At 45.7% G+C, this 144,179-nt stretch overlaps 4 protein-coding genes across 6 annotated transcripts in view; 2 read left to right on the top strand and 2 right to left on the bottom strand.

Annotated features, from left to right (window-relative positions):
- Tat (Tyrosine aminotransferase) overlaps positions 1–2,111 on the bottom strand; it is a 55,259-nt gene extending 53,148 nt beyond the window's left edge. Inside the window, exon 1 of the mRNA XM_089579968.1 lies at positions 1,956–2,111. The gene's annotated coding sequence lies outside the window, so the exon portion shown is untranslated. The remainder of the gene's footprint in view (positions 1–1,955) is intronic.
- Positions 2,112–64,811: 62,700 nt separating this feature from the next.
- EMC4 (ER membrane protein complex subunit 4) lies at positions 64,812–71,932 on the top strand. The gene is made up of 5 exons (XM_089579964.1): positions 64,812–64,929; positions 65,664–65,772; positions 66,998–67,151; positions 68,310–68,467; positions 71,066–71,932. Exons 1-5 carry the CDS (start codon positions 64,862–64,864, stop codon positions 71,102–71,104), a joined length of 528 nt encoding a protein of 175 aa, XP_089436090.1. The 5' UTR covers positions 64,812–64,861; the 3' UTR covers positions 71,105–71,932.
- Positions 71,933–78,178: 6,246 nt separating this feature from the next.
- Positions 78,179–113,379, top strand: Sac1 (phosphatidylinositol-3-phosphatase SAC1). The gene is made up of 19 exons (XM_089579960.1): positions 78,179–78,321; positions 81,352–81,446; positions 84,902–84,976; positions 88,994–89,121; positions 93,750–93,899; positions 96,534–96,593; positions 96,665–96,698; positions 97,659–97,846; positions 102,115–102,201; positions 102,284–102,352; positions 102,835–102,914; positions 105,057–105,155; positions 105,704–105,842; positions 108,571–108,640; positions 108,728–108,800; positions 109,206–109,299; positions 109,413–109,514; positions 110,217–110,277; positions 112,970–113,379. Exons 1-19 carry the CDS (start codon positions 78,278–78,280, stop codon positions 113,110–113,112), a joined length of 1,791 nt encoding a protein of 596 aa, XP_089436086.1. The 5' UTR covers positions 78,179–78,277; the 3' UTR covers positions 113,113–113,379.
- A 2,455-nt stretch (positions 113,380–115,834) lies between these two features.
- On the bottom strand, positions 115,835–143,050 carry LOC149350810 (uncharacterized). 3 transcript variants are annotated; one of them, XM_089579962.1, is made up of 3 exons: positions 142,688–143,050; positions 137,639–137,786; positions 115,835–122,611 (listed from the first exon to the last, which is right to left on the bottom strand). In XM_089579962.1, the coding sequence occupies exons 1-3, from the start codon at positions 142,722–142,724 to the stop codon at positions 122,386–122,388; spliced, it is 411 nt and encodes a 136-aa protein (XP_089436088.1). In that variant the 5' UTR covers positions 142,725–143,050; the 3' UTR covers positions 115,835–122,385. The 3 variants fall into 3 exon arrangements, with proteins under 3 accessions (XP_089436088.1, XP_089436087.1, XP_089436089.1); XM_089579961.1 differs by having other exon boundaries at positions 115,835–122,614; positions 142,688–143,049; XM_089579963.1 differs by having other exon boundaries at positions 115,835–122,614; positions 137,639–137,774; positions 142,688–143,044.
- Positions 143,051–144,179: the final 1,129 nt, after the last annotated feature.

The following is a 144,179-nucleotide window of genomic DNA, read 5'->3' as shown; positions in this document are numbered from 1 at the left end:
ACAATAAAGGGTCGCATACCAACATTATTATATAAGGTCTAGAGAGAAAATAAATGGGCTGAGAGACAGAAATTCAAGGGACCTACTACAAGAGCTCTTGTCGATTTCAAATGCTCAAGCAACGACGAGGTGATTTGCATGCATAGACCAAAGCCCGTCATAGAAGCAGACAAAAACGCGAGTTCACCTAGCTTCATTGCGGTTCATGCGATGGCTGCGAAAGTTCAAGTTATAAATGATTTAATGCGTGCACGGTTCAGGCCCATAATGATAAAGCGGTTTAAAGTGAACTAGGTAAAACACTTTCGTGTAAATTGCGTCATTTTTAGACATAGTTTCGACCATGCTTTTCCTTGCATAATTTTCTTTTATTCTTCTCCTACACCATGCTTCAATGCTAATGTATGGCATCACATGTAAACACTCTATTGCTGTTTACATACAGTCTGGCGAAACTGTGACCTTGGTGAGATTTCAACAATGCTGCTGCAGCTTATACGCGACACGGTTTTCTCCAGTCTGCTGCGCTCGCAATGCGCGAAATTGTGCTTTCAATTCGAACGCATTGAGAGGAGTACTTAGTGGGTGTGCATGGTGCAGGACTATAACGTACCCAGCAATGTCCATGAATGTATCTTAAATTTGAAAACTAAACATGTAGACAGATTTGCCTGTCGGGTATTTGGGCTTTAAATTTTTTGGTTGGAGATGTGTCAGAGTTTATTCTAAATCGTAAACTTGTCACGGCTGCATCTACATCTATTTTCGCTTTTTAGGAGGTCAACAACGAACTTGTTATGAATGCACAAGTTTAAAACGGATGCCCAGTGTCACCCAATAAGTGGAACTTTTTCACTCCGTGTAATAGCCAGAAGGCACAGCATTACGTATTTAAACTACATCTAGCATTAGAGAGAAAGCCACGGCAGTAGTTGAGCCCCAATATGCTGTTCTGAGCCGTGCATTCCGACGGGTTCAACACCTGGTCGCTCACTGCTCCACATACTGAGAACAGGCGTGCACCTGAGTTATTTGATTTCACCTAACAAACGACGTACAGCCGCTGCAGTAGAGCAAAGCGCCAACAAGGAAAAAATAAAACTGCGAGAAAGTTCTCGATGCTCGCGCCCACACCAGCGTAACATCAAAGAGGGCATACCTCGGGACAACTGGCCAGATAGCGTGACCGAATCCCTAACTGCGCAGCGCACACATCGGACGAGCAGACTTGGGCATCTGTAACCCGTCATCATAACATGCGCAGGTGGAAAAACCCCACCAGAGTTCAAATGCACGGACAGGTTGCGCCGCCCACAATGGACGCGCGTGCGTAATGTTTCGCGTTTCAGGCACGAGGTAGCACTAAATGAGAGCTGGACGGCTGCAGCGTCTGCTTGTTGCCCCAGAAACCTCGGGCAAATTACACTAGGGCAACCTTCGCCCACGAATGTGAGCGATTCAGTGCTTTGTACACTGAACTGTAACGCTGTACTGTGCGGTTGTCGTGTTAGCGGCTGTTATATATTAAAGGGGGAAATATCCCTCCCCTTGCTATAAATTAACAGCCTTAACCACGGCTCACGATAGCACTGCATTTACAAATGCCGATAAAGAGTGGACCGGAAAAAACAGCGCGCATATGCGGGCCAAACTTCGATCTGTATTTAGTCTCGAGACGTTTGCAAATCGTACACTGAGTCACGTAACTGCTAACGGCTTGGCCCTTGCAATGTTTCTTGCACTTGGCGGGCCAGCGGAACCGCCAACTCGCCAGCCGTAAATCAACGCAGGCGCCGTCAGGTCTCCGGCCGTTCCAAAGTCACCGGAAACATCGGAGACCATTCGGTACCAGTGTCATGTGCATCTCAAATCTCGGCGTGGTTCATGTCGGGCACACGCCAGGCGGCCACAGGTGTGCGGAGAGCAAACAAGAAAACAAATCGAACCAGACCAACCTGTAGACCAGCGCAGAAACCCAAGCTGTCGCAAAGGAGCGTCGTCGACGGTGCTCGCCGCACGGTCCTCCTGAACGCGTCTGGTGCTGAGGATGCCGCGATAGGCTCTGGCAAGCTCTCTGCGGGGAAGGAACCAGTCTGCCCGCAGCCTTGGGTGTCTTGCCACGGGCGATATCTGAACTGCGCATGCACTCGGCTCCCACTTGGCGGCTTTTTTCTTGCTTTCGCAGATCGCCCCAGCGTAGCTACATGCTTAACTCGCGAGGAAGAAAAGGGCGAGAGAGATAGAGAGAGAAAAAATAAACGGGCGAACCGGCGCGTGTGGCGCGCTGTGTGATTAAGTACACGCCGGACTTCGAGTACAGCTTGCGGAGGGGCTCACAACTTGAGCGCCTCTTCAGATGCCGCTTGGTACGGTTATGTCATGTGTTACATGTTTTTACCTCTTCCCGAAATAAGTAAAACGTCCCGGACGAAGCACACGGAGAAAAATAACTTTATTGACGGTTTAACTCTTGGCCATTCCAGTGTGTGTGTGTGGCGTGCGCTACAGCTTCGCAACTCTCTCACGTACGTACATGCCTCGGCGTGCTGCGTTGCGCAGAGGTTAGGCAAACAGAGAAGAACAGAAAACGGATGTAAGTACGTCATAGTTTCTCATTAGTTCTATGCTCGAGATCGCTAGCAAAATTCTTTAATACAAATGCAAGGCGACCCCATGCTACTTGTGCGAGGGTGTATTCCGAAGCTCTGTCAACATATTTGAGTGCATAAAGCCTTAGTATGTTGAATTCTCCAATACAAGCACCTTGCCCTACAGATAGTGTATCGCGGCACATTTACCAGCAATGCCGGCTGAGTGAATGGAATGTGTTTCGATGAAAAACTTGCACCCAAGCATAGCGGAAGGGGGGGGGGGGGGGGGGTATTAAAGCGTGCTATTTAATTTTATGTTCACACATCTGACAGACGTAGAAATGTGCGCTACGCTCAAAGTTATTGCTTATAGATCGGTTAGCAAACATCTTTTATAGACACCACGTTCGACGTGTTTAACGAAGAAGTATCTCGAGCATTTTTCGATTAAAGTTGTTCTAAAATATGGAAGCAAGCTGTCTTCGAGTGGCTATGGAAAATTTTTCTCCTGACAGGAAGTCCAGTCGTTGCTGCCGCTACTTGGGAGTTTTTATCGCCACCAGAGTGCAAGCATGACCAGCAGACTATCGGACCTCTTGTCTAATGAGGGCTGTGTCAGCTTGTGCATCTTAACTGATGCCGGGAGACTCGGCTGGGGTAAACATATTTACAAAGGGGCTTGTCATCAGACACTTTTATAAAGTCTCTAAAAGATTGGAGTTTTCAAACGGAAATGTGTGACCCGAATAATCCTTGACAAATTAAACTTCAACTTTTCCTTCTCGTGGGAAACACAACCAGCTCGTCCCATACAAGCACCGATTGAGTCTACGAGTGCGCAACATGAAGGGCGCGCACGGAAGACGTTTTTTGTAGCCACGTCCGCCAATCTTACTGACTGGTGAAAAATAGCACCAAAAGTTCTTTTTTTTTTAATAACCCATTTAAGCACCACATTATGGTGAGCTTTCTCAGGGGAATTTAGTCGGGCAGGTAAAGGTTCGTGACAGTACCTCGTTGACTGGCATTGCATGTCAAGCTTCAAAGGGCGGCGCTTAAAGAGAGCTCAAGGGCAAGTGGAAAAGCAAGAGAGAGAGAGAGAGAGAAATGGACGGAAAGGCAGGGAGGTTAACCAGGCGATGCCCAGTTGGAAAAGCAAGAATGGTGGAGGAAGGGGGAATGTTACGACAGGTCCTTTCCATGCACTGTAAAAGCTGGAGTGAACATCAGGGGGGGCTTTTATGTTTGCCGTAAAATACACCTTCGCATGCTAGGCATAGAAACGCTGTCGTTGTTGCCAAGACGACGTCACTCCCTTGTAGAAGGGAGTAGATGGAGAGGGTACGAGGGAAAAAAATTCAGAGACCACTTAAGACTGCTTACGTGCTGTGAAGGCGAGTGTTCGACCTCGACGCAGGTTGCGCAACGAGAAATGAAACGAAGACGCTCCTCCGAACGCTAAATCCACAAACATCCGAGTGAAACACTCGGACACTCGGTATGAATACCTGTTGTGAGCTAGCCTCCAACCTGTCTAAGAGGTATGACGCCACCCGAAACGATGTACGACAAACGGTCGCGTCACAGTTTGGATACGAAAATTGGTTTTTGAGGAAATGGAGCAGTAACTGTCCCACATCTCGGTGGACACCTTAATCGCGCCTTAAGGGAAGAGGTAAAGAGTCTGGGAAGGCATCCAATTGAAGGTGCATATGTCATCGATTCAAATCCCTGATTCAAGCTAACCTCCAACTTGACTAGCACATCTCAGTTATATACAACGAGAAATCGTATGGCACCACCCGGAACACTGCACGATAAACGGTTGCTCACAATTTTGGTACGAATGTAGCCGGGAAAACTGGCGCCACATTGAGGTATCCAGGGGGGTATATGTATACATAGACGAACGGCATATTTATGGTGGTCTGAAATTTTGGTGCTCGGCTTTCTGTGGGAGTCCTACGGCCGCTTGATGACGTCGCCCTATTTTTCTTGCCATCATTGAAAATTTCTGTCCCATCTGCGAGTACGCACATTAACACACGCCACCGGCTTTTCTCGTAATGGGACTAGCAATGCTTCTGCATTAAAAGAGGCAAGAAGTGCATGCAAAAGGCTGAGGAGGAGCTCGCTTGTCAAGACGACGGCGAGTCCGCTTATGGCTTCGCAAAAGTGATGTCAGGCCTCCAACCGACCTTTCTCTTCTTCTGCGTTTCGAAATATGTCACAACAGTAAAGACATCCCGCTGTTCGCTACTTTGTCTTGTACTGACCGTGAGGTTTAGTCTGGCGTACACGCGCATCCGTTGGCCTAACACCGCCTTGCCGTGAGGCAGATGGGAGACACTAACGTTACTGGTTAATTGGTTAGTTTAGATAAAGGAATGATGCTGGCGGTGTAAGATTTTTTTGACGCAAGGGCAGTTGCGGCCAGTGTTCAAAGAAAAAAAAAACAGTCAAAACTACTACTACAATGCGCGGCTGTCGCCGGCGCGAAGATAAAAGTGACTATATAGGTTGTAACCCGTGACAAACCTTTCACGCAGGGAGATAGGGAAAACATGTTCGCGCGTCTCAGTAACAATTACGTAATAATTCTCGAAATACAGCTTCACAAGATGTCGCCATTAGCGCTGCAGCTGCCATGGAGTTACATCAAGGCAGTGACACGGTAACGGTGATGAGTGCACCAAACTAACGCGCACTGTAGGTGTTCTCAAAGAGGAACTTTAACTATCGAACAAGCTGTACGTGTTAGCCTGGTCCTTCTATGTGGTTGGAACGTGCCGTCGCCTGAAAAAAAAAAAAATGCAGACACGCACACGAAATGCTGCGGGATAGACTCCCCTCGGTAGCCCGTAGAATCCCTGTAATCTGTCGAGGTCCTATCGTCGTATTCTTCGTCTACTACTTGTTCCTCTTCATCGTCCTATTCTTCCGTTTTCACCCGGATAGCACGGATAGCTTATCTTCTTGCCGGCGCTGTCTTGTAGGCTGCTTACAGTATGCGTGGTCTTGTATGCAATATGGTACGTTATTAAAGGAATATGGGTGGTCTTTGCTAAAATACAGCTGAGCTGTGCAGTGCGGACGCAAAAGTGTTGCCGCAAGAGTGAACGGAAAAAGATGAACATCTTGGGCAGTTATGTAAAGATTAATTTCCCTCTGCCATTGGTCGCTCCTCGTGGCTACGTAGCCCGTCAGGGATGACGTCACGCTGGTCGTGGCAGAAACGCACCCATGATACTGATTACTTGTATAAACGCACTGCATGTCCATGTTACACTGGTGGACCGGATCCGACGCCGACGAATGACGGAGCACGACGACAGGTCGTTTGACACGCCTGGCGAACTCTAACGGCGCTATTGTGCCGCGTTTGGAAGGAAACTGAGCGGTGGTTGTACTGTGAAATGGCGGAGCTGGTTCCTGTGACTCGGTCGGACTGGATGCGACGACAGCAGAGTGCCTATAGTCGCGGTCAGCATACTGTTGCACTGCAGCAGAGGCCAGGCAGGAAAAGGAAAGGAGACGGGCCTTTGTCACCGTGCCGTGCGTAAAATTTACTCGGAGGCAAGGCTGCCGCCACCGTCTTTGAGAGTTTCTTACCGGGCACTTCAACTACCGGGTAAATGCCGAGAAGACATGGTTTCATATTTGCCTAACGTTGGGTAGAAAGCGCGGATTCCGCCCCTGGATCACGAACTGCGCCGCGACGCTCTGCTCTAGCGGGAGATGAAATTATTTTAATAGTGCGTTTTTCACTTACGAATGTAGCGCAAGTGTTAAGCTGGTACGGAAACTTTCACAGCATTTCTTCGAAGTTCGTCTCGAGAACAGCCTGGCATACGCAAATGGCATACGCTCAATAGATGGCAGCACTATGCCTCCGACGGCCGACTCAACAGAAAGCGTGACAACTTCAGTGTCACTCGTTGCTTGTCCCGTAAGACCTATTTTCCAAACCATTTTGAAAATGAGATAAATTAGGCACTTTCATGCTTAAAATTTCCTCAGTACCTGTCCTGTCGCTTGACTGTTGACCCGCTATGTTACCAACCAGTGCCAGCATTTATGAGCCAGAGCGAGGGCTCTGCCTGAGATCCCGACGCTTCGCTGATTAGAAAATTGCGAGGTGGAGCTCAAGAATGCACTTTTTGTCTCTTAATGCACAGTAATTTTTTTTTAGATCTGGCATTAAAAGCCGCAAGCAGCGGAAAAAGTTACGATTCAGAATGACAAAAAATCCCGTACTGACAAAACACTACGTGACTGATCGCTACAACGGCGGTGACAGTCCCGATGCTCAGATTGAACACTCGAGCAGACGGATGTATGCCCATGACGGGAAAGGTGACATGTCGCAGCCCTGGGCAGGAAAACTTTGCTGTCATAACCTGAGACAGCTGAGTTTTACAGCCATCGTAAGCAAGGGTAAACAGAAAAAAAGGCGAGTGCGGATTTGTCACTTTTAGCAAATAAATAAGGTTGTCATTCGGTTATAGAAGTGGGTGCAACGATTCATTACTAATGGGTCAAAGAAAACGAAGTCTTTGAATCATTTGGTCATGAGTAAAAACGTTTATAGCATGAAGCCAGGCAAAAAAAAAAATACACGTCCCTACTCAACGATGCTCATTAAACTGACCATCGAGGTTTTATAACGTTGTCAGAGTGAATACCAAGAAAGGAAGTCCAGTTCGGCACTGTAAGGTGGAGTGAGGAACTTAGAAAAATTCAGGGGGCACTTTGACTGTCTGAAGTGCGTAGAGGCGAAAGCGTTTTCCGCACCACTCTGCCTGCCTCTGTGGCACTGGTGACGCCACCACTGAATGACGCCACACATAATTAATGACTAATTACTAAGTAATGGCAAATCACTAATTAATTACCAATTACTTATTGATTACTAATTACTGATTGAGGACTAAGTACTAATTACCTGCTAATTAATGACGCTTAAGCTTCGCCTTTAGGAGTGAACGCAACAGCGTGTTGTAGCGCTGCCAGGGAGTCCACGGAATGCCACCACCCGTTCGGTTCGATGCCTTGCCCTTTGAACGCAACGCCTTTTGAGGAAATGAAATCGCGCAGTAATTCTCTGTCATCTCGGTGTACACCTGAACCCCACCGTACAGGAAGGGAGGAAGTCGGAGTGAAAGAAGAAAGAGGGGCCGTAATGTAGAAAATGAAAATTGTATTTGAGGAAAGGAAATTACGCAGTAACTGTCTTACATATCTCGGTGGACCCCCGTCAAAAGCGTGACACCTCTGCTGACAAGCTTCTGCTCACAGCTTTCTGTCGACAACGATGAGGCATTAAAGGCCTTAGCCTTAAAATATGATCGAATAACATGGCAAAAAGTGGAGTTGATTGGGAGAGGACTCAATTCACCACATGGTGGCGGTGGTGATTATAAGAAAACTGCCCTTTGATTGCGATCCCTAGCGTAGCATTAATGCTCAAAGGAGAAGCGAATATCAAAATTTGATAGTTTCGCTGAACCATCTAGTTACGAATCTCAAAATGCCAGCAAGTAAAGCGGGCAGTGGAATAATCTGCAAAGCCTCCTGCGGCAAGAACACTACAATAACACTGCAATCAAGTGCCGCCTAGCTCACAATCAACTGAAATCGTGATTTCACGGCAAGGAGCACAAACCAACGCCAGCATAGCTGAAAGCGCTTTGCGATAAACCTTCCAGCTGACCGGACCCGAAAGGCAAGGCCAGCGCAATCTTCTCCAAAAATACCAGCTCTTTTCGCGATTACCCGAACAGCTTACGAGCCGTGCTTATGGACCTCTGTGATGCTCTAAGAGTTCCGAAATTCTATACTCCGAAAAAAAGATCCCCTCTGTGCAATCTAGGGGCGCCTACAACGCCACAGGAGCTTGGCAGCGAGGGCCAAAAACTGAAGGGTGCAGTCGCGAAGTAGGCCGATTATTTTTTGGCAAAGATTGTGCTTAGCCTTTCACAGCTCAGTCTAGCAGTTTTACGATGGGGGACAAGGGAGTTTTGCAAGGACGCAACTATCATTTAACATTAGGTGGTCATAGCGCATCGCATGGAAACATGTATACGCGGTTGGGTGGCGTAGCTGTGGTGACTTACTCCAGTATATTTAGGCTCGCTATAGGATTATTAGAGGTGCGCACAGTTAGAAAGTCAATTTTATTGCACAAAAGCGTGAGAGCAACATCCAGGCTAAAGATAACTGTTCTTGAGCTCTAGCAATGATTACCGTCTTTTGTGTTTTTTTTTTTACCTGTGCATGTCTTTATTTGTTCCTGTGTTTTCTTGTCTACCGTGTTTTTATATATGGACAGGCATGTATATACCTTTCTGCGGGGCTGCAAGTGCCCATAACCATGGAATACCGATAGCCGCAATTTTTCTTCAAGCATTTGTAAGAAGAAAAATGGCATCCTTTTGAACCAATTATGATGATAAGGACTTACGAAGCAAAACTACTTTGAGTTCCTTCAATGTCCCGGCCGCGTATTTAATAGGTGCGTAAGGGGCACCAGAAAATTCACACAACGTGTTGTGACAAGCACATAGCTGCGTGCTATGCGTAGCCAGCTTGTAGCCAGAAATCTCATCCCGAGGGGCTCTTTTCAGCGTTATGCCATTCACACAGCATGATGCAACAAACTGGGTGCTTCACCTAACACTTTTTGCAACTTTTAAAAATAGGCTTTCCGAGTTAGAAGAGCTTTGTTTGGCATGCATTGTCAGCAATGTAATGCATCAGAATACATCTGCTAGCTAGCAGGCTGGTTAACTAGTATTGAAGAACTAACTCTTTGGCTATTACTATTAGGCTCCTTATTTACGGAGAGGTGTGTAGCCCATCGTAAGTAATATTCATATTAGTTTTTAGGATTTCAACAACGTGATTACCCTCGTCGCCGTGGATGAACAAATTTGAGCCAATTCCAGCGCCATTCGAAAATAGCGCGCCTGCGGAGGGCGAACAGCGACGTCCATCAAGTCGCGTCACACCGGGGCGCATATGTGCCACATGCTAGCCTTTCAAGACCAGTTTCTCAATAAAGTTTATTCTCCCTCTCTGCTCCGCCCACGCTCGAACAGCGAAGTGGCGAGGAGCGATGAACACCGCAGCGCGGGCTGGGTGGAGATTGACACGTGGCACGTGCTCCGTGGAGAGACGCAATATGATGAGCGTCGCTGTTCGCTTTCAGCAGGCGCGCAATTTTCGAATGGCGAAATGAATGATCCAAATTTGTTGAGCCACTGCGGCGAGGTGTTGCGTTTTCAAAATTCTAACAAATAATATGGATACTATTTACGGTGGGCTATATACCTCTCAGTAAATAAAGAACCTAGCAGTAATAGCTAAAAAGTTAACTTCAGTATCAGGTACCAACCTGCTAGTTAGCACGCCGGATCTGTGTTCTGATGCACTAGACCGCTGACAATGCTATGCTGAAAAAACGTCATTCTAACTCAAAAATCCTATGGTTAGGTTACTTGTAAACATAAATACCCGCGAAAGCAGAAGGTTTGACAGCCGTCGCCGTAGCTCAGAGGTAGAGCACCGGACGCGTAATTCGGAGGTCGTGGGTTCGGATCCCACCGGCGGCAGTTGGTTGTTTTTTCTTCTGCTTTTCTAATCAGTTATCTTTAAACGATAACATATTCAGTAATATTCTAAATTGATCAACACCACAAAATAAATAACTTAAAAAAAATCCCCTGTGCCCCTTGGTTTCTCTGGCTGTTGGCTTCTGTCATAATTATAACGCGAGAGCGTTAGTGGCCCCATGTTGGAAGAATTGTCCGGCGTCGGTGTTGGCGACCGTTTGAAGCCACATAGCCGGGGCTAGGTGGCCCACTTAGGTCACGTGACCTTGTGGCGTCATCACAACATGACCACCGGATTCTGAACAAACTGATCACCCAGGCTGGTGGCAGTTAAATTAACGATTGGTCGAGAGAGGTTGCTTGGGAAGAGCAACCTGGGTTGCGCAAGCACCACCGGCGGCATCACCTGCCATCGCAGGGCATAGGCGCATCGCTTAACCGCTGCACCACTGCACTATAGAGTGGTATGAGGACTGCCAGAGACCTGTGAATGAAAAGTAGAGAATGGGCAAATCCGCATATAGGGACATTTATTTATTTATTTATTTATTTATTTATTTATTTATTTATTTATTTGAGTACCCTCAGGGCCCGAGGGCATTACAGAGGGGAGTGGGGTACAATAGACATAATAATAAAAAAAGAACGGCAGTCACTATTAATACAAAATGTGAAAAAAAAATCAGTTGGTTACAGCAAATACAATGAAACAAATTAACCGCTATTAGCACAAAATTATGAACAAAGAACAAAAACAGACAAGCATACCATGCAAAAATACACGAGGAGCAATTTTTTGAATAGGCAGGAAAAAATTGTTCCTGAAATATACTGTCATGTCCTTAAACAGCAGAATTTGTGAAAACAAAAAAAAAACAGGTTTGTTTGAACCACCAGATGAGCTGAAAAAGAGTAAACAAAAAGAATATTTATTCCATGTACTATGTTACCTTCAGATTAGTTAAAGCTGATTGAAACACAGAATGTGCACATATTTCGACGACCGATCGGGGAAGGTGATTCCATTGTGCCGATGTGCTGGGGATGAATGAGTTGTAAAAGTGATTTGTTTGGCATGAAAGAATACAAACTTTATGGCGATGATCGATCCGAGCTGAAATGTAGCAAGGTGGCGTTATAAATTTTCTCTTAAGGATGGGGTTATCATAGTAAATCTTATGAAATAGACCAAGGCATATTATATTTCTACGTTGGGACAGTAGTGGCAGTGATAAGCTTGGTGTCATGGCAGTGACACTAGAGTTACGTACGGTGATAATTCGAGAGAATGAATCGGGCCGCACGGTTCTGTATAGATTCGAGTTGGTATATTAGTGTCTCATGATAGGGTTCCCAGATGGATGCAGCATATTCCAGTTTAGTACGAACCAACGACTTGTGGAGAAGCAATTTTACGGAGCTAGAAGAAAGAATAAAGTTACGGCTTATGTAGCCCAGTATGCGGTTAGCGTTGTTGCTTACATGATCTATGTGTACTTTCCAAAAAAGATTATGGGAAATAAAGAGACCTAAATATTTATAAACAGTAACTTATTAACGCTATCGCGTCATAAACTTAAGGCCGAGCTTAAGTAGCTTTTTTTTTTTAAATTGAAGAAAGTCTTAGGCGAAACTCCCTGTACAACTATGTGCTATACGTAGCAGCGTGTAACCAGAAATACCAGCACAAGAGACACTTTTATCAGCGTTATGCCCGGACTGGGACGTATTTGCTGTGGCGCAATTGGCATTATAAGTTGTCGTGTCCGGTCGCTGTGTTGAATGCAGCGAAAGACGCACACGGTACTTTAAGACTTCGTTTATTTAAAGCCGATGAGGGTGCGACCAGCGTCGACCGAGGCAGGAGCCGAACTGGCCGCCCGAAGAAAGGAGGGAGCGGAGAAGCGTCCACGGGAGGGAGTGGCTTCCCAGAACAGGAGGAGGGTGCGGGGGCGCACCGTGGGGGGGCATCTGGCGACAGCGTGCGACGAAGGGCAAGTGGTCGTTAGGAGGAGGATGCGAGTGGTCGTTAGGAGGAGGATGCGAGTGGTCGTTAGGAGGAGGATGCGGGGGCGCACACACACAAAAGCAATAAGGGGACACAACACTTCCTTCCCCCTTAGAAAGTTGCCTGGTATCGTGCAGGGGGTCGGCGCTCACGCGTGGAGGCGCGCTGGCTTTGTGCGCTCGGGGGAGAAACACTTGTAGGCTGGCTGTTGTTCGCTGTGTCTCCTAGGTCTGTCCTGGGCGAAGTCTCTTCTTCCGGGAAGAGGTGCCAGGCTATGTGGGAAGATGGTGCACGTGTTCTCTCCGCTGGCGGACAGCTCTCAGACGGCGTCGTAAATCTACGCAGCTGGTTGAGATGTCGGCGTGCTACTGTGCCATGTATGTTGACGAGCCAAGAGCGCAGGCCTATGCGTCTGACAATTGTAGCTTCCTCCCAGCGTGGCTTTTTCAGAAACTGTCGGGCGAGGACGCGCTGCCCCTCATTAAGCGTGCCGCAGCGCGGAATTGCTTTTTCTTCCCGGAACGTCTCTGCCTTTGGCTCGGGGAGGATGGCTGTGAGCTGGGTTCGCATTTCACGCTCGAACATCATTTTCGAGGGGGTCTCGCCTGTTGTGCTCTGAACCGTCGTGTGCTGCTTGAAGAGAAAGCGCGCAAGGCGGCGCTGCAGCGAGCCTGTCTGATCTCTTTCAAGGGCGCGTTTTAGCTCGGCTACGTAGCGCTCGGCTTGTCCGTTTGTCGCTGGGTGGTAGGGGGCCGATGTAACTGATGAGATCCCGTTGTCCCGATAAAACTTGAGGATCTCCGCAGACACAAACGGTGTTCCGTTGTCCGACACTACCTTGCGCGGCAGGCCGAACGTTGCAAATAGTGATCGGAGGTTGTCAATGACTGCTGCCGAAGTCGTCTGTCCCATTTGCCTTATCTCAAGCCACTTTGTGTAGGCATCTACGACCACAAGGAAAGTGCAGCCCTCAATTGGTCCTGCAAAATCAATGTGCAGTGTGTGCCATGGTGTGTCTGGCTTTTCCCATTCTGGGACAGGAGCTTTCGGCGGGGCGCTCCGGCTGCTCTGGCAAGGCTTGCATTCTCGCACCACTGTTTCGATGTCGTTGTCAATGCCAGGCCACCACATGTAGCTTCTGGCACACTTTTTCATTGCAACGATGCCCCGATGTCCGGCGTGGATGAGAGACATAGCTTGTGCGCGTAGTTCTCTCGGCATCACAACTCGGGACCCAAATATGATGCAGCCGCGATGGGTGCTCAACTCTGTAGCTCGCCTGCGGTAAGCGTCGAAGCTGTCCCCTTTGAGTTTATGCACGTTGCCTTGTTGAACAGCTGTGTAAACTAGCCGGAGAGCTGCGCACTTCTGCGTAGATGCTGCAACTGTGCCTGCTGTAAGCGGAGGTTCTGGCAGTGCTTCGAACATCAGAACGTCTCCTGGTGGAAATGGTTCGTCAACAGTTGCGTCTAGTGGCAGACGGCTTAGCGCATCGGCGTTTTGATGTTTACTCCCATTGCGGTAGACCAGAGCGTAGTCGTACGCTGAGAGTTTGATGCACCAACGTGTCATTCGCGGAGACAAAGTTGGTGGCATAGGCCTTTGTGGTCCCAGAATGCCCAATAGCGGTCGGTGATCGGTTATAAAGGTCACCTTCCGGCCGGCAATGTACTGGTGAAAATGTGTCGCCGCGTAGACGATGGCTAGCCCTTCTTTGTCAAGTTGCGCGTAGTTGCGTTCTGCTTGCGACAACGTACGTGAGGCGAAGGCGATGGGAGCTTCCCTTCCTTGCTCGTCAGTTTGCGATAGAACCGCGCCGACTCCGTACGGTGATGCGTCGCAAGCCAAAAGCAGAGGCTTCCTTTCGTCGTAGTGGCGGAGGACTGTACATCTTCGAATCAGGTCTTTCAGGGCATCGAATGACTGCTGATGGCGTGGCGACCATGTCCATGTCACATCTTTCCGAAGGAGTTGGTATAAGTCGTTGGCCACGGTAGCTCTTTGTTCCAAGAACCGGTCGTAGAACGTCAAGAGTCCGAGAAAAGCCTGTAGCTCCTGCTTGTTTGTTGGAGCTCGTGCTTCTGTGATCGCTCGCACTTTGTCCTCGGTAGGGTGAATGCCTTCCGCATCAATTCGGTGTCCCAGAAATTGCACCTCTGGCACCGCAAAACAGCACTTCGATTTGCTTATGCACAAATTAGCGTTTGCTAGCCTTTCGAGAACGAGCTCTAGGCGCACTGCATGCTCTTCAGTGGAAGTGCCACTGATGATGACATCGTCAAGGTAGACACAAACTCCTGGGATGCCCTGAAGCACTGTCTCCATGAATTTTTGAAATATGGCCGGGGCTGCAGCTACGCCAAAAGGCAGTCGCTTGACTTTGTACAAGCCTTTCAGTGTGTTAATTGCCAATAATTCAGCAGTTGACTCGCTCACCTTCAGCTGCTGATACGCCTGGGTGAGGTCCAATGTGCTGAAGACTCTTGCGCCACGTAGTACACTGAATACTTCTTCAGGTGTCGGTAGCGGGTAAGAGGACGCTTTAGTCGCAAGATTGACGGTGCTCCGGTAGTCTCCGCAGAGGCGTATGGTTCCGTTCTTCTTGCGAACTACGACAAGTGGTGTGGCCCATTCTGAATGCTGCGTCGGCTCGATGACACCTTGCTGCTCCAGTTTGTCCAACTCTTTTTCAACTGAATCTCGGAGAGCAAACGGCACCGGCCTGGCCTTCAGAAATTTGGGTTGCGCGTTGTCCAACAACTCCAGTGTGACCGGGGGCCCTTCGTTTCCTGGAATCTCTTCCGAGAATACTCTTTCGTATTTCTCTTGCAGTTGCTCAACCATGTTCTGGCTCGGCGTCTGGTGTATGCCGCATATCATCACGCCTAGTGGAGAAAACCAGTTTCTCCCTAGAAGGCTTGATCCTGTGCCCTTCACAACAAGCAGAGGTAGCGTATGGGTCTGGCCGTTGTAGTTAACCTGCACGTTGGCAGAGCCCAATAGTGGCAGATTCTGTCCTGACCACGTTCGCAGGTGCGTGTCGTCTTGTTGCAGGGCGGGTGCGTCAGATGGCCATGAAGTTCGGAACGTGTCCTCACTGATCAGAGTACAGGCTGCGCCGGAGTCCACCTCGAACTTAATCAGCTGGTGATGTACGCTTACTTCTGTAAAAATCTTCGGTCGCGTGCCGAGATTCATGGTGTTCAGGTCGTACAACACAGATGGTGTTGCTGATGTTGTTCCATGGAGATCAGATAGCGGCGTATTCTCTGAGGCGTTGACGCTGTGATTAGGCTGGGAAGGTGACTTTATCTTGGCAAGTCTCCGTTTCGTAATGCATGCTCTTTCGATATGCCCTCGCTTGTGGCAAAAATTACACGTGGCTGACTGGAATCGACATCCCTGGGGGTTGTGTTGGTCGTCACACCGCCAGCAGCGTTGTGCCTTTTTGACCGATTTTACAACAACAGAAGGCTTGCGCACCTGGTTGCTTGTCTGGTGTACCGGCTCGGTGTTCCGGCGAATCCCTCTCTGCTGGTGACCGGCGCTCTCCGCTCGAACGGCGATGTCGTAAGCTTTGCTGAATGTGAGGTCCTTCTCAGCGAACAGGCGCTGCTGCAGTGACTCGTCACTCAGTCCGCACACAAATCTGTCGCGTAACATCACGTCCAAGGGAAGCATGGTGGTGTTAGCAGAAGAAGCTGCGTCTCCCTCCTGCCCGGTAGCTGTTGTCGACAGCGTTCCAAAATTGCAGTCGGCAGCGAGCTTCTTGAGCGCGGCTACGTAGGCGCTCACAGTTTCTCCTCCCAGTTGATCTCGTCGTTGGAAGCGAGCCCGGCTGTAGACCTCGGATGGCCTTGGGTCGTAGTGCTTTTGCAGCGCTTTTACGATGTCGTCGTAAGACACTGCCGCTGGTGTGCTTGGCTGAATAAGGGCGCAGACAGTATCGTAGGTCTGCTCCCCGCACAGCGTCAGCAGGTTGGCCCTCTTCAAGGCTGGGTCTGTGATGTTGTTAGCTTCAAAGTAGAACTGAAGGCGTCCAACCCACGATGACCACGATGAGCCGTTGAACTCTGGTATCTGATTGGGAAACCCTCGCGTAGCCATGGCTTGTCAATAGCGTTGCGTAGCGCGGGTCGAATCCACTTTCTCGTCGCCACTGTCGTGTCCGGTCGCTGTGTTGAATGCAGCGAAAGACGCACACGGTACTTTAAGACTTCGTTTATTTAAAGCCGATGAGGGTGCGACCAGCGTCGACCGAGGCAGGAGCCGAACTGGCCGCCCGAAGAAAGGAGGGAGCGGAGAAGCGTCCACGGGAGGGAGTGGCTTCCCAGAACAGGAGGAGGGTGCGGGGGCGCACCGTGGGGGGGCATCTGGCGACAGCGTGCGACGAGGGGCAAGTGGTCGTTAGGAGGAGGATGCGAGTGGTCGTTAGGAGGAGGATGCGAGTGGTCGTTAGGAGGAGGATGCGGGGGCGCACACACACAAAAGCAATAAGGGGACACAACATAAGTACAGTGCACGACCGAAGTGCTATCTCCCAATTTTATTTTTGTGCAGTTAAAAACAAGACATACAAAAGCGACAGGGAGAAGGAAGAAAAGAAGGACTGCGTAGATTAACATGAGAAGGTTTTGATTTGGCTACATATCACTGGGCGTAGGGAAAGCCGGAATATAAATGGGAAAGAGAATAGCAGGGCAAACACATAGTGCGTGGGAGGAAACAGCGCTTTCCTTTGCATAGTAAATTAAAGATGCACGCAAAGGATACGCCAGATCGTCTCGTTATGCGTCACAGGTGTCACTCCGATGACGAATGAATTCCATGTTCGTAAATGCTGCGACGAACCACAGCAAGGTGACTTCACGTCGTAGTAAAGCAGAGGGAGGCAGAGGTGCTGGCCCGGGATTATAAAATGCATAATATCGACCGAGACGCCGCAGAGCGAATTCAGCCTACCTGCTGTATCCCTCACAACGAAAACAGCGCAAACTTCACGAGGGTGTCTTCGTGCAGTTTGCGCTGTTTTCGTTGTGATGGAAAACCAACTAGCTCGTGATGTGTTCTTCAAGTTCACTGCTGTATCCATTCCCTAGATGGAATAAGTGTACTTGCATCAGTATTTGCGTATCCAGCTACAGAAAAGATGTGCCGAGATGTGGGACCGCTCCTTGTCAGCGAGAAATCTTCTGAAGAAGAACCTCGGAGGTGTTGATTCGTTCAGTTAGGAGAAAAATGCATTGCTGATATACCAGTCCCCCCACCAGTTCTGCTTCGTCTACGTGGCCGTGTCCGTCACTGCCTTTTACATTTGAGCGTTTAGGTGGTTTCTGGTTTCTAAACAGAGTTGTTGATGTGATCCACAGCAAATATCTTCACCTGGAAAAACATTGTCCGGGAAACCACTGCTCTTGATGAGCTGATCGGCTTATATAAACCATGCGTGTAGATCTGCAGGCAGTAGCTGTAGTGTGTATTTATTACAGAAGTGGTTTCAAAGCCTGCTCTAGAGATGGCGAAGACACATGATGTTTGCCATTGAAACAGACACAGAACAGTGTGCGCCAGGTGGGTGCAGATATAGCTCCTGAAAGGGGACGGTGCACATACATTCTTTTAGGCGCGACGAGTAGCACGAATGTTGGTGGAAGCTGTCGTTGGTCCAGGGGCAGGAAGATGTGCAAGATAGTGACAGGAAAGACATGTTAGATGCCTGGTATATGCGTTTTCAGGATTTCCACAGCAATGTACAGTCGTGAGCAGTATGAGAGGGAACAAACTTTTTCTACAAAACTGAATTTTCTGGTGATTTCACCACCTAGTTTGAGAATGACTTTTGGATATTATCCGCCAAGAGGAAAACTAGTTACAAAACAGAAAAGGACTGTTTATGTGTGGGAATGAGCAAGCATTACTGTCTCTGAGTGCACTGACGCCTACGCACACACACATACCTGTACACACACACATCCCACACACGCGCGCGCGTATGACACCGCGCGGAACGCTGTACAACGAACGGTTGCACCACAGTTTTGATATGAATATTGGTTTCTGACGAAAGGAAATGGTGCACTAACTGCCTCCATCTAGGTTAACACCTCAAGCGGGTCTTAAGGAAAGAGGTAAAGAATCTGGGAAAGCATACAATTGAAGGTGCATAAGTCGTCGGCTCGAATGCTGTCGCAAGCTAACCCGCGTTACTAGGCGGCACAAGCGTCGTTGCGGCTACGCGCCATGTTGGTGGTCGTTTCACGCCAGCTCGCGCAGTGTCAGGTATGCCGTATGGGACCCGAGATCCGTTAACATCGTTGTACGTTGTTAAATGCGCCAACGTACGTCCACTTTTCTTTGTGGAACGCTCTGTATGCATCAAGTTCGTAGAATTTTTCTGTGCCGTGAAGTAACCGAGCTGCCTGCTCAGTGTTTCAGTTGCGGCCACCTTATATGGTAACTCTGTAGCAAAACTGGCCGGCTGCTCTGCACGCAAGAATGTGCACGATCTAACGAAAAAAACCGGTGGAAAGACGCAGACACAGAGAGGGACACAGGACGATGCTGGTCCTGTGTCCTCTCTGTGTCTGCATCCTTCATCTGGTTTTTTCGTTAAAACTACGTACCAACTGGCCCAGCTGTACACGACTCGCAGCTTTTAATATCGGCTGATATGTGTCTGCTGCTCATGCAGGACACATCGTGGATAAACAGCACATGATTGATTGCCGAAATTACAAAACTAGCGCCGAAGAAACTCGTTTCCAGCGGCTATAGTCCGCGAACTGCTGAAGCTTCACAGGCGGTGTTTCAGCAGAAAAGCAAAGCGTCATAGTTGCCTTATTTACACGACAAAACGGTAGACCAAATGCTGTCATGCGCTTGCAGCCCGAGTGGCAGACCCAGCGAGAAGGCTTTGCAATTTGGACTGTAACAACCTAGCGCTGCTTCGAATGCGCAGGACATGGAATCTAGGCCGGTTTGCAGTAACGCGATGTGCAGCGATTCCGCTAGATTCAGTAGTAACACGTCACTTTCAGCAGATAGAGGTAACAAGTTAAGCTACAGCTACATGAAGAGACACATCGAATTACTCACCTTCCTAAAAACGGCACATCGGCCGTCGGCACCTCAGCACGGCTCTTGGGCTCTCTTGCTTGTCAAGCAGTTGCGCCCTCTCGTAGATTTGTGTGCTTTGATTTTTTAGCCTGTTGGCAAACTTAAGCCGTGCGCAAGGCGGGTCTCTATATCATTGAATTTAGCTCGCAGCAACAGTCGTGTTCGTCGAACACCACGCCGGCGCCGCGTTCCTAGGGTCGACGCCTTCAAAAAGTGTAACCTTTTCAGCATGCCCGCTCTTTTCTGTCTCGCGCAGTTCACGGCGTATCCACTCAGTTACACGGTTTTTAGGGTCGGACAGAATTTATCTGTGACGAGACGCGAAATACACTCACATTTCACAGATCACCAGCGAGTTTTGCGGCTGGCAGTGGCGGCCGCGCGCGCGCAACCACCAATATCGACCGCGTCGGCCGCTAGCGCCCCTTGTGGATGACGTCATGTGAATACCTACTGTAGGCAGCGAGAAATCGTATGACACTACCCGGAACACTGTGTGACAAACAGTTGCATTACAGTTTTGGTAAGAGTGTTGTCGGGAAAACTGGCGCCACATTGAGGTCGACCAATGGGGAGTGTATGTGCAAACACCAAACCACCAGGGTACGATAGGATTAGACTGCATGATTTGCGAAACAATTACTCCAAACTTAAAGAAGTACTTTTACATATACTTAATGGTTGGTTCATTTATTTATTTATTTTATTCATTTATGAATACTGCGATCTTGTACACAAGATCATAGCAGGTGGGAAACAATGTATTAAGATACAATAATACAGACACATACTAACAAAACATAATTGCACACAGATAAATCAGAATTGCACATAGAATTGCACATAGAAGAAAACAGAATTGCACATAGAAAAATCAGGAAGAAAAATACCGCGCCAAGGTCATAAACAAACAATTATTTCAAATGCTCTTCAAACAAATGCAATGATCTCTGCCTGACAACATCATCCGTAAGGTTATTCCAATCAGTGATGGTCCTTGGAAAAAAAGAATGTTTAAAACAATTAACTGGAGAATTTAATGGCGTTATGGAAAGAGAATGGCGATTTCTAGTTTGGTAGCCTGAAGAATAAGCAAGGATATTAGAGGTGTCAACTTTGAAATTATTATGAATTAATTGAAAGAAAAATTTTAAGCGACATATGCGATTTATGTTAGGAATAGAGGGTAAGCCGCTTTTTTTGAGGAGATCACTGACTGATGATGAGATTTCATGACTGGAGAAATACCACCAGGTCTCAAAATCTCCCATCTACAAGTCGGGAAAAAAAGATCAAGCAAACTACAGACTAATTGCCATACTGGCAGTAATTAGCATCCTGATGGAAAAAAAATGCACAGATATATGACATCTTCTTGTGAGAAGTATTTATGTTTTAGTACTACACAGTGTGGTTTCCGTCGTAATACTGGTACGGTTCAGCTTCTTGAAGATTGCTGTGATTTTATCAACGGTAACTTGCAAAGAAAACCATGTGTTTTTGGATTAATATTGAATTTATTGAAAGCATTCGATAGAGCAGAGAACTCTTTTTTGTTACTTAAGGTGGAAAGTATTGGATTCCGTGGTCCATATCAAGAATGTTTTGCTAGCTACCTTCCGCATAATTTACAAATAGCGAAAATTAAAGAACCCTCTAGTAGTTTTTCTGATATTCAGTATGGCGTTCCACGAGGTTATGTTTTGGGGTCCTTTTTATTTAATGTTTATGTAAATGATATGGTGACCTAAAATTATATGCAAAATTATTTCAGTATGCTGATGACACAGCTATAGTAATATATCCCATGAATGAAGCCCACTGGCACTGAAACTACGTCAGTACGATTACGATGTCTATAAAATAGTTGACCGATTTCAGGAAATCAAATATACGTAAACAAAAAGAAAACTGTGTTAATATGTTTCAAAAATCCGCACAAGAATGCTGATCTTGCCGAGTCGGTTTTTCTGCATGGTAGCAACTGTGCCAATTGCGAATGTTCGCCACTGCCCTACTTGAACAGTGTTAAATATCTCGGCCTGTATCTTGATTCCCACATGTTTTGGTCTTTCCGAATTGACTATTTATTAAATCTACTCCGTGCTCTTTCTGTGCAGCTTTATCGTATAAAGTACACTACACCTCTAAACTTTCGTCAGACTCTATAAAGATCTTAAAGAGAATGTATCCTTAGATTCGGTGTTTCAGTGTATGGTTCTTGTGCGTCTTCTAAGATCAAGAAGGTTGATAGACTGCTGCGCAGAATCTCCACTAATTTACTGTATGGCACTGCTCACGAGAAGTCTGACCGCAACACCAGAATTAATGATGCCGGTGTTATTCCTCTGCATGACTTGTACAAGTGGTAGTTCTTAGAAAATACTTTTCAGAACAGTTTAAACAGCCAGATAAAAAACCAGAGTCGCTTAGGCACATAGTGCGTTACTAAGTTCCAAGAGTTTACACCAACTGTGGCAAAAGGACATGACAGTTCTCTATACCTTACTATATTAACAAATTACCTGCAAACCTGCAAATGTGTTGAGTTGTGATTCTATAACGGCTGTGAAATCTCGACTGAAAGCGAAGATTGAAAGTTAGAATGAAAGAAAATACTGAGTGGCTTTGTAATTTGTGTCCTGTTATTGAAATTTGCGTTCCGTTTATTTACTGTAGATTTCCTTTGCTTTATTTTATTATCAATCGGTAGTTCGATGACTGAACTACATGCACTGTGCTGTGTATATATATATATATATATATATATATATAGAAGAAGGGGTCACAACCTTGCAATTATCTTAATTTAATACCGACAGTTTCGGACGGAGGACCGTCCTTCCTCAGGGTATACACAAGGGTATACACTCTTGTGTATACCCTGAGGAAGGACGGTCCTCCGTCCGAAACTGTCGGTATTAAATTAAGATAATTGCAAGGTTGTGACCCCTTCTTCTACAAGTCTTCCTGGCCCATTGAACGACAAGACCTCCTGCAATATATATATATATATATATATATATATATAGCACAATAAGGTAAACGTACTTGGTTGCTAGTTTAAAATAAGATGCGAAATTGAGAAACGCTTCGTTTATAAACGAAACGTTTCTCAATTTCGCTTCTTATATATATATATATATATATATATATATATATATATATATATATATATATATTCGAAAAAGGCTGGTCCTCCAGCCGAAACGTCGTGAATTAAATCTTATGTTTTTCAATTTCTGGTGACTTAATCTTATATTAATCAACCAGCTGCCAAGAAATCATTTTTGATATATGTGTGTGTGTGTGTGTGTGTGTGTGTGTGTGTGTGTGTGTGTGTGTGTGTGTGTGTGTGTGTGTGTGTGTGTGTGTGTGTGTGTGTGTGTGTGTGTGTGTGTGTGTGTGTGTGTGTGTGTGTGTGTGTGCGTGTGCGTGTGCGTGTGCGTGTGCGTGAACGCTTGCCTCAAGTGACGCTGCTCGACTTGCTGTGTCCATCATTCGGCCGCTTGATCGCGCCACCCTATATTTATTGCATCGCTGGGATTTTTTGTACCACCTGCGAGTACACACATCAACACACATTCTGCCGGCTTTTCTCGTAATGGGACTAGTAATGCTTTCGCATTAATGGCCCTTGGTGCCAAGAACCCCCCACGCTGTACCACTTAACGTGGGCATGCCAGAGAATAAGCGTGGTACCAGTGATAACAAACCCGAGTGCGGAACAATGGGAGGGAGTGCTCTCCAGCGATCGCCGGGTCGACCAAGAAGGTCTGATTCGGCGAGCAAAACTGGCAGCAGCATCCAGCGGAGCCCTGGACTAAGGGCAACCGACCTTTGAGCAAGATGGACGAAGCCATCTCAAAACCGCCGAATACAACCGAATCTAGAGCTAATAAAGTTTTCACTCACTCACTCACTCACTCACTCACTCACTCACTCACTCGCATTAATAAATGAATGCTCGAACTTTGTTCCCTCTTATTTTGCTAACTACTCTACATATAACAGCCAGATGCTCACAGGTTCTGACAGTTACTGCCGCTTCAAAGACACGTTTTGTAAGTCACGTTTGGAGGGCTTGCGTTCGCGCTGTGAAACACACGAATTGCTCATATTACGGATGTTGCGAAGCACAGGTGGGATGTACCGCGGGGAATAAGAGGGCAGTGCACTTTATAGGTGCAGCATCGACCGCACGAATGCATCCCACGATTAGTGGAGAAAAACTTGAAGCGCAGCGAGCTCTATAGCAGCGGATGCGCATCATGAGCGCACATGGAACATCCGGCCGACCAGCACTATACTTTTGAGGTTCACCTTATAAGCGGCGTGGGCTAAGCAGACCAGTTTTTCCACAGACGCCTGCTGCGTTTTGCAGTACGGCAGTTAGGCTTTCAAAGCAGGTCTAGGTCAATAAATACTGCGAGAAATGGTCTGTTCTGTCGTACTGCTCCACCACTAATATGCATGTGGTACGGTGCCAACATTTACCGCGTGAGCTCAATCAGGGAAGACGTCTGAGTGGAAACCTCTCCATTTTTTCCATGAATGCAAAAAGGCATGGCAGTCACCGCCTTTTGACATCATGGTCAAAGTTGCTTGCGTGTCTCAAATTATGTAAAAATAGAGATGCAGGTCCATAGCAGATATTATCAGTGTGCATTGAAGCTGTAGCGAGTTAACAATAAGTGCAAACATGAACAGCGCACAGGCGTCAGCACCCCACCTTGCGGGTCAACTGGTCAAATGAGATAAGATGGCGTTGGTTCATTGTCGGTCATGACGAATACAGCCTTCTAATAAAATAACTTCATGTGTCATTGCTTTCGGTAGCTTCTGAGTAGCAGTCGCGTGATGAACTACAATAGTATACGGCACTTCGCCGCCTTGGAATAACGCCACGGTTCACCGTTTAAGGCATTTTGATGCTGGGTCGATGTTACCAGGTCAATCGTATTGTCTACAGACCAGCTGCAAGCTTCGAAAGCCGGGCATAACATATGGATGAAGCTGGGCTGCCCCAGGTACCTTTTCATGGTGTCCAAGCACAACTAGTGTCAAACTGACAGAGCTATAGGTGATGACTTCCTGCACGTTGCTGCGCCAGGAGCCTTTGCATCGGAAGTTCCATCATCTGGACACCCGTTGTAGCTAGGCGCCGTGCTAATGAGTGAAGGGCAACCAGTCTCGCCGCCTTACGAGCGTTGGCAACATGCTCAGACGTGCCTCAGAGGGCGCGAGCCGCTGCGGACCTCGCTGATACAGTCCGGAAGTATTGTTACGTCAGCAATCCAGGCCGTGGCCTGGGGCACGCTAGAGTGAGCGCGGAGACCGTAGGGAGGAGCGGAGAAAAGAGACGCAACGGGAGGGAGGCCCGCTGTCCGCCACCGAGTGAGCACCGTCTCGAGACGCCGTCGGCCGCCGTGCCGAATCCTTCATTCATACTGCTGTAAGGTTGTAACTAGTGTGCACTGAGCACTTTTCGTTTACCTTGTCGTGACCGTTCTCCGGCTGGCCTGCCCCTGCATGGAAACCTCGCTGACTGCCAGAAAGCTCGGCCGTACAACCGTCATGACTGTGGTGGGATAAAAGTCTCAGCAGCAATTAGCAAGACGCCAAAAACATACCCAGAGCAACCTCCAGCTCTTCCATAGAGAGCAAAAGATCCATAATCAAATCTCGCGAGTAAAGATGTAAACGGTGACGTTTGCACTCTTGCGCAGTCTTCCGCTACTTCGTCCTCTCAAAATCTTTGCTGTAGCACAAGAGACTTGCAGTATGAGAGAAAAATGCGGTATAAAGCACCACGCAGCATGCGTTGAGTGCGCAGATTGCTTCCCGCTGTCTTGCTGCTAGACAGACTGGGCGCTGCATCAACGACCGGCTATGCGAGTGCAACAATGTGAGAAATTTGACCCGTGGTTTTCTGCACATTCATAGAAAAAATTGCCGCGACTCTGTTTCGTTTCTAAATGAATGTCGCATCACTGGAAGAAGTCGAGATCAAGTATCACGAGAAATCAGTGAAGCATACAAAGTAGCAACACATAAGAGTAACTGCGTCAGTTTGCCGTCCATTTCATTGCCAAGAAAAGAGCTTGGGTTCCTCAATATGGCCCCGTAAGCTGTCGCCTGCTTTCTTGCTGGTGCGTTTGAGGACGTGCATTAAACGCGCGTGGGTTTTACTGAATAAATCATTTGGAAAGGGTGCTCGTCCATGGCTATCTTCCTATATCCGTGTCAAATTTTAGTGATACCCGAAATGATGTATTAGCAGCATCAACTAGTCCGATATATCACCCTTCGAATACAAGGTAAAGGCGAGTCCTATTTCATGCCTCTTTAAGACATCTTTTAGACAACAGGAGTTCTGGCGGGGAAAGGCATCTATTTTTGGCGGGCTTTTCGGACATGTGGTGAATACGAGGTTGAATACGGGTTCAGTTTCTGCCTTGTTTATGATATCGAATCTACGACAGAATTTTCTGAGGAACAAGCATCTAATACTGGCAGGCTGTTTCGGCTATTGTCCCAACTATCGCTCGTCAACCGGCTGCCTGGCGCAAGCCGTTGAGGCACAGGGGCCGCTTTTAAGGCCCTGTGCCCTAAAAGCGAGAATTGGACAACATTTATTTTTTAAGGTCGGTTAGCCCGTGCGTGGTGCACGTGTCCGGCCTGCACTCTCCACTTTCAAAAAACAGCGCACCCGTACCACCACCCTTGAACGTTCGACACTTCCTGGAACTCCAGTGTCGGCTTCGTTCGCCGATGGCAGCGCACCGAGAGAGACCTTGACGGACCCCCAGCAACAGCCGTGCTACGAGCCTGTTACTGCGCTATTTGAACACCCCCTCTGCTCTCTCCTGATGAGACATGTCCCGCTGATCTGTGACACAGGCCTCACTAAAAAATATTATACCATAATATTTTGCTAGGCACAGACCAGCGGCAAATCGCAATCGACAACGAGAACATGAAAAAAGCCTTTAACAGTTCCGCGTCACACACAAAAGAACAGCAATGAGCACTCAAATGTGGCCCTACAAGTTACAACCTACAGCCATACAAGCGGCTATTCAATCACTTGACCTCCGCACAGTCACGACAGTCTCCTCACACACGCAAGAGTATCTGCACTCGATCTCGCGGACGCTTGTCAGTTCACGAGCACCGAACTTCACTCACTCTCGACGTCCACATGAAGTCCAATTCGCGCACCACGATATGTCACATCATAACAACATACACCCTACATTTAAAATACAACACAACGTCATCACACTGGACACAGTCAAGAATGTACAAAAGATCACTGCATGGGATCGAGATAGCGGACACACAAAAAGGAAAACTGACACTAGAAAGGTGTGACAGCAATCTAAACAACCCGCCTGGGTCAGTTAGCCTACCCGACTCATGTAGTCTGCCCCGACGTTATCAATCTCTGAAAGGGCGTCTCAATGACCGGACCTTCGCATGGGGTGCCTTTCGTGTGTGGCCTCTGGGAGTGGTCCGCTGGCAGGAGCCGCAGGACGCGACGAAACGTTTCGCGTCGGCCTGCAGTCCCGGCCAGAAAAATTCACTTTGAACTTTGCGCACTGTTTTTCTGGTGCCCTGATGTCCTCCCATTCCATCGTGAGCGAGTTCGAGCACTGCTGTCCGAAATTTCTTGGGGACGACTACTTGAATGTATTCCCCTCCAAATTTAAACGTGAATTTGCGCTTTAGAACTCCGCCTTGGAGAAAGAACTGGTGGCTATCTCCCTTTCTGCTGTGTACCACCTGATCCACTCGGTTAAAGCATGCCCGCAGCGTGGGGTCATGCTTCTGCCCTTGGCATAGGTCTTCGCGGCTTACGTTTTCAGAGTTGACCTACACTCTCAGTCCCCATAGTTTCCCCTTCTCCCGGGCTTGCCCCCTCGTCACCACGGCGTTTGCCTGGTCATCATCTCTGTCTGCGGAAGCTGCTCTCCCATTTTCTCCGGTGGCATCCCCCTCCGCAGCGCTACCACTCCCTGGTGGCTCTAACCCTTTTGAGGACGTCATCTTCGCAGCCATCGTTTCTAGTTTCCAACTGGGATCTGGGTCAGCGGCATGTCTGGTTCCTTCAACGTTGCCTAATACGAGATCGTAAAGGGGATCCTCCATACACTTCGCATGGAGCCGTCCCTTGAGGTATGGGGTGTCAACGTCGACCCAAGCCTCTGGAAGCATGCGAACCGACCGATCGAGGAGGTAAATGGGAAAATTGAATCCCGTGAGATCGGCATCTCACGGGATTTTAATTTGGGGATTTTAATTCATTTTTTTATTTTGTGGTGTTGATCAGTTTAGAATATTACTGAATATGTTATCGCTTCAAGCTAATTGGTTAGAAAAGCAGCAGAAAAACAACCACTTGCCGGCGGTGGGATCCGAACCCACGAGCTCCGAATTACGCATCCGGTACTCTACCTCTGAGCTACGGCGACGGCTGTCAAATATTCTGCTTTCGGGGGTATTTATGTTTACAAGTAACCTAACCTTGCGAGTTTTCATCAGCGCCGCCACGTTCATAAGCGGCGGACGTAGTACGTCCTGAGTTACCGCTGGTGTGACGTGGAACGTCATCGAACGGCGAGGGTGGAAGCTGTGTGAGAACCCTCTTATGTTTCCTGGTGGCTCAGCGGTTATGGTGCTCGGCTGCTGACCCGAAAGACGCGGGTTCGATCCCGGCCGCGGCGGCTAGAATTTCTTTGGAGGAGAAATTCTAGAGGCCCGTGTACTGTGCGATGTCAGTGCACGTTAAAGAACCCCTGGTGGTCGAAATTTCCGGAGCCCTCCACTACGGCGTCTCTCATAGCCTTAGTCGCTTTGGGACGTTAAACCCCATAAACCAAACCACATATATATATATATATATATATATAATGTCAGTTGAGCTCAACTGACAAAGCCGATACAGTGCATGTAGTTCAGTCATCGAACTACCGATTGATAATAAAGTAAAGCAAAGGAAATCTATAGTAAATAAACGGAACGCAAATTTCAATAACAGGACACAGATTACAAAGCCACTCAGTATTAACTACACACCGCTAGGGTCTAGTTTATCTCTTCCACTTTCAAGTGCAGAGAGGATGGAGGATAATTTCCTATTTAATTGCCATCGCATTGCTTTTCAGATGCCGACTTTTCTGGAGCTAGGTGGGCAGACCCCACGCTCGAGTAGCCTGGAGAGGGTCCGTGGGGCGGCTAAAAAGTTTGTCCCTTGCAAGTCGTTGTTAATATTCTGTACGTATTTCCTGCTGATAAATGATTTGTCTTTTATCTCTCTCGAGTTTCCGTAAAACCCGTGCGTCCAAAGAAGAAGAAGACAACGGGAAAGAAGAACCTATCTTCACTGGACCCATGTAAGAGGGAAGAATCTATAACACAGCCACGTGGCCAATAAGTCAGCTCGCAGCCGCTAGCGAGGACATGCCCGCTGCGCATCAAGAGGATTCGAGTGTCAACTGCGCGTCTGGCCAAATACTTCGTGCAGTGGTGTGGATTAAAGGCCCTCTATCGATAATCCGCCAGGTCAAGGGCTTGCAATTTTGTGAAGTCCTGCTGTGTTCGAAATTTGCCTATGCAAATCGACAAGACCACTCGTTTTTTTTATTTCTTCACACCTTCCTCGCATCTCTGCATCCAGTATTTTTTGTTCGTTTTTCGTGCTTAATCACCTTCTAGTCGCTATCGTTTTCTTCATATTTCAGGAGGCGCCACCAAGCAACCTTTCTGGCTTACTCCCGAGAGCCTGAACCACCTCAGGCGTTCCCAGAGCTCGTCTGGCAGTACGCATTCTGCTCCTTTTATCAATGCAAGCGCCCTACCGCAGCAACGCCGGCAAATAGGAGATAACGAGAACGCTGCGTTTGTTACCACGTTTGTTACCGGCGTACAACCCAGCAGCACTGTCTGCGTGGTAACAAACGCAGCGTTCTCGCAACGACAAACGCGACTGTTCTTCTAACGTTTATTTTGCCAACAGTTTCGGGAATGGTATTCCCTTCGTCAGGGCAGGCTTACAATGAATCCGTTTCGTCAATATAAGGACACAGAACAAGCGAGGAGGTATAATCTCCGCCCTCTAAACAAACTTGAGAATGAGGGCAGGGGACCGTATAATAGGCAGCACGACAAGTCTCAAACGGGCCGCGGCTGAACAACAACCAGAAAAAACAAACGGGGAGGTGGAAATGGTAAAGTAGTAGCAAAGAACGAGCCTGAACAGCACAGCGATAGAAGGGGCAAAAGAGCGTTAGACCCGGCTCTCGGCGCACATGGAAGCCGCCCCCCTCTAAATACGCGCACACCCCCGCAAGACGCCGCCGGGTCCGAGCGGGCGGCCCGTATCAGGTATCCTGAGACGCTTGCAAGGGACGCGTTCGAGAGACGGCCAACACACACTTGTTAACCGCTGCAACGGCAACTTTCGACTGTGCCCTCTGCGTATTTTTGCTTCATTTCGTCGCTTTGCTCTCCTGTCGGGCCTTTCTACCAGACAATCTGGCGCCCCTTTTCCCATAAATATACTAGGCGGTCCAAAACCGTGTCCCGCAGTGAGCTTCCCGTGAAAAAACAGCGTCCGTCGGGTAAAATACTGAGCTAGCCCGAGCGCGTAATGGGAAGGCAAAGATGAATTTGGGGGAACAAAACAAAAGAAGGGAAGAGCAGAAAAAAAAATTAGCTCTAGAAATGTTTAAAGAAAATGTAACACAGAAAATGTTAACGCACACACAGGAAGAGAAAAGAGAAAAAGAAGAACTTTTGATTAAATGTGGCGCCAAACAAGTATGACATGGTGAGAGCACTTTGATAAAGTTTGGCGCAGTGCATGTGGTTTCGAGATTTGCATGCACACGCAAGTTAAATCATTCTGAGATTATCGAGTTGAGTCGATGTTGGTGTAACTAAATAACAAATGACAAGGAATATGTAGAAAAATGAAAATAAAAATGGCACGGAGAATAAAAAATTGAGCACAAGAAGTTATACAAAAGTTAACAAATTAAAAATAATAATAATACATGTGTGCGGAAAACGCGAAAGGTCTGCGGCCCGCGGAGCTGCCGCGTGGTCCCAATGGTCTAGGTGATAGATCAAAGGTGTCTATTTGGAATGGAACGTGGATGCTGGCAGGAGGTTGGACAAAAAAGTACTTAGGAAATAAACTGCCAGATTCCCTGCCATTTCAAAGTGTGTCTGCAGTTGTCAAGAAAAAACAAGTTCAGGCGTATTCTGATAATAACGCAAAGGCGATCACTTTGCATAAGAATGTTATGGTGCTTATTTAGGATTGTCGAAATTTTTGGAGCAGATGCAGAATGCAGATGCAGATACCATAACATTCTTATGCAAAGTGATCGCCTTAAGAACATATTTTTAGAGCCACCCAAAGTAGTTTACAGAAGGTCCAAAAACCTACGCGATATACTAACATCATCAAAGACCAATTCCCCTGAACCCGTAGGCTGCCATCCATGTAACAAGAGTCGCTGTAAAGTATGTCTGCACATGACCACATCTCATAGCGTCAATAGCACCGGTTCACTCTTTCGTTTAAGCATTCGCGTTGATTTCAACTGCGATACTGCAAATGTCATCTACCTGCTGTAGTGTACCGTATGTAATCTGCAATATATAGGTCAGACTGAAACCCCCTTTAGATTACGCTTCAACAACCACAGAGCCCACGTTCAAGCCCTACCAAACTTACCGCTATCAAAGCATGTCCAACTCACCGGCCACTCATTTGATCAGATTTCTGCGACCATTCTGGAATCGGGATTTAGAACTAATCATGACCGGGAAATTAGGGAGTCTTACCTTATCTATAAGTTTAATACAGTGTCTTCAGGTTTAAATGAAAGCACAGGAAAAATGAGTTCCATACCCTCTTAATGCCCAAATATTTCGCTTTTAGGTCAGTGTACCGTGTTTGCCATCAGTTTCTTTTCTGGATTTAGTAATAGATATTCTTTCTACTGATCATGCTGTTCATCGCCTCCATGTGTTTCGTTGATCACGTGTAACTTGTTGCTTCTTCATTCTCGCTGTTCAAGATGGTGACTTTTCATCTTAGGACTGATTATAAGCAAATTACATAAAGATGTTCTTGATATGTAGCTAACACAGAAGATAGACTAAATTTCGCAAAGTAGCTGTTGTGCATTGTGATTCATTTACCGTCTTGTGATTCACACTGTGACTCATTTTCGTTTTTCTAGCCATGTGCCTGATGCTTTTTATCGAATTTTTTTGGGTTCATTATCCTGTGCGTTGTTCATACCTACATATATTGTACCATCCCTTTCAAATCAGACATTCTGACGAAGGCCGTTCCACGGTCGAAACGTCAATAAAGTATTTCAAGTGTTTCAAACGTTGGTCTAAGTTCTTACTATATATATATATATATATATAGAGAGAGAGAGAGAGAGAGATGGGGGGTACTGACAGGAAAGGCAGAGAGGTTGGCCTGAAGAATGAACATCTGGCCAGCTACTCTGCACTGGGGAACGGGAAGAGGAGAAAAAAGAGGGTCACGATGGGGGGTGATGATGATGGTAGGAGGCAGATGATAAAAGTCAAGGCACAGTTGCTAACATTCACTGTAGTTTGTATTTCACTGAGCTGGCCCACCTCGGCAGCAGCCGTAAGTATGCGCTGGTCAACAGTCGGATTACAGGCTCCTGCCACTGGTATTTATAATTTCATGTTCATGTTGCTGAAGCTTTCTTTTTTTTTCGCGCTATGAATGAAGATCTGTTGCAAAGATAATATTTTAATTAAAATTGCAGTCGATCGAAATGGTGCATACCTTTTGGAAGAAATAATAGCGCAAAAAAGGACACACATGAAAAAGCCGAGAAGGTCGCAGTACAAGCGCTACTTTCAATGACCAGCAAATGACAATTTATTTCCGCAGTGACGAAGGATGCCACCTAGCAAGTTTCAATCGCAGACATCGAGCAGAACATCGTTTAATACGAGTTTTCAATACTAGCCGGCGACGAGCTTCGTCATTTCCGTCCGCGTGGAAACTGACAGTGAATGAGTTGCAACTGGAATAGAAAAATTGCGCAAAGTTTACATTAAGGCGCACAATGCTCTAAATTCAGCGAGAGCGGTCCTTCGCGCGATTTTTGCGAGCGCCATCTCTGCTATAACGTTCCGTCCCCTCCCAGCTTCCACCGTGTTTTCCCTCGCCCGCGACTGCTAGTTCCCCATCCAGCTTCACCCTCACCCGCATTTCCTCCCCATCGGACAAACTAACGTGAATTTCGAGGGACGTCGCAGCTCTCGCTGGGAAAAAATAAAAATAAAAATCATGCACCTTTCTGCCTAATTGTCAAGACACGGGCAGCCAAGTATTATTTTTAAGCCTTATACAGTCGACCCACCACAGTATTCGTCCTTATGCCGAGAAACGGTTACGAGGAACCTGACAGTCTGCGCGTTGGTGCATACTGGTTGCGCGAGCTGACGAACTCCTCACTGCAGAGATTTCCGAGCCCACGTGATCAACGAGCGGGCTGCCATAGATTAGATATACTGAGCACGGAGTGAAAGCTGCCACCACACTCTCATGCACCATGTTCTTGCTAACCACAGTGGCGGCCATTTCGGCAGCACCTCTTGATAGCCAGTCGCTGCTCTGCGGACAAAATACAGGATCTACTAATCTAGTCACAACGCTTTTGTCGGATGACTTGACCCTGGCGCGGTCGCGCACGTACCAGCCGGAAACTCTTCTGGGCACACGATTTCAGACATGCTGCTCAGCATAAACTACGAGGTTTTCACCACACTGTATCTTTTTGCTTTTGTCTCAGGACAAACATGTGAATTAGAGAATGTGAAAATTTTCGCGTGACGAACTTAAGGTTGCAGAATAGTTTGTGTTAGGAGCTATATTTTACATATTACAGTCAAGCCCTGTTGCAACAAAGTTAAAAGGGGAGTAGAAACTATTTCGTTACAACCATTTTTTGCCCTAAATGCAAGTAGTATATGGCATGTCAGAAAGACGTACTCAATACCGAGAAAACCGACGCCAATAAGCAACTTGCCGCGCAACCGAATGACCGCAATGTGATCTTTATGACCTTTAAATAGACCGCAGATGGCAAAACAAGCGGAAGGAGAACTGCCATTTATCGTTTTGTTTCACGACTTAATAAAACACGTTCATCAGTCACACTTCGCGGCGAAGTAATCCATCATCGTCCTCGTATGAGTCGTCTTTACGCGAAGGGCCACTTTTTCCGCAGCAGCAGTTATTTCCATCCCATCCTCGCCGCCATCGCGGAGCACCGCAGAAGCGGCGCAGTAATTTGAATGCATGCCGGCAATGCTTGCGCGGAAATCAGCGGGCCCGAGTCTCCGGCTCGTCACAGTCCGCCGCGGCACATTCGTCGATGTCCTCATCAAGTCCGGCAACAACCCACACAGTTTCTTCCTCCGTTAATTCTTCCGTTGCGACGGCATATCATCGTCGACAGCTACGTACTCGCACGTCAAGAACAATGTTTCATGATGCTACTACGACTTCATCTGGTAAGGAATAGCAATTGTCAGTGCCGTCCAAGCCGTCTAGCTCTTCCCCAACTGATGGTGCCAAATGAAGCACGTCATAAGCAGTTGACGATCATATTTACCGCGAGATCCATCTATTGTTAAGGAAGAGTAGCGCACACATGAGAGACGAACACGGGAAAGGCGATGTAGACGGAAAGAGCCCAACGGTTGCGCTGAAGACGGTTGCGCTCTTTCCGTCTTCATCGTCTTTCCTGTACTCGTCATTTGTTTGTGCACAGCTCTTCCTTAACAATAGCCGTGCACCAGCTCGCCCAGCAAGAATTTCTTCTAAACATCCATAGCCTGGAGCATTGCAGTCGCCATGTATAAGTCCATTTTCGTCTCACTCTGTTTAGATTCATCAAAAGCCAGTGGGTGACACGTTTTCGACATACCGCTTTAAATGTCATAATGATTCCTTGGTTCGGCGGCTGCACGACGAATGTCCAGTTCGGCGCAAGGAAGCACAGCTCAGTGTTGCGGAGGGCCACAGTAGTGTGGTGGGCCGCGCAGTTTTACACAACGCGGCATGTTCTTCGGCCATGCTTGCTCATCGGCTGATCCCGTTCTCGTAGCCACTGCGTAAAAATTTCTCGCGTTATCCAGGCCTTGCGGTTGTCGTTGTATTCTACCCCAATCTTCTGTTTCTCTTTCAAATAACGGGGCGACACACTTTTGCCTATTCCAGGAGCGGGCTTCTTTTCTGACCCGTCCATGTTTGCGCAAAGCAGCACAGTCACAGGGACCTTACTGGGCTTGCCACCATGACAGCGTTCACCTCGAATTGTGAGGGTGTTCTGAGGCAGCATCTAAAAAAAACTCGTCCGAGTTGAGTAAATCCCGCGGGCTGTACTTTTCTAGGTGCGGTGCAATGGTGGTTTGAACCTATGCTCCTGCAGCTTCTCGTTAGAGCCTCAGCTTCACCACTGACAACCTTGCCGATTACGTCGTGGCGCTCCTTGAAACGCTGCAGCCATCAACCGCTGGTAACTAATTTCTCCTGCCTCATAACGCAAGTGAAGTCTCTGGCTTCCTTCTGAAGAAGTGCGTCGCTCACAGGAACATTATTTGCCTTTGTGTCGAAAAACCACTTATATACAGGTTTTTCTACATCTTTGAACGCTGGAGTTCGCAGTTTCTTTCTGCCACCTTTTATTCCACGTGCAACAGCATCGGTAACGGCTTTCTAGTAGCTGAAAATCGTCGACATCGTGCTCAGCGAATAGCTGAAGCCTTCCGCCACTTTCTTCCTCTTCAATCTGGAGTTGGCAGCTTTAATAATGGCCGCCTTCTGCTCGAGTAAAATGTACTTTGTAGTACCTTCTCAGAATTTTTAACCAAATCTGGACATCCAGTGAAATGCCATCCGATTGGAAACATTCAGTGGTTGTTCCGATACCAAAGCCCGGAAAACCACCCACAACTCTTGGAGCCCTACGACCGATTTCTCTTACCCCAACTATTTGTAAACTCTATGAAAAACTGCTTGCCACTCGAATCTCTTGGTGGCTCGGCCATCATCAGAAATATTCGCCTGCTCATATTGGTTTCCGACCAGGATACGGAACTGAGGATGGTCTTGACCGCTTTGCCAACGACGTTATACGTCGCTCACCTCACAGCCGTCTCGTTCGCATAGTCCTGGCAACAGACATCACGAAAGCCTACGACAACATTCTCCACGCAGCCATTCTCAACACAATGGCATCACTTGGCATGCCCTTGCAGCTTTGTCGAGCAATTCATGCCTTTCTTTCGCAACGAACATTTGCTATCCGCGTCAATGGTAAACCCACAGGCCGCTTCATTTCTAATCGGGGTGTACCGCAGGGCTCAGTTTTAGCCCCAGTTCTATTTAACATCGCATTCATTCCTCTGATACACAGTCTCTCCACCCTTCCTAATGTTCATGTTTTAGCATATGCAGACGATATCACTCTCTGGTCCACAAATCGCTCAGCTCAAGTGCAGCAAGACTCCCTGCAAAATGCTCTCAATATCCTCCACAACTTTCTTGCCGACACTGGCCTCTCTCTCAACCTCTCCAAATCCTGCTATGTCCATGTGGGCAATAAAGCTGGCCGCCGTACTTTCAAAGCCACACCGTTCGTGCTCACTATTGACAATTCCCCACTTCCTGAGGTGGAACATACCAACGTTTTAGGCCTGCACGTTCATGCTTCAGGCAAGGGCACGGCTTGGTTGTCAGCTATGCGCAAGAGTGCTATAAACACACTTGGCCTCATCGCAGGATAGCCAATCGCTCTGGAGGTGCCCGTTCTGATACAGCTCGTCGACTTGTTCGTACTGTCTTTCAACCTCGGCTCCTATACCAGGCTCAGTTCCAACAACTTACTAAACGACAGTGGTGCACACTTGAAGCACTCAACCACGAAGCCATGCGAGTCATTACTGGCCTACCCCGAGCAACTTCTATTTGTCTGCTGCAGGAGTATGCGCAGCTCAACACACTGCAAGATTCAATTACCCAGAGACAAACCAATAGAGCACGGAAAGTTTCTCTTCGTCCGATGTTCGCGCCTCAACCACCTCCATGGGACTACTGTCACATTACATCAAACAAGCCTGCTCGTCATAAGAAGTCGGAGTTCCTCTCACCGCCGTTACCACAAACTTTTTCTACGCAACATGACAGCTGCATTCTTTACACAGATGTTGCCATAACCCCAACAGAAGGATCAACTACTTTTATAAGCCCGACACACCCTCAACTCTACGGCCGACAAACCTACTCTACTGACACTTCATCACCTCTTTCTTTGGAGCTGCAAGCGATATTAAATGCCATCGCAGCCTTACCTGACGACCCTCCTTATAACCAGGTGCACCTATGTACCCATTCACAAGAAGCCGTGAAGCATCTAAAGAAAGTCAGCGGTACCCTTCGGGTTTCCCAGGCCATACATGCTGCTTGTAAATCTTACCCGGTGCCTATACTCATTCACTGGGCACAAGCTCGCACAGATGTCCACAGCATCGCACCTGACATGACATCTCGTGCCACTGACATTCCACAAACTCCACCTGCCTCTTTGCCACCAGATTCACTTCTGACACATCTAACATCTTCAGCCTCCCTCAGGCAGCGTACACGTGCTCTTATTCCCCCGTGTACCTACCCCCTTCCCCCAACCTATCACGGGTGGAGGAGGTCTCTCTAAGGCGGCTGCGTGCCGGAGTGGCCTTTACGCCTGCAGTTCGCAACCAGTGGCAAAGTGCCAAGATTCCTGCGCCGCAAAAATGCCCTCAGTGCGAAGTACCCGCTTCCGACACCAATGTCCACCACCTTCTGTGGACATGTCCAGGAACTTTACTGGTGCGCGCTCGAGTTCTTCGAGAGGCAGGCCTGTCTGCCAACAATGACTCTACTTTGCACGTGTGGATAACGAAAAACATTTACGCCCGAAGCTTATGTGACTTTTTACACGCAACCGGTCTTCATGCGTTTTTGTAACATATTCTACCGTTAGTCACTAACACCACGTTTTATGCCGCGCGGCACACTCAGCGTCACAAATAAATAGTGCCGCCAGCCTTTAGAGATCTACTTAACCGGTGAGAAGCAGTCACTATAAAATCATTGTTCTCAAGTAAAGCAGGTTCGTTATATTCATTGCAAGAAAACTTTCGCTTCGTTAAAACATTTCACATGCATTCAAGACCACTTGTAACAGATCTGACGGTCACGCAGGTTGCGTTCTTTGTATGCGAAGTTCGTAAGTGGACATGTCATATTACAGCCAAGAAATAGTCATACAGAAGTGACGCTTATTTTTTAAAAAAGTTCATTAAGCACGTTTGTTCCCTCAAAGCAAACCCTATCAATCCGCTTTCTGAGTTCTTCAGCGCGGCCCCTGGCCAAGACCCTTGCTGCGGACGAGAGAGGCATTCACGACAGCTGGTTGCGGTACGTCGGCATCCTTCTCTTCGGTCCATGACATAGCTGTTGCGAAGAGAGCAAGAGATAAAACGTTTATTAAACAACGAAGGAAGCCTCAAGTAAAATGGGTGGCATCCTCAATTTTGGACGCCAGTGGCTTGCGTTGATCGTCTAAGTCAAGGATGGGCAGGGCTGCTTCCCACTGCTAGTATGATGTATGTGGTGTTGTGATTTGAAGGGCTTTTACCGTGCAACTCCAAGAAATATGGAATATCGTGGGACGATTGCCGCACCAGGGACAGGTATGGGGGCACTGTGTGGGGTGTATAACTCAGTATATGTGCAGATTGTGTTCGTCTGTTGGCTACAGCCTCCTCTGTGGTGAGGTTCTTATGTGGTGGAGGATACGTCCTTCGATTAAGTCGGGTGATTTCTAGGCGTTCTCTGTAAGTGGACAGGAGAAGGGGCTACCGCGTCGCCCTGTTCGTAGCGCAGAAGACGGAGTTTCAATTGGGGCAGACGACACACACCCCGTGACGGGATGGGTCAGGAGGGCATACATCGTGTTTGGTATTCAAACTTCGCAAATCACTGTCACTGGTTGATCACTGACCACACGCAGTACTTTCGCTCGCGCCTCGCGCTTGCTACGCTTCTGCTTCTACATTGGATGCTTTGCTCAGCCGCCACACGCGCATGTACGAATTGACTTTGTAGCCTGTCGGGGCGCTCTTGGCCGGTGTTCACTGCAGATTGAATTCCGCCTTTTTTTATTGTTTTTAAGTGTGCCAACATTTTCTTTGGAGGAGTCACGAAAGCTGTGAGACGCTCTTTGGTTTCCACGGTGGCGCAAAGCGCGCGTTTTCCGGATGTGGGGCGAGTTTACGGCTCCTCTTTGTTCGATAACCGAGTTGTGCGGCCACGGTTGTTCCTTTTATCTGAGACGCAGTGCCATAGCCCTAATACATATTTTGACGATCGCTCCACCGTCGTTTGTAATAAGCAAGCGTTCGTTACAACTGCGACCGTTATAAGTGGCCTCGAGTGTACATTCATTTTTTGAAGCGAAAAGCTTCACTACCCGCACCACAGCCGCGCTTCGCGTGAGTCGTCAGAGCCAAGATTTGCCACAGCTGCGCATGCGCGAAACCGAGTGACGTCACACACGGCACAAATAAAAAAAATATATAAAAGACAAACAGTGCGCCAGGAAACTGTCATATCTCGGTGGGCACCCGAACCGCTTCGCCCTAAGGGAAGGAAAATGAAAAGAAAATTGGTTTTAAGGAAAGGAAACGACGCCTGTCTCTCTCATATCTCGGTGCATACCCGAACCACGCCGTAAGGGCCTTAAGGAAAATGAAATGAAATGAAATGAAAATTGGTTTTAAGGAAAGGAAATGCTTGTCTCTCATATCTTGGTGTACACCCGAAAAAAGTGACGTCCCACACGACACAAATAAAAAAAATAAATAAAAGACAAACAGTGCGCCAGGAATTATCATATCTCGGTGTACACCCGAACCACGCTTTAAGGGAAGGAAAATGAAAAGAAAATTGTTTTAAGGAAAGGAAACGACGCCTGTCTCTCTCATATCTCGGTGCATACCCGAACCGCTGCCGTAAGGGCCTTAAGGAAAATGAAATGAAATGAAAATTGGTTTTAAGGAAAATAAATGCCTGTCTCTCATATTTTGGTGTACACCCGAAAGGAATGGACACCACAGTACATGTCTCTAAAGCAACCTTCTAAGACAGCACCGTATTCGATACACGCGCGTCTCCTCCTCCGCCTCCGTACCGGTAGTGTGTGGACGGCCGAACACCTCCACCGTTATCGTGGTGCTCCCAGTGCACTGTGCGACAACTGCGACAGCCATGACGTCAAACCAAGCACAACTGCAGCTTTTCGCTTGTATATCCAGGCTTAACCAGAGCTAAGCCACTGCCATTCTAGAGGCCCGTGTACTGTGCGATGTCAGTGCACGACCAGGTGGTCGAAATTTCCGGAGCCCTCCACTACGGCGTCTCTCATAGCCTTAGTCGCTTTGGGACGTTAAACCCCATAAACCAACCAATTTTTTTATGCGAGTTTCAAGCGGAATTCTGATTATTTCGTTATACCCATTAGTGCGTTATATCCTGCTTTGTTATAACGAGGTTGAACTATATATTGACACGGTGCATTCTTCGTCTTTACTATGCACTTTCTCGAGCGCGCGTCTCCCCGAGGCGAGGAAGCGGGAGTAAACGATTGGGAAGTTTAGGTTCAGCCGTTCACCTCACCAAGCTCTGTGGTCCTGCGTCCTTTCTGGTCTTCTGCTGCTTCCTAGTTCCGTGACATCTGGTGGAGGTGCTGGGTACCGCAACCCATGCTCCAGACCCCACCAACAAGCCCTGACTCAAGCCTTTCGAAATCTCCTAGCATGGAGATTACGCCTACCCACCAGGGTAACCGAAGGCTCTGAAGTCTTCAGCTTGAGTTCGGGCCTCTCGAATTCGACCATACCGCGATGACACAACCGACTGCTCCAGCAACACATTCAGCCGCCACGCAACCCCCCATTAGCATGCAGGCACACTTCGCCGGCCTTCGTGTTGCAGCAGCCGCGGAAGCTACAGACACTCCAAGGCTTCCCAGGCAAAGACCCGGAGGACTCCCTGAAGAAATCTGAGCGTGTCGCCCAATACAATGGGTGGGCTGACGATTCGAAGCTCCAACAAGTGTTATTCTCGTTGGGCGGTACAGCTCCTGCCAGCTTTCACCACCGTGCTCCGCAAGGAACGAGCCGAGCTGCTCCTGCAGACAAGGGCGTCCGCAGAATTTTTTGCAGGGGGGGGCCCCGTTGGTGCCCCGGGGGGGGGGTATGTTCGTAGCAAAAAGGCGCTATTTGCGGAGTAAGTTTATTTATTTATATATAAATAAAAATTAAACAAAATGCACACATGAAAGAAAAATTACAAACAGCAAATTAAAGCGCGGCTAGGAGAGGTACATTGGAGTTTATCAACGAAGAAACAACTAAAATTAATAAAAAATGCAAAAAGATGCTATATCACTTCGTGGAGAAGAGTGCTCAGTCTTCCTGCATACGGGTTCTCGACTCACCCGGATTTATGACCAGCACACAGCACAATATGTTCGCAAACACGCAACTACAGTCACTCAGTCAGTCTTCCTTGAACAGCAACTGTAGGCGCCTCGGATTTTTCTGGGCGAATTGCGTAATTACACGTGTGATAAATTCACTTCTGTGCTTCATTACACGCTCTCGGTGCACACTCATCATACACATTGATTGGAAAAACTGTTGAACGCGTACGTTGAAAACAAAAAATGACTATATATGCAACGAAAACTTATTTACAAGATAAATGCACGCTCGCAGCTTCATACACCTCGCTCCATCTTGCTTGCGCATCCGCACAGTCGAGCAACCCCACACACACTGCTCGCCGCTCGTCGTTTTCTCGTCCGCTGTCTTGGTTGTTCTCAGCTTCGCTGACAACCGGCCACTAAAAACACCCAAGCACAAACACAGAGGCGCGCACACGTGCGAGGGCTTACTTGCCGCAGTATCCCCGAATGCGCACTTTGGGGGTGAAAGGAACGCCGCGCAACTTCCGAGGGGAAGGGACACTCGCCACTCCGGTCGGAAAATTTGTTTTTGTGTTTTTATGGGGTTCAGAGCCCCAAAACGACTCAGGCTATGAGGGATGGAGTAGTACAGAGTTCCGGGTAATGTCGACCACCTGGGTCTCTTTACCATGCACTGACACGCACAGTACATGGGCGCTGTTGTGATTTGAGGCCCAGCCAGAGGTGACAGGCGAGCCAGGCAGGCGCCATCGGGCTGCGTTGACCAAAGGCGCTGGTTTTCGCAGAAGACGCAAAGAACGCTGGTGTGGGGGCGCCTCGGGAGACTGCGTCGCCGTGAACAAAAGCAGCTAATCCCCTTTGCCGGAGATTGTGAAAGCGGCGCTTCTACCGAACTGCGCTACCCGTGGATCGGAGGAGACAGCGAGCGGCGGCGGCGCCAACTCATCGCCCGCTTGCCCCTGAGCAGCCCGACAAAGCGGGGGTGGACACGGCTGATTTGTCCTTCCCTCCTTAAGAATTCATCGGTGACCGGCGTAACGATAGGCGAAAACAAGATGCCCCGTGCACTGTCTGCCTCCGTGTCGCTATCTCTCTAGAGATCAAAGAAACAGACACCCATCTCAAGGCGGCTCGAAACACATGCTCGCCGGTGCCGCTGTATGTCTGGAACAGGTCGCCCTTCAGTAGAGCTAACGATGGCGTGGTTTGAAAACGGCGGAACGACGCACGCCCGGACGCGGCATTTCGCAGATGTGACCATGCGGGGCTGCTTTTACCCTTTTGACTGAGCGCACCACCGCCCCTGGCGTGCGGCCATCACTCACGGTTCGAGTGAGTGATTTTCCAGGGGGGTGCAACCGCCCCCCCTTGCCCCCCCCCCCCCCCCCCCTCCGGACGCCCATGCCTGCAGATGCGAGTTCAGCTTGTGGGAATCCTGGCACCTGGCTTTCCGCCGTTGCCTTTGCGCGGCTGTGCCGGCTTCCCGCGTTGTTTCTCCTCTTTTCCCTTGCTCTCGCCTCAGGCGGTGGAGAGGCGGCTGGGTGACTAATCACTGTCATTTGGCCACAGCTCCGCCCCGGCTCCCAAACGGCCTTTGCCATTGGCGCCTTTTGGCGGGATTTCGGGACCCGCTTTGGGGGCCGCGCACCGCGCGACCGTCCGAGCGGTGCCCAGAGAGAGATCCCTCCGAGACAGCGTAAGGTGCGTACGTTACTGTTTGTCCCTGCCGGCCTTTGCCGCTCGGACCAGTGTATATACTCGAGCTCGCCCGCACGTGTCCTCTGACCTGCAGCGGCCCGAGCCTGTCCAGCGGGGTCCAGAGACCTCCGACAGGCGTACCTTGCGTTGATTGCCCACTATCTCTCGCAACCGGCCCAACGGTCGACACGAGAGGGAGATCAGCACTGCCGCGGGGACATTCTCCTGCAGCGGCGTGCTAGCGGCGCGCATTGCTCGAGTCGAAGCTTCGTGCGCGCAGCGGAGCCTTGCTCCTCGCGCGCCCCCGGGACGGGGTGACGATTGAGTGTGTGTGTACTGCTGAAGGACGACGTGAATAAACGTCTCCTTTGTGAACTTGGAGGCCTATTTCTTTGAGGCGAATCGCTCTCCTCCCAGCGGAGGTTGAGTGCACTGCATCGGTGTCCCAGTGTGTGTGTGGTGACGGCTGATCGGGGCCCTTGGCTCGCGCGAAGCTCGAACCCGCGGTGGTTGGTGGCCTGTGTCCACGTAGAAACCCACAAGCTTCCAAACGTGAGTATCCTCGTTTACATCGAGTACTTGACGAAATTATTCCGTCGGGCTGACCCCAACATGCCCGAGGTGAAAAAACTCCGTTTGCTTATGAGAAGCATCAAAAAGCCAATCTTCGCTGGCTTAGTGCGAAGCCCCTCCAAAACCGTGGCAGAATTTGTGTCCGAGGCCACTGCCATAGAGAAGACGCTCGATCTGCGATTCAAGAAGTACCAGCGTCCGTTTTCCCTGATGGTTGTCGCCGCAGTCGACGCTGGTAGCCCTGACGTGCTCCGTGAGATCATACGGGCCGTAGTACGCTTGGAGCTCCAGAAGGTCTTTTCGACGACTCAGCCGCTGCAAGTCTCATCTCTTTCGAACATAATTCGTGAAGAGGTCGAGCAGGCGCTCACGCCACCCGAACTTCTCCAGTCAAGACCGCCTCATGCGATAATATACGCTGCAGCCTTTCGTTTTGCCAGCGCACCTCCAAGTCACCACCAGAAGGTTCCTGCCTACATTCGCCCAGCATCCTTTGCGCGACCTCCTCCGGTGCGCCCATGCAAAAGCAACGTCTGGCGCACTCGCGATCATCGTCCTGCGGCGAAGCTGGTCACGTGTACCGCGACTGCTTCTACCGGCGCATGGGTCTGCCGGGATTTAGTGCTGACGCGCCGCGACCGCAGCGTGGTTAACAGCCCCTTGAAATTTACGATTACCTGGCATAGCTTATGGTGCGCCATATCAGTATTCCCAGTCGCCGTCCCCCCGACATCTCTCCTCTGTCTGGAAAAACATCGTCGACCTGACGCCGACCTGACGCGGGGACGGCCCCCTAGGCCCCATCGGGAAAACTAGATGCGGCAATCTTTGGGGGGGGGGGGGGGGGGGGGGCGAGATTTTTCGCCGGCGAAATGTTCAAGATCCCCCATCACTGCACCCCGCCGGCCACACGATTTCACGACGCCCTGTTGCGGCTCGAGGTAGCGTGTCCGGTTTCTGTAACTCAAGGTGGCTCGTCCGGGATGAGGAACAGTCTGTAGCTTCGAAGTTGGAGATTACAAAAACAAGCAGATTTAATGGCAAGAAACTAAGACACTTATTTACATAGATTTACAAAGAAAGAACAAGGAATCAAAATTTAAGAGTTCATGACGTCGAATGACTGGATGAGCCTTTTACCCAGGGCCCAGAGCCAATGGATGAACCTATTACCCAAGGTTCAGAGCCACACTGGATGAACCTATTACCGAAGGTTCAGAGCGTTCGTGCTCACTTTGGTCGCAGGTTATATAGCCCAAGGCTCCGCCCTTTCACCAGGCGACAATCCATCGTGACACAAAAGATCGGCACTAGCACAGCCAACGAAGACCTGTTGAGCCCTTTCGCTAGGCGGCAATTCATCGTGACACAAAAGATCGACACCACACGTCACTGCCAACTAAGACACCTGTTGAGAGCCCGCACGTGGGAACTGGCGAGGATGAAGCTAAGTCCGCATCACTATAGCATTGTGTTGGCCACTCGCGTCCATCGAACACAGGTGTGGCCTGTTGACTTCACAGACGCAGCTGGGCCGGTTTCCTCTGATTCGTTCCGGGCTTCTTTCAGTCGAGGGGCAACCCATCTTCCCCGGTCGTCGATCCTTCTAGAAGGTCGTTGGCACCGAGCCGTGGGGTCATCCTGGGGGTCAAACATCCCGTAGAAATGGTGCTACTGTTGAATCCACCTCCGTTTCATCTCGGGTCTCAAGATGGGTCGTAACAGCCCCGACACTCAAGACCCTGATACGCCGCCTCGACGCCCCAGTTCTACGACGCACCGCAACCAATTTCTGCCGCACCGCAGCCGTCACCAAATCCCGCGACGTTCCTGCCCCCAGGCAGCTGCAACCATGCACTGAACTGCTCATTTCAATCGACGGAACCGACGTAACAGCGCTCGTGGACACTGGTGCCGACTACTCTGTTCTTAGTGAGCCATTTGCCGCAACTCTGAGAAAGGTGACTACACCTGGACGGGCCCGCAACTTCGTACATCCGGATGTCATTTGATCACGCCGACTGGCCCATGTATACGTCCAGGGTAACGGTCCAAGAAGAAACTAACCTCGCAACCTTCGTCGTACTCGCCCATGGAGTGTTCCCGCGCGGTCATCCTTGGCATAGATTTCTTAACAGAATACGGCGCCGTTATCAATCTTCAATTGAAGTCAGTGGCCTTCTCGACGGAGCAAGCAATACACAGCGCCTCTGAGCTATCGACGGCAATCTACATCCTTGACGATCACGTCACCATCCCGCCGCGTTCGAGTGTGATGACATCCGTCGCCGCGAAGACACTGCGATTTTGAAGGCGTCATGGAAGGCAAACATGCAGGTCCTGCTTTTCGAACGGAGCCTTGCTGTCGCCAGAGCGTTTGTTCGCTTACAAGACGGCAAAGCAGAAGTACTGCTGACGAATTTCGGCGGCGAGTACCAACATCTGAGAGCATTGGGACTGTCGTGATTCACATTACCGGTATCACTTACATTCTAAACATCGCTGGTATGATCATGGTGTCGTCAACCGAACCAGAGAGGCCTGCCACCGATTTAGAGTTCAACATTAACCCCGCGCTTCCCAACTGTATCATCGACAAATGCGAGATCTCATCCAGCGCTATGGGGCTACCTTCGCAACCTCTTCGCGTGTTGGCAAAACACACTTAGCCAAGCACCGCATTATTATAAATGACATCGTGCCCCCTCTTCAACAGGCCCCTTATCGCGTGTCTCCCACTGAACGCGCTGCTATCACCGGCCAAGTCAGAGACGCTTCGCGACGTTATTCAGCCCTCCTGTAGGCTGTAGTCCGTGGATGGCACCTGACGTTCTCGTGAAAAAAAAGAAAAAAAAAAAGATGCCCAGGCTTAGCTTGGTTAAGCCAGGAATGCGTTGCATATTGCGCGGTCTTTTTGCGCGAGGTATTGCTTGGCGGCACTCGATTTTCTCAGCAGCTTTTCCTCCGTGACGTATGGATGGATGGATGGATAGGAGCGCCCCCTTTGAAACGGGGCGGTGGCAACCGCCACCATGCTCAGCCGTTCTTTTTTTTTTCTTTTTTTTTCCTTTCTTTTCTTTTTTTTTCTTTTCTTATTTTTTTAAAGTGGTGTGGTGACGTCACAACGTGACGTGACGTCATCAAACCACGTGACGTAACCATGTGACGTCACGTCACGTGGTTTGGTGGCTGCCCGGCCGCGCCCAAGGGCTGAACTTAGTGATTGCAATATGCTACGCATAAAAAGATGTCACACTGAGGTTTTCTGTACATTACCGCCGCCTCAACAAAATTACTAAAAAAGTGTTTACCCCTCCCACGAATCGACGATGCTATAGATCGCCTCTGCTCCGTGAAATATTTCTCTTCGATGGATCTAAAATCGGGATATTGGTAAATTGAGGTCGCTGAGAGGGACCGAAAAAAAACAGTGTTTATTGCTCCGGAATCGCACTATGGGTTTAAGGCAAAGCCCTTCGGTCTGTGCTCTGCACCGGCAACCTTCCAAGAGCTTATGGACACACTCCTTTCAGGTCTCAAGTAGCAGACTTGCCTCTTCCATCTTGATGACGTTATAGTTTTCGCTCCAACGTTCGAGGAGCACCTTCGTCGCCTCGAAACAGTCCTGCAAGCCATTACGTCTTCTGGGCTTACCTTAAAAAACAAGAAATGCTACTTTGCTTACATCGAGCTCAAGTTCTAGTGGCAGGCATGTCTCGTCCATCTTCATGACGTTGTGGTTTTCGCTCCAACGTTCGAGGAGCACCTTAGGCGCCTCGAAACAGTCCTGCAAGCCATTACGTCTTCTGGGCTTACCTTAAAAAACGAGAAATGCTACTTTGCTTACATCGAGCTCAAGTTCTAGTGGCAGGCATGTCTCGTCCATCTTCATGACGTTGTGGTTTTCGCTCCAACGTTCGAGGAGCACCTTCGTCGCCTCGAAACAGTCCTGCAAGCCATTACGTCTTCTGGGCTTACCTTAAAAAACGAGAAATGCTACTTTGCTTACATCGAGCTCAAGTTCTAGTGGCAGGCATGTCTCGTCCATCTTCATGACGTTGTGGTTTTCGCTCCAACGTTCGAGGAGCACCTTCGGCGCCTCGAAACAGTCCTGCAAGCCATTACGTCTTCTGGGCTTAACTTTAAAAACGAGAAATGCTACTTTGCTTACATCGAGCTCAAGTTCTAGTGGCAGGCATGTCTCGTCCATCTTCATGACGTTGTGGTTTTCGCTCCAACGTTCGAGGAGCACCTTCGGCGCCTCGAAACAGTCCTGCAAGCCATTACATCTTCTGGGCTTAACTTTAAAAACGAGAAATGCTACTTTGCTTACATCGAGCTCAAGTTCTAGTGGCAGGCATGTCTCGTCCATCTTCATGACGTTGTGGTTTTCGCTCCAACGTTCGAGGAGCACCTTAGGCGCCTCGAAACAGTCCTGCAAGCCATTACATCTTCTGGGCTTAACTTTAAAAACGAGAAATGCTACTTTGCTTACATCGAGCTCAAGTTCTTGGGGTACGTCGTCAGCCACGCGGGTTTTCGACCCAATCCACAGAAAACAGCCACTGCCAACTTCCCTCCACCGCAAGACCAGAAGGCCGTGAAACGATTTCTTGGATCATGTGCTTACTACCAGCGCTTCGTAAAAGGCTTCGCTCGAATCGCCGAGCCCTTGACGTGTCTGACACGAACAGATACGCCTTTCACTTTGGACTTCCCGCTGGCCAAGCCATTAGAACATCTTCAACGCCACTTACAACCACCTCCACTTTTGGCACACTTCGACGAAAACGCCGGCACGGAGCGTCATACCGACGCGAGCAACGTATGCCTCGGCGCTATCCTGGTTCAAACCCAGAGCTGTCACGAACGTGTCATCGCTTACGCAAGTCTTTCGTTGCCTATAGTCGGATCTACCTATTCCGCCGCCAAGAAAGAATGTCTATCCATAGCTGGGCGACGTCTAAATTCCGGCCCTACCTTTATGGGAAACCTTTCAATGTCTTTACTGACCATCATGCACTGTGCTGGCTGGGGACCATCAAGAACTCGTCAGCCCGCCTTGTGAGGTGGAGTCTACGACTCCAGGAATTCAACATAATTCTCACATACAAGTCTGGGCGCCAGCACTCGGACGCCGACTACCTCTCGCGCACCCCTGTAGACCACCCACCGATGACGCTACCTACGACGTCATCCTCTTGAACGCCATCAGGGCAGCGTGCCTCGCCGAGCAGCAGTCTACCGACCCTGAATTTCTTCACATCATGGGCTTTCTAAACGGTACAAGCGCGAGTACCTCGAGAGCTTTCAAGCGCGCGCTGCCGTCGTTAAGCATTCGCGACGATGTTCCGGTGACGAAAAATTTCTCCGCATGCAATACGCCGTATCTGATCGTTATACCTACGGGTCTGCGCGATAAAATCTTAAAAGCCGACGATGAACTAACTTCTGGACATTTAGAAGTCGCTCGTACGCTTGCACGGATCCAGGAAAAGTATTACTGGCCTTGACTTAATGAGGACGTTGCCCACTACATCAGTACGTGTCGCGGCTGTCAACTTCGAAAGGTACCCCCAACAAAACCAACTGGGTTCTTGAAGCCAATAAAACCACCGTCGAGGCCCTTCCAGCATATGGGCATGGACATGCTGGCACCCTTCCCACTTACGCACTCGGGTAACAAGTGGGTCATCATTAACAATGCAAGAGCGGGGGCTAGTTGGTGCTTCATACTGATCAATTCGAGCTACAAGGCGCAGACACACGAAAACACAAACGGACGAAGCGCGTAAACGCGCTTCGTCCGTTTGTGTTTTCGTGTGTATGTCCCTTGTAGCGCGAATTGATCAGGGTCATCATTGCTACAGACTATACCTCACCCGATACGCGGAAAGCTCAGCTCTGCCAAGAGGCACAGCCATGGAGTTTGCAAAATTCTTCTTTCATCACATTGTTCTGCGTCACGGTAAACCGGAAATTCTAACATACCCAACAATTCTGGACAAAAGCATTTCTGAGCGGGTAACTGTTCACGAACGCAATTTTTTCACACAATGTAAGATTTCAGTACAACAATAAATATATCCGCAGATCGTCCGCCGGTATACGCATTTTTTTTTTCATTAACGTTTTGCTTTCATCAAAAGCGTAGCCCGTTGGTTTTCTATGGCAGTCATAACTGTTCGATGCGATCGATGGAAACACTTTAAAAGAAAAATTTTGCTACATATCACAAGAATGGACCATTACCTTTACATAATGGAATCTTACAATTTTCCAGTTTTCAAAATTTTTTGTCCGAGAATGTCGGACATGTCACCGACCGGGGTACCACATTCACCGCTGAGTTTCTGCAGCAGATTTCGCTGCACAGTCATGCAACCAACCGGAGGACAGCGTCATACCATCCTCAAACGAACGGTTTAACAGACGACTGAACAAAACGCTCGCTGACGTGCTCTCAATGTATGATGACGTCGCGCATAAAACATGGGACGAAATGCTACCCTACGTCACCTCCGCTTACAATACCGCGGTACAGGAAACCGTTTCGCCTAGTTCACGACCGCGAAGTAACCATGATGCTGGACGCTATGCTGCCCCATCTGGACGACGACAGCCTGCATGTTGATAACACCTTTCTGCAGCTCGCCGAAGGGGCCCGTCAGCTGGCCAGGGTGCGGATCAGAATAGACAACGCCGGGATGCTCTACACTATAACTTACGGCGCCGTCATGCTCGATACACAACAGGAGACCGTGTGTGGCCAGGATCTAAGCCGCATCTTTCGGGCCAGCAGGCAGTCGAGCACCATAACGTGGACAGTATTCATGGCGGTCGCCTTGCGCACACAGGAATTCTTTTTCTTCTGTTTAATTTTGATTATTGGTTTGGTTTATGGGAGTCTAACGTCCCAAAGCGACTCAGGCTATGGGGACACCGTAGTGAAGGGCTCCGGAAATTTCGACCGCCTGGGACACGGGCCTCTAGAATTTCGCCTCCATCGAAATTCGACCACCGCGGCCGGGATCAGACCCGCGTCTTTCGGATCAGCAGCCGAGTGCCATAACCACTAGTCAAATTATTAAGTCAGATTTTTTAACACTATAACCGCTAGTAATATGCAACAAGTTTCAAATATAAGCTTTTGCAGTGTTGAAAGAATCCTCTAGTGGCGCAATTTATCGATAACAGTGTTTTTTTTTCTCTCGGTCTGAAGAAAGGGCGGGAAACCATGAAAGGTACCAGACTAATCCTTAATTAACATAATATTAAGGTGTATTTGTTATATTTTCAGGGCCAGAGAATGTACGATAAATGACCGCGTTCCTACTTGGCTCCCGCGGTAATACAGGACGTACTGCGTTCGCTGCTATGGACTAGGGTGGCGCTGATGAACACTCTCAAGGTTCGCTTACACTACGCATAAATACGTCTGAAAGCAGACTGGACAGCCGTCGCCATAGCTCAGTTGGTAGAGCACAGGTCGCGAAAATCGGAGGTCGTGGGTTCGGATCCCACCGTCAGCATGTGGTTGTTTTCTCTTCTGCTTTTGTTAACCTCCCATTGATAAAAACTACAAAATTAAAAAGACATCCCTTATGCTCCTTGGTTTCAGTGACTGTTGGCCCCCATCATTTATGCCATAACGAGCTTCTCTTTCTATTCCATTTTCAAAAATGTTAAATTGTGTTGTTTAAAGGGTCTCTTAAGGGGCTCTCAACAAAGTTGTAGTATCAAGAATACCTTCCAGCAGGAATTTTTTTAATACGTTTTTCAGAAGCTGATTTATCTGTAGTCAAAATTTAAATTGCAGCTTTTTCGCACATTTCTCTCTCCTCTCGTCCTTGTCCGCCGCCCTCACCCACTCGACTCCACCGTCGGCTGCCGCGCCGTCGCGCGCGAGAGACGCGGCTGACTGGCCGCGGCTATAGTAGCTGCGTGACGTGTGAAAGAATCTAATAGCGCTACCGTGTTCCTTGTCACACGGGCGCGCTTAACCGCTGTTAAGGTAACCGCGGTTTTTGCCAACCGTGGTGTCTGCTGTTCACTCGGCAGACCAAACCGCGGTTACACCGTTAACCACGGTTATCGCGGAAAGTGCCATAGGCATCCGAGTGCGAAAAGCGCATGACCTTTCTCGCTTCAACAACATACTTTTTTCGCACAAAATTATGTTTCAAGAGCAACGCATTAAAATAGGCAGTGCGTAGAGGGCCGTCCGATGGCAATTTTAAGCAGCCTTCGGCTACCGTCCGACGGCGCAGCTCCGAGGGGCTCAACTACGCATTCTAACGCCGTAACGTCGAAAAAGGCTCGGTCCCTGCCGCATCGTTAAAGTAGGCGACAAGTTCGCAATGCTCGCAACACCGGATTCACGAGCTTACCGCAATGGTGCCGCCTGCGAGCGCGGCAGACGACGGCTCTCTGACAAAACTTGGGTAGGGCCTAGTTGGTACATGTGTGTCCCTGTGTCTTTCTTCGTGGTTCGTCATTTGATTGCGCATCCTTTACCTTCACGACGGCTCTCTGGCAGTGTGCTACTCCCTAGTCATGGCTAGGCCTGACATTTTTCGCATCGAAGACACAGCGGTCTGCGCTTTCACTCATGGCACTGCAGTAATTGCTAACCCACTGTCTTTTATTAAAATAAAGATATATGATCGATTTCAGCGACGCCTTAGTAGCGGAGCTGGCGTGCGTGCTGAGCTGGCGGCTGTATTCGGTACAAGTCAGCGATCAAGGAGGATTTAGTTTTGACATTCCCTTATCCTAGGGCTTATTTATACGAGAACGAGAAAGTTTTACTAGGTTTTCTGACGCTGGCGCCAGGGATCAGCCGTAGAGATGTTGCCTTGGCACGGACGGCTTGCGGAAGGCTTGGCGGTATACGGTGGTGGAGGCAGTGCCACAAGACGGCACCGTCGGACGGCACTGCTAATATTCTAGTTCACTTTAACACTGCGTTTTAAGACATCTCCAAATGCCTCTTCGCTTACACCGATCACCGCGTCACTTCGTTCGTTGCACACAAGGGGTCGTTGGTTTCAGTAACCAAGAACGGTGGCGTAACCGTGTGACAACGGCGAACCGGGATTAGTGATAATCGCAGTAAAGTTCGGTAACCTGGGTTATACTTAATCATAGTTAGACATGAAAAAGTCGCCGGAAACAGCTCGCCAACCTTTGCGCGCGATTGCGAGTCATCTGCTGCGTTTAGAAGTGTATTATTTGGTTCATGGTTTGGTTTATGGGGTTTAACGTCCCAAAGCGACTAAGGCTATGAGAGACGCCGTAGTGGAGGGCTCCGGAAATTTCGACCACCTGGGGTTCTTTAACGTGCACTGACATCGCACAGTACACGGGCCCCGAATTTCTACTCCAAAGAAATTTAGCCGCCGCGGCCGGGATCGAACCCGCGTCTTTCGGGCCAGCAGCCGAGCACCATAGCCACTGAGCCACCGCGGCGGCTTATTTGGTTCATATGTTCATGATAACACAATGTAGTGATTGAGCAAGTTTATGTACTCTCCACAGAAGGTGTTTCAGGGCCCCTTTAAATTTTTAATTAGTTTTAGGGAAAGGTTTACGAAACATTACAAAAACGTTAGAAAATTAAGGAACATTAAAAATTTAATTAATGTTTGACCAAAACAAAAATGTAACATTGTTGTGACGTTTCGATGCTAGCTGAGATAATGTCTACCTGATCACTGAAGGCTAGCTGAGTGAATTATGAAGCAAGGCTGGCCGGTGAAAATCCGCCAGAGTACGTATTTTTATGGCTATTTTCTTTTGCTCTGCGAACTGGGTACGATTTTGTTTGTGATGAAAGAGGCAGTGAAACTGTATAACCGTGCATTCACATAAGTTAGATATGTGCTGATTTATCTAAATATATCGCTAAATACCGCGTGTTCCGTGTTTCTCGGTCCGGGTTGTAAAAAATCATCATGCTCAAACTACAGCCTTATTTGGGCTCCAACCACACTTATGATGCTCTACGTTTCAGTGCGGATTCAATACTTCACGGGGTCAAACCCGACCAAGAATCGTGTGGCGTCCCTGACCTTGAGGGTGCAGAAATAAAATATATATTGCCGAGATTGGGTTTCGAACCCGCGGCGGCCCGAACAAATCAGCTTCGCTGGCCACTTCACGAGATCACTATACAGGGTGTTTCCCCTAAAAATTTACCCAATTTTTAAAAATAGGCTTTTTGAGTTAGAAGTGATCTTTTTCGGCATAGTGTTGTCAGCGGTGTAGTTTGGTTTATAGTTTGGTTTACGGGGTTTAACGTCCAAAAGTGACTCAGGCTATGAGGGACGTCGTAGTGAAGGGCTCCAGAAATTTCGACCACCTGGGGTTCTTCAACGTGCACTGACATCGCACAGTGCACGGGCCTCTAGAATTTCTCCTCCAAAGAAATTCTAGCCGCCGCGGCCGGGATCGAACCCGCGTCTTTTGGGTCATCAGCCGAGCACCATAACCACTGAGCCACCGCGGCGGCTGTCAGCGGTGTAGTGCATCAGAATACAGCTAAGACGTGCTAACTAGCAGGCTGTTTAACTAATACTGATGAGTTAACTTTCTAACTATTACTGTTAGGCTCCTTAATTATTGAGAGGCGTGTAGACCGTCGTAAGTAATATCCATAGCAGTTTTTAGAATTTAGAAAACGCGGTTACCCTCAGCACTGTAGCTCAACAAATCTTGGCTACATCGCGCCAAAATGCTTGCGCTTCCGAGATGCTTGCAGGCAAAGCAACCTCTCCAGTGCACGTAACTAGTCGAAATAGCCGAAATTATCTGGGCCGCAGGGCCAACGGTAACCGCATTTTCAAAATTTCTAAAACTGATATGGACATTACTTACGGTGGGCTACACGCCTCTCAATAATAAGAAATCTAACAATAGTAGTTAAAAAGTTAAATATTCATTATTAGTTAACCAGCCTGCTAGTTAGCGTGTCTTAAGTGCGGTTCCTCGGCGTCATATTTAATGAAAAGTTGTTGTGGAATGAAATCCTAAACTCTGTGCGATTGAAAGTTGCAGCTCCATTTTCATCATTAATAAATTTGAATCTGTTCTTTCCATTTGGTTAAAAAAACTTTACTTCGCGCTTGTACAATCCCATCTTTTCACTACTGGCTTCTAGTTTGGGGCAGCATATTGGACACAAATTAGAAATCACTCTTTTTGTTAAAAAAAAAGAGCTATTATTGTCTTTCCAGATATTCCATACCTACAGCCGGATACAACTTAAGTCTGCAGTGAAGCTCCGCCCACATTCAGCCTCCGCGCACAGAATCCCTCCACGGCGAAAAAGTAGACAGCTGCTTAAACGTTTCTTGTTACCTAAACAAGAAGTTTGTCACTAGAAAAATATTATGAGCTCTAGAATTTTGATACGTGGATTGTTCGGTTGAACATTGAAAAACTGATTTCGTTTACTGTTGCGATTGGGCAGCGGAGTAATACAAGACGCCGCGGACTACGGCCCAGTGTTAGCAACTGCTGTTTTTTTAAGTTGTATCCTACTAGTAGGTCTGTTCGATTCAGAACTGGTTCTCTGCACCAATTCTGAAAAAGTTCCGTTGGTGCCGACGCGGTGCAATTCCAGTTTCTTGGTGCCGGTGCAGCGCGACAGCAGCGCCACAAATCACTGGTGCGGAGATTTTCAATCGAGCGCGTGCACTCACGGGCCTTTTCGTCTGCTATCCGATGCTCGTGCAGGAGTGATCACGGTCCGTCGTGGTGTGTTGTGTTGCGGCGCGTCGCGTCTGTTTTTCGTGCCTCGTGTAGTCATGGACGACGAAATCGGCGAATCCATTTTTATGGAATTTTTGGAGTCGTCAGACAGCGAAGATGAGGAAGCAGACGTGGTGCTTTCTTTTGCAGCAACACAGTTAGTTCGGAAAGACTGCAACAGAATTTCCAACTACTACGAAAGCGTAGTAGCTAGGTATTTCAATTCAAGAGGCTGTTCAGGCTGTCGCGAGAAAGGGGAGAAACTTCCTTTAGTTGCCCATTGATGTTAACAAACAAAACGTCGGCTGCGCGCGTCGTCTGCTTACGCCGTCAAACGCGTGCACCACTATCCTGCACCTCCGTTTCTGAGGGTGCCGCGGTTCTTTGCACCGAAGCGGCACCACGACTGCACCAAAATCAATCGCGGACGGTGGTGCAGAGGGCGCGTGAATCGAGCGCTTTGGTGCAGCGCACCGTGAACCGGTTCCGGAGGTGCAGAGAACCACGGCTGAATCGAATGCAGCTATAGTCGGTTACAACTTAAGTCTGCTGTGAAGCTCCACCCACATTCAGCCTCCGCGCACAGAATTCCTCCATGACAAAAAGTAGTCCGCTAGTTAAACATTTCTTGTTACCTAAACGAGAAGCTTATCACAAGCAAAAAGAATATCAGCTCTAGAATATTGATACGTGGATTGTTTGATATAATTAAACATTAAAAAGCTGATTTCGTTTGCTTTTTCGATTGGCCAGCGGAGTAATACAGAATGCCGTGGACCGCGGCCCAGTGTTAGCAACTGCTGTTTTTTTAAGTTGTTACCTACTATAGAGCACGGTTCTACATTGGGGTAGCTTAAAGATATTAAATATTTATAAACTAATTACACTGCGGCTTGTCAGTCATGAAGTATTCCTCTGTAAAACAAGCAGTGTACTGCTTATTTTACAGAGGAACACTTTCACACATCATGCGCACTGAACAACACTGAAACTACCAGCTAAGAAATTATAGTACCAGGCCGCCCAGAATAAGAACAAATAGTGGTTCTCAAGCTACGCTGTACCAGGTGCACCTGGGGGGATGGGCCTCGTCAGACTAGCTATGCATTTTGCCCTCCCCCTCAACTATGTACACATGCTTGGATTAAACAATTTCCTACCTTCCTTAGTTGTGTTGTGATGTACCACACCGCTGACAGTGCAATGCCGAAAAAAGCGGTCTTCTAGCTCAAAAAGTCTCATTTTAAAAATTGTGTAAAGTTTTAAGTGAAACAAACGGTATATGCTATCGCTGCAGCCGATCACGCCTCGCGTTAAACTGCAACACTACCGTTGTTGTTGTTGTTGTTGGCCTGTCGCGCTGTGCATTGCATATCGTGGTCTTCACCAACTTCGATCTGCAGCGCGAACAGACTGTATCAGCTTAACTTCGATCAGAGCTTATAACCTGAGTCTAATATCGTCGCCAGACGTGCCTATGGAGTCAGACGTGCCGACGATCCAGCAAAGCAAAACCATGAGCTAATCAGGTTAAACACATGCCTTTGCGCGTCTATTCGGTTTATAACTACGTTAAAACCTTACCGCTTTTTTTTTAGAAGTAAATTAACATCCGAACTTGCCTGGATTATCTGGAATCGGTCAATAACTGCAGTCGACTGCGGCGGAATTTTCGTCGAGGCGAGCAGAGCCGCCTTTTTGAGACGCTGCGCCACTGGCGAACTACGAGGCCCACCGCCACTTCATTCATTCATTCATTCATTCATTCATTCATTCATTCATTCATTCATTCATTCATATATCGTTATTGACAATGATGATCTGAGACCTAAGGGGGAAGTGGGAGGTGTAGGTGAGGTTGAGTACGCCAAACTGCGAAACGAAGTCGAGCGGGCACTGAGCATGCGCTTTGCGACGCCACTGGGTCTCGGGGACCCTCCAGTCTCCGTATGTCTGAATGTGGAGGGCAGACGTGTAGCGGGCGCGGAGGCTCGGAGTGCCGGGGCAGGTCGAAATGAGGTGCCGTAAATCAATGTTACAGTCAGCAGGGCAACTGGGGCAGCTGATCCTGGTTAGACGCCATCGACTCAGGATGCCCGGTGTGCACGCTGCACCTGCTGACGCATTGCGAGCGAAAACCTGGGCCGTGTGAGGGAAGCCAGGAGGCATCGATGAGGTAATGTCGGGGTAAGGTCCCGCAATAAACCCCTCCGGTCATGTTTAATGCGGGTGATGACAGAGTCCGGCTTGATGATGTGGTAGGGAAAGCAATAAGGCTGATCCGAATTGAATGTAATCTGGTCGAGACAGCGCCGGCGGGCTTTCTTTAGTTGCACGCCAGCGGCCTCGTGAGCAGACCAGTGGACGAGCGCGTTGACAGTGGCTGAATGGCTGGTGGTGTCAAACGCCTTGTGCAGATCGACAGCTACGAGTATGTCTGGACGTCCTTTGATAATGATAATCTGTTTCGAAGAAAGGAAATGACGCAGTAACTGTCTCACATGTCTCAGTGGACATCTGAACCGCGCCGTAAGGGAAGGGAGTGGGCTGAGGGAGCCAGTGGGAAGGGAGTGAGCCGTAAGGGAAGGGAGTGAGCCAGTGGGCTCGGCAGTGCAGCCACGATGCATACGCCTCACATGCCTTTGCTGCTTTTTGTGCAGATGTCCGCTTGTCTTCTGCTGAACGCTGCAGAAGAACCCTACCCTGGAGACCAGTCGACAACGTCCCGCTTGCAGCTTGAGCTTCCACGCCAGACAGTGCCGATTCATCGCTGGAACATTCTGGACACACCGCCCGACGCACTGCACTCTTGCCCGGCGCTGCCTTTTCCCGATATGAATACCTCTGGCCACCACCCTCGTCATCACCTTGGACAACCACATCGCTACTGCCATCACTACTGCTCCTTAAAAGGCGGGCGGAAATCTACTCGGTCTCCAGTGGGCTCGGCAGCGCAGCCACGATGCATACGCCTCACATGCCTTTGCTGCTTTTTGTGCAGGTAACCAATCGGCATTCTTTGTACGCCCCGCGTACCTCTTACGCCGCATTAATAGTGCTGCCGAGCCCACGGTTTTGGGCTTCTGTTGCTTATGGCTACACCTGTTTGTTTTTGAATCTGCTTAAATTATGCGGTGATGTTGAAGAAAACCCCGGTCCCAACACTCGTTCCAACGATCCTAAACATTTATCTGACGTCTTAGCTGTCCTTGATGAAATCCGTGCTGGACAAGCATCTTTGCTAGGTGATGTTAAGTCAATTAAGGCCACACTATCGCAGAACGAAAAGACATTCGACGATATTAAAGAACGCCTCAGTAAAATAGAAAATGACTATTATAATCTTCTCGCGATGAAGGCGGTCGTTGAGGATGTTGAAGAACTTGCAGGGCAAAATGCTAAACACATTAAAGACCTCACGCAAAGAATTGATGATAGTGAGGACAGAGCACGTCGTTGCAACCTTTTGTTTTACGGCCATGACGACAGCGCGGGTGAAACGTGGGCACAGTCGGAGGAAATTGTTCTACGGCACTGCAGTACTGACCTAGGTATCACTTTGCAGCCTAGAGATATCGAGCGCGCACATAGAATTGGCACCAGTCAACCAAGCAAAAAACGACCGATTATTGTCAAATTCGCGCACTTCAAAGATAGAGACAAAGTGCTGTCATGTGCTGGAAAACTAAAGGGAAAGAACTTCAACATATCTGAAGACTTTTCACCCAGCACTCAGTTTGCACGAAAACAGCTCATTGCATTCGGCAAAGGCCAACCCGGTAAATGGAAACTTAAGTATAAAAAATTAGAAATTGACGGAAAAACATATATTTTCGACCAGGTCAGCCAAAATGTCATTTTACGACCTGCATAGCTACGGGCTAAAGCACACCAGAAATTAAATCCTAGCTGTCTTTCAGTTCTATACGCCAATATTAGAAGCATCATCCCAAAGCGTGATTCTCTTATCAGCCTCATTGCCACCACCGATAGTAATATTGTTGTATTAACTGAAACATGGTTAAATTCACTTTCCAATTCCGAATTACTTTCTCCCTTAACTAACTTTGATGTATTCCGGCGTGATCGTTCTGGTAAACGTGGTGGCGGTGTCCTTATCGCCGCACATAGCAGCCTACAGTGCACTAGCCTCGACATCTCCTGCCCACTTGAGGCTGTTTTTATCTCCTGTTCCGCTACTTTCCCAACCACAACTATAGCAGCATTTTACCGACCGCCAGATGCTGACAGTTCCTTCAATGCGCATTTTCATAACGCACTCGAGGACTTAACTAGGTTACGCCCCCATGCCCCGATAATAATTGTTGGAGATTTCAACTTCCCCGCTATAACCTGGACGGATATGACGCTAACAGCGAAACAGAGTTCTGAAAGTGATTTCGTAAATTCATGTCTCACATTTGGTTTATCGCAAATGGTACACTTCGCAACCAGGCAAACGCATACATCAGCTAACATTCTCGACATCATCCTCACGTCACACCCAGATAACTTCTTGTCGGTTTCGCAACTTCCCATGCTTAGCGACCATGTAACGATTCATGCAACTTATGAATGCCACATTCCAAATTGCGATAAAATTAAGAAGAAAATTACCTTGTACGATAAAGCCGATTATGGAAAAATTAATGAAGCACTCTGCGAGTTTTGTAACTGGTTCCTTAAATCGACTTCCACCTGCGCTCCGTTGACACCAACTGGAAACTTTTTAGGAACAAAATGCAAGCTCTTATCCATGCGCATGTACCTACTGTTACAGTAGCCGAGAAAACACAATCCCCATGGTTTGATAATACTCTGAGCCGTCTGTACAAGAGGAAAAAACGATTATTCCGCCGTGCGAAAGGGTCTTGTAATACAGGAGCTTGGAACAAGTATTACGATGCCGAAAAAACATTTGATTCCTTGGCAAAAGAAAGAAAACGATCTTTTTATTCATCTACCCTGCCTTCAATGCTACTTAAAAACCCAAAAAAATTCTGGAAACTTATTAACCCCACTTATTCCAAGCCCTTGTCTCTGCTCGACCATGATGGAACCACTGTACCAGACCAGGACGCTGCCCGAGTTTTGAATTCAACATTCTGCTCTGTGTTTACGCGTGAATCCGATACCACCTTACCAGTTTTTCCGTGTTTTGATCACCCTTTAATGCCTGACTTAATATTTGAACCTCGCGGAATCCTGAAACTTATTGAATCACTCTAATTTACTTCTTCTGCTGGTGTGGATGGAATTAATGCCAAAATATTTATTTGAAATACCTTACAGGCCCATTGGGCATTGTGTAAGGGGGGCGAAAAAATATAATACAGTGCATTAATAACCAAAGGAAATTAGTTAATACCAAGCACTTCTCAAGTATCATTTTATCTCATATCTTCCAACAGTCCCTTTCTTCAAGCACTGTTCCACAGGATTGGAAGGTAGGCAAGGTCATTCCAGTCCCGAAAAAGGCCCTTCACAGTCACCCAGTAATTATCGTCCTATATCTCTCACTTGCGTTTGTTCTAAACTAATGGAACATGTAATTCACTCGTATGTCGTAAACTTTCTATTATCTAATAATTTCTTTCATCCCAACCAACATGGGTTTCGTAAGGGTCGCTCTTGTGACACTCAGCTAGCATTATTCATTGATGATCTTAGTTCTAGCCTCGATAATAACATTCCCGTTAATGCCATATTTTTAGACTTTGAAAAGGCTTTTGACAAGGTTCCTCACAAACGACTATTTTTAAAACTTTCGTGTCTTAACCTTGATATGCGCATATATGAATGGATATGTGATTTCTTAACTAACCGCCATCAGTTTGTGTATGTTAACAATACCGTCTCTTCCAGGTCTCCCGTACTTTCAGGTGTGCCTCAGGGTACTGTCCTTGGTCCTCTACTCTTTCTAATATATATAAATGACATTGCTTCAAACATCTCATCTTCCATTCGCCTATTTGCCGACGATTGCATTATTTACCGTCCTATTAACAATCAAGCCTATGCTCATGCCCTCCAAACTGACCTTTCACACATAGAAACTTGGTGCAAAACATGGTTAATGTCCCTGAATGTGAAAAAAAACTTCGTTAATTTCTTTTCATCGGCGACGCACTTACCCAACTCCTTCCTACATACTTTGCGGTTCCGTTATTTCTCCGACATCAACATGTAAGTACCTGGGAATTAACATATCGCATGATCTTTCTTGGTCCACCCAGATCACTGCCATTACTAATGAAGCTAATCGTGGTCCTGTCTTACTTACGACGTAATTTGCCAGTAGCTTCTTCGTCTATTAAAACTCTCGCCTACATAACGTTGGTTAAAGCCGCCGCGGTGGCTCAGCGGTTATGGTGCTCGGCTGCTGTCCCGAAAGACGCGGGTTCGATCCCGGCCGCGGCGGCTAGAATTTCTTTGGAGGAGAAATTCTAGAGGCCCGTGTACTGTGCGATGTCAGTGCACGTTAAAGAACCCCAGGTGGTCGAAATTTCCGGAGCCCTCCACTACGGCGTCTCTCATAGCCTTAGTCGCTTTGGGACGTTAAACCCCATAAACCAACCAACCAACATAACGTTGGTTCGTCCCAAGCTGGAATATGCATGCGCAGTTTGGGACCCTCACATTTCTTATTTAACTAAAGCACTTGAATCAGTGCAAAACCGTGCAGCTAGATTCATCCATTCAGACTACTCTTATCATTCTAGTGTGACTGCCATGAAGTCAAGAGCTAACCTGCCTGACCTCGAGCTGCGACGCAAAATCTGCCGACTAATACTTTTCCACAAGTTTTATCATTTATCCCTTGCAGATCTAAAACCAGCTCATCACGTGTCTCCTCGCACCAGTCACAGCAAAGCCGTTTATCCCCCCCCCCCCCCCCCCCCGCGCACGCACCACTGCGCACCTTCATTCCTTCTTTTCCCAGACTGCAGTAGACTGGAATAGCCTGCCTGCCGATGCCGCACTCCACACCAGCACTGTCCATTTTAAAAAAGCCATTGAAAATGTTCTGTTTTAAACCCCATGTCATTCATTTCAGATTCATTTTGTGTATTGTTTCCCCTCATGTAATACCCCTATTCAGGGGCATTTGAGGTGTACAAGAAATAAATAAATAAATAAATAAATAAATAAATAAATAAAGAAGGGAATGAAAGAAGGAATAGGTGCCGTAATGGAGATATCCGGAATAATTTCGACCGCCTGGAGGTCTTTAACGTGCGCTGACATCGCACATCACACGGGCGCCTTTTGCGTTTCGCCTCCATCGAAACGCGGCCGCCGCGGTCGGGTTCGAACCCGGGGGCTCAGTAGACGAGTGCCTTAACCGCTGCGCCGTTGGCGTTTTCTGTTCAGGCTAGTGTGGAGCATGTACAGTTGTTCTGTGTTCCTAGTTGAGGCCGGAAGCCAGTGTGGAATGGCTGAAAATAACTTGAATAACACATGCTGACGGGGTAGTTGATGTTGGATCATATTTTCAGCATCACGAGTACATTCGAGGAAGGAAGATGCGGACAGGAACGAGCGCTGAACTAACAACTTTATTTGAGAAGGCCGCGGCCAGTACATATATAGCCTCAAGGCAATGCCCACCAGGGAAGAAAAAAAAAGCAGTGCACATGCCGGCAGAAATAGGTCTCCTGTCCGCCTCTTGAATGTGCTCGCGCTGCTGAAAATATGAAATAACTGGAGGTCTCAATGTAATGTAAGAGTCGAGTGGCGATCGTGCGTTCCATCAGCTTGCAGACACCTACCCCCCCAGGACACCTATGCACCCATCCTGTCGACCGACTTGACTGGCATTAACGCCCCCTTTGCAATATTTGAATTAGAATATGACCTCTCAATTCATGAAAAACAGCGCTCCTGGTAAAGACGGCATCGCATATGCTCCAGAACGCCAGCATTACTAAAGGGAAATTACTAGACCTCATCAACCATCACTGGTAAACAGCACCTTACCATCACATTGGACGCACTTGGTAGTCCTGCCCATTACAAAACCTAGAAAACATCTCACGCAACTTGCCCCCACTCTGAGCCGCGACATTGATTGTCTCGATTAGATAGCGCAGCCTCTTCAATCGGCTGCCCTGCTCGCCGCCGATTAGTAGACTAGATGCTAAACGCACAGCATTGTAAGCTATCTTGTGGTCGGTATTTTAGCCTGAACAGGCCAGTGCTTATAGTGGCCATTCGCCGCATTTAGCTGTTATGTGTTTGCTTGTGTGTGAATCCTGCATGGAGGAAGGAATTCCTCCACGGAATCCTGCATGGAATCCTGGCACTTAGGTCACGTGACCTTGTGACGTTATCACAACGTGCCCACCGGATTGTTGCTCGAGAAAAGAAACCTGGGTCTCACAAGCCCCATCGGTGGCAGCACCTATCGCAGCTGAGTGGCTCATTGACCCCCGATTTTGGTGGCATGGTTTCTTCTCTACAATGATGCAGAAGACACTACTATGCATGAATCACCATGTGGTATTCGCCTACTACCCCTGTATAAATTATAATCGAATTTTTCTCTCATGTGGTTTCGGTTACGGTTTCAACAACCGAACGATGGCTATGACGTCAGTGTGGTCATATGTCACGTGGGGCATGGAAAAACTGCGACATAATCGTTGCTTCATCGTTTTAATTCACTGCAATGCTGAAGCCGGCCTTCATCAAGAGCCGGAATGACAACGAACGTAGAAGAAGAGGTTATATTTCAGTTTTTTTCATGCCTAAGTGATCTACAACCACACTTCGACGTCAGTCATCGTTCGACTGTTGAAAACGAAACCGAAACAAAACGAAAAAGAAATTTGATTATAAATTATTTAGCACATGGTAATCCATGTATAATAATTCTTTACGCATCGTTACAAAGAAGAAAACACACACTCGAACGATAGGTGTCTATACTTCTTTGACCGAAGTGCACTGCTAGCGCGCCTAATTCGCACTTGGCCTAATCAAGCTAAATCATCCATAATTTTTTTACATCCCGGAACCCCCGATGGTATACGTACTACCACTGGTGGCAAAAGTAACAGACCTCCCCCCCCCCCCCCCCCCCCCCCCCCCCCCCCCCCCCCCCCCCCCCCTTCCAAGTTTCGACCGTGCCACTCTACGTAGGGGCGCCACTTGACAAAGCAATTCTGGTATAGTGCCTGGAATATACAGTATATTCTAGGCACTGTACTTAAAATTGGTTAATTGGTTTTTGAGGAAAGGAAATGGTGCAGTATCTGTCTCACATATCTCAGTGGACACCTGAACCGCGCCGTAAGGGAAGGGAAGAAGGCGGGTGTGAAAGAAGAAAGAGAGAAAGAGGTGCCGTAGTGGAGGTCTCCGGCTTAACCCCCTTGGTGCTGAAACGGGCACGGGCCCAGAGTTAATATACTGGGCCCACCGCGCCGGTCTCGACGCCAAAAGTATTTTGTCTGGTTGCGGCCCCACGCATAGTGGCACGGATCGGAACTTGGAGGGGGTCTGTCGCTTTTGCCTCCGAATGGTACATTGCGGTTCTGTCCCTTGTTGAACGCACTTTTTTTTTTTGGCGTTACTGCGTTGTTAATTAACTGTCAAGCAGAAGATTTATTTTTTATTTTTTTCTGTGGAGTACAACCTGTACAACTAAAAGCATCGTTTATAATTGTGAATAAAACAATGTTCAAAACCGAAACTGAAACCTTTGTAAAAAAAATAACCTTTGAGCTTTACATAATCTTTTAACAAAATAACCGTGCTCCGAAAGTTTTAGTGTAAATTTATTATTTGTATTTTTAGGTATAGTTATTAGTTTCATAAAAGTTATGTGCTGACAGGGGGAGACTTTGGCGCAATTTTTGGTCCCCGGGCTCACAACATTGCAATCAACTTAAAATGGCTGCAAGTTTGGGCAGCAGAGCTCCGGCGAAACGGCATAAATGGTCCTTCGCGTCTTCTCAGAGGTAATTATTATGATGTTAACACTTTGAGGTGTTTTTCTTTAACACTAGTAGCTATGTCCAGTTGAACGTTTGTTGCTGTAGCTTCTGTTTCCTGCCAGTGGCTGTATTTCTCCACTCACAGGCACAGCTGAGCTCGTTTCGCTGATGACGTTGCGAAATAGTTGAATTACCGCGCATTTCAGCTAGGATTTTACCATATTGAACGTTTCGCTCGTAAAAAGCTAGCCTTTACATGGCGTCTGACTCAGTCTGCTAGCCGCCGAGTTCAAGCATGAATCTATGTCACTAATGCTGTGAAATAAGCCACCGCATAATCACCTAACACCAACATATTTTCCGTATCTAAGGTAGATTGAGCTTTGGCGAGTTCGCCTGTTTCAAAAGCGGGTGACATTGCGTTGAATTCGCCGTGTTGCACTTTCGTGTCAGTACGTGCTATCAGGCCGGTGGGAGCTGGTTTTGTTTCGTGTGCTGCTTTCTATCTCGCAACGCGAAATCGCGTATATATGTTTGCTGGGAAAACTAGGCGGTAAAGGTCGTCGTAAATGAACAGTTGTCGCTTTGGTAGCGTGAATGGTGTTTGCCCAGTCTCCATGTCGCACTTGTCGGTAACACCTCGTACAGTACAAGATTTTGATATATTATGCGCTCCCTAAGCAGCGCTTTTTCATTTCATATATGCATTTTGCCTGAACAGTGCTCTCTGACTATAGCTGCGTTACATATTTCTTCAGGCGAACTGACAAAGTGACAGAACTGGCGTCACCGCCGGGCTACAGTTCGTCCCTAGGACAAGGACATAGCGAAGCAAGTCGTGAGACAGAAGCAAATCTCATTGTTAAGGTGAGAGCAGTCCTTTTAAGTGTGCATTTCAGCGAATTTATGTTGTAGCTAATAACGCATATTGCACAGAAGTCACATACATATAGCATTGAGTACGGTTATGTTACAATATGCACAAAACTGTGCGTGAAGAAATTCATCCTCAGAACTTCTTCTCTCATGTTGTTCCGGTTTCAGCAGATGAATGATGGCTGTGATGTCACAGGTAGGTTTGAGATCATGTGAGGCATACAAAATCAGTGTAGTAAAATTGCTGTTTCGTCCAGTTCACTCCAACTCTTATGCTAGCCTGCCCAGGAGCCAGAATGGCAGTGAGTGAAGAAATGGTTCTTATATTACCGTTTTTATATACCTGAAATGATCTAAAACCTTCCTAAGGTGTCACAGCCACCGTTTGAATGCTGAAACCAAAACTGGAACTGAACTGTATGGCACACCAAATTCAAAGTTCAAATTTTCAATCAGAAAAAAATCTTATTAAAATTGTATACCTCATGCAAGTGAATTCCATGTTGTGACCCATGTTTACTAATGTCTAAGCATTATTTTGAAGGAAAAAGTATGCAAAAAAAATATGGCATCTAGACCTATTTAGAAAACAAGCCTCACAAATGTTTAACTCCAACGTGGAATCCATGTGTAATATGATGTGTTTTCATTAAAACAAGCATACTCTTGTTATGTGGGAATAGAAACAAAATGCCATGTAACTTGAAAAAAAAGCAGATGGTAAGGGAGTCTATAAAATACTCTAATGTCAGAATTTTCCAACCACAGATTTATTCTAGCTTAAGTTACTTATGTTAATGTTTCATCACGTTGCTTAATTTGTTTGAATTGCGTATGCTTCTTGCACTGAAAATCAAATAATGTGACAGAATCAGATGTCAGAATAATGTGACAGAAAATCAAATTGAATGACAGAATCAGATGAACGGGGCTTTTTCACATTTGGGCTCTTTCTCTTGCTTGTCTGGCAGATGTGATGAGACTTTATGCGTACGTTCTGAAGACCTGAATTAGAGCGATGAAATCAATGTCATGTTTCACTAATTTCACCACTCTAGTGCATTTTTCAGCTCCTTGTTGTAGCTGTTATGTAACTGCTTGCTGCAGTTTTAATTTCTTGTGTTTATTTAAACACTTGAAGGGCAGTTGGTCAATATATATATTATTGTGTGCATTTTCAGAGTCTTTTTTTCTGACTTGTCTGTATGTTTTACAGAAATCCTGGGACGTAGCTTTGGCCCCATGGAAGCAGGTGCCTATGAACCTTTTCATTATGTACATGGCTGGAAATTCTATCTCTATCTTTCCAATCATGATGGTCGGGATGTTGTTTTTGAGACCTGTCAAAGCACTGTTAACAATTCAATCAAGTAAGTGTTTTGTGTCATTATTTATGGTGCCTTTTCTTACTGCAGTAATTTGTTATTAAATAGTCAGTGAATAATTAGTGTGCATGAGAAAAAGAAAGGTTACGACTATGGAGACTAAATATACCAAGATCGAACATTGTTTTCATTTTAGCAAAAATCAAAATTCCACTTGAAACTCATTCAGTGGTACTGTAACAAATACTTTTCCATCCAAATGCCATTTTACCCTAAATTTACAGTCTTGTTGCAAGAATTCAAGCTCGAATCATTGCTGCTCTATATAATTTAAACAAATTTCGAAACTTAGGCCAACTATGTTCGTAGTATATTTAGAAACCACTCAGTTTAAGTGTTCCTTCAATTAATTCATACCCTTTGCCATCTTATGCAATGCAGAGTGGGAGTTTTACAGACAGAAGCTACTGTGAGATCAATATTTGTAAGAGCTTGGCATTCATATGTGAAAAGCACTTTACTGAATGCAAAACCAACCACTGCCTTGGGCAACATAGCCATGAAAACTCACTTTTGATTATCATTTGACAGTTTTTAAGCTTGAGGATCATGTTCTGGAGCTTTCCATTCTGACCGTGACTTCATGACACATGTCCTAGTGAGTAGAGGAAGCAATCTCTTGTAGATTGTGTGCTAGTTTCATCACACCATCTGCCATGAATGTCTTGAAGCATGTGCGTTTGCATTATTTTGACCACACGTAGTACTTACCCTGCTTGACTGAGCAGTACTATACACACAAAAATGACGAGCGTTATGAATTGGATGCAGATCTCGTCATTTAGATTGTTGCCTTGTTTTCATTTATATTTAAACAACGTTTGGTAGTACAGACAAACCATGTAATAACAAAAGCCGTAGGTAATAAAATTCTCACCTTAATTAAATGCATCTGTGGTGCATATGAGTGTCTTGAGGTTCATTGCTTATCTTATGTGCAGTTGAGTGAAGGCCTTATCTAAGCATTTTGTCCAGCAGTGTCCAGCAAGTTCCTACTGTTGTTTTCTGGAACATCTTTGGCTCCACTTTGTTAGATCACGTAGTTATAGAAATAATGCTCTGTCAAGCTTTACATGTCAGGCAATTACAATGAATGGTATCTTTATGGAGGGCTTCCATTTTTGTGTTATATTTTTCATGCAGCATTCAAGATGATTGAAGGGGGCCAAGCTATTCTTCAGAAAATAGTCTATCTTTTTGGCAACCTGGCTTGTCTGGCCTTAGCTCTCTATAAATGTTCGTCAATGGGACTACTGCCAACACATGCTTCGGACTGGCTGGATTTTGTAGAGCCTCTTCAGGTGAGTTTCCTTTCATATGAATGGTAATTATTTTTGTTTTATAGTACAGTGGAATATTTCTAATTCACATTTAAGTTGCAGAGAACTGGCTGTAGGAAAAGGATAATTTGAATTAGTGGGAGCTGCTGTCGCATGCAATTTGCTGTGTAAGAAAGCAGCTGTGTTAAGGGCAATTACTACGAATAAATGATGCAGCACAACTACAAAGGCTGCATAATCACATTGAAGGGGTAAAATAAAATATCAGTTATTTTGATCTTGTTTGTTTGACTGTTGAATATTATTGGCTGATCTACTTCTATGTGCTGCTTCTGCTTCCCTTGCCATACGACAAAGTTCTTTCTAGTATCAACAAGCCCTTTTCAAGCATTATGGTTTATTTCACTTAGAATATGGGAAGAAAGCAAAATTATAGTTTCTGAATGAAAAAAACTAGAGTTGTGTATGGAGAGCTGAGCAGTAACGGCTGTTCGAGGTGCTGTTATAGACTACTGGAGGGTTTAAATAGCTTCTCCTTCATCTCATAACTTTGGAGGAGAAATTGTAGAGGCCCGTGTTGAATTTCTTTGCCGAAGAAATTCTAGAGGTCCGTGTACTGTGCGATGTCAGTGCACGTTAAAGAACCCCAGGTGGTCGAAATTTTCGGAGCCCTTCACTACGGCGTCTCTCATAGCCTGAGTCGCTTTGGGACGTTATACCCCATAAACCAAACCAAACCAAATCATCTCATAACTTTAGTTAAAGTGTGAAATATGCAGTGAGGTACTTCAGTTTTCCATGCTGCCGTGAAAGCATCATACCCTTCTCTTACTGCTCAGTGCCAACATCACTTGCTAAAGTTCCCTTGGATATACAAACTGTTCTGCCTGCAGTGAAAATTTGATTTCGGGATATCTTTCTATAGAGGCCATTGTATGCACATTTTCGCTTGTTAACAAGTACATGAAGGTAGGAGTAGAAGTCTTGCTCACCTTTGAGCTCTTGAACTTGGTGCACATTGGAAACCTCAGTGCTGTCTTATGTTCCTGCCTCAGTGGCAGCCAGTTTTTTTTTTTTTTTCTTTGGCAAAGCCTGTTTGTTGTGAACTTGTTGCTCTCATAATACATAGAGTCGGAAGTTTTTCGTTTGTTGCTTTTGTTATCCAAAAGAAACCTGGGGCCATGTTTTGTAATGTTCTATTTCATTTTCCTTTCTTCTGGCCCTCTGTCGTTGGTACCATCTGCCTTGACCTACGTAACTGTCGACCAGTACAGAGGACTAAAAGAAAGGAAAGCTACACCAAAAAATACAGCCCTGGAGGTTTGCCAGGGGCTGCAGTCTTCTGTTAAATACTTAGGTAAAATGTAGGGGTTTGTCATGCTCAGTGGTGTCATTACGCAAGCCTGCTTGCCAACCTTTTTTTTTTTTTACAGGCATGTGCACATGCTTGCTTTGAGGCCCACATTATGAAAAAAATTTTTGCGCTTTCTTTTTGTGTTAATGATGCAGTAAAGCCACTGTACTAATGGATCTTGTTGCACTTGCAAGAACGTTCTAGTCTTGCAAAATTCAAATCAGATAGACAGCACCGCCGCGGTGGCTCAGTGGTTTTAGTGCTCAGCTGCTGACCCGAAGGACGGAGGTTTAATCCCGGCTGTGGCGGTCGCATTTAGGTGGTGGTGAGATGCTAGAGACCCGTTTAATGTGTAATGTGAGTGCACATGAAAAGAACCCAAGGAGCTCGAAATTCTCCGGAGCCCTCCACTACGGCATCCCTCATAGCTCAAGTCGCTTTGGGACGTTAAGCCCCATAAACAAAACCAGATAGACAAAGGAAGAGTTTTGAAATGATCATTCCAGCATATTCTTTTATTTCATCATGAAAAAAAGTTCGAAGTTGCATAGTTGCTAATTTTTAAGGAAATCTGAGCAGCAGTGACAGAGCCCTGCCTAGTGCTCCTTTGTGGGCACGTTTTAGCTGTTAAAGCTGAGCTCTTGGAGAAGACCAAGAGACTGAATGTCTTCATTCGTGGTTCCAAATTCTTTTACCTGTGTATTTGCTGCTTACACTACAGTGTTTGCAGAAAATTTGTGTGACACTCACTCACAGCTTCGTGAAATCATTGTAGTCTTAATGTTTTCAAAGTTAGCTCAAATCAAAATTAGTTAGCATTTTGCACCCCTGACTAATACACACATTCAGAGAAGTTTTGAAGGCAGTTGGAACTGTTCAGAATATTAAGGGTCATACTGATGAGGTTCTGTTGTACAAGTCTTTGAAGCAATCTTAAATACTAATTACTGTAGCTCTATCTGGATTCAGTGTGGAAATATGGTGCCATGATATGTTTATATAGATTGCTAAGGCTCCTCAGAGAAGGCGAGAAAGTGTTTTAACAACACCTTTCAGGGAAAGATCCCACAGTGCATCAAAGTGGGATGCACTTTCAGTGCACTGCCACCATAAGTGGAAGTATCTAAATGTTCACAGGGCATAAAAAGAATCTGACTTTCATTTGAGGAGATAAACCAGAAGTACTGAGAGTCGTTTCTTTGGTTGTGGTGTTCATGATGCGCTACTAGTGGAAAGATGTTTCATGGCCTCCAATGTCTTTTCAGAGGATTGAGCATTCAGGAGGAGGCATCATATTGTCATGAACCAGTGAACTTGGCCACGACGCTGATCGAAGCTGTAAACAAAGTGCACATGCCAGGACTGAATGTCTGTTTTGTACTGTTCGCTTCTCCTGTGTGCATGTTTTTGGAACAGTATGCATCCCACATCTTATGCACATACATCAGCACTCTTGCAGCTTTTTGTGGCTTATGTCAGGCGTTACACTAACGCCTTTTTTGCCATTAGGGTGCTGCATGGCCTTGGCCTTTTAACGCCTGATGGACAGCATGTTTTCTGTTTTACTGATGGTGTGATGGTTTTTTCCCATATGTATTCTACATGCGGAAAAAAAGGGGAATCAGCCCTGCACAGCTTTCATTGTTGCATTTTTAACTGGACCTATATATGGAGCTTTCTGGTGTTCACTTGTAGTCTTTAGGCTTTGTACAGCTTTGTAGGCTTTGTAGGCTTTGTACAGAGCAGTATCAGTGATGGCATCAGCATAATGAGTGCGCATTGTAATGTGCAGCTCTGTTTTAGTGCAATTTGCTTAACATTGAACTTGTGCAGATGTCAAGTTAAGAACTGTTAATAGATGTTATAGACGATATGTTTTTTCGTTTCAGATTGTAAGTGTTGGGCATGCAGTTTTTTAGTAAGATGCTTGTCGTTGATGAGATGGTAGGAGCCAGAAGGTGCACGTGTATATTGATGACAGATGTACAATATGAATTGATATATCAGTTTTGCAGGGACTGAAAGAAATTGTATACATTTTGTTGTCATCATGGAGGTGTATAACAGGCCTGTCACACGCACACACCTGCCACTTTTGAAGTGAATAAATGAAATGATTTGAGTATCCTTGTCATTTTCTCCTGTTCCCTTCATTTTGGTCGCTAATGTTCTGAATGTACAGCTTAATCAAATCTGCACGTTTCATAGACCCATGGAAGAAATAGTATTATATTGCTTTCACACGGGCACTTTCGATTGGGATTCGATTGGGATTCATTTTGGATGCTAATGTTCTGAATGTGCAGCTTAATCAAATCTGCACGTTTCATAGACCCATGGAAGAAATAGTATTATATTGCTTTCACACGGGCACTTTCGATTGGGATTCAATTGGGATTCATTTTGGATGCTAATGTTCTGAATGTGCAGCTTAATCAAATCTGCACGTTTCATAGACCCATGGAAGAAATAGTACTATACTGTTTTCACACGGGCAGTTTCGATCTGGAGCTAGACAATCTGAATTGAACTCTGTGGAGACCTGGCGGCACTACGCAGCCAGTTCAATCATGATCGAGCCAAATTTTGCTCGACCCCACTGCGATTCCTGAAGCGCCGTTGAGGACTGTGAATCCCGGCTCAGGACACCACCAAATGTAAAAAAATAATGGAACATGCAGAAAGGTAGTGTTCTGTAAAAGCTGTGAAATTTTAAAATAGTTTATTTTATTCAATGTAGCTTGAGTTCCAAAATTGTGTTCATACTGTCAATGCTGCCCGCCTGCCTGGGCAGTAAACAAGTGTACTAGCAGCCACGTGCTTGAGCCAGTGCTATGGTGTTTGGTGTGCGTTTGTGATGGAAGCTTCTGTAGTTGCCATACAGCCACAGGATTTTTCATCCGAAGTGTTTTTGTTTGCTTCTCATTCTTACGAACCCACTTGTTAGCTGCTATTTTACTACCACGCGGGTCCAAAAGACGCTGATTCGACCCCAGCTGTGGCGGTTGCATTTAGATGAAGACGAAATGCTGGAGGCCCATGAACTGTGCGATGTCAGTTCACGTTAAAGAGCCCCAGGTGGTTGAAATTTCTGGAGCCCTTCATTAAGGCATCCCTCATAGCCTGAGTCACTTTGGGACGTTAAACCCCCATAAACCAAACAACCACGTGAGCATTCATTGCCACCTCTCTAGCAGTCCAAGTCGGCGATTGGGATCGAGTGAATGTGTAGCAGCGCTGCATGTGGAGTGCGCTCAGTTGGGATCGGGAGTTCCTGTGTGACAGCATTAAATTGATAGGCCCTATGCCTTCAATATATTTTCCATACATTGAGCTGTCTTCGTTACCTATTGCTTCAAGGACTGCTGGAAGTAAAGCATTCATATATGTTTAATTTTCAGTGCCTTGTGGTCTGTCTGCTGTACAGGAAATATTTCAGGGCCGTTTCCTTTATTTTTTTACATCCAATGTTTGCTTTTCTGTAATCCTTTTGTAAGAGGATTCATGAAATCGATGCGATTTTGATGTGGTACTTTCATGGCATGGCTCATAACTTAAATATTGAGACGTGAAATTTGGTATGTTCGGGTGTTTGGCTGCTGACTGAAAAACGATGTGTAATACTGTTTTTTTGGCCAGTAACATTTAGGAAAGTACATGAGCCAAAAACAAAATGGTCATCCAAAGAGAATTTTTTTTGCCTGCTGCTTAATTTGTTGGGCTTCTTTTTCCTTTCCTGCAGCCCTTGGTGAACTGTAAACATGGCAGTTGTTGGCATCCTCTAAGCAGTGCATTGAGTAGAGTTGTGGAGTTTTTGTGAAATTTAGTGGCTTCTATGGAAGCAACATCTTTGAAATGGTTGTGTTACCATCTTGTAGCTGAAAATAACGTGCCATATGCACTTGACAGAAACTTGTTCTTTAGTATCCTTCTGATAATAGAGTTTTGCTTAGTTGAAGCACATGTCAGATTCCCATTTGTCTGTTGTATATGCATTGTAGGCAAAATAAAAGATTTGTAAGAACATGAAAATAAGGGTGGCAGGACCGCCAGCAAATCTATTTGCGAGTTGTAGAATTGGTGCTCTTTTGTCTCTAGAAATGCTAGCAAGTTGTGTTTTGTTCAGAAGGGCACAAATAATAATACTGCCCACCACTTGATTTTTGCAAATGGCCTAGAGGTCATGGCAAATTTCAAATTACACAAATTAAATTTGAATATCCAATCAAAATTGACCCTCTGTACAGCTTGGCTGGTATGTTGGTGCAATTCTTGTCAAAGTGGTAGTTTTTTTGAAAGCCTAATTATGGGCCTACATATACGTGTACACCTCAAGTATGCCAGGCTGTGTGCTTGGTGTTCATATATTAATTTTAAGTCTATATTGACATCGACTGTGGGCTATCCCTCTTGTGTGTGATCTTGCATGCACATTATCAATCAATACAATAGCTTGTCATAGCTGACTTGAATGTGCATTTTAGGTGCAAAAGTATTGTGTACGTGGCTGGACTTAAGTAATTCATACTGTTGGTGGCCTCTCGCGTGCTGTCTAGTACGCAGCTTATCACTGTATAAGATAGCTTTTCATAGTTGGCTTGAATATGCGTTGCTGTTTAAGTTAGCTGGGAGAGCTCTGTTTACATGGCTGGAGTGCTGAACACAGTGGTAGCTTAGTGGTTTGAGCAGCCACCTCATATACGGGAGGTGCAAGGTTCGATTCCCTGTGCCACCAGGTGCCGACTGGTGATATAACCAGTGCAAGCTTTCCCCTGGCCTTGCGCTCAGCTTATCTGGGGGGATATGCTTGGGAAATGGGTCTTTGAGCCCACCTTGCGTAAAGAAGAACTACCTTGTGCCTTGGTGCTCTTTGACCAAAGCTGCCCTTGTGCCATAATTCATCTACAACATGCATGGCTGGAGTGAAGTAATTTATGTTGCTGGCGGCTGAAGTTTTCCACAGAGGCTGCAATTATCGCAGCAAATTTTTTCTGGCCATCGTGCCAATGTTTGTGCCTGTGTGTTGTTCAGAAATTGGAGCATGGAATGAAATCATGAAATCTGAGCAAATGTGAAGGTCAGTTACTGATTTAAGGCAAGAAAGTGAAAGCAGTTTTTTTTTTTTGCATTTTAGCCTTCCCTGCTGTGATTTTATAATACATTTTTTCTTGCTTTACTTTAAAATCTTGGGCAATATATTCATCACTTCATTCATGCTCTTTGGGTACAGCATTTGTTCATGAAGCCGTTGAAACACTGATTTTTTATTTTTATTGTATTTTTGTTAATGAAACAGCTCATTAGATTCCCGCTTAATCTCTTGCCCAATTTTTGGGAATCAAAACTAAGTTTAATTTCTGAAAGTAAGCCTCACGTATCCCTGTTTTATACGAAATGGCAGGTTCGATCTCGGCGAAATGCAAAAACGTCTGTATACTGAGTTCCTGGTGCCAACTCTGGGTATTTTTTATACATATTGAGTCAACAGACACGTCACATTCCTTCCTCTCGCTCTGGTACAAAAGAGTTTTTCAAAGCACCCAGTGGAAGTATTTTAAAAGTTCAAAAACCAGGAAACCGAAACTGGGTTTCAACCAAACGGCAATGTCATGACGGGCCGCCCTATGATGTCATGGTTACTGTAGCAAAACCTATTGTGTGCGAGTTGATTGCTAAACTGGTGGCCTTAAGTGAGAGCTTTGGTCATTATTTGTCCCAAATGGCCAAAAGCCAGCTCGAAATTTTGTTCTTCAGCGAACACAGGGTGAATTTCGATGGTCGCGCATCCAGTGGCGTCACATACGCAAGGTCACCCATAGAAATTCTGGGATGGAGGCCACGAAATGGGAAATTAAAACTAATATGCACTGTAACCACAGCTGCCTCATGGCTCACAGTGTTGCTCTGGCACATAAAATTCTATCACAGTGTATCCATCACAGTGTAACTTCATCTTACAAATATAAATTTGGATAGGATTCCTGATGAGACGGACCTGCCGTGGTGGCTATGAATGGCTTTGGTGTTTGTCTGCTGGTCCCAGGTTTGTGTGTTCAATCCTGGCCGTGGCAGCCATATTTTGATGGAGGCTAGATACAAAAGTGCCCGTATACTAAGGATATCGGCGCACAATAAAAGCCCCAGATGGTCTAAATTGATCTGGAGCACTCCACTACGGTGTCCTGCATAGCCTAAGTCATTTTAAGATTTTAAAACCCCACAATCCAGACCTTGATGAGAAGTATGAGAATTGTTAGGCATTTAATGAGTACGAATCGCTTTGAGGAATCGGGATTTTAAGTGGGCCTTACTTGAGCTTGGATTCAACTGATTTATGGAACAATTCCTAGCTGGTTCCGACTGGAACCAACTGGGAATTGTCCTGTAAACCAGCTGGAGTGACCAAGATTTTCACCTGTCGGATCACAGAGCCCCTTTGCACTTACCATGACTTTCTGCCAGCCTCATGTCGCGGCAATGGTGGCACAACAACGTAATTGCCTGTGCTGGCGCAGGCGCGCCTACAAAACTGCTACATCTGATAACAGAGGCATCATGAAGCAGGTTTCTGCTGCAGAACAGGTGTTGGAAGGTGACAATGGGTGATGCTTAAGAATCTGTATGTGCCAAGTGATAAATTTATTAGATTGTTTTGCTGGATCTCGAGCATGGAGCAAGCGTTCAATATTATGAAGAGCAAAAATAAACGCATGATGCCGTCCTGGTGAACAGCACAGAGAATCAATTTTAGAGCACAGCTCTTGGGCACCCATTCCTTTGTTGAGCAGCGTCGCCATCATCCCATGGCATAACCAAGCGAACAAGGAGCACAGCAGAGGATGAAAAAGAGCAAACGCAGAGTGCAGAGACGGGTGAAAGACTGCGATAGCGAAGAGAATGCGAAAAGGAAAGTGGATTAAGAGGGTACGGCAGTAGCGTAAAACAGCTAGGTTCTGCGTCGCAAGAGTAGCGGCACCTGAGGCTAAACGGCAGATTGCCGTGTGCACTGCCCAAGCAACAGAGGATGAAAGAGTGTAAATGCAGAGCACAACTAAGGATGAAAGAGTGCAAAAAGGAAAGCGCAGGAGACATGTAGTATGACAGTAGCTTGAAAATAGGTTCCGCATGCGCCGCTGATCGTCCGTGAGGCTCAGCTGCATGCTCGACTGGCTCAGTGGTGACTGATTGCTGTGCACATTGCTCAAGCCGAAACGCAGAGCCATCAAGGTAGATGTACTTGCAGCCATCTTCGTTCGGCACTGTGTGTTCCGTATGCGGATGCCTGAGGTTTAAGTACCGCATCAGCTGCGCTCAAAATTCGCATCACCAAGAAGCGTAATCGTCGGTCAGTCTTTTTGTTAGATGAGACATTCCAAGTTATTTTATTTTAGAAATTCATGATTTTAAGCAATAACCTAGATGTGAGATATCCTCTACCGACCTTATTTTGTTGCATATGTGAGCTGTAGGTATACATGGCGGTGCAAATTGTTTGCATGTAGCATCTGAAGCAAACGTTGAAGATATGTTTTGAAGTCGGTAGAACTTGTTTCCATGTGCCTCACTATTTATCTCTAACTTTCCTACATTTAATGTGAGAGCCTTGCATGGCCCACTGTATATATAGAGTCTCTTCTTTGTACAAAAAATTCAAAATGTGTTTGCCATGTTGGATGCACGTCATACATATGGATAACACATTTTGCATTTTTTGAACTTCGTTTGCCGAAAAATGGTGCATGGTGTCTGAAAATTTGGTCGGTGTGAGGGGGAGGGGGAACGCATTTGCTTCCCTTTTCTTTACTGCGTTTTTTGTTGGAAGGTTACCAGGAGGACCTGTTAATGAGGACCAACTATTTGCACTAAATGTTACGTGAAGCTTGTAAATCTATGGGCGTTGTACTATATATATGCTGATGTAACTTATGGAATTGATTGAGTATGCGGCATACCCGGTCTTCAGTCGTTAGAATAAAATACTGAATGAGCAAAAAGGGCCATTTGGCATTTTTATGGAAGCCCGTGCCACACGCGCACAAGAAATGGCAGTAAATGCTTGATTGGTTTATTGGGGTTTAACTTCCCAAAGCATTTGTTAATGTCATTGTTTTCAGAGTTGGTGCTACAGGTCTACATTTAATGTCAATAACTGAGATGCGGTGACGACAGGAAGCTAGAACATCCCGTCCGGCGTGCGTGCATGCGTGCACAAGTGAAAAATCCCCCGATGCGGTAAACATAAATGTAAAAATGTAAACGTTGTTCTGCGTGACTTTCACTTTGGAACATAACATCCACACTTCTCCGTGGCACAAGCCACTAGTAAAACAGAAATCGCGTGGCCTTCGACTTGAGACTTCGCCTCGGGGACAGTGTCACCAGTGACACTGTGCCAAGCGGCTGTGACCTGCAGCCGCGTTGGCCGTGGCCATGTCTAGAGAACTGCTGTTGCATACTGCCAACCATGTGCCACCGTCATGGCGGCGGCCACGGATGGAGGAGTGTACGACAGCCTTATCTTGTAAGTTCTTCAACGTTTCCATACCCTCACTGTTTTACGTGCACGCTTATTAGCTCGTAGAACATGCGTGATGGATGATTGCTTTGCATATGGCGTTATAGCTTCAACACAAACCGCTGTAACTTGCATAAGCTGTCGCCGTGGTACCAACCTCTTCCTGGCCATCTTATGCGAGACACCAAAAGAAGAACGTAACATTTCGTATTTTAAACCTCTCTTTTTGTTACTTATTTCCGTTGCAGCTCCTATATTTGCGACTTATTTTACGAATATTAGGTTTTTTGGCAACGAAGCGCATCTAAAGCAGCAACCTGGGTGGCTGCTGAATTCCGATGATTTGAGTAGCCTAGTCGCACATCTGAGGTTTCTTTCGGTGGCAGATTTGTGCTTATCACGCATGTTACTTAGACTCTGTCACACTGCTGCAGTTTTCGCATTTGCGGCAGTTTGGACAAAGGCTGAAAACAGGCGGTAGCAGCTTGATACCATGATGTTCGAAGCATACGAGGAGTGTGCTCTGTGAGTGCGCTCATTTCTGTTGGAACATGAACACACTTCGTACTGTGTATTCGCTTAAATTTATTGTTTTCTATTAGTCACGCTTAGATGCAAGAAGCAAAGCCCTGCCTCCGGAGCTCCTGCGCATATAGCGACACAAGCCAGGGATTCGATTCTGCTTTTTCCTCTTTCCCTGTGCTGAGGTCCGTTTTCGTTTTGTGTAGGACAGTCTTCAATTAGCGATTCGCCGTCGTTACCGCTGCGTCTTCTTTTTGCGCAGATCGATTTGATGGTTTTAGTGCGCTTAAGTTTCCATAATTAGATTGCACGAGTTCACTACAAGTGGTGGTTGCGTCATAGAACGAGTGTAACAACAGATGTGCTCGCGTGCGGAGAAATGATTCACACATTTTGATTACTTCGGGTGTAATTAATGAATCGCTTATTAAAATTTGTACCTCGGCCTTTTGGCTGAAACCGGTGAGCCATCGCTTTCAAATACCTGTGGTTCACACAATCGCCCGGCAACCTAATAGCTTCCATCTGACTACTCTGCATGTATGTGAAGATGCAAATATCTTACATTTTTGGAAATTCATAAATTTGGCATTATGTGAAATCCTGGATGGTTGTGACATGCATCTGAGCTTTGCAGAAGTTGGCCAACATGGTCTCACCATTCATTACAACAGCAAAGTCTTGCAGTTGTCGGGCTTTGCCAAATGCTAGCTCTCATGTCACTTTACTCCAAAAAGGGGTTAGAAATTATCCTCACTATGGCGTCAGTGCTCGTTCTACATGTTTTGTTGTCACAAGGAATGCTTTCAGTTGGATGTTCTCAGCCATAGTTCTGCCCTTCTTTCAACGTGTTTCTCAACTGTTTCATTTCATCAGTTAGGGTACATGATGACTGTGTACTGATTCCTGTGTGAACTGCTTGTCGCACTACTTTTTAGACAAGACGTTGGTGACATGACCATTTTGTATCAAGTATAGCTGGCAGTTGTACAATGGATATTCATGTAACTTTGGGATGAATTGAAATGTGACGAGCTGGAAAAACAGGGCACCCCCTCCATACCTTTTGTCAGTTTGTAACACTAGCATGTGTCAGGTTCCAGCACCAAGTTTTGAGACTGGTGTTATGCCACTGGATTGTGCTGATGCTGCGGCGCATACCTGAACAGTAATGCTCAGTGCATTTTTACAATTTATTTTTGCTAATGTTTCACCTCGTAGTGATAGTGCACGCTGTGAGTTCCTTCAATGTTTTTATCATACGTCCAATATGTCTTTCTGTTGTGATTATTAGTTGTGCACTTCCTATTGCTGGCTGTATGTAGCAACAGCTAAAGTATTTTGCAGCAGATCCTCCTTTTACTTCTTGGTTTCCTGCTGAAGCATGTGCTGTGTTTTGATAAGGGTATAATAATAGCGAAGCAGCAGTAATAGTTTATTTATAGAGCTAATACATACCAGGCTGTGTACATACACATGGATGCTTGTGTGTGTGTGTTTATATAACCGCTGTGGCCGCGTTTCGGTGGAGGCGAAACGCTGAAGGCGTCTATGGGCTGCGCAAAGTGATTGCGCGTTAAAGATCCTTAGGTGGTGCAAATAATTCTGGAGCCCTCCTCTACAGCACCGCTTTCTCCCTGTCTTCTTTCACTCCCTCCTTTATCCTTTCTCTTACGGCACGTTTGAAGAGTCCAGTGAGATGGGACAGTTACTGTGCCATATTCTTTCCTAAAAGAACCAATTTGTGGATAAACAGTAGAGGCACATTTGCCACTTTAACAAAATGGACAAAAAAGAATGAAAAGCACTGAAGTTTACCTACAGCAAACACAAAAAAGTTTATTGATAAAAGTAAACAGAGCAGCTGAAGGAGTAAGTAGCCTTCATTAGAGCTTTCACGTGTTCTTGGTATATATTTGCAAATGTGAAACCTCAGATGGACTAGGAGTGCCTGGAGGCAATTTCACAGTGTTCATTCGTGTGGTATATTGCTTTGAGTTTCAGAATTTTTCACAAATGAGAACAGATGCTGTTTGGTTTTATTTTATTCTGCTTTAGCTATTAATTATTGGCGTGGCAGTTGCGTGCCTCAGAGCCATGGTATGATAAGTGATTTCATTACCATTCCAGCCAGTTTTTTCAACTGCAAAGGACAGTGAGTACACTGTCACAGCTAGCAGTACTGATGCAAATGGGCAGTTAATGGCAGACCGGTCTCTCATCTGAGCAGTCCTATATAATTGTGGATTCAAGTGGTGGATTAAATTGCTGATTTGGAATTCAGACCATGCTTGACATGATGCGATGCCACTTATTCGTAGCAAGCCTTATGTGACCATGGTTGGTGTACGAAACTTACAGAAATCGAACTGTGCTCAAATATCTCTTTTACAAAATTTATCTCCACGCTTTCATTTGTTCTGCAGTTTTTCATGAAATCTTAAATCTAGTGTCAGGAGACACCATTCTGGTATGGTTAGGTAGTGAGCATTTTTTTTTTGTTTCAATTTTCAGGTACAGCACCCCTGAACGGTACATCATTGAACCATCGAATTCATCTGATAAGAGCCTTGTGATTGACAGGGTGTCCCGGGAGATTACTCTCTCAGGTGAGCCCTATTTTTATAGCCATTTGTTCTTTTGCCTTTAGCATAAATTCAGACGTGTAATGCGTCCTTCTGAACTTGTAATCCCGTCTCTTGATTTATTTGCTCCATGGGTGTAGTATAATTTTAAAAGGCTGAACATTGTAGGCTTACTTAGTTCGGTTATTGAAGACTGTAGACTAAATTAAATATGTGCTCGCTTTATAAGCATTGCTTTGGTTTCCATCTGTACCACCTTTAAGACCTGTAAACTGTTCATCAAAAAAAAAACTGTGGAACACTTCACCGCAGAGATCTTTGGACTTAAATTTGCCTGTTAAATTTTCACGTCAAAGGCTGGAATTCAGGCTGTTGAGACATTGTAATTGTCGATTTTTGGCCACAAACTTAACTTCGTTTCTATATTGATGCTACCTGCTCGTATGAGCATACATGAATACAATGAGCAGCATGAATACAATTTACCTGGTGACCTGTGAAGTTCTCATGATTACAACATGAAAAAGTTTGGTACAGTTTGTATTGTGTGTTTTCTTTGTGTTATGACAGGTTCATACTTACTTTGTTTCTTGTAACAACAGTTAAAGTTGCGTCATTGTAATAGCTCATTTTTGCAGAATTGTTCTGTTCAAAGCGCTGCTGTATTAAAGTTTTGTGGCATTATGATGCTGTTGAACTTACCTAAATGGTTTAACAATCAATGTTTAACAATCATTGCAAATGTATATACAGTTGACTGCAAAAATTAGGCAACTCTGGAACTGAGAAGGAGATCTTTCTCGCAGCCTTATAGCACAGTTTTGAGCTAGCGTGCATTGCGTTTGTCACACGCACAAGTGAAAACTACATCACTCCGTTCTGTGGTGGGTGCCTAGGCTGTGAGATTTTTTTTTTTTGTTATTGGATGCATGAGAATGTTGTTCCACTGAAAGGGACCCCGAGGACATTTTGAAGTTGGCCTGTATCAGTAGGTTGCTGCATTCTGACAGCAAAGGCGCTACTTTCTTTGAAAATAGGTGTCTCTTAAACTAGAGGAAGTAAAGGTGTCTTCAGCACTGGCTGATTTTGTGCGTAAACAGCAGTGCATTGACACAGTTTTTTGGCCATGTATCCCAGAGGCTACAATACACTTCCATTCACTTCAGTGCTGTGACCACAGGGTTCTTTTCGTGGTAAACGTTATTTTGAATCAAGTGGAAGGAAAATTTTTAAATGGTGTTTGCTCAGTAATAAATACGTTTTTCTGCTGCTGAGCAAACATCGGCGTACCCTTAAAGAGCTATATAATTGATTTCTGCTGAGAAAAAAACATTTTATGGAGTTATTCTCAGTGGCCCTTTAAAATTCATGTCTTTAGGGAATGGCTGAGTTCCTTTTCGAGTGTGCAAGCACAGTGTGAGATATACAGGTGGGGACATAGTGGTCAGTACCCTATGAATAGGGTCCCATAGTGCCTCTAGGTGGCATGAGATAACTGTTCGCTAAGCGACCCATTTTCGCGCATTTTTTTGAAGCCATTTGGATGGGTAAGAACCAGCGCCTTGATGAGAAAGCAGTAACTCTTGCCTAGCATTCTGTTGTTCTTTCGTTTGTTCACTGGATGGTTGGCTTGTTCATTCGCCACCACCCCTTGTGTCCATCACTGGGCACCTGGTCTAGTGCAAAAATTGCAAAAAACAAATACTTACTGCATGTGTATGGCGTGGTTCCACTGAATGGTGGCCGGCTGGCCAAGTGGCAAGAAACAAGTGCTGCACGGTAGCATTTGGTTTCTCTGGCAACGATATCATTCATGTATGTCTTTGTTTCTGCTGGTGAAGTTTCACCACTCAGCCGATAGAAGACTGTGATGACAGGCCCTGTTTGAAGGTGCGTGAGCGGTACTTTATCTGGTCGCTGGCGTCAAGTGCATTTCGCGTGTTCCCCACTTGTATATCTTACACCGTGTATGCAAAGAAGCATTTCTTATACCTCTTTAAAGGCTGTAGCAGTATCAGCAAAGGTGGACAAAAGTCAGAATTTAAATGCGAAGATTTTTAATGTCAAGTGGCACTGCCTAGGTTGTTTTTCTTTTTATAGTAAGCAAGAAAGGGTGCAGGTCAGTGACTGCCCAGCTGGCCAGATTAAGTATATTTCTTTTTCTTTTTTTTTTCAAATAATTGTTCTTGTTCTTATAGAAGGCTAAGAATTAGGTGGTGTGAATGACTGTACAAAGGTATTTAGGAGTACTGTTATGGCTTGTGTGTTATAGCTTGAGATGAGCTCTGAGAAAATTAGCGCATTGTTCAAGTATTAAGTTTATATAGTGTTGGCTGCTCTCTTGCTCAAATAGAGGCATTATTTTCTGATAAGCCAGTTAATGGACTTTTTGAGTGCTGGGGTCATGTGAAAAGTTTGGTAGCAATTGTGAAGAGGCTCCAAGCAGTTTTCTTGCTGGCAATACTGTGTATTCTTTCTACACTCTGAGCAGGGGACATGAAATTTAAACTGCTCATGAGACGAGCACTTGCTTTGAACATCTCGCATTTGGCAGTGCTCGCTTAACAGCTAGGACAGTGGTGGATCAATGGCTATGCTTAGCAGCTCTTGCCATAGTGCACCAAAGTAGGTGCAACCATAGCCAGCACCAACACAAATGGACGCCTGCAGCTAGATGTACCCTAGAATTTTCCATCGTTAATTCAAAAACGGCCCAGATTAAAACTGTTCTTGCAGGTTTCATTTCGCATTGTACAACTTTTCAGTGAATAAGTTTACATGTCTTTATCGGTAGAAAAGTTTCCTTTTATTTCTGACCTAAATACTGCTGCTATTAATCAAATATAAATTCTCCTGTTTTTGTTATGTTATTGCCAGCAGTACTGATAGTTTCATTCTCATGAAGTTTACCAGGGTTTCTGTTCTTTTACTTTAGTTATGTGCAACACTGTGTATATAACCTTAGTATTGTGCAGGAGGTACATTCTGAAGTAATTGCATTGTGTAATAATAATAATACCCTATTACTGTTTATTCTGTGTTAGCTATAAGTGGGAGTTGCAAGCGAGTTAAAATCATTCTGTTCCTGTCGTTTGCCTCTTCATCAGTTTTAATAAAAAATTATGAAAACTACATTGAATACAAGTAAATTTTCTGGTTTTCAGCACCATGTTAAAAGTGAATGCACCAGCAAAATCTCAATAAAGAAAAAGAAGCTTATTCTGTGGACATTGTCTTTATTTCTTGGTTGCTTTTCAGTGTTGCATTCATGCTTAAACAACTCTTTGTACTTTAGTTTTATCATCGCCTTGGGATTAATTTCGAAAATAAACAGTAGACTCTGTATCAGATATGTTGTGGCAGCGGGAATCAGCTTGTTATTCACATAAATTAAATGTTTAGAATTTCTCTTGAGTGTTATGTGGTTTACATGCAGTGATGCAGAGATAATAATGCATTCTTTTTTTTCTTGGCAACAGCAAAGCCTGACATTCCTCCACATGCAGTTAGAAGAGTAATCTATGGCATTGTTGGCATTATCCACCTTCTTGCAGGTAACTATTTAATTCAGCTTTTGTTTGTTGGTCAGTGGGGGATTCACTTGGCAGAATGGATGGACTGATTGTCTTCATTTGACTTCAAAGTGTAGCTGCTTTATCGCTGCCACATTTTGGCAGCTATCTGCTACTGTTTAAACCTTCAAGTTTTGCACCCTTGACATGAAATTTGACTGTATTTACAGCTGAATGATTTACTTTTCACTATATTACCATGACTTTACACTAACAGTGAAAAGCCAGACATTTGTTTTAGTGTTTGAAGAGCAAGACTTTTTTTTTTAGTGCTTTACAGTTGGCTGTTAGAAAGGATTGCACATATTTATAAAAAAATGTTATTTTGGCAATCAAAAAATGTTCCTGGGTGCTTTTTTTTGTATCTGTTTTAAGACACTTTACGATGTGGGTGGAAATTACATGAACTAGGGAGCAACGCAAAGATCTGTGCTACAGGCCTTGCACTCAGTCCTAGTCATCACCTTCAGAGTTATAAATTTTTCTTGACAAGTCACTTTTCACTTGAAAATCAATACCTTTGCTCTGTGCCACACTCCTGTCACTGTGTGCAGAAGGCACCTTGTTGCTTGCTGCCAGTGTGAAAATTCCATTCTATGCAGTGCTGCACTCGGCAACAACTTTCCCTGGTACTGAAGAGAGAGCTACATGGTCAGAGTGTCTGTAACTATGTCACTCCAGCTATAGCTTGGCCACAGGACAGCTACCTGGCATGTTGCTCTCTGCACATTTACTTCGTTCCATTGCTTGTCTAGCTGCCACCTTCAAAGAAGCTTCTTCCAAGCGGACGTGCCTAAAAAAATTTTCGTAATCAAAGAAACTGTTTTCGCCATGCCTGTAACATTGAAATTGTGTAGTTAGCTTTAAAATATGCCTTAAATAATGAGTATTTTTCATATGTTGCTTTAAGAGGGAACTGTTTACTGTAACCAGGGCCTTTCCGCTGCATAGGAAGTGAGGGCAGGTTTGTGACCTGTAGCTTTGGCTCCATTCAAAAGGAAAATTGTTGCGGAGAATAGCTCGGTTGCCATTTAGAGCTTGTGAGCAGTTGAACATGGTCTTAGATTTGCCATCTGTTTTGTATGAAGCAAAACCATGCCTACAAGCTGGATTTTTTCAAACTATTTGAAATACATATCAAAACTGTATTGTAGGATCATGTTGTTGCCAAGCTATGCTTGTTCTAATTGCTAAAGGCATTAAGCAAGACGAAGTGCCTTGGTGTGCCAACAATATTTTATCTCTTTAAAGTATGTGGGAACGTCCATTGTCAGTGTGACATTCTTCAGTGCTACTGCATTGCTGTGGTCTCTGTGGATTGTTTTATCATGCTTGAAATTTCTGCATCTTGTAGAACAGAGCTAGACGAATATTCAAATGGCATCCTGTGACAGTCCTTGTGGCATAAGATTACCAACACAAGTCATATCAAGCAAGATAGCTTATACTTGGACTGAAGCTTTTTGCTAAATTTAGCTTATCTGTTATATGTGGCAAATGTCACCTGTGCAAACATCTATCATGCATACTCTAAAATAAGTATACAGTAAAACCTCGTTAAACCATAGTTAGCTTGAGCTCGGAAGAAGTATGTACTACATAAACGGGAATACAGCTTGACCAAAATGGCATAAAATTGCCCATGTACCTTATTTACTTGCATGATTGGTGCATTTCTTTTCTATAAATTAAGCTTAAAAAATGGGTGCGCAAATTTCACAAATACGTCCTAAAAAGTTTACAAAGGTCATAATGCGTAATACGTACCATATATAAAACTGACTCCAAATATAAATCGATGTATACCAGCCCCCTCCTGCCCCACTCGATTGTGTAGTTACCCGCAGAATGGGCATATGACAGCTTGTGCGCAGCTCAAAGCAATGAACAACGACACAATCGTAGGCAGCAGTCAGAGGCAAGTGGAGATAAAAGGCTATACAGTCGAGGCCACTCATAACGGCCGCAGTTATAACAAGTGCTCAGTTATTAAGAATGAGGGTGTTGGTACCGTCAAAATATGTATTGGGGCAATGGCACTACATCTGAGATACAACAAATAACTGTGACAATTGAACTCTTTTAGAGCGAAGGAGGAGGCGCCTTAAGTACAGCCCACACTCGAAAGACTCGCGCTTCCTGCCAACATGGAGACCGAAAATCGTTCCCTAGCTTCCGTGACACTCCTGCCCCGTTGTTACCCAAAAAAAAGCAATTAAAAAGTCGGCATTGAATCCACAGGCCATGCATGCACTGACAGGCTGCAGTGTCAGTCGGTGCATGCATGCATGCCAGTTGGTCATAAGTGGCAGCAGAAGTATGGTGCGTGTGAAAGGTAGGCATCATTGAAAGCTTAGCTGGACGCGGTCGGTGATCTACCAATCCAATGGCAGCTATCTGAGAACTTTGACTGCCAACGACATGGCATGTTTTGCTTGCTCAGCCGATCTAGTGGTGGGTGTTCTCCAATTGGTTCTCCAACTTCTACACTGCTATCTTTGTCAGTGCATCCGTACAGCTTTGTGGAGGGTCGGAGATACGGTGACCGACCTACCGCCAAGTGCCATGAATGTTCATGTCGTGGTTAGTAATATTGCGTCCCTAAAGCAGCTCGTTAGCAGAAATAATTTTGGAGAAAGCACATGACCACTCTGAACAGCTTGGAAAGAGCTGTTTAGGGCCTGCATAACAGACCTGCATAACAGACCTCTTCATAAAATGAGCATTACTTTTGCCTGACATTGCATTTTTCATTATAATTGGCAAAGTCCACTGACTGTGAACATCGGATACAACCAACGCAATCCCAGTCACAGTCAGGTTGTTTTAAGTGGGCTCAACTTTAAAAAGGCGCCATCTTGTGTGGCCCAGCTGACTAGTGGCAAACCAAACAGCAAACGGTTGGGTAGTTTCGGATTACAACGCACGTTGGAGGTTACCGGAAGTTTGCTCTGTAACTGTTTGTCCAGTAAAGTGACCGCCAGCGCGAACGAGCCTGGTAAATGCACACAATTCTAATATATTTTACTGGAGCCAATTTACTATACAAACTGCTGACTTTTTTTTTTTACACATGGAGTTCGATGTAACCTGCTAGAAATGGGCATCAGCACAGGGCACCCACAGCTCGGGCAAAACTGCATTAGATCTCACGTTTAGGTCAGCTTAGTGTATATGTCGACACTCCATTTCCAAATGGTCGTTTTGTAAAAAAAAAAGGTCGACTTATACATCGCAGTTACAGTATCTTGCATATTATATGACCTTTGAATTTCTAAGGGAAGGATCTCGCTCGTGGTTACAGGACCAACTTCTTCATGCCACGTTCAATAGCTTGATCGATCGGTGTTCTTATGCTGACCACCCGGTGTTTGTGTCCCAGCATTGACATGACACGGACCTTGAACCTACGATGCGCTCCGCTGTAGGGCTACTGCGTGGTTAGTTCTTACTGTTCTGAATAGAGCCCCAGGGATGGCACTCATCATTGCCATCACGGCTCCATTTGGCTGCATTGGCTACAGTTTACCATTGGCCATATGGCTTGCCGTCGTTGCGTCACAGTAGTCTGCCGGGCCGCCCTTGAGGATGACACAAGAGTCATTATTTGTGTGCAGTAGGCTGGCATGATTTATGCGGATAAGGAATGCATTATGTTCAACGGGCGCCGATTCGGGGATTTGACCTTGCTGCTCTTAAGATGAAACTACTGTTTAAGCAGGTACGTTTTAATGAGGTTCTACTGTAGCAGGTGGCTTGGGTCAAAAACCACTTCTGCAGTCATCTAACCTTCTCTCCCACTATATGAATGATGAATAGTTTGAGGAATGTGAATAGTTGGAGCTGTTTACTGATCATGTGGCTACTTCCTCCATCATATCTATCTTGTGAATCCATAGAACACAGAACATGTTTCTAATTGGGGACCATCTTTTGCCTTTGATTAGGACATTGCTTCTAAGATCCTGCTAAGTGATTTGCTTTGCTTGCTTGTTTCAGGCCCATACTTGATTGTGATTGTGGAACGCAGAAGGGTTGGGGATATCAACGGCCAAGTGATATGGCGAATCAAAGCAACCGAAGCATATTCTTACACAAGGACATCCCTGCACCTTACAGAGCAGCAGGCATGGAACCATTTTCTTAGCCTTTGTGTGTCAGTGCTTCATTACTTGTCTGGGTTGCTCTGCATGTTCAGTTAACCCTTTCCGGCGCTTTGTACACAATTGTGTATACAGCAAACTCACAGCTTCTTCTGAGAGAATGGTGCACCTAGCAGTGATTTCATTGTTTCAGTCGAATTGAGCACCCTTCTTGTCGCAAATAAGTTGGTTTTTTGTGCCATGTAGTGACCGCTGTAAATAATACTTCACTCAGCAGTGAGCTAGGTAGCACTTTGTCCACCATTTTTGTGCAGACAGATTTTGTCGCTAGTGAAAACACTGATTGTTTTTGCTGGAATTCGGCCGTAATATGCATCTTTGAAACGCAAAGTGATTCCACTATTCGTAGGGTGCTTACCTGATATACGAGAACATTTCGATGTTACTATTTCTGACAAATCTGACACTTTGTAGGGAATTCTGCACATCGTTGTAAAAACTTACCCGCTAGTCTTTCACACTTAAAAACTAACAAATTCCTTTTTTTTGAGGCCTGAATATACTACTTAGGTGAAAAAAATAACTGATTTCAATAAAACAAAAATTGGCAGGTCTCCTTTAATAATTTAACAAAACTACTGCTGAACACTTAAAATACTGCATATTAATTTAAAGGATTGCTAACATGAAATTAGCTTTTTGTTTTCTCCCATTTATCCCATTTGCTGTATCATGTGATGAATAATTAACTGCAGGCCACATATTGTAAGCATTTTCAGTTTCTCGCGTGCGTGCGTGCATGTGTGTGTGTGTTGCTGACTTGTAGAGGGTGATTGAATGAGTATCTGGAACTGCATAGCACGAAAGGAACTCTTTAGAGCATTTGATCCACAGTTTCCTTTGTGTTTCACAGCAGTTTTAGTAGTATCAGGTAACTATGCTGATAAGAGGAATAAACTGCTAACACAGTAGAACTGGGTGCACCTCCAGGCACCCACCAGTAAAAAAAATTCCATCTCCAACCTACAAGCTTCCACCCACCACCTGCCCACCACCCTCGACCTTCAGCTTACTGCGGCCGCCAGCTGTCAATGCATGCATGCAGATGCCTCCATCTACGCATGTACAGGTGCCGTCAAAAGTAAATGTAAGGCAATATTAACGAAAAAATTTAATCATTGGCCCCCAAATTCATGAATCCTTAAATACATATGTGCAGCCTAATTGTAATTTTGCGAATTGCACTGTGCACCAACAAGCATGGACCATTGTGCTTTAGATTTAAAGAAAGTAAATTTTTTTGACAGTCTCCTTCCATTTACTTTTGACTGCGAGTGTACATTAGCGGCCGTGGTGAGCAATCAGTTGCTAAAGCTATTATTTACTTTAGATAATTTATTGTACAGTTTCAGTGTTATTAGGGTTTATTTCATTTCATTTATTGAAGCCTTAGTGGGCATTACATAAGGCGGGGGCAAGAACAGTGTGTAACAACATATGATACCAGCTCAACAAAAACAAAAAAGCAAATAAACGAAACAAAGCAAAAAAAACCATGAAAGGAGACAGCAACACAGGATCAGATTATTTGATAAAGCCGAATACATCACGCAAAAAGGAGGTTATCACGTATTGAGAAATGGGAAGCATGGCAGCGAAGAGCGCGCGAAGGCGAACCAGCTGTAGGGTTGGTGAGGAAGTCAATAAGAGAAGAGATCCATGGGTCTGCACGCTGCGAGGAAGGCATGGCGCTGATGTGAAGCAGCGGTGAGGAGGCGTCGAAGGCGGAAAGGCTGGAAATATTGGCTGGAAGTGGGCAGCGGGATAGAGCATCGGCGTCTTGATGTTTGCGGCCAGTACGATACGCGACGCGGATATCGTACTCCTGGAGGCGAAGCGCCCACCTCGCGAGGCAACCGGATGGATCTTTCAGAGAGGAAAGCCAGCATAGCGCATGGTGGTCGGTCACGACTTCAACGGGCGTCCGTAGAGGTAAGGGCGGAACTTGGTAAGGGCCCAAACTATCGCCAGACACTCTTTTTCAGTGACCGAGTAGTTAGATTCAGCCTTTGTTGTCGTGCGGCTGGCATAGGCAACGACGTATTCGATGAAGCCAGATTTGCGTTGTGCGAGTACGGTGCCGATGCCTACCCCACTGGCGTCAGTATGGACCTCGGTAGGTGCGTTTGGGTCGAAATGGCGCAGTATCGGCGGTGCGGTGAGGATACGGCGCAATGAATTGAAGGCGTCGTCACAAACTTGGGACCACTGAGAAAGATCGGAACTGCCGGACAGAAGTTGTGTCAAAGGTGCAGCAATCGAGGCAAAGTTGCGTATAAACCTACGGAAGTAGGAGCACAGACCCAGGAAGCTGCGCAGATCTTTGATAGAAGTAGGTCGAGGAAACGCAGCCACAGCACGAAGTTTAGCCGGGTCCGGACGGACACCGTCCTTAGAGACAACATGGCCTAAAATGGTAAGTTGGCGGGCGGCAAAATGACACTTCTTTAAGTTGAGCTGAAGGCCGGCATCAGAGAGGCAGGTCAAAACGTGCTTCAGTCGGGAGAGGTGAGTGTCAAAGTCAGGCGAAAACACGACGATGTCGTCGAGGTAACAGAGGCAGGTCTTCCACTTCAGCCCACGCAGAATGGTATCCATCATCCGCCCAAAGGTGGCAGGAGCATTACAAAGGCCGAAAGGCATCACAGTAAATTCATATAGGCCGTCAGGGGTTACAAAGGCTGTTTTGGGGCGATCGGCCTCTTCCATGGGTACCTGCCAGTACCCGGAGCGTAAATCCAAAGAAGAAAATATTTCGGCACCTTGCAAGCAGTCTAGCGCATCATCGATGCGTGGCAGGGGATATACGTCCTTGCGCGTGATCTTGTTAAGGCGGCGGTAGTCTACACAGAAACGGATGGAGCCGTCTTTCTTTTTGACAAGCACAACTGGCGAAGCCCAAGGACTGCTTGAGGGCTGAATGACGCCGCTCTTGAGCATTTGGTCGACTTTATCTTCAATGACTTGGCGCGAGCCCAAAGCACGCACAGCGATGGCACTGCCGCCGCTGCACAGAATGTTCGTCTTCGTCTTTACAGAATGAAATGTTCCATTTCTGTAGTGGAGTCCTACACAAAACTTCCCTTTACATGTAGCCGTATAATACAGGGGCGTTTTCGTACCCATTCTCCAACCTGGGTAACAGTCTCCGAGGTTGGGTTACTAGCCCATGCATCCGCCGAACCACATAATGCCTTATCTACTGCGCTGCCTTGAAGAGTAAGGAGGACCAGTAGTTTAAGGGCACCTTGTATGTGTGTAAAGTCCAGCGATAAGCACTTTTAAGCTCCTTGGCGGGCATGGCAGGTAGGGATTGCAGGCATGTAGCTAAGGGGCGGGGGTGGGAGTAAAAGGGCCCAGAACCACCTCCCCCCCATAGATTTTATGGCAGTGCTCCGCCTAACCACCACTCTTCCTCGGCCATTTTGCAAGATTACCTTGGCATCACCGAAAACAAAAAATTAACGGAGGATCATACGAACTGATGCGGCGAAGCTGTGACAGCGGGGCACTTTACCTTTGAGTTTTGTTTCGCCATCACTTTTCTGGTCTGCTGCTGTGGGCTTTTGATAAGTGGTAGCTTCTGGACGGTGGAGGTAGTGAAGGCCCTCTGGAGGGAGGTGGTTGGTGGGCTCCTCTCGTGAGCTTCTGGTGGGTGGTGCTTCGCAGGCACGTTGCCAATTTTTATTTTTTTATTTTCGGTCGATGGGGCATGTAAATTCTTGTGTCAGGGGGAGGAAGGAGGAGCAGGTCCAACAAGAGCACTGCTAAGAGAATTTGTCAGGGATAGGCCTGAGTGGGCCTGGGCCCCCTCGGGCCCCCGTTTGATACATTCCTGCTTTGAGTTATCACAGTTGACTTAGTGGCACCATTTTGCCTTTGTGCTTTGTGACTGTGAGGTGTGAATTAGAATGCCATGCCGGGTGGCAAATGCAAGTTTCAGCCTGCCTGGCTTGAACATGTGGGTTATGGCAGGTGGGTGAGTGTATTTGAGCAATCCGCAAAGGGCAAAATGCATGTTACGACTTCATTGTTTCGTGTCGGTACTCCTTTGAACGTAGCTGAAATTTTTAGCATAATATTTCATTCGTGTGTGTCTTGGCATTTTGCATAACTGGCTCCCTGGATCAGTGGCTGTATGCGTTAGCGCTGACAACATTGTGACAGACGCATTTACTGATGCTGAACGTGAACATAGGATGTGATCTGCAGGAATAGTTAACAGTGCCATTTCTCTTTTTTCCTATCATGCTTAGACATAAAAATGAGGTGGCTACTTCATTTTCATGAGCTATGTAGTATACCAAAAGTAAACTCTGATAAATTTTACATTAACTGCTGGGGTGTGTTGAAAAGTGTGGAGTCTGCAGGCTTGAAGTTCAGCAAATAAAAATGGAGATGTAATCCTTTGAATCATTCCTCCACAATGGCATTATTTTTCACTAAGGCGTTTAAAAAAATTCCAGAAAAATATTGCATTTAGTCTGCTTCGTTGCCTATGTGTTCTTTTTAATTATTTTTCTTGTTTTTGTCACATTTATTTGCACTTTTTATTGTCAAATCTGCTTACTAATGTTGTGTTGCCTTTTCAGAACCAGTACAACAAGCAGTACACTGCCATGGTCCAGTCAGTGTTGAGCACTCCAAACTTCTACTACTCCACTACTTATGATTTGAGTCACTCTCTGCAAAAGCTGTACAACACGACACCAGATTTTCTTCAGATGGGTCTGATGGAACGAGTGAGTGTGTGGGAACGAATGTGGGGTACCTGAGAAGCGTACAGGTGTCCTTGCTGCACCCTGTTGCCTATTCTAATTTGTTTCACTTTACTCTTTCTGTCAGCTGCAAGTGTTGTCTTCTATTTGTCGCATCTCTTATGTTAATGTAGATGGTAGCTCAGTGGCTTTGAAATTCAACTGCTGAGCCTAAGGTCGCTGGATCAAATTCTGGCTGTGATGGCCTCTGGTTGATGGAAGCAAAACGCGAAAGTGCCTGTGTGCTGTGCAGTGTCGGTGCCAAAAGTGGTCAAAATTAATCCGGAGCCCTCCACTACAGCATCCTTCACAGCCCTTGTGTAACTTCAGGATGTTAAAGCCTACATGCTATACCATGGAATGTTTTATGTCCGTTTAGTGATAGGAATATGGCAGCATTGGAAAGGTGTAAAAAAAAGAAATTGGGGTGCGCTTTTTAGTGTGTACCTGTCAACTCCTTTGCAATCCCATCCCTGTGGAACCTTCATTTTCATGTTTGCTCATGGCACACCCTCCATTTATATAAATGCTACCTCTGCTCTTGTAAGAACCATCTTTGCACAACACTATCATGAAGTGCATGATTCATGCTGAACACTGCTGTGTTACAATCATTACTTCGCAAAAATGCAGCTAATATTATTCAGTCTGATCACCTAATCTGAGGACCTAATTTAACTGTTTCCTGAGGTTTTTCAGTCCCAGCCAAGTTTAATTTTTCACATGGTACCTCTGGGTCAAGGTGCACGTATGTGATCTTTTTGTGTTTGGCCACTGAAGTTCCCAATGTGAGAAGCGCCTCTTTCAGCTGTAGTTTTTTTTTTTTTTTTTGATTGGGCACTCAGAGCTCCTGCGCTGGTATTTGTTGGTGGGATTTCTTGCTCTACCATGCCACTACACAAGACTCGTTTTATTAAGTGCTCAGTTTTCGTAGTGGAGTTCGGGTTGCAAAATAGCAATAGATAAAAGGTTTATATTTTAAAAATGCATGTTCAGTACACTACAATATTGTAAAGCTGTTTATCTCAGTTTTTCTTCAGTTTTACGACTTGATATGAATGAAGATAGACTGCTAAGTTAAGGTGGTCAGAGGCTTATTGCTTGTTGTGCCTTGTCTTCAGAGATTACCAGCATTTTACTGAGAAAGGAATTATTGATTTATCATTCACATTACTGCTAGAAAACTAATACAATTCTTATAAAATTAATAAAATTTAAATTTAAAATAATAAAGTAAAATTTTTAATTATGAAGGGGCTCTGAAACACCTTCTGAGGTGAGTACATGAACACGCTCAATCACTAAATTTTCTAGTCATTAATACCTGAGCCAAATAATGCACTTCTACAGGGAGCAAAGAACCCACAATTGCGTACGAAAGTTGGCGAGTCCTTTCCGGCGACTTTTTCATGCTCGCGCCCTCCTCGATCGCACATTCCGGCGTAATTCTGTTAGATGGCTATTGGTTAGATTCTTTCAGGCGTCAACACAGCTACCATGGCCGCGGCCAGTCAGCAGCGTCACTTCGGAGGCTCAGGAAGCTTCCCCCCCCCCCCCCCGGGAATTCCCGCGCGCATTGGCGGTGAGGCTGGTGGAGAAGCGCCGCCCTTTGAGCGTGCAAAAACTGTCGAGAGGAGAGGGAAAGGCATGAAGATGCTGAAATTCAAATTTGGCTGCAGGTAACTCAGCTTAAGCTTTAAATAAATATTGCTCAAGGGTATTTGTGAATTGGTGTCTTTTAACATCCCAGAAATACCGTATCATAATTGAGAGCCCCTTTCAGAGCCCTTTAAATAATCAAAGTTAGTCTAATCTGAGTAATCAGATACTTGTAATGCATCACATTCAAGCGTGCCCTGTTTCTTTAATGACACAGCATGTATTGAAGACAAGTTACAGCAGCCATGACACTTATATAATCATAATTTCTGAATGTATTGCATTGCCTTAAACTGTAGTTATTAGATGGTCTGCAGCACTTTTAATAAAATTGTGGTATGATGTCAGACACTTTCAAGAGCATTATTCAGTAAGGACTTTTTTTATGCGTTCTTGTAGAAACAGAGTTATCAGAAGGGAAAATTTTAATTGCAGCATCTTCACGCCTATCCCTTACCTCATGTCATTTTTTTGCGCACTGAAAGGTCGGTGCTTCTCTTCCAGTCAGCTGACGCACGTGGAAATTCCGCGGGGGGGGGAAGGGGGGGGGGGGGGCTTCCTGACACACCAATGTGACGCAGCTGACTGGCCACGGCCAAGGTAGCTGCACAATGCCTGAAAGGCTCTGACCAGTAACCACTTCTAAACCTACATATGCATGCGTATCGCACGCAGGAGGGCGCAAGTTTGCAGGTGTCACCGAAAAGGACTTGCCAACTTTCGAGCATGATTTTGGCTTCCCTGCTGCGTGTACAAGTGTGTTCTTTGGCTCAAATGTTGATGACAGAACGATCCAGTGATTGTGCAAGTTTATACACTATGCTCAAAAAGTGTTGCAGGGCCCCTTTAAGCGTGTGGTTAGCAAGGAATTTGGAAGTGGTTAGTTTTTTTCCTTTTACTTCCCTTCCTTTTTCTTTTTTTTCTTTCATGTGCAATAAGTTAAATTTTTACTATCAACAGGCAGATCAAAGATTTGTGTGGAACCACTACTTGATGAGCGAGTTCAGCAACCAAGTGGAGGTAGGTTTCACTCATAATTGATATTTGATGTTAAAGTGTTACTTACTCACTGATATGCTGTCCTTTCGCAGCTTCGGAAGTTCTGCCTGCCAATCATTCATGGCTGTATCCTTTTACTTCATTTTGGACAGAAGGTCATCAGACTTTTCTGTCTAGTGTTTTAGTAGTCAGCATATGCGTGAGTTGCATCAAAAGTAAGCAGAACATGGTTCCGTGATATAGCTATGCTTTTATCTGGAATACTGGGCATTGGGAGTGCAGTGTGCGGTAAATGTGGCACTGAGATGCTCGCACACCGTTCACGCTAAATTCCACGAGGTTACGCATCATTGCACTTTGATCTTAGAATCTTGTTTTTTCCTTCCAGTGCCACTTGTTTTCTGCACAGTGCAGTTTGTATAGATGGGATCCTTTGTTCTTGGTTTTTTTATTATTAAGAAAGGTGGAGGGATGGAATCCACGGGGTGAAAAATGGGTGCTGTATTTGTTTGTTCAAAGTTGGGTGCAAATAAGGTTTTACAAGAAATGTCATATAAGTCACTTTTTTTTTTTTGGAGGAGTATTTTTTGCAGTGAAAATAGTTAACGCTTGTTTGGCTATAAGGCATAAACTGCTGCATTTTTCAATCATTATTTTTATATATTATCACTGTGTGCAGCATTTCCACGTCTGTGCAACTTTAAACTATACTACCTTGCAGATGCTTTTAGATGTTATACTTTGATTACCTGTCACCCTCACAGCCTTACATCCTTACAGCCTTGCACTTCAAAAAGCATGAATATTAGGCTGCAGATTTTTGATACCCATCTACTGAATGGTAAAGCTCACAGATGTGCAGGTACTCTGCGAATGCTAAAGCTTGTTCAAAGCTTTCCATTTAGTAAAGGTCGAGGCATCTTTTGCTCTAATGCATGATGCATCATGTCGCACCAGTTTTGTGGGGGCATGATGAGTGATGGCTATTTTCTTAATAAGGTTTCACAAGCAGGCTTGAACTATATTGTTTTTGACGTGCTTTAGTGAAGCAGAAAACTCGCCTTGTTTTCCTTGACCCTCCTGCAGTCGTGTACATCAAGGCTTGTGCCATCAATGGCCATGGATTCACTTTTGCACTGATTTCACGCCGGAGTTGCTACAGAGCAGGCACCCGCATGTTCATGAGGGGCTTAGACAGTGAAGGCCATGCTGCCAATTTTGTTGAAACAGAGCAAATCATAGAAGGAGACAGTGCACGCAGCTCCTTCGTGCAGGTAGGCTGCTTGATTGCACACTACTCTTTTACAGTCAGTTATGTTCACCACTGATATGGCAAGACAGCCACTAGTGACCACATGGGACTTGCCTCTAGTAGTGAGTTTTTTTCCTCCCTTATCGGTGACCACAGATATGTTGCTGTAGCCAGGCTTTATAGAAGGTCTTATAGTATTTTTTTTTCTGCCTTGGTGTGCCGAAGTGTTTTCTGTTTGTTGAATGAGAAAATCTGTCATTAACAAGTTTTAAGCTGTTGTTATAGGTGTAGAGTAGTGTTAGGAAGCTTAAGGTGCTGGAACATATGCTTCACTTTGTGGCCTTAGGTAAGTCTTTGTCATTTTGCACTTGCCAAGATGGGGCAGCCAATTAGCAAAATTGATGCGTACTTCTAGGTGCCCCTTGTACATGAAGCAGAAGATGGTGAGGGCTTTTACGAGTGCATTATGTGTGTTGGACATGCGTAGTCAGTATTCTTTGAAGCTCTTCTGCTTCTATTTCCACCGTATTTAATCAAACAATGATGGAAACACTTTTTTCCCCAAAAAAACCTCCGAAAATTTAGGTGGGGGGGGTATTAGGCGAAGTAAAATGTATATAAAAATTTGAAGCGGTTAAGACGGTACACAAAATTGGTTGAATAAATACATCTTTCAGTAGGACTCGCCTTCTAAATAAAACAAACGCATTCTTCATCATGGTTTCTCTGCTCGAGAGCACAGCCAAAAACGTTTATCTTGAACTGTATGTATACTAGTGTAGTGGCCCATAATCATCCAAAGTGAGCACAACTCTCTGCATTGAGTGCGAAGCCCAACCGCAGAAAGTTGCTAGAGTCCTTAAAGGACTATAGACATCTAAATTTAGTTGCGTGTTTTCTTTTTTTAAATGATGCATTGGACATTAGAATATATAAATTGCCACATGGTATTCGCCTAATATGGGAGTAGTTACTTATTGACGTCCACCCAAGCGCATGGCTGCACTTGGGTGGATGTTTACTCCACCTTTGGAAATTACTCCACCTTGGGGGATTCTGCTAAACTTTTGACCAATGTGGTATTCGCCTACAACTGCTGAATAATTTATAATCGTATTTCTTCTCGCGCTGTTTCAGTTTTTTTTCATCGACCAAGTGATGGTCGTGATGTATAATTAACATTTAGGTCACATGAGGCACGAAAAAACTGCAATATAAGTGTTGATACGTAGCTTAACGCTTAAACAACGCTTAAGGGGGGACCCTGGTCTTGAAAAAAAAAATTTTATTAATGAAGTCACAGTTATAAAATTTTCAGGCCACATGTATTTTTGTGCACTGATTCTAGATATGTCATTTAATTTCGTGTAAAACAATCTCTCGAGCATTTTTGTGCACTTTTTATGCAAGTATTTTGGGAAAAGTTTTGCAGAAAATTTGCTGCAGGAAACTTGCTGAAATGCAAGCCATTGGGTTCTCTTGACACCAAGGAATGCAATAAGGGTAAAATTATCATCCTGGCTATCGTAGAACTTGAGTAATAGAGTTTTGAAGTTGTCGCTTCAGAAATGAGAAGAAAAGTGTGCATTCCTCTTTCTGAAGTGGCAGCTTCAGTACCCTATTACTCAAGTTCTGTGATAGCCAGGATGATAATTTTACCCTTATTGCATTCCTTGGTGTCAAGAGAACCCAATGGCATGCATTTCAGCGAGTTTCCTGCAGCAAATTTTCTTCAAAACTTTCCGCAAAATACTTGCATAAAAAGTGCATAAGTGCTCAAGGAATTGTTTTACATGAAATTAAATGACGTCTCTAGAATCAGCGCACAAAAATACATGTGCCCTGAAAATTTCATAACTGTGACTAAATTAATAAAATTTTCTTTTCAAGACCAGTGTCCCCCCTTAAACCAGCCTGCTTCACGAGCTGGAATGACAACAAATGACATATCAACAGTTACGTTGCAATTTTCTTACGCCTCATGAGACCTGAAGGTCAACTACAAGTCATAGCCATCGTTCTGTTGATGAATCCATAACAGAGTCAAAAAGAAATTCAGTTATAAATTATTTAAAGGTGGTGGGCCGATATCATTGGGTGATCCAGTTGAAATGAGTAAACATGCAGGCAAAGTTTTGGTGTCTATAGTCCTTTAATATGGCAGTTTGAACAGACAGACCCTTTCTGACGAGAGGTGGATTTTATTGCTCCTCGGATTCCTAGAGGTACAGTCTTTGTCAAAAGTAACCAGGCTCCATGGTTTGCTTCTCATTCGTATAACAGAGCCCTCACGGCTTCCCTAAAGATCAAAAAGTTCTTTGAAGGTGAGAACAGGGGTTCTTCTTACCATACAGAGATTTGGAGCTTGAGGGCTGGCATAATAGCTTTAATATACGACTGAGATGGAAAAACATGCAGCCTGGTTACTTTTGACAAAGACTGTACATTCTTATTGGCTGTACATCCCGTAAGCTGAGGTATAATAGTCTTCACAATTGACAGATGGGAGTTTTATAATATTGCCTAGTTGTTTCAGTGTTCAAAAAAGGGCACCTGCTAGTATTTGTGATTGTTATCAGCAGACTGCGCACGCAAAGAAGGGAGAGCACCTATTGCGGCAGGGAAAAAAAAAAGATTTTACTTTTTTTACAGCCAAAGCAGGGGGTGCGTTCATTAGGCGATTAAATACGATAATTTAAATGATTAAACATTTTTTTCTTCCAAACTTGTCAAAGGGAGTGGACTTCAAACAAAAAGCTACATAGGAAACTTGGCAGTGGTTGAAGTCCGCTGGAGTTAAAAAATTGGTGGGGAGGGGGAGAGGAAGAGAGCAAATAGCAATGTTGCAATTTTCACATTTTATGCAGCCAACAATGACTGTGAAAAACAGTAACCTTTTCATGCAAAAATTATGATACACCAGCTTGTATTGCAAGCAGTGAAGGGGAAAATTAACCAATATGCTCAAAAAGAGCAGATAAAAAAAGGGCCATGTGACAATGAGCATAGTAGTTTGCATAACCCATGATAAGAATTGCAGTAGATATTTGTGCTGTGTAGCTGGCATTTTTAATGAAAGTGTGCTACTTGAAGTTATTGTGCCATAGCATGAAAAGAGTAGGAATCTATTTTTTTATTTTCGATACCTGTCAGTAAATTTTGGGTGAAACTTTCTCAGATATCTTGAGTAATTTTTGGTAATATAGTAAAACCCCATTAATTGGCACTTCAGGGGACCAAAGAAAATGCCTGAATTAACCAAATGCCCAATTATTTGGGGGCACCGAAAAAGCACAATAGAATGCCCTACATCAACACAAACTTTATTTCCTTTAAAATCGGTAATGATTGATTGCTTTATGCAAAAAATTTGCATGGCAACAGCTATTTTTCACAGGTCCACCAAATGGTGCAGAGTGCACACACTGTCGCATCAACCAATATATATTGACCTTTAGGACACTTGGGGCATCAACAACCTCCCTGCCCCTAATATACACCCTGTGAAAAGAATAACACACCTTGATTGCGTACATACCATGTAATGCAAAATGATGACATGCTCCGCCATAACACAAAGAACGCTCAGAGCATAGTCCACGACATGCACTCAACAACAAAAAAAGAGGAAAAAATGGTGGATCGCAGCACGAAACTGAAGAGCATCCTGTTGTACCTTCTAAAATGGCTATCACAGTGATGTGTATGACGCTTCACATTTGAGTTTGACACCAGTCCCACTTGTCCTATAGTGGCGAGAATTTTGAGTCACTCAGTCCCCGTCAACATCGTCCTATCTCCAATGCCTACTGGATGTGCAAGTCGTATCGCCTCTCCAAATTAACCGAAGCACAGCCGAATCGTTCTATCTATTGAAAGACTCTGACAAGAGTTTTATGCCACTGAATAGTACGTATGTTTGACAGGACTGGGTGGGTCACCTGAATTACCCAGTTTTCCAAAGGAGGGGGGGTCGATTTAATTAGTTTTCACTGCATTACTTTGTTCACATTCCAGCATACTCTGTATTATTTTAGTGTTCTGCGCATATATATGAAGTACTGTTGTTTTCATCTGAGTGCTGTGGCTAGGTATTCTTTGCACTGATTCTTTGTTAAAAAATAATTAGTCAGAGTTCGTTACAGTGCACCTTTGACAAGGGAAAAATGCTCTGGCATTTTTATCTTGAACAACCCCTTTGACCTGCCACAGTTAACAAAAATCTGGTTAGCCTCCAGCATTGTGCCGTTTCACTCAGTTTTGCTTTGGTGGTTTTTTTAATGTTTTCAGACCCGTGGTTCAATTCCATTGTTTTGGACACAGTTGCCAAACCTGCGATACAAGCCTCCGCCAACCTTGAGTTCTGGCCTCAACCACGTGAGAGTTTTCATCTTTTGTAATTTTGTGTGCAGACTGAGATACCCTAATGCGATACAAATTCTGCTTTTGGGCTTTCCAGCTTGAAGCATTCCAGAAGCACTTTGACAATCAGATTTATACATATGGGAACCAAGTAATTATCAGTCTGGTAAGTATGAAAGCTCCATGCACTTCTAGGTGGCAGGGCAGTGATGTGGTATACAGAACTTTTGTTGCAGCTTGTATAAACCATGTTGGTAAAGCAGAGGTCCTGGTTGGATAACTGTTTGTTCTCTCAGCTTCTTGGAAGCACAAATGGGATGAGGGCCTAACATAAGTCACGTGGGCACCACTTTCAACTAGACACACTGTTAAGGTTATGAGTGTGTTATTTGTTCTCAGCCATTCACAGTGTTTATTCTTTAGAACAGAAAGCTTGATGTTCTTGATTGTTTTGTTTTTGAATAGTGATTATGTCCTACAAATTAGCTTGACATAACCTTAAGCTAGATTATTTGACAGTGCTAAACGCATAGTGCAAGAGATGTGTCTGTCCCCGACCTTTGCCTCATGTCTTTTTTTACTGTGGGCCGTGGTCTTCTAAGCTAGTGTTTCTTTGTGTTCTTTTCTCTCTTGTCATTTTCACTTTAGATTGACCAGAAGGGTCCAGAAAAGGCATTGGGAAGGCAACTGCAAGAGGTTGTGAACCTTGCCAACAACCCCAAGATCAAGTGAGCTTAGAAAAACAGCTTGCAGTGTTATTTTGTTCTTGCTTTCAATGCAGTCCTGTGTATCTGCATTATGTGTGTAATATATAAGGCCTTCTAACCTTTATATAAACCTTCTAAACTGAAACCCCGTATATAGATGGGATTTTTACATCACTGTATAATAGATTTTTGCATTCTAAATGAAAGTAATGTGATTGAGCAATATTCTAAGCAAAAGTGCTTAAAGAAAAGTATAGCTGCATTAAACTAAATGTATTTACTTTATTTTAAAGTAATAAAATTGCACTGTATAATTGAGTGCAGCAGTGCATGGACATGCAGTGCCGTCTTGTTTCGTTTGGCAATTATATGTTGGCCCAGATGAGCTAGCCACGAGAAATTTTGTTTCAGTAGGGCATGCTAAATGTAAATGCTACTTACCAGCTTGAGGCACCTAAAGCAGGCGAAATAACAATGTGTTGGCAGCACATTCTTATGGTAGTTGGCAACAACAGCTCATGACCCATGGATTCTGTTCTACTGGGACTATATTGTGGACATCTTTTTAGATAAAAGTATTTTCAATTAAACTTAAGGATGGGGACCCACGCTTGCACAGCTACTGGCCATTTTTCACAGTGCTTGCGTGATCACTGTAGTCTTCCTGCTTATGATAGAAAAACAAATTTATTTACGTTTCAAGCATATGCATTGTTAATAGCAATAACTGTTGGTTTGAGTGGAGTAAACAAAAAGCGTGGTTCATGAAACACTTTTTTTCTGACTTGCTTGCTTGCAGGATGTGTTTGGGAAAAACTACTGCCCAAAAAAGAGGGCTGCTTCTGCAGCATTTAATGAAATGTTTATCTCTGTACGTTGAGAATGGTAGACTACAGTTGATAGTTACTTAGAACTGGCGCTCTAAAAAAAGACCGAAAATGATGAAAATGACGAACAGTAGAGGCTCGATAGCTTCCTGTCTAATTGACAATACACATGCATATTTGGCACATTTGTAAGACATGCATAATTTGTTAAGTGTGCAAAATGGTATTGAGCTGCACTTGATAGTTCTTTAGTTTTCGTTGTTCAAAGTTAACAGTTGTTGCCAAAGCATGACCCAAGGCGGTCTGGTGCTGTGTTGCCAACCTCCGTGGGTATCGTTTAGGTAGTGACACTTAACTTTGAACAACAGCTGCTAAGTTTAGCCTAAAGAAATTTTGCAAACTTAATAAAATATGAATGTCCTACAAATGTGCCAAATATGCATGTGTTTTGTCAATTAGGCGGGAAGGTATGGAGCGTCTAATATGCATCATTTTTATTCTTTTTTTTTTGGTGCGGTGGTTCCAAGTAACTATCCACTGGAGCCAGAAACCGGTTTTCATTTCGTTTAAATGCTGAAGAAGCAGCCCTCTTTTTTTATTGCTGTAGTTTTTTTCATATGCATCCTGCAAACAGACAAGCCAAACAAAAGTATTGTTTTGTGCACTGCGTTTTTTGCTCACTCCACTCGTACCAACCATTATTACTGTTAATGACACCTACGGTTGAAACCTAAATACATTTATCTTGCTAATGAGCTAAAACTTGTTTTTCTTTCTTAAGCAGGAGGACTACTGCTAAAACACAAAATTGTTATGGCCAATGGCTATGAAAGCGTGTCAGCTTTGGCACATGGGGCTGGCTCTATATGCGAGATAAAGTCAGCATGTTATTGGAGTCGCATGATTAATAGAGCTGTCATGTGGAGTCAAGCTATGCATTTTTTTAATCGTGTGTTTGTAATCATACTCTATGAATGTGTGCTCTGTCTGAGAATTGTGGATTGCCCCGCCACTGTATTAGGCTACTCATCCCAAGGACGGGGGGGATTGAATCCTGGCTGCAGTGGTCGCATTTCGATGGAGGCAAATTGCAAAAATGCCAGTGTGCTGTGTGATGTCAGTGCACGTTAAAGAACTCCAGGTGGTCAAAAGTAATCCGGAGCTCTCCACTGCAGCATCTCTCACTGCCTACGCACAGCTTTTGGACATGAAAACCTACATGGCATGGCATGAGAATTGTGGAGCAACAAGCATTAGTGTTGATAATGTCATAGTTTTTACAGACCAAACCTTGGCCCCATTGACCTGTGCTAACTAACACCCAGTTTATTGGCAGGTATGAGGCTTTTGACTTCCACCATGAGTGCCGAAAGATGCAATGGGATCGCCTCTCCATACTTATGGACAGGATAGCCCAAGACCAAGATGCATTCGGGTAAGTTTGAAACTTAAAATTTAAGGCAGCACTTTTTTTTTTGTTCTGCCGTTCTCTTAGAGCGCAGCTTTTAAATTCCTGTTTGTGGGTTGAGGGGCATTCCTCGCCGTCTGCCTCAACGTAACCGCCGGAGTGAACAAGTGCAGCAAAAGGTGAAAGAGAGCTGACGTGGAGCGCAGCAGATGATGAAGACGTAGTGAAAGCGAAGAGAGCGCGAGGAAGAAGAGGGTACAGCGGCAGCCTGAAGGTGGGCTTCACGGCGGTGACCTGCTAAGAGAGGGCGCCAGAGTAGCATGCTGCTGTCCGTTCGCCCAAGGAGAGGCTCAGTGATGATGGATCGCTATGCATGCTGCCTAAGCCGAAGCCCAGAACCGCCTCCTTTCAGCACTGTGTGTTTCATATGTGGTCCTCTATGGTTCAAGTACCACAGCAGCTGCGCTTAAAAAATCATGTTACTGATAAGCATAATCGTCGTCTAATTTCCTAAACGTTTTTTAAATGTCAAGTTGTCATGAAAGCTGTCTTTGATATAGATAAATTGATTACAGGTACTTCATGATGCTTTATGATGGCTCAGTGCCCTCTCTTCAAACTGGGGTGTTCCGCACTAACTGCATTGACTGTTTGGACCGAACCAATGTTGTGCAGTCTCTCCTTGCAAGGCGTAGCTTGGAGCAGCAGCTTCAGGTAAGCTTTTTCTTACCTTTAGTTGCTCTTTTCTTTACACATATATGCGAAAACTTCAGGAATTAGAAGAAATTAAGATATTTTTCTATATAAAATGTGTATTTCACAATTCGGAATAATTCTTTTATTGGTGGAATTATTTTCCTCAACATTGTGCCGCCGTGGTGGCTTAGTGGTTATGGTACTCGGCCGCTGACCCAAAAGATGTGGGTTTGTTCCTGGCTGCACCGGTTACATTTCGATGAAGGTAAAATGCTAGAGGCCTATGTACTGTGCGGTGTCAGTGCACATTGAAGAACCCCAGGTGGTCGAAATATCCGGAGCTCTCCACTATGGTGTCCCTCATGGTCTGAGTCGCTTTGGGACGTTAAACCCCAGAAAAACCAAAAATTTTGTCAAGGCTGCCCTACACTCTAGGATACTAGGCAAATTCATTACCTGTTACGTGGTAATGCTTCAAACATTTGACACCGGTTTTCAAATCACATTTCTCATCCTGCGTGGTGTTTTTCTTATGACAATGCGCAAAAGTAATTATTTTCTTGCAGAGTTACAGTGTAGTTGATGTGGTCGAATTTCAAAAATGGCATCCAGAGAAGACTGGTGGATCTTTCTGCACACACACAACACAATCCTTGCACAGGAAAAGTTCAGACCCTCTTGAACCTGAACAATTTTTTTCCCGCCTTGTCTTCTTGTTGGGTATTGTTGAACTTGTACTTGTAAAAACACTTGTAAAACTGCACACTTGCACATGTAACAATGCATAGTACACCACGAAGGCCTATTAGCGAAGTATAAAAACACACTGAATGGCTTGTTTGATAGTTGGGTAGATTCTTCACTGGAAAATATAGTGCCTGGGTTCATCATTTTTAGTTTGCCAGCACTTGAAGCAAGTGGGACAAATGTGTCTCACTGCTGCAAAGAGGGTTAAACTACAACTTTAGCCAAGTTGTGAAATATTGAGCTCACAAAAAAAAAAAAAAAGGAAACTGTATATGTTCATTTTGAGGACTCATTGGTCAAGATTTCAGTCACCGCAATGAATTATATTTTTTTATCATTTAATTTTCCTATGATTATACTTGCTCCAAAAGCCAGCAGTGGGAAGACAGTTTTGAAGCACATAACATATATTCTGTTTATTTTAAAGATGTGGCTCATAATATGCAGCTGAATTTTTTCTCTTGTGGCAGGTTGGTTCGTGTTCTGAAAGCAAGTTGCTCGTCCTCTCCTTGCGTGCTTTTTTTTTTTGTCCCTTGGCTTATTGCACAACAGCTTGTTTTATGTTGTACCATGTGTTGCATAGCCTCGTCTCATGTTCTGTGTCAGTGCACTTTTTCGTCAACATTTTGAATCTGCTCAGATTGTCCCATCTAAACACCATTGTTTTTTGTTTCATATTGTTTATGTACCCTGGCATGGTGTAGCTTAACAGCTTTGGAACTGGTATGATTACAGCACAGTCAAAAGTGGTCATAAGGCATGGGACTACCGTATTTTCCGGTGTATAAGACGCAGGTTTTTTTCAAAACTCTTGCTTGTGCGTCCTATACAAGGGTGCATCTTATATGCAAATTTTCCATTTTTTTTGCGAGTTCAGAAATTACTCAGGTTCATGTTCAAGCTTTTTTCACCGAAAAAATATTACTACCAATAACGCGGTTGTAACATGGTTAATACTTCATTACGGGTACCGCCATGCGCAACTTTTTTAGGTGAACTTTATCATGAAACGGCGGGGTTGACCACTTCCGGGATCTTAAACACGCGGCCGTTTCGGAGGCCCCAAGCAAAGGTAATGTGTAATGCCAAAAGATGGCAACAGTCGCGCTTCTCGCCATTGTCAATACAAGCCAAGAGAAGCCGACGTTTTTTTTTAGTCACCCTTTGCAAGTACGTAGTGCGTAGAGAATGCTTCAGCCGCGTTGCCTTTTCGATAGCGCATCCAAAGATGAAGACTTTGAAGGTTTTATGTAAAAATAAATTGCTATGGACATAAAGAGAGTTCTTTCGCTTTTTTTTCTTTTGTGCTAAAACGTGGGCGGGTGTGGCGTGAGTGTTGCCTTTTTCGATCACTTAGCGTTGCTTAAGAACTTCTCACACGTACAGTGCATTTTGCGATGGTCGCATAAGCATGTTTAATTAAGCCTCATTAGCCTCACTGGGTAAATTGGGGTGAGTCTTATACACGGGTGCGTCTTATATACCAATTTTTTCAATGACAGCCTGCATATAAGGCGGGTGCGTCTTATACAAGGGTGCGTCTTGTACACCGGAAAATACGGTACTCACCGAGGCATGAAAATAGTAGACTGAACTGGCTGAGCAACTGCAGGAACATTCCCAGCAGTGCTGTTCAACTTCTGTGTTCCAAAAATTGCCCATGCCAATGCATATTACCAGTAATGTTGGCCACATCACATTGTAGCGTCAAGAGACTAGATTTATGGTCTGCTGCAATTCTCTTTTGACAGTGTGTAGCAGTTCCACTGTAGGCTGTGTGGCCTTCAACCTTTGAGTCTTTAAGCACTATGGCTGATAGAGAAAGTAATACCTCTGCAGTTTCTAAAGCTGCCCCATTTAATTACAAGTATAGGTGACATATGTGAAGGGGCTGTAGTTTTCATCAGTGCTGAATCATCCGTTATGAATTAACCATTCACTCTTTTCATTAACTGCCAGAGCTATGTCAGTAAACATGCTCCTTCTCTTTTATTTTTAGAGGACTGGTATTCTTATGCCAGGAGAGACCATAAAACAGCACCCAGTTTTTGAGACCCTCTACAAGAATGGTAATGAAAATAGTTTGCCTGATTTTGAATTATACTTGTGATAATTTTTTCTGGTGCTGTACTGATCTTCTTCATCCATTTCTGCAGTCTGGGCAGACAATGGTGATTTCTGCAGCATCCAGTATGCAGGCACTGGTGCCCTCAAGACGGATTATACTAGGTAAGTATTCTGTGGTGCCAGCAAAGTGCTAGCATTATTGGCACAGAATTCATGCTGTCAGAATGCTATGTGCAGATTCAAAAACCAATGAATGACCTGCGTCAGTGTGAGCAGTGCTCATACTCAGTTTTACTATAATTGTGCTATAGTATGAAAGCTACAACATGCACAAAGATCAGTAGCATGCATAAGAAGGCAAATGCCAAAGAGAAAATAGTATATTAATCACAAATTGTAGTATGTATATATTTTCAACACTGTTGAACTAGTTCATTGGAGTGCGTTTGCCATCAGCAATTATTGACCATATTTGTAGTCTGCTGTAGAGATGTTGGTGGTAGCTAAGTTTGTGCTGTGGCATTTAAGGATTGTACAATGTGTGTTACTCACTACTTTCTTTTGAAGGACCGGAAAGCGTACCATCCTTGGAGCGCTGAGGGATGGCTACAACTCAGCTGTTCGCTACATCAAGAACAACTTCAATGACGGCTTCAGGCAGGCAAGTTGTGACTCTGGTTTGCACATTGGCTTTTTTTTTTGTTTTTTCCTGGAGGGGGTGCTCTGATGTGCGACAGCTTATGTCATGTTAATGTGAGGTGTTCTGCATTGCAGGATGCCATTGACCTTTTCCTAGGCAACTACAGGGTCCAGGAAGGTGAAGGCACAGCCCTTTCATGCCCACTCACAGTTCGCAGGGAAAAGAAGTACTGGGTGGTACGTGCATTTGGCTGTTTAGCTGACTGCAAAGCTTCAGCTTCCTCTCTTTTCAGGCCCTTCTTGTCTACTGTGCCGTACAGCATTTCCTTGGCCGCTTGTCTTAAGTGGCATTGCATTGATGTTGATAATGTCTCCTACAATGATTTTCAGTTATAGTTCATTTCATTTTGTTCAAAACTAGCTGAGCAACTGAATGTATTTAATCCAAGAGTGATGACTTCTGCATGTGCACTGGGATTTTGTCATTTGTAGTACAACAGATCCGTAGAGGTGGGCTTTGTGAGTATTCAGTCAAATTTAAAACCTCCGTGTGAACGCTATAATTTACGAATAATTTTTGACAATTTCTGCTCACACTAGCTCTCAATTGATTTGGGCGACACCTCGCAACAGACTCTTAGCAGCCCCTACCCTCGTGACATCAGTGGGCGATCTGGGCGAGCCTTCTCATCGAGTGTGCCGAGGTGGCATGGGCGGGATGAGGCTAGATGGGGCATGGAGGGGTGCAATCCCAACCTGTTTTTTTTTTTTCGTTTCTTTCTTTTTTTGACACGTTGGCATGTATGAGTTGAGGGGAGCAAGGAGGAGCATAATTTTTAATTGCGAGTATCTTTGGTGTTAATGAAGCTACTTAAAAATTTTTGCCATACAGTGACAATTGATGGAATATCGATTTCATTAACACTGTTTTCTTTACAGCTTCCAGGCTTCCTGTTGCTGGCAATAGCTTGTTGCTTTTTGTGCCTGCTCAACTCTTCAGGTATGTAACAAAAGTAACTGGGGTGGTGGGGAGGGATTGATGTGGCAAAATTGAGATTTTTTGCAGGCATCATTCTTTGCTTTTGTTTCATGTGATTGCGGGCCTTGAGCACAGAAGTTCATGTGTAAATACTATCTTTTCCTTTTTTTTATGTGGCAAAAGAGTTTCCTAGTGCCTTAAAGAAAACTTCAGAAGTATATATACCACATTTACTCGTGTATTGGTGCAGTTTTTTTTCTTTAAATTATGGCTTTAAAAAAGGGGCGCACAAATTACGCTAAAATTTTCTGAACACATCCTAAAAAATGCTACAAAAGTCAGAACACGCAATATAAACTGTATATTGCTGCCTATGCATAGACCCCCCCCCATCTCGCACCCCTAGCTATATATACTGTATATATTGTCGTCTATATATAGGCCCTGCCCCCATCTCGCACCCTCACCGGCAAAAAGAAAGTTGACTCCAAATGTAGGACACATACCCCCTCCCACCCCACGTTATGTAGTTCCCCGCGGGATGGCATGATGGCGCATGCACAGCTCAAAGAAATAAACGCGCAACTATACAATCGTGAAGCAAGCAGTGGGAGGCAGAGAAGATAATGGGTGACAAAACGGCGCCCTCTTAAGTGGCCCTGCTTACTAATGGCAAACTGAACAGCAAATGATTCGGTAGTTTCGAATTCGGGCGCGCGCAACTGTTTGTCCGGGAAAGTGACTGCCAGCATGAGCAAGCCGGGTAAACAGTGCACACTTTGTGTCCTTCCACTTGCACCTTTCGCAACCACACATGGCGATGCAGCTGCACCGATCTTCCCAAGCCTGCCTTGCATGCACCTGTGTACGTGTTGGGGGTGTGCAAATTATGCGCGGGTGTAAATTATGTAAGTAAATACGGAACTTTGTGAGAATTTCTGAACACAATTTTTCAGAGTAACAGTTCTTAGTATATTCTGCTTTGCCTTTCTTTCACTGGCTTCTCTTTTGTTTCATGGTGTACTGGAAATTGAGGTGCATATTTGCAACTTAATGTGCTTGCTTCTCCACTTCCTCTAGTTTGTTTATTCTGGTGGCATTATTGCAACAAGCTGTCTGGGAATGCCCTTGTCAGCTGACTGCTTTCTGTCTGACAGCAATAATTTCACACTGGATCAGGGCTTAAAGGTCGTGATGTAGCTTTTTGAACGAGGAGTCACACCACTCTTTGGCTCCCATGACCAGGAGGTGTGTACTGTATTAGGGGCAGAACACTGAATATTAAAATTTTCATAGGTGGGGAGTGCAAAATTGACACAAGGAGCAAACTTAAAATGTGCACATTAACCAAACTTGTTAATACCCCTATCAAGCGCAAAATAAACTGCACTTATGGCTAGTGCGCTTTACGCTGCACGGTGTTAAACGGGAAAGCAAAGTGCGCTCATAAGTATGAAAATGGCGGCTGGCTAAAAACAATTTTTTCCTAAATGGCAATCTGTAAGCGTGACCTTTGGAGTCATGCTCGTTTAGAGCAGTACAGCGCGTAGAAATGAACATAACTCAATTTTAGGCCTTGACCGCATTAAATTTGTTTTATGGTAATCGTGCAGCTAGTCAAGACAAGTTCCTAGCACATCCAGAATCCAGACAACAAACAACATTGCAGATTACAGCGCTTTTTAGTGATGTATTGTTTATCTGGACACTATCATAAAACTATCACACAAATAAAAAATATATGTAACAGGTAAAATCAACTTGTATATTGTATGCTCAGAAAATCACTGCTCTGTATCCACCACTGTTCTCTGGAGGAGGAGAATGAGTTATTTGGTTATTAGTTCTCACTTATGACAAAATAGAGAGAAAGGTTAAAATAGCTGAAATGCACAGCAGTGCATTGTTGTCTGAATGTGCACTGTAGGATTTCTGAAAATATTTTTCATCCCAGAAGTTTAATAAAGGCCTCCTTGCAAAATCTGCCTTATTTACACTTTTCTTATTTCTCTTGGGCTCAAAAAATTATATGCTCTTATACAACCTGATATTTTGCACACTTCTGGTGAGCAGAATTTCTGATTAAATTTAACAGATTTAGCAGGTTCTGCCAAGTTTTCTTAAAGGAGTCTTTCATATAGGTCACAGAAGCTAGTGTAGTTTAACACTATAATTTTCAGTTAAATTTTCTTTGTCCAAATGATAAGGAGCAAAGAAAGGATTAGCATATGTGCTCCTCCACATTAGCCCCCTTTGTTCTGCCTGTTTGCTCTTTGTGTTAAGCAGAATTCACTACTGCACTTGCAGTCTAAGATATATGTTCATATACCAGGACCACAGTAAATTTAAAATATAGCAATAACTGGAATGAAGTAATTTGCTTTTATGAAGGTTTACTGCCCTAAACTTTTAAAAATGCCTGAATGTGTGAATAATATTTTGTCGTTCTCTGCAGTTCACTTGGCATTGCTGCATTAGATATACGGGAAAATGTTGATCTGGTACTCTAGACCAGTGCATTTTTTCTGCATTGTAGTAGTATTGTGTTCCTGCCAGATTTCGTTTCTTGCACTTTCAAAAAGAAAAGTTTAGTTGTGCTTTCCTTGGCAACCTACACACTGTCTATTGGAGGCATTACTAGGACAATGTATGTTTAAAAGTGTACTGAATGTGCTTGTAAATCTGTGCCAACCTGCCTTCTTTTGTTTTGCAGTGTACTCTATGGAGACCTTCATGTACTTTTTGTTTTGGGTGACAATGACTGTCCTGACCCTCATGGCCATAGTGTATTATGGAACTGAATTTGTGGACTTTCCAAAGCTACGTGATCTTGCGCCTAACAGAAGGTCAGATTAGCCTGCTCGCATGCACCTGTCAGATTGTTCTTTCCTTCCTGAAGCTCTTACTCTCTCGTAGGAGATCTGTTGCTTACAATTCTGCACTAAAAAGGCTGACAGGGCTGCAATGTACTGAGAGATGAGAAGTGCACCTTCATGTCAAGAATAGGCAATATGCAAATCCTTCCAGGCTGTTATTTTTTTATTTGACTTGTTATCCATTCAGGACTCTTCTCAAAGACTTCCTAGCATGTATGGAACTAAATAAAAGATATAACTAACAGTACTCACTTGCAGTATGCGTTTTGCCTGGGTTAGAATGAAACACACTCCTCACATGGGTCTTTCACTTACTTAATCCATCATCATACTCTGATGTTTATAAAGCATCTTTTAAGAGCGTAGTTTCACCTGAAGAATGTATGTTGGCTGTGCACTTTCCAACTGACTTCCATTTTGATCTTGTCCCCTTCCTTGCTGTAACAGCACTCATCCTTTGGCTTGTTTGCTTCAGCAGCTTGATGATGGCACATCATTTGTGGTATTGAAAGCTAGCCAATAAGCCTTAAAAGAGGTCATACCTGTGGTTTATGTAATTCTGTCTTGTGATAGAATTGCTGTTATTTTACATTCGTTGCACTTTCATTATTTTGATGCACCCATATTGCAATCTGACCTTAACAACAGTAGGCAGTTTTAGTATAGCATATGCAGACGTATGCAGAAGGATAGCATACTTTGAAAAATACTGTGCTTCATAGTGCACGTCCAGCCTTAACGTATGCTCGCATTATGTACGCTATTTTCCGAATTTAGCATGTGTGACTCTTGCATACGTTACGATATTTTTTCCAACATGGCGGCGTGCTTCGAAGCAGGACCTCTCGCTTCGGAGTAAATTTGTCATTGATATGGAGTTTTTTGAGTACATTCATGGGCAATAAATGGAGCATTGGCCTTCCACTTCGTGTCATCTCGCCTATAGCATTACGTATGAGCAATAACTTCGGTTTATTTTTATTTCGAGTGACGATTCTGCAGCTGCCAGGCTTAACAGGAACATCAGTTTGACAGAAATGGTTCTCGTTCCGAACACCGGATGGTGCCACTAGGCTGAAGTTATCATTGTATCTTCGTTTGCATGCGTAGAACTAAAAGTGCGGATGTGACAAACTACGTAGCATTCTACAAATGGCTTAAATTTAGTGTACGTAAGCATGCATACGCTATTCTAAAACTGCCTAAAATCCTAACAGAGGTAGCTCCTTCCCACAACTGCCATCTGCGTGGTAATTGTCTGTGGTCTTGTAAATGCTTAGAAGCATCACTCTATTATGACCAATTCATTTAACTAACATTGTGCCAGGCTTCGCTGTGACCAATTTTTCTCTTAAGTACAATGAGTAGGATTCAAAAAGCTTTTTAATATGGCTTCAGTGAAGCTTCTTCAACCTGTGAAATTTTGTGCTGACATGCCATTTGCCAGCTTTTTGACTTAAGAGGCTTGAAAACAGTGCATTTGTTATTTCTTTTGTATTTTATATCCACACTTGTGAAATAGTTTCTTTCGAAACTTTTTCCAGATTGTATTCGTGTATTTGCATGACTAGAATGACTAGTGATTCCATTCCTGAAATAGGCAAATATGTTTGCATGTATATAATGTAAAATTTTGTAAGCGTGCTAAGCTTTCGACATGATTTTTTTTTTTTTGCTGAAGTGGGTTGAGTGCCAGTTTCCCGCATTGTAGTTGAAATAACGTAACTCAGCACGTCATTAGAGATATTGTAATTAAAAAGGGTTCTCCAGAAGCACTGACTTCTCTTGTGAAATATACAGAATTTGTACTCAGTTCATAAACAAACGTGCAATCTGCACATATATGCCACTCCCATGCCATGGTTGTGAGTCTGCTTGTACCCCACTGCATAGTTAACACCTGGGTCACAGCATTCTCAGCATGTGGGCAATACTACTTATAAACCTTATATCTCAAGGCCCGTTTCGTCGCAAAATGAGTTTCTAAATAAGGCGCAAAGTCATTTGTGCTACAACGAAGAGTCTGAAGATTCTGCATGGCAACACAAAAGAGAAACAATGAGACACTGCATTGGGAAGCCATGGTGGCAATGCAAAAACTGTGCCAAGGGCCCTACACGTTTTTGTTTATGACAAGGCGTTTATGGGCACAGTAGATTGAGTTAACAGGAATACCAAGGGCTGTGGTTGTCAAGTGATGTTATTAGTCTGGTTACTACTTTTTTCAGCTTCCTTCTATATCTAACCATTTTTATTATCACTTTTATTCAGAATTTGCCCTCGCTATTTGATAGGTTGTCAGTCATACATGATCTATGGTTTATATTAGGCTGCAAAAATTTAGTCCATTGCATTTGAACAAGTATTGTTGTACATTTCTTAGCTCAAAAACTGCTTTTGCACTTTTACTTTCATTGAGAAGTCCCAAGAGAGGAAAATTTGGCAAAATGCAATAACTTGAATCATGCAGCATAACATCTAGCATAACTCACACTGCTACTGAAGTGGTGTTGATTGTGCACTTGAACTGTTTCAACAATCAATTTAGCTACAAGAGCTCAACAGGTAATGCAACACTATATGGTTTTAGTTGCAATAACAATGCTTCACCACACAAGCTGGTACGCTCAGCACATGTTTGAAGATCGGCATTGCGCATGATAGCCTTAGATGCTTATGCGCCACTAAACCCAACACAAAGATCGGCATTGATGTTGAAGGTACAATTTATTGGATTTTGCATGAGGGCATGACTAGTGTGAGAAGGTGCATTACCAAAAGCAGAAATGAACTCTGATTTTCCCAGAATTCTGCAGTCATTGGAATGGTTCCTGGTGCTCTAGAACTTCTTAGATCAGGGGCTGAGAAACTTTTGTTCTTGTTTTTTTCGTAACTCTGTTGTTGCCAAGAGTTGTATGGCTATTTCTTGCTTAGGCTTCACATTGAAATCATGCTTGTAGTGATGACAGCTTTAAGTATGTTGCCAGGCTTTATCAAGCCAGCTATGCAGGCAATGTTCTTGAATCAGGAGTGGAAGCAGTATTTCCCCTTGGTGTACGAAAATGGACAGGCGTAAGAAATCTGCTTTATTGATGCTACTCCTTACAAGAACTTAGAAACCTGGCTGAGCAAAACCTCGTTAATTCGATAATCTGGATAATTCAGACTGCTGGCACAGTCCCACCCAAACACCCATGTAATAACTCTGTCACGCTAACAATTTTAAGGTCATAAGAACTGAATGTTATTACCATCAAATGTCCTTAATCGGCTGCTACAAAGGGTCGTTTAATGTCAGTAGGTTCGAATGTGATTCGCCATTGAATGAGTTTGGGGAACTCATTCATATTCGATCTCGAACTGAATGCATATTCTGGACACCATATATACAGCATACATAAGCAGTCCAAAAAAATAATGTGTGCACTGCCAAAGTCAAATTTTTTTTTTTTTGAGCCCTGCTAAAAAACTGTTAACTTGGTGTTGCTATTGTTGAAAACATCTATTATAAATTGGGTTTAGGGAAAGGGAATGGATGGTCAGTGTGAAATTATTCTGACTGGAGGCTGTTGTGGATAGCTATTACTCTTGGTATCAGCAACAGCTAATGGCAGCTGCTGAGCGTGAAGCACAGCCTTGCCCACGACCTTCGATCACTTTGGGCTCTGTGTTTCTCTTTGGTTGCCATTGCACTTGCGTTTAGTTCAGAGATGGTTAAAACTGTTAATGAGCAATTCTCCTTTCTGCTGTGCCAGCCATGTTTGTTTACAATTACAGTAGAGCCCTTTGTATAGTAAAGTGGCTCGGACCAGTAAAAATCTTTAATATATCAGGATCTTTACTATATCAGTTGTTGGTGATGGCATGGCTCTGAAGATGCTCGTTGGTAATTAATTGGCTACTTACTAAACACAGTGTTTGTTTATAAAATAAGCACTCACAAATACTTTTCATCTTGCTCTTATTGTTCCTTTATGCGATCATTATTATTTTCAGTGATCACATTTCATGTTATCACATTTTCAATTTTGTTAATGTCTTGAGGAAGTACTGCATTTGCACAAATATACAGTGCGGCTACGAATATAACACGAGTTTGATTTCGTGTGAAAAGTTTTGCGTGAACACGACGTCATTTTCCGCAGCCTCATCGTCGTTTAAGTGGCAGTAGTTAAACACGCGACGCAGTCGAGGCGTGGCGGTACCGTTCACACAGTGCCGCCGCGCCTCCGTTTCTTGCCGCCACTTCCCTGTACTTCGCGCTGGCGTGCTCGGAATGATCGCCCTTTTCTTCCCTTTCCTACTGTTCACTGCATTTTTACTCTTACCATTCTCAGCAACCCGCTCCTCCTTTCTTCCACATTCACAGCCAGCTCTACTTTTTTTTTGTTTTTTTTCCCCCGTGCGCGCCGCGCGCTTTGCCTCACTGCCCCAAGGACTTTAAGAAGTTGACTTCTCCTCACAGCTTCCCAGATTGGCGGTGAAGCTATCTCAAAGGGCACCATTTTATCGTCTTTGGTATGCATTTGCCTCCGAATGTCGACCTCGCGCGTGTCGCGTTGTGATCATTCCACAAGACGTACATCGCCACGGCCAGACGCTCTTTACTTTAGCCGTTTTTTTTATCGACTATAACAAAAAAAAATGTATACAGTCATCTATTGGAGGCAAAGTGGGACCACAGTTTCACTTACTATCTCCGAGTTTTTGCTAAATCCAAGTTTACTATAGCGGAGTTCCACTGTATTATTATTTATCAGATTCATCAAATTTGTGGTGATTTCATACTTGGCTTTTGATGGCTAAAGTGCTGCAGCATGGCTGGAAATATTTGAAGTCTATAATATTGCATGCTTATGTTTTCGCCAACTTAAATATACTACAGAGCAATTTCAAGCAACTTTTGTTCACACTGATATTCCTTAATTGTTCTAATTTTTTTTTTTGGTGACTGTCATTGCTATCACCTGCAAATTACATTATTTTTTATTTTGTTGCACCGAAAGAGACGGATGGTATTCGATGCATCGAATGCCATTCAATTCGAAGGACATTAGATCTTGCAGTGTGACAGGGGTTTAAATCTGGTATTGGGCGCCCCTATATTCGTATGCTACTAGGTTTGCTCGGGGTTATTTGGACGGCTCTTGACGCAGACGTGTCGAGGTATAGCTGGCACGGAAAATGGTCATCCGTATACCACTCCTCAACCCTGAATTGTATGTGGCCGGCACACCTCTGACATGTGTGCAACTGCAGGCGTGATGAGGCCTTTCCGTTCGTCGTCACTGGGCCGAAAAATAGTCCGGTTACATAGATTCATTTTCTGAGTGGCGCGCCTTCTAGGAGGCTGGTTGGCATGCTGCTCTTAATTTCATTAAAGCATTTTGCTTTTAGCTCCTGTTGGTGCAAAACTTTGGTGAACATGGCCCAGGAACTGCGGCGAACCACAGGAAGAACACGAAGCAGACTTTCAGAGACTTTCCGTCCAAACAGTTATCAGCTTGGCGTACACTAAAGCAAACGGCGCGCTGCCAGTGGAAGGGCCCCCTGCAGGCCTTTGAAGCCTCTGCTATTATGAAGATCAAGCTGTCGGTGGCAGCGTGTAGAGTAGCATTTCTATCGCATCGCTTGCAAGCCGTGACGCGTGCTGGCACGGAAATGATTCAAATGGAAGGTTGCGCTTTTGGGCACTGCAAATTGGGGCTTAACCACAAACAGACGCACGGCGTCCATAAAGGAATGAGGTTCCTAGCAGTTGTGTGGCTCCATGGGTATTATCATTGTGTTTGACAGTTGTGAGACCCTGAAACGAGGTTTAGTTTAAGTCAAGGCACTGTAAGTTTACAGGTCTGTCGGCTCGTGAACGTGTATCTCTCTGGCTTGATTCTGCTCTTCAACAAGACAGGCAGCAGAAGTACTTTGTGCTGTGGTGTGCTATGGCGCAGCATGACCTGGACGAGACCCATTTCAAAAATGCGGCTAGCACTATAACACTTTCTAGACAGTCCTATGACGATACTGCAAAGCATTTCATGCTTACATCTACTCTCGATGAGAGAGGCTACAATTTTTTACCCGCCATGGTGGGCTCGGTAGCTTCGGTGTTCGGCGGCTGATCCCAAGGTCATGGGATCGAACCCGGCCGCGGTGGCCGCATTTCGATAGAGCAAACTGAAAAAATGCCCGCGTGTTGTGAGATGTCAGTGTACATTAAAGAACCTGAGGTGGTTGTAAAAGTAATCCGGAGCCCTCCGCTACGGCTTCCCACTTCGGCCATATGTCGCTTTGGGACATTGAACCCCACGTACCAATATTCATTTCTTTTCGGGTTGTTTTTTTTTTTTTTTTTTTTCAAAAGAGGTCTTGCCGTTCTGTTGCCAGTGTGTGTTTCCATCGCTTGCATTCACACGGTTCTTCCAGTCATCTACTGCGCTGAAACTGTGGTCTCTTCACGCGCCGTTCACTGTACGGTGAAGTCTTCTCACACACAGCACCATGAAGGAGTCCACTAAGGCCTCTACCATATTGGAGCAGATTGCATTGACGCTCTGGACAGTGTGCACACAGTAAATCATTTAACTGAACCTTGAAAAATTGTTGTTGCTGCGCAGTTTTCATTTCAAAAGAGGTTGACCGGTGCCCAGTTTTTTCCCAAATAAATCTACCCTACTGCAGATGGTATTTGGCAGTTTTTCTGTGGGCCATTCGATAATTTGACATTTGGGTGAAATTTTTTCTGCAGTCCCTTGAAATCGAAATAACGAGGTTTTAGTAAATTGATATGTGCTGAAAGCAAACAAGAGTGTGGTAGGACACAGCAAAAAGCTCTGTTTGTGACATCAAATGTCTTGAGCAAGCCAGTAATATGGGAGAGAGAGCAAGCGAGGGAGGGGAGTGATAAAGTGGGAACATTTGCCTCACTTATTGCTGACATCACGCATATGACTGCAGAATTCTTTGTATCCTGCAACAAAGTACTCAGGCTGATGAAAACAAAAAATTTGCATTTGAGCAAGGTATGACAAGATTTGCACCACTTAGCCAAGAGAAAACTGCAGGTGAACTGTACCTAGGCTCATTCATTCCTTCATTCATTCCTTCATTCCTTGCCTCTGCATCACAGTTCCCAAAAAACAGGATAGTGGTACAGTGTGCTTAAAACTTTGGCATGTTGGATGTCATTTTGTGCTTGGCTGGTGATTTGGCAATATTTTTTATTTACCATACACGTGACATCAGTAAGATAGTGGTTCAACAGAGAAAATACTATCCAAATGCATTAAGTAGCTTGGTTGCTTTCGGCTTCAAGGACAGAGATGTTAGCAATCTGTGGTTTTATTACAGGTGGAGCTTCCTACATGTCCCGACGCCGAAAGAAGATGTAACATGCTATATAATATGAGCAACATCTTGAGGTTTGTTTTTCTACTGGGAATTGCTGTTATCATTTAAGGTTGTATAGACATCACTATCACAGAACACACATTAAAGGGCCCGTGACCACCCTCTGGTCGAAAACACTCTCTACCTCTCTTGGAGCGAGCCTCCTCTCCTTCTGTTCCCTCCTCGAGATTTTTCTCACCCGCTCCTCGTCGAGTAGCCTTGGCAAGGCAAAATCACCCCTTCCTTCTCCGATGTTAGCCAGAGGCGTGGTGTCTGTGGAGTGCGTCACATGTATACGTCATGGCCCCGCCTTCAATAGAATTCTTTTCTTGGTTTTTGCTACGGGTCTATTCGGGGGGGGGGGGGGGGGCTGCGGGTTTCCTAACACCCTCTCTGTTTTGCTCTTTGGGTCTCCTCGCGGTGTTTCGCCACTAGACTAATGTTAGCGAGCGCATCCTTTCATACATCTGTTTGTCATTCCCAGTTAGCGAGCCACCTTTTCATTTTTTTTAGGCCTCCCCACCATTTCACGAGCGGAGGGGCGGAAGTCGGTTGTGTTCGAAATACACGGCGAAGCGCGGACCCGGCAACCGCCCCTTTGCTTTTCTCCATGTGTGTTTGTGTTCTGTGTGTTTGTGTTTTTTCTCCGCTCCAAAGCCCATGTCATTCATTGGAGTCAAGGCGTACGCAAGATGCACAAAGGATAAGCGGTGTGTGTGCGGAGCGGTCAAGTGGGCAAGCGAGGGAAAGGCTCTGCCGCACTAGTAATTAAAACCTTGTTTTGGGGGCCTTGCATAGAAGAAAAAAAACTAAGAAGGGAGCGCGCACGCAGAGCGTCTCGTGACGTGATCACGGCGGGGGGGGGGGGGCCAACTCACTCAGTTTTACTATTTTTTACTTTTTATGGCTAGGGTTCAAGGCTGTCGCCGTACGCTCCCTCCACGGTTTTTTTGTTGTTGTTCCTTCATGCGGGTTTGTAGGCATGTGCCAAAGCAGGAGGCGCTGCGGAAAGCGTTGTGCAGACGACGCGACGCCAAGGTTACGCCCAAGATGCACCAATGGAGTGCCTTTAGCGAAAGTAACCCCCATGACGTCAAGGGAGTTCAGAGTAGTGGGGCGGGGACGTTTTTGTTGAAGGAAAGAACGAGCGGGCTTTGATTTGAATTTTTGCAGCTTTTCGGGGCGCGCATGGCTCTAGTATTTTGCAGAGGTTATCTTCGATGCCTCATCTATGCAGTGGGCTTGTTTTTCAAAAATGTCCGGACCCTGGTCAGTGGCCCTTTAATGCATTGAATACAAGCACAGGAAAGGAACATGTATGATGTTTTGCCCAGAGCCTTGTGCTTCATAGGGGCTGAAATATCGTACATGAATAAGCATACCTCTATTGAAGACCTTTCATTATGAAGTACAGATGAATATATTTATATATGCTGACTTCAGCCAGTGAAGCAAAGGCCATGAAGCTTTTGTTTTGACTACGAAACAGCAGTCATACTGCACAGCTAACTAAAATGCTGCATGCTGGAATATAAAAGCAGATGTAGGGGTGTAAAGCAATGTGTAAGTTGGGCATTTTGGTTTGCAAGTTAAATGGATGCCATAGAATGACATTTTCAGTGTGTTCTCACTGGGCATTTGCGTAGAGTTTCAGCTGTGCGACTGCCAAGCCTTTGGGAAATTACCTGAAAACATCCATGTGGATGGCTCGCCGCTTAGAGAAAGCGTTTGCTAAAGTCACTAAAAGAATATAAGAGCAACGAACGTCCTTGCAAGCACACTTCCAGAAGTCCTGCAGGCACTCTGTGACCCACTCATGGGGCCACGTTAAAGTCTCGTCACGGTAGCTGTGGCCATAGAGGCTGGCTCATGTCCCCAAAAGTGCCACCAGTGCCAGCGCTACAAGCCCGGCAGAAGCGCTGAGCGTACTGGAAGCGGCTTTGTTGCAGTCGTACCAGCAGTTGGCATCGTAGATGTGTCCCAGCATGTCTCGCGCCTTAGACATCAGCAGGGTTACCAAGAAATCCACCTCGTGGTGGCAGCCGGCATGACGTATTGCTGTGCGGACGCAGTCTTCGAACTGGGCCACGGCGCTGCTGGGAAGATAAGATGTGTTGCTTTTAACCTGGAGGTGCAGCGACTGCAGGCTGGGCAGTCGCTTATGACAAAATTATTTATGCGTTAGCATTAACAGCATCTTTGAAAGCAAAAATGGTGACCACCGTCACGCAGGACTTGTACATTGTGATGGCATCACAACCTGCTCATCATGGCAGGCAGCAGTATGGTGGCTACAGTTAATGACTGGTCGCAAGGGTTTGCTTGGGAGAGCAACCTGGGTCTGGCAGGGCCCACTGGTGACTGTTTGGCGCAATGCTTAAAGGACTATAGACACCAAAAATTTACTTTTTTTTTCATGATACTTTAGACATCAATTCGCCTACGACCGCTAAATGATTGAATTTCTGGTTTACGCCGTTTCGGTTTCATCACCGAAGGCGTTTATCATGTGTAGTTGGCATGGAGGAGTTTTTCAGAGCGATAGCTCTACTCCTATCATGACCTCCCTTCGACGAGTTTCAGCGTATGACCTCTCGCTTCGCAATTTGACCTCTAAAGAGCCACACGCTGCGCATGCCAGCTGCTGTGGAGAGGAGTGGACAGGCAGTGACGTACGCCGCGCGTGCCGCGCAGAGAGGAGATGGGGGAGGGTAGCGGCATCAACGTCCTTTCATTCTATGTGTTGGCGGCATCCCAGATCCCAGCAGATGTGAGCGCCGCCGTGGAGAGGAGGAGGGTAGTTTCCGCTAGAGTTACTGTATATGCTACCAAAGGTCATATACAGTCAAGGGCGTCCGCAGAATTTTTTGCAGGGGGGGGGGCCCGTTGGTGCCCCGGGGGGGGGGGGGGGGGTATGTTCGTAGCAGAAAGGCGCTATTTGCGGAGTAAATTTATTTATTTATATATAAATAAAAATTAAACAAAATGCACACATGAAAGAAAAATTACAAACAGCAAATTAAAGCGCGGCTAGGAGAGGTACATTGGAGTTTATCAATGAAGAAACAACTAAAATTAATAAAAATGCAAAAAGATGCTATATCACTTCGTGGAGAAGAGTGCTCAGTCTTGCTGCATACGGGTTCTCGACTCACCCGGATTGATGACCAGCACACAGCACAATATGTTCACAAACACGCAACTACAGTCACTCAGTCAGTCTTCCTTGAACAGCAACTGTAGGTGCCTCGGATTTTTCTGGGCGAATTGCGTAATTACACGTGTGATAAATTCACTTCTGTGCTTCATTACACGCTCTCGGTGCACACTCATCATACACATTGATTGGAAAAACTGTTGAACGCGTACGTTGAAAACAAAAAATGACTATATATACAACGAAAACTTATTTACAAGATAAATGCACGCTCGCAGCTTCATACACCTCGCTCCATCTTGCTTGCGCATCCGCACAGTCGAGCAACCGCACACACACTGCTCTCCGCTCGTCGTTTTCTCGTCCGCTGTCTTGGTTGTTCTCAGCTTCGCTGACAACCGGCCACTAAAAACACCCAAGCACAAACAGAGGCGCGCACACGTGCAAGGGCTTACTTGCCGCAGTATCCCCGAATGCGCACTTTGGGGGTGAAAGGAACGCCGCGCAACTTCCGAGGGGAAGGGACACTCGCCACTCCGGTCGGAAAATTTGTTTTTGTGTTTTTATGGGGTTCAGAGCCCCAAAACGACTCAGGCTATGAGGGATGGAGTAGTACAGAGTTCCGGGTAATGTCGACCACCTGGGTCTCTTTACCATGCACTGACACGCACAGTACATGGGCGCTGTTGTGATTTGAGGCCCAGCCAGAGGTGACAGGCGAGCCAGGCAGGCGCCATCGGGCTGCGTTGACCAAAGGCGCTGGTTTTCGCAGAAGACGCAAAGAACGCTGGTGTGGGGGCGCCTCGGGAGACTGCGTCGCCGTGAACAAAAGCAGCTAATCCAATCCCCTTTGCCGGAGATTCTGAAAGCGGCGCTTCTACCGAACTGCGCTACCCGTGGATCGGAGGAGACAGCGAGCGGCGGCGGCGCCAACTCATCGCCCGCTTGCCCCTGAGCAGCCCGACAAAGCGGGGGTGGACACGGCTGATTTTACCTTCCCTCCTTAAGAATTCGTCGGTGACCGGCGTAACGATAGGTGAAAACAAGATGCCCCGTGCACTGTCTGCCTCCGTGTCGCTATCTCTCTAGAGATCAAAGAAACAGACACCCATCTCAAGGCGGCTCGAAACACATGCTCGCCGGTGCCGCTGTATGTCTGGAACAGGTCGCCCTTCAGTAGAGCTAACGATGGCGTGGTTTGAAAACGGCGGAACGACGCACGCCCGGACGCGGCATTTCGCAGATGTGACCATGCGGGGCTGCTTTTACCCTTTTGACTGAGCGCACCACCGCCCCTGGCGTGCGGCCATCACTCACGGTTCGAGTGAGTGATTTTCCAGGGGGGTGCAGCCGCCCCCCCTTGCCCCCCCCCCCCCCCCCCCCCCCCCTCCGGACGCCCATGTATACAGTAACTCTAGTTTCCGCACTGCGCAAGCGCCGCCGCTGAGAGCTCCTGCCGATGTGCGCTCCGTCGGCGCGTTGAGGACAGGATGAAAGGAGGGTGCCCAGGTGTGCTGCGTACTCTCTCCGTGACGTCACACCTTGACCGAGTGGGGCGGGAAAGCGTCTGGCGGCATCGCATGCGCAGGGCATGAAAGTGGGTTCTGCACAGAACACCGGTCCACTAGGATGCGTTCGATGCAACGCCCGGTCGCCCACAGCCATAGCTCCCGGCCGGTAGAGGTAATAAAACACTGAAGCCAGCGTTGAAATCACCGGAGCTATTACTCGACATTCGGTTCAGCAGTGTTGAACCCATGTTTTTTTTACCTCCATGGTAGTTGGTCTTTGGCTTGGGTCACGTGAGGAATGGAAAAAAATTATAACTGCTAATACTTCGTATGTTGTCATTCCAGCTCTTGAGGCAGACTGATGCAAGTGTTGCAGTGAATTAAAACTATTTGTCGGCGTTTATATTGCAGTTTTTTCGTGCCTCACGTGACCGAAAGGCCAATTACACGTCACAGCCATCGTTTGGTTGACGAAACCGGAACAGCATTTGAGAAGAAATTCTGTTGACTATTTTGGTGGTCGTATAGCGAATACCACGCAATGATTCATGTATTATAATACCGAACTCATCATTTGAAAGAAGAAAACGAGCTATTAAAGTTAGCCGCCGTGATGTCTGGGTGGTTATGGTGCTCGGGTGCTGATCCGAAAGACGCGGGTCCGATCCTGGTCGTAGCGGTCGCATTTAGAGGCGAAATGCTAGAGGCCCGTGTGATGTCTGTGCACGTTAAAGAACTCTAGGTGGTCGAAATTATCCGGAGCCCTACACCACGGCGACCCTCATAGCTTCAGTGCTTTGGTACCATAGGTCGGCGCTCTCGCTCATGAGTCTACTCACTCAGGCTCATTTCAGATCATGATCAGAGTCGTGAGTCCGGACACATCAGATCATGATCGGAGTCGTGAGTTCGAGCTCACATTCACATCATGATGAGTCCTGTTCAGTCCGGAAGAGTTTGGACCTATCAAATAAGTCCATGATGTGAGATCCCGGCCGCGGCGGCCGAATTTCGATGGAGGCGAAATTCTAGAGGCCCGTGTATTGTGCGATGTCAGTGCACGTTAAAGAACCCCAGGTGGTCAAAAATTTCCGGAGCCCTTCACTATGCCGTCTCTCATAGCCTGAGTCGCTTTTGGACGTTAAACCCTAATAAGCCAAACCATGATGTGAGGTTGAACAATCCCAAGTGAATCCATGACGCGATTGGGCAAGAGTTTGTAACGTTTATAAAGGAGTGTTTCCTGTGCACTCGTAATGCTGAATACGCTTTTGGTCGAGATGATGAGCAATTTGATTGATTCGTGGTATGTAACTTTTCTTGCTGCTGCACTCGAGAACACTACTGAAAGGCGAGAAAAGTTGATTAGTAGCCATGCTTGGACTCGTTAGATATTAGCTGTTGCTTGCTGTATAATGGTTCCTCTAATTCTTCCTTTGCTGTTTTTTAATCGGTTCCTCATGCAGCGGCCTTAGATCTTTACATCCCGCGAGGAGCAGCTACAGGCCTCTAGGCCTTTGAGCCAGGCCTCTGGCTACAGGCTAGCTACAGTTAAAAGTTATCGCACTACCGTATTTTAACAACCTTCTTACGCATATTAGGCGCGTAACTTGCGCCGTTGGGCGTAAAAACGATTCAGCTGTCCGATGTGCGAGCTTACAGGAGTCCTGAGTAAAGGTGAACATGTGTGAGCCATGAGTTGAAATGTGCACGTGAGCCCGAATGAGTGAGCTCAGATGAGTCGAAATGAGTGAGCCCAAATGAGTAGTGAGTTGAAATGAGTGAGCCTAGATGGGTCTGAGTGAGCTGTGAGCCTAAATGAGTGAATTCATGAGTTCGAGTGAGCCCGGGCCTGTGTGAGTTTGAGTGAGCCCGTAGGTTAGCCAAACCTTTGTGAGCGAGCACTCGTGATTTTGCCGAGGTATGTTTGGGACTTAAGCTCCATAAAACCAAGCTACTAAATTAGCTATCTATAATCCTTCAACCGCTGCACCACTGTGCCAGGAGTGGCATGAGGACTCCCAACGACCTATGTATGTAAAGTAGGGAATGACCACCGCATATATGGGTATTAGCTACAACAGTATCATCAGCAACAAAGTGCGATTCAAACGGTGCACAGAGTCTCGCCTGATAGTTTCTTTTTGTGCGTATGACTTTTATTGTGTTGACACAGTTCTGCAAGCTTTGGTCTGGGCTAGTTGGTTCATTGTTTTTCTTTGACGGATTACCACAGCGCTATGGAACACGGACATAAGAAGACGCAAGGTAGGACTAGCGCTGTCCTGTCTTGCATGTCTTGTGTCCGTGTTCCATAGCGCTGTGGTAATCTGTCAAATTGTGTCTTCACAGAAAACATTTTTCTTTTGCTGTCGTAAACGGTGACCCGTCTAACGTGAGCCGGGGTGTAAGGAAGTTAGAACTTTGTTGGTTGTCTCCAAGAGGAGAGCGTGCAGGATATTTAATACCAGTTTAAATCGGTCGAACTTCTAAACTGTTGGTGGTACGCGAAAAGTAGCAGTGAAAAGATTGCAGAGCCTCGGAAGAAACCACAAAGGGCGCGGTTTTCTCTGGGCGCTGTGAAGTAAAAAAACGCACGAAATTTATACGCTTGTGGAAAGGGTGCGCACTTGGAACGTATCCCGCGCATGACGGCACTCCCGTACTGGCCGTGTCTCGCGCAGCCGCTGTTACCGCTGTAGCTACCTGCGCGCGAGAGAGGCCGGAATCTTTTGACGTCCGGATTTTTGCGCGCTTTAACGAGGAAAAAATAACGCTGTAATTCCATAAATTGAGTCAGCTGTGGTCTCGACGTTCTGCTAGTTTCTTTTTGGAACTTTCCCAGATATCCAGCGGTGTCCGCCAACGGCGGTCTTTAAGTTTCAGTGCCTCAGCTGCAGTGTACTCGATATGTGCAGCTGGTTTCTTTTGTGACCCTTTGCTCACGTTAGCTGGGGCACCCTGGAGCTGGAGTACGCCTAGGAACACCCTGTATACATTTTTAAAAGGCGACTTTCGAGCCGAAGCTGCTGTTTTTTCTGAAGAGCCAGGCCGGGGGCCTCGGTCCGCTAGCCAACCTGTGAACGAGAGCGCTTGTCTTTGTCTGGTTTTGTTTTTTGTTGTCAAATTAATGTCATTCTAAATCGAGCGTTCCGAGTGCGTCTTGAGCAGCATATCTAATAACTTGTTTTTGAGGAAAGGATGGAGGTGGGAGTGAAAAAATTCAGAAGTTCCGTAGTGGAAGGCTCCGGAATAATTTCGACCACCTGAGGATCTTTATCGTGCACTGACATCGCACGGTGCCTTTTGCGTTTCGCCTGCAACGAGCGTCTGAGAAACACCCTCGGATGGGCACCTCTTGCGAGAAGACAGCAAAGAACGTCCACGGTAGGTGTTCCTTACTGCTTTATAGTCGGATTTATAGTCTCAGTAACATTGTGCAAGTTTTGCATGTGCTACGTACGGAATGAGAGAAAAACTGCAACGTTCAGTTGCCCAGAATTGCATTCGTTTTTTTTTTTACACTGTTTGGTTCTAGGATGAAACTTGCGCTTCCGTCAGCGCAGAAGGCCGGTATGTTGCAGTGAGGATGCTTGTTTGAAATCTGCCGAACTACTAATAACATGCATGGGAACGATGGCAATTCAAGCAAGGGAGTTGTTACAGCGTTGTACCTAGTCGCAGAAAGACATTCTGCGCACAGTAAAATTTCTGACCTGTGACAGCACTTGCTGGTGCATGTCCGCAGGATTTGCAGAAAGTGCGCTGGAAACGATCACTGACATCATCGTGGCTGCATTTTGAGTGTGTGTTTTGGACGACCTAACAATATTCAAGCGGAATCAGAGACGCGTGTACATTAGTTCCGTTCGTTTCACAAAAATGTGGCAAACAGCGGCGCATCTGAGCTTCTCCGGTTTTCTGTTGATCGCGCGTGGCCATGACTTTAAGGCTCGAGGACAAAGCCCATGCCCCTTAGTATCCGTATCTCAGTGAGTTTGTCAGTATACATTGTTCATGGCATATTAAAAGAAACTGCATTGGAAGTGCGATTTAGCGAGACCATCAGTTCGGAACTCGCTGCACCGTCGGTATAATGAAGGACCACTTTACTACGAGTGTCGCTCAGCCGCTGTGCTTCGGGTGGTAGCACCGGTTGATTGTTGGTCGCGTATTTCTCAAAGCTTCCTCTCTTCGTTACACTGAGCAACACCAGAAAGTGAGACCGGTACAAATTGGAGTGTGTGACAGAACGATGTTGTCAGAGATGTTATTGAAAAACTTGTACGCTGTCTGCGGGGCTATATTGTTAAACTACGGATACAAACGATGAGGCGGTGTACACAAATGTCTGAAAATGGCCGGAAACAGACTTTTTTTTTCGTTAAACCAACGTGGAGCGTGTACCAGCTGGCGAGTATTGTTTTTAACATAGAAAACAAGGCTTTGCAGTAGAAATTTAGCACTGCAGATGTATTTAAAATATAGGCAGCAAATCGACCTGCACAGCAACAAAGCGCCGATCAGCACACAGGAGAGTGTACAGAAAAAGTTTTGCCTCGCAATGAGTCTGAAAAGAAAAAAAAAATCGAGTTTCCCTTTGAATATTCTGCAGACAACAGTTTTCCTAAGACTGCGCTTCCTCAGCCTTGCTGGCGTAGCCGCCTTGCTGAACTGTTTTAAAGGACAGTCTGCCGTCTAGGAAGAGTATCAGAATATTGGCATATTCTTATATAAATTTCCCTGTGATAATAAAATGGACAGTAATCGCGGTTTTGGCGGTAATTTGTTTTAGTTCTCGCAATGAACAGCCGGCCCTGCAGATAGTCGTGACGGAGCACAGTGCAGGGTCTCCGCCCCTACTTCTCCGATGTCCCTGCACAATGGTATATGGTTACTACGTTCAAGTGCGACCGATGGAATGTAAATCAGGTGGGTTGTAGGGATCGTGCCCAACTGCAGTGGTAAAGGTGTGGTTCCGTGAGTTCCGTAGGCTGCGTAGTTTTACTACAGCGGTTTCAAATTGGGCTAGTTGGTTGTAATCATGGTCTTTCATTATTGCGCTTTTGTGAACACTTAAACACAAGAGGGAAACAACGAACAACACGGATGCTCATCTGTGTTAAATGAAACACCATGATATTTTTGATAGGCAACAGTTACAGTTAGACCACAACACTGTGCTCGGTTAAATTTCATTCAGCATGTTATTTTTATGCTAAATTACGTCTGCAGATCGCTGCGCTGCACTTCTGCACAGCGTCTACAAAAGGCATTCTTTTTTGCTTAATTGTGTTCTTCCGGTTGATTTTTAATTCCCCATTTTTTTAAGGGACACTGAGGACAAATAGAAGCCGGTCTGTGTCGATAGAGCACCGCCTTCCAATCACAGAGGCCATTATCGCGGAAACAGAGCATTTGTAAGATAGAAAAGACCATAAAGCGAAATAAGGTGTCGCCATCGTCGGTCGCTCTCGCAAGTAAAATCCATGCGTCGACGCCGATTTTATTCCTGGTCTCAGGGGCTACGCTACACCGCCAATCACTTCAAAAACGATGGCAACCTGTCTGTTTCAGTAAGAGCGTCATGAGTTTGAATTGATTGGCGCGAAGATTTTTCAGTCCAATTTTATCGGCGATAAATGCGTCTTTTACTGCTGGACAAACATCAGCATAGCCAGAAAGGGACAGAGAATGAATTTTTACTGCTAACAATATTGGATGCAATTGTCCTCGGTATATTGCTTTAAACATCACAATCCAATTCGTATGACACTTGAGAAGCCTCCATCAGCATGACGCTCGTTCTTTCCTGCTCCCTTTTGGGCTTGCAGCTAGGACGGCCTTCTATAGTTTTGATACATTGGTGTCTAGGCACCGCAGCCTACGGTGCAGTTTCGTTTAGCGTAGTGACACAGGGTAAGTAATTCACCTGCATTTTCTCCTGCCGTTTTGAAGAACCACAGTGAAATGTATGTGACTGGCTTAAAAGGTCTAAATGGCGACTAAGGTATTTGTTTGGGCTAGCCGGTACATTGTTAAAACTGAAGGCACAGCGCACGAAAGACAGGACTAAGGTAGGGACAAACACAGCGCTGTAAAATGTTTTATTGCTCGCACGCAATAAATAGGCGAAAAAGGAGCACAATCAACAGATACAGCATCAGTGATGATTGTCAACAAACACAACAAACAAAAGCACACAATCGCATCCTACACTAGCGTACTTAACTGCTAAGATAGTCAATTTCTTTTTGTGTTAGCGTGACGGAAGGCTTGCTGACGCAGTTGTCAAGACCCCGGTGAATTAAAAGAGCTTCAACTATTTCCCGCGTACGTTGGTCCTTATGTTTATACATAAGGACCAACGCAAAGGAGCGCTGTTTGTCCCTACCTTAGTCCTGTCTTTCGTGCGCTGTGCCTTCAGTTTTAACAATCTAAATGGCGAGCTGAGAATGCCAAACACCGCGGCTGATTTCAGCTGGTACTGGAAACGGGTGCTTTGTAATTATTTATAGTGGCCCATAAGGAATGCATAGGGATGCCGGATATGGTCTGTGACCACAGAGATGTGTACAGTTGTTCCAACAGCATAAAATAAAGAAGCTATCAGTGCAGTTGGTGCTGTGTTCTCCTTATCTGCAAGAAGCGTTAGGTGGCTTTTGCATTTTGCTTCTTTCCATCAGGCCTTACTAATTGTTCGTGTTTTCCACGGCAATTGCCATTCAGTACAGCCGTATGCGGTCGCTAGACGACGTGCAGAGTCCTTTTGCAAGACCGATGGGTGAGAGTGTAAGCTGTACACAAGTGAGACATAATGTCTTTGTTCAAATGTTCACAGAAAAAATCAATATGAAGATTGCTCCGAAGATAATACCTCCTGTTTTATTACTTTTACGCAATACGGCACATGCGAATATTGATAGCACGCAGTAGGGTTTGAACCTTCCTGCTAATATTCATTAAATTTTAATGTCGAACCCCACATGGCAGCATGCGGGAGTCTGACAAAATGGCGTCTACTGTTGAGGTACCGATGCAGGAAGGAAAAGTTTGCCCCCAAGCACCCCAACGCTTCAGAAACGTTTAAAAAGGCGGGTATACGCGCAGTGAACTGCGCGTTTTGGGACTGGCGACAGCGACGTGAAAAGTACAGCCATGTTTGGGACCGCCATGCACAGCCGTCACAGAGCAAAATGAAGAGCGCCTCGGTCAGCTCGTCCGCACGGATCGGCAAGTTACGACAGCAGAACTTTGTGTAGAGTTGGATATTGGATTCACTGCAGAGTACCAGACCAAAGATCATGGTTCAGACCGACATCTCTGCGTCGTTCTCTAAAATAATCTCTCTCTAACTCTAAAATCTCTAACTCTCTCTAAAATCTCTAACTCTCTCTAAAATCTCTAACGGTCTCTAACTCTAAAATAATCGAAAACAATGTTGGCAACATTGCATTAATCGCCACATGGATCCTAGCATGACATATACTGAATCAAAACATAAATGGGACAGTTTTGTAGACATCAACGAAACGTGGTGTGCCTGATCCAGAACGACTGTTCGTACTTGGGCGACTTCTGAACTACATGGTCTGTTCTGAAAGTAGTAGGACTGATTTTTTAAAACAAAATTTATTCAAGAGAATAGTACAAACGATTACAATTTTTCAAGGTAGCACCCTTCCGCACTTACACGCTGCTACCAATGAGTTTTACAGTTTTCGTACGCCTCCAGGAACGCCTGGACCGGAATAATGTTTAGCTCCCTCGTCACGGCCTGTTGAACCGCCTCTACCGATCCGTGATGTTTCCCCTTGAGCGTCGATTTTATTCTCGGGAATAGAAAAAAGTCTGGCGGGGCCAAGTCGAGACTGTAGTGGGGCTGAGGCAGCGTTGCCGCCTTGTGCTGGGCAAAAAATCGGGGTCCTCATTCACATGATGAAGAAGATCCTACCGGTTGGCCGTTTCCTCCTCTGACAACACTCCCGGCACCAACTTCGCGCACGCTTTCCTCATGGATAAGTTTTCTGTCACGATCTCAAAAACTTGGGTTTGAGGAATGCTCAAGTCAACAGCAATCATTCTGATACTCATTCTACGATCAGGTTAAGTAAATGTTTCACTCGCTACACATTTTCGTTGGTCTTGCTGGTCGAAGGGCGTCTGGAGCGGTCGTCTTCCTCCACTCCTTCTTTACCTTCTCGGAAAAGCTTGTGCCACTCAAAAAACACCTGATCTACCCATGGAAGCGTCACCGTAGGCCTCCTTAATCATGTTGTGAGTCTCTTTGCCCGTTTTACCAAGATTTACTCAAAATTTGATCGCGTATCACTGATCCAGTAAACGCTCGATGATTCTACGTGACGAGACGTTTAGACAGGGGTTCACAGTACAAGCGACCTCCTCTCATCAACGGCCGAGAGCCGATTTTCCCCAGCATTCCCAATATCCCCCTTCAACGATCCTGCACGCGCATACCACCTCTCGTCCGCCCGTTCGCCCAGGAAAAAACCAGTCCTATTACTTTCAGAACAGACCCTGTATAACCCGCAGAGGACACAGATAGACACCACAGAGGAATTCCAAGATGCAGCCCTCAAACGGGGACAGTAATGTGCGTTGTTATTTGGGGTACGAAATGTGTGGTCCTTTGTTTCAATGCGAACCTGGAGAGACAGTCAACTCTACAGTCGGATGCAACTTAAGTCTGCAGTGAAGCTACGCCCACATTTAGGACCGCCGCACAGAATTCGTCCACGACAAAAGAGTAGTCCGTTATTAAAACTTGTCTTGTTACTTATACAAGAAGCTAATCGCAAGAAAACAAATTATAAGCTCTAGAATTTTGATACCTGGTTTGTTTAATATAGTCAAACACTGAAAAGTTGATTTACTATTGTGATTGGCCAGCGGAGTAATATAGTACGCCGCGGACCGTGGCCCAGTGTTAGCAACTGCTGTTTTTTTTTTAAGTTGTACCCTACTATAGAATTGCAACCTCTACTGAGCTAAAAGCCTGAATTCCGACAGTCAGGCTATAGAAAAAGCAAAGGCTTGTCTTGTGACCCAATTGGCCCCTTAATATTTTCTCGGATATCTCGGATTTACTGCCCTGACGACGTTACAAACCGAATTCGGCACCTTGTGGCTGCCGTCCCTTTGGTGTAAAAACGGAAGGACTACGTAGAGAATATTTTATTCTGGCAGCAATTCAGTCATACGTGTTGTGAACCAGTGGATCACACTCGTTGGTACACTCTTTCGCCAGCGTGGCAAGGCTCTTGTTCCTCGTTGGCAACTCTGCTGTCTGGTGTGGTAGGGTATGGGATGGTATGTGATATTGTATGTGGTGTGGTATGTGGTATCGTGTATAGTGGCTTTAACCGGACAGTGAGGACAACTCCATCCGATTTTTGTTTCAACTAAAAAATCGACTCTTGGTGTTTGTCTGGCAGCAAAATACGCATTTTTTGCTGATGAAATTGCATTTAATTTTGCCGCCACTCGATTCAAACTAGTCACGTAGACCTCCTATTCCGTGATCACGGTTTTCAAGTGATTGACGGCAGTGATTTCCCTACACACCCCCTGAAAGGGGAGGGGGGGGGGGGGGTATACACACTCTATTGTTTTTCGGAAGGCACCCCCATAAATAGCAACGAATATTTTTTACGTGTAACTGGCGGGATGCGCCATATAATTGTGGTTGTTTAGTTATTTTATTAGTAGGAAATATTTAGATGCTCACGTCTTGGTTTATATTTCTTTTACTAGTTTAAAACCAAGATGTGAGCATCTAAATATTTCCTACTAATAAAATAACTAAACAACCACAATTATATGGCACATTCTCAACCACATTCCGAGCAGTTACACCCGCCAAGCTCACGTCTTGGTTTATATTTCTTTTACTAGTTTAGCCGCCGCGGTGGCTCAGTGGGTATGGTGTTCGGCTGCTGATCCGAAAGATGCGGGTTCGATCCCGGCCGCGGCGGTTGAATTTCTTTGGAGGAGAAATTCTAGAGGCCCGTATACTGTGCGATGTCAGTGCACGTTAAAGAACCCCAGGTGGTCGAAATTTCCGGAGCCCTCCACTACGGCGTCTCTCATAGCCTTAGTCGCTTCGGGACGTTAAACCCCATAAACCAAACAACCAACCTTTTACTAGTTTATAGTTATTGAGTGAATGATCGGGATGTGCTAAGTGCCTGTGCTTGTACATATTCAACCAATTGTGCGTAGCAGCCGTAAATTGATACCCAGATGTGTCCATGTCATATGCAAATCGTCGTGGCTGATATCAAACCTCCAATATACACCTTCCTAGTGTGCGCACAGTGTTGAGCGTGAATTCTACTTCCTGGTGTGTTCGTTTAATTATTGACTTGATCTGCTATGTTTAGTGCACAGCTGCGCGTGTTTTACGGCGTTTTCAACGTCTGCGTTACGCGAGTGGTGTGGAACAGCCGCAGTTTTTAGTGCGTTAGCACTTACAGTGACCATTCCCCGCATTAGCCGTTGTTTGTTTGTTTGTTTGTTTGTTTCAAGCCTTTTTCGTGGCAGGCTGGTCACCGGGCTGTGGGCAACCTGCCCAGGTATGCGTGCGTGTGTATACACACCTAGCCACTGCCACTGTGGCAGGTGACAGTTAATCGCGACAGGTTGCTCGGGAAGAGCAGCCTGGGTCTTAATCCAACCCAAGCAACCTAAGTCCCATCGATGGCAGCACCTGCCATAGCAGGGCAATGGCGCGTCGCTTAACCGCTGCACCACTACGCCAGGAGTGGTATGAGGACACCCAGAGATCTATGAATGTAAAGTAGAGAATGACCAATTCCGCTTATGTGGGCATTAACCCATTGTCGCTATCCGAACAACTGCCTTCCGTGAACAATCCATCTGAACACTGGAACCGTAGTCAAAACCGAAATGCTAGCATACCTAATTCGCATTTGGCCGAACTGGGCAAATCGACCAATTTTTTATTTGTAGAAATCTGAGCTGCCATGTATTCTATCGATCATTTTATGTAGTCCTTCTTCTTTAGTTTTGTCCGTTGAAAAATACGCCTTTAGCTATTGTGGAAGTGAAGTAGTTGTTTGCACTCTTTCTGATGAGTGATGAAGTGATAAGCGTTGTTAGTCCTCGGCACATCAAGACGCAGATAAAAAAAAAAATGACTACGGCTACTCTTCTACCCTCATCCCCCCCCCCCCCCCCGCCTCCCATTTAAATTCCTGGGGAAACCCCTGAATGAAGGTGTAGCCTACCGTCTGTGATCCGCGCACAAAAAAAAAATCACTCGATGCGCCACACTGTACACTTTCGAAATCGGCGGGTGATGTCGAAACGTGTATTTAATTTCTGCGCCCTTTTCTATCTTGTAAAAGCTCCGTTTTCAATTATAGCGACTTGGTCGCTAGAGTTAGGAAACCTATTGGTACAGGCCAACTTCAATTTATCATCAGTGTGCACGTGGGCTACGAAGGACGCGGTAGTGGAGGGCTCCGGGTGAATTTAGACCACACGATGTTATTTAACGTGCACTGACGTCGCACAGCACACGGGCGTTTTTATGCGAAGCATATTACTAGAGCTACACTACAGCCCGTCGAGCGCGGCGGTGGAGCGTGACCACGTGACATCACGTGACAACATGACGTCACAGCAGAGGGGAGATGGGCTGCCGGCTCGCGCGGTCGGCCGCGGCGGTGGAGGCTCCACATCAGAGGCGCTGCAGCTGACCACGTGACGCTACAGCAGCGGTATAAAGCTGAGCTTGCCTCGCTCTCCGGGCACTTACGAGGCGGCCAGGTGTTGGGATGCCGCCTAGAAAGCAGGGCTGATTTGAACGAGAAGCGAAAGCTTCAGCGTGCCACAGAGACCGATGAAGAGCGGGATGAACGTCTGGCTAAGCGGCGTGCTGCTGCTGGGGGTACATCAATACAGTCTATAGGGAATGGTGGCGGTGGTGGAATAACTAAGGGTGTTTCCAATGTACTTTCCATGGGTGCCAAGAATGCTGTTGTAGCCGGTGCTGGGGCAGCGGTTCTACACTCTGCATTGAATTCACCGATGATCCCGTATATAGCTGCCACGGCAATCCTTGCTATACTTCTAGTGGTTGTATTAAAATGACCAAGTATTCAACCAAGGAAAGCCATGTATTACCAAGCCTAGCCATCAATATGCTTCGCATCTGACTAGGCTTAACCTTAGCTAAGCCTCAGCCATTTTTTACATCACGGCGGGGGTCCATTCCGCAATCTTGGGCTCAAGGGCCGTTTTAAAGACGCGGTCGAAAAATATGATGCTGCAGCTTTTTAGCATTCACCGTGAAGAAGTGTCGTTTAGCTGACTGTATCATACGTGTTTTTCCAGAAAATAAATAGGCACTACATTCGGAGCGACCATCGTAGAAGTCTAATTTGGATAAATGCAACATGGCTTACCAACAGAGTTGCTCTTTGTGGTCGTCGTTGGAAGCGTTAAATGTGTTTTTGTCTATCTGGTGGATCTGGTCCTTGCATTGCTGGAGTCCAGTGACAGCCTCCGCCTCATCACAGGTTGCTAACGCTGGAGACGCCGCTGCAAGTAGTACTGTGTAAATCGTTGCCTTTAGTAAAAGCGAAGTGCAACATTGAACGCGAACAGCAGTCCTTTTGTCTAGGTGCGAACGTTATCCGTTGCCTGTACAAAAATGGCATCAACGCCGCTACCACGGAGAAGTGGCGCTCGTCTGCCTTTCCGTTGAATTGACTGTCGTACCCGCTGCGTTGCTGCACCTTTTCCCAGCGATCGTCTACCGGCATCAATTGAGCAAAAATAAGTCGTCTTAGATCGCGACGCTTCAGCTTTCAGATACTACGACCTGGTGAGAAATCTTAGTAAATTGAGCGCAATTTTATATGGCCGACATTTCATTCATTCACATCGCCGACCCAACAGCAGCGTGCGGGGCTGTTCTCTCTCTGTGTCGGCTCATATTGTGGCGCGGCTGCGGAGGATCAGAGGCGCTCGAACACCTGGTGCTTTCAGATGCACTGCGTTCGCTGCGCCCCGCCAACCGCAGCTTCTGTCCTATCGCGTGCTCGGCATTCTTGCTAACAGTGTGGATAGACTACTGCGGTCGCTCAATTCCGTCCGAACGCCTGACAGAGTACTCTGAAACCTGGTGCACTTTCTCGAAGAGCTTGAACTTGCTACCCGGTTGCTGTTGTCTAGGGTGAATGATCTGCTTGAGGTGGCTTTGTCTCCCATCCTTCTAGATGAGTACTTTGCTTTTTAATGGCAGTTTGCGCGTTTCCGGAGTTGTAATATTTTCTTTTTTCTCTCTGTCCCTTTCTATTTTCATCTCTCATCCTTCCATAACTGCTGACCGTTATTCAAGTGGCAGCCACCGGCCAACAGTTTTTCTTTTCTTTTTTATTGATTAATTAATTAATTAGCAAATCAATCAGTCAATAAGTATATCGGTTTCTCTCTCTCTCTCTGGTTTTAATTTATTCATAGCTTAAACCTTAGGACTGCTTTTTGCACAAGCGAATGCAGTGTGCACAACTTGTTAAAATATTTATTATTTACAGAATAACCGGTTAATCCTTTTAAGCTGCCAACGCTTGGACAGTTTTTAGCCGTAGCAGATTACCTAGATTTTATCACATCACAACGTAACAGATGCGCTCTTCTTGTGATCACTAAAAAAATGAGCGCATGTAGAAATTTTTATACTCCTGAGTGGATAATTCTATAATTATATCATATTACCACATCGCCTTCGCTCTTTTTTCTCTCTCTCTCTTTTTGCGTATGGCAGTTGTTTGGTTTCTAGCAACATACCTGAACCCAAGGTACCGCAGAATGTTGTTGTGAATGTGGCATAGGTCGCCACTTTCTACGTATCAATTGATTTATATGTTGAAGTAACGGAGCTAGGTGCGGCGATTTGTTCCGATTTATTATGGTACACACAGCGCGTTGACGTACTGACATGAAACCGAAGCGCTCCTCCTGGGTTTTTATGCAAGTCCATCTTTATTATTGCGCTGTGTGTCGCACAACCATTTACCTCTCACTTTAAGGTACGCAGTACAAATCGCTGAAGAATGGAACCCGTCGCTTGTTTCTCGGCACTTTATTTCACTGGTTCTGTGCTATCTTGCAAATGGTGTTGTCCGTGACGTACAGTCTTAAGCACACGAGCACGCTTGTCTATAGCGCTGGAGCCATGTGCTGGGGGACAAATAAAACGAAATTCTAGTACACCTGCTTTGTTACGTGTCCAGTGATTGCGCCTTTGATGCTTCTATGTTTATACGGCTGTGCTCAAGCGCAAAAATTGTCTTGAAAACTCAGTAGCTCTCATAAAATATCGCTTCGTTTGCTCTGCAGAACACCATTCGAGCACTCTAGACAAAGCTGTACGTCGATGTCGTCCACGTAAACCCGAGTGTCTGTCACTGCACAGCGTCTCATCGGCTATCGGCTTCCTTGCAATGTGAGGCTGCTGTTTCTGACGCGAGTTTCGTTTCTTATTTCCGAGCATTGCGTGCGCCACTTTGAACACGCTGCTGCTGCTGGAGGCGCCCTCCGATTCATCGGTGCCCCCCAGCGTCGTGGCTGCTGCGTGTAGTCCGTATGGCCTTTACGCAGCCAGCAACCGGCGCGATTCCGGGAGCGCGGACACAATGGGACTTTGGCAGCTGCCGGCAGCGCCCCTGCGACAAGCAGCTGCGTCGGTAACACTGCGGCTCTATTTTTCCCGCGGCATGCTGCGTAAGTTAGGAGCAACGGACGGCGATATGTTCAGTGCATGCCACCATTCTTTCTTCTCCCCGGGCGGTAGCTTCTCCCAGAGCAGCATGACCGCGCCCACTTTGTCGACGCGTCTTCTGGTTAGCGAGAATGTGCGCGCGCACTATAGGCGCTGGGGCACAGGGCCATAGATGCAACATGGTTTGTATGCAAGACGGGCAGCAAGCTATAGCCACTGCAGTCATTCGCACGTGCTCGGTACTTAATCGGCATTTCTTGACTGCACGTGAGGTGAAGTGCTTGTGTCGTCTCGGCTGGCAATGCTACTGGCGTCTGTGAATAGTATGCTGCACGTGACCAGATGTTTCGCACGGTTTCATTTTTCCGTGGAACGAGTGGTTAGAGTGAACTAGAGCAGAAATCTGGTGCAGGTAAGTGGCAGCCGCCCCCGCTCACTATGGGGCCTTTTGCGCCGTCAGAAGACTTCCCCCAGGTTGAGCGCGCTGCCTTCCGCGCGTCAGTGTAGGTAAACAAGCTAAATCTTTGCGTACGGACGCTTCGAATCTTCAAATGTAGTCACCTGACGGTGCTGACAACCGACGATGCTGTGTCGGCGCTTCATTCTTTACAGGGAAGTATAAGATTTGAACATCTTACGATATTGCAACGAGAATTAAGAGGGGGAAAAAATCCGCTTAACATTTACGCCATTTTTTTTTTCGCTGTAATTCTGAGGTAGTGGTTACTGGTTTATGGACCACAACGAGTGGAAGTCACGAGGCTGCGCAAAGCAGCAGTGCCTCCGCAGTGCATAGTGTCCCATAACTCCAAGACGGATGATTGCGATTGCGGGAGCGAACCGCGTTCTCCATTTGGCGGGAAAAGGTCACATTCTTACCGATGCTGCATTATATCGCGTGACACGCGGTGTACACCGAGCAGCCGCCTTTTTTTTTTTTTTTCTCATCGTCGTTGCCCGTTCGGAGTGCAAAGGAAAAAATGCCTGCGATTTAGTGGCGCAAGTAGATCTCGGGATATCAAGTATATGTAGGAAGCAAAATTCCTACTGTTTTTCTGCCTACGGCTCCCACGGTAGTAACGTGCGCGTTCCGAAGAATAAAAGTGCAAGAGGCACAATTTCTTGTCCATAAAGGTTGAAGGTTGTCGAGGAGCTGGCGCTGTTGTCTGAAATTGGGGACCGTTAACTTACTTTAAGGCTATTGCAGAGCTTACACGCACGCAGTGCGACCACGTGTCCGATTTACTGCGTTGAGATTCAGCACTGCGGCGAATAGTAGCGGACGAAAGAATTCGTTCGAGTATTGCAATGCTTCCTGCAATTTTTTTTCCTTTGAATAGCATCATGCATGCGTTCTATTCTGTTAAAGCGAAAAGAAATCAAAAGTGCCCCTCGAAATCAGGATTCACTTCCTGTCTCGCTTTCATCTTTCCACTGTTTTCGCGTCTTGTAGTGCGTATATAAACGGTCCTGGCCTACGTTGCTGGCCTACGGAAAAGTTTTTTTGCTCCTCCTTCACGCCGCGACAGAAAGTGCTTGTCTTTATCTGCATTTTTGATGGCGCTCATTTTGGCTCTTGTGATTCGTAAACGCAAGTGCCAAAATGGGCTCCGACAATTCCCCTATTCGGAGGGGGGGAAGGGGGGGGGGGGGGGGGGCTTATCACTTTGGCGCCAAAACTACAACACTCTGCTAATCATTTTTTGATTGACTGATTTCACTTCAGTAATCGAACGTTACAAAGAGAGCGCGCTGAAATTCAAAATTTTCCCACAATGACGTTTACACTCGCGTTCAGTTTTCAAGCTCAAAATATAGCAGTGATCTGTAGTTCACGGTTGTTGTTTTTTTAAACAACTCATTATGGGTGCCTTACATGTCGAAATGAGAATGTGAAGCTTTTTTTTTTTTTTTTGCACGGCCCATCCGCTTGATTCGCGGAAAGAACTGAGAGTTATTAATTGCAGTAACCTTGACTGAACGGCCGAGTGCAGCTTTTCTCACCATTGTTGGTGTCTGCCGCGATCTGCACGATGCACCATATAGCGGCCCACATCGTGCTGCACAGAGCAAGGCGTTTAGGTCGTCGCCCCCTGCCTTTTCCATGACCAAAGTACTGTGTACGCTCACCTTCACGGCTGTGGGACATGTCGAAACCTGCGTCTACCCGAGATCATTTTCTAGGCTGTGATCTCACACACTGGCTTTCAAATCATGTGCACAACCTTTGCACTGAAGCAACTAAGCTTCCGAGTTTTCCACGGACCAAATACTCGCGTTTTTACCACGTGAACTGTTCTTAATGTAGCTGAATTCGGGTTCACTGTAGCTCTCAGTGTAATCTCAGCTTATTCACAAGGTCATGTTCATATATAATGGAGCCACATGTTGAATTCTCATTGGCTTTCGAGGACGTACTTGCTAAGCATCGCATTTGTAGACTTTTGTGTTAAAAACAGAATTCGGCAAGCAAAGCCCTTCGCAGGTATTTCCTTTTAACCCTTTGCACTCGTGCGCCTATCACTGTCGTCTATGCGTTCTTCGACAGAGAAGTTTTGAGGTTACCACTTTCACAGGCTGTTGCTCACTTTAAAGGGCAGGGGTGCGCGACCTTCGGCATGTTTGCTCCGTACATGCAATCCGCTGCAAGTCTGCGCAAGCCACCCGGAACCTGTGCAACGCACTAGTTAGCATGACTACTGAAAATAAAAGCCGCCTAAGCGCTTACCTGTGACGAAAGTGACGCGGCCAATTAGTCGGTCCATTGTATGCGCGAGAGACGCCCATTAAATGGCGCGAGTACCGTAAGCGTTATGCCGGCGCGACCGGCTGTGCATGTCGAAGGGGCAGCAGCGGTCCGCCGTCGTCTCAGCCAAGTGCAGACGTCGCGCGGCCTGCTCGGCACTTGAGCGCTCCCTGCACAACGCGGCGGCGGACGTGACGTGCGGAGTCAACTGCTTGCCTTCTCGGCCATCACGTGTGTCTCCAAAGATGCCTCCTAGAACTTCCGCGGAGACTGCGGATGCGATATATGGCGAGGCGTGAATGCATTGCGAAGCGCGGCGTAATACTTTCACTTCAGCGCACGACGCCCACCATGGCAAAGGGGCAAAAAGAAAACTGCGCCAGCAAAAGGGATTGAAAATTAAAGCAGTATTGTTAGTGGTTGTCTATAGAGCGAACGGAAATGGTTTAAGCCTTGCTGATTGATTTAATTAGTACAGACTAATCAGTCTTTAAATCACTGAAGATGCGCGAGAAACTTCTCTGGCTGTCTGTCTTCGAGTTATTTAATGTTGTAGTTGTTAAAGCATGCCACGGATGAAGGCAGTGAAGTGTTAAGCTGTTGGCATATGACGAAATCTTTCTGAGGTCAATTTAAAATGACAGCTGGTCACATGGACCCGCTATTTATTTCCATGAGTGACTCAGCTTCTGTCATTTAGAGAGGGTATGAAAAAGCGGTCTCTGATACAGCTGAATTTGCATCCTTATAAAGGCTATGTTCTCTTTATTACACAATAACGCTCATTAATTTCATGTATTTTTTTTTTTTCCATTTTGCAAGGCGTGTGCACTCGCTTGTAGTTGCATCACAAAAGCTATCTGCATTTGATCGAAAACAAGCGAAAGGCGTACAGATTTGAGTGTGAAAGCACTAACCCAGAGGTTCGGAGCTTAAGAGAATAGTCTCTTGCCGATTGTACGTCCGAGAAGCGCCAGTGCTCCGTCCCGCGGCACTGCCAGCTCATCGTCTTCTGCGTAGCACAAATCCATGCTTTCGCATTGATTCGAATGTAGTAAACAATCTCTCTCATTTTTTTTTTTTTTTGTACAAGATAATGTGCAAGGTGTACAGCGGGCTAACACCCACAATTTATGATATTCCCCGATGCTCTGAAATGTTGCTGTACATCTGTGCCTATTGCTGAATGCAAAAGTGGCATGCCCTTTTCTTCCCCATTTTCGGCCTTGTTTGAATCTGCGTGCTCCGCATTTAAAAATGTTTGTCGATCTCCTCTGTTTCGCGCATTTTTGTACGTGGCCAAAACTGGGTTGCTGTTCAAATAACTTAAAATTATAGAACACATTGTCGTGCGACGTCATCTTAGCGGATGTAGCCAGAACTTTTGAGGATGCATGGGGACAAAAAAAAAAGTAAGAGAATCCCTCGCTCTATACTTGCGAATGAGTGTACTGGCGACACCCGGGCTAGCGCG

Source organism: Amblyomma mixtum, chromosome 3 (genome assembly GCF_055824585.1).
Source record: "Amblyomma mixtum isolate Tamu chromosome 3, ASM5582458v1, whole genome shotgun sequence".
NCBI lineage: Eukaryota > Metazoa > Arthropoda > Arachnida > Ixodida > Ixodidae > Amblyomma > Amblyomma mixtum.
This window is presented reverse-complemented; position numbering and strand designations above follow the sequence as displayed.

Coding starts and splice junctions, on each gene's coding strand:
- EMC4 (XM_089579964.1), top strand. CDS start 64,862: ATGGCTGCAAGTTTGGGCAGCAGAGCTCCGGCGAAACGGCATAAATGG. Junction 64,930..65,663: donor TCCTTCGCGTCTTCTCAGAG/GTAATTATTATG, acceptor ATATTTCTTCAG/GCGAACTGACAAAGTGACAG. Junction 65,773..66,997: donor AAGCAAATCTCATTGTTAAG/GTGAGAGCAGTC, acceptor TATGTTTTACAG/AAATCCTGGGACGTAGCTTT.
- LOC149350810 (XM_089579961.1), bottom strand. CDS start 142,724: ATGGACCGACTAATTGGCCGCGTCACTTTCGTCACAG. Junction 137,787..142,687: donor CCGCGTCACTTTCGTCACAG/GTAAGCGCTTAG, acceptor CGATTTACACAG/TACTACTTGCAGCGGCGTCT. Junction 122,615..137,638: donor CACAAAGAGCAACTCTGTTG/GTAAGCCATGTT, acceptor TTATCTTCCCAG/CAGCGCCGTGGCCCAGTTCG.
- Sac1 (XM_089579960.1), top strand. CDS start 78,278: ATGGCGGCGGCCACGGATGGAGGAGTGTACGACAGCCTTATCTT. Junction 93,900..96,533: donor AGATGGGTCTGATGGAACGA/GTGAGTGTGTGG, acceptor TACTATCAACAG/GCAGATCAAAGATTTGTGTG. Junction 108,801..109,205: donor CTCAAGACGGATTATACTAG/GTAAGTATTCTG, acceptor TTTCTTTTGAAG/GACCGGAAAGCGTACCATCC.